We start from the raw sequence: 144,179 nt of genomic DNA, 5'->3' as shown, positions 1-144,179 counted from the left end.
GGAAGTATTTCTGAATGTGGAGCTAATAAACAAACTAGAACTCTTATAATTTCTAAAAAATGATACAAAGGAGTGACATCAGCATCATGGCAGAGTGAGCTGTTCCCTTAGTCTCTCCACCCTAAGTTACAACTAAAAGGACATTCATTAACCAACAGAGGGTAGCCACACAGCGCAACAGGACATCTGAGAGATCCATGCAGCCATACCTCTGAAGGTAGGGGTACTGGATCCCCAGGAAGCAGTGGAAGGAGGTTAGCAGATCACCTCCCCATCCCCAGTAGCAGCAATCTAGGTCATGGGTCCTCACACACCAGCTTTTGCACAACTCTAAGAGGAGGTAAGTGAACAGGCAGGCCTCTGCATGAACACTTTTGCTTTCAGAGTTGAATCCCAGCCTGCAGGAATGCTCCATCTGGAGAGGCACAGCTCAGCCACTGTGTGGGCACCCCCCAACCAAGCCCAGAAGCCCAGGCAGGCTGCCCATGAGTGCAGAGTGGGCTCACACACGTGCAAAAGAAAGCAACCCCTCCCCCACCTGGTGCACCAGGTCAGTTGGTCCCCAGCCAGGGCAGCAGATCCACACCAGAGTGATTGTGCCTGCAGGTGCAGCCCCCTAAGCACGTGGCCACCAGGCAAAAACAGATGAGGCCTATCAGTACAACTTCCAGTGGACCTGATGGGTTTAGAAATCACAGATCCTTGGTGATGGCCCAGTGGCCCAGCGGCTAAGTGTGCATGTTCCACTTCGGAAGCTGGTGGCTCACTGGTTTGAATCCCAGGTGCAGAAATGGTACCGCTTGGCAAGCCATGCTGTGGTAGACATCCCACATATAAAGTAGAGGAAGGCGGGCACAGATGTTAGCTCAGGGCCAGTCTTCCTCAGCAAAAAGAGGAGGATTGGTGGCAGATGTTAGCTCAGGGCTAATCTTCCTAAAAAAAGAAAAAAAAACATAGCTTCTGCCACCCTAGTGGTGGTAGGTGGAATCTGTGACTTGATACTACCACTATGCACTGGAAAAGGTCCACTTCATCAAATATCATGTATGAATACATTAACAATCCAGAACAGAAGGAAAACAACAAGTCTCCAGAAACCAATCATGAAATTGCAGAATTTATAATCTAAATGACAGAGAATTCAAAATAGTTATCATAAAGAAACTCAACAAGTTGCAAAAAGACTCAGAAAGACAGTTCAATAAAATCAGGAATAAAACTAATGAACAGAAGGAATTCTTCACAGAACAAACTGACACTCTGAAAAAAACAAAACGGAAATTCTGGAGTTGAAGAACACAATGAATGAGTTAAAAAAAACAATTTAGAAACCTTAAAAAACAGAGTTGATGTTATGGAGGACACAATTACTAATTTAGAAGACACAAATATAGAAATGCTTCAGGTGGAGGAGGAGAGAGAACTAAGACTTAAAAAAAATGAAGAAATTCTTCGAGAAATATCTGACTCAATTAGGAAATGCAACATAAGGATTGCAGGTATTCCAGAGGGAGAAGTGAGGGGCAAAGGAGCAGAGAGCTTTTTCAAAGAAATAGTAGTTGAGAACTCCCCAAACCTGGGTAAGAAAATGGAATTACAAGTGTATGAAACCAGTAGAACTCCTTATTACATGCACCCAAAAAGACCTTCTCCAAGGCATATAATGGTAAAACTGGCAAAAATTAATGACAATGAAAAAATATTAAGGGCAGCAAGGCAGAAGAGAGTAATCTACAAAGGAATCCTTAACAGGCTTTCAGCAGATTTCTCAGTAGAAACTTTTTAGGCTAGGAGAAATTGGAATGATATATTCAAAATACTGAAAGACAAAAGCTTCCAGCCAAGAATACTCTATCTGGGGAAACTATCTTTCAGATATGATAGAGAAATAAAATTTTCCCAGATAAACAAAAACTGAGGGAGTTCATTGACACTAGAGCTCCCCTACAAGAAATTATCAAGGATGCCATCATACTTGAAACAAAAAGGCAAAGGTTTACAAAGCATCCAGCAAAGAGTTAAATAAACAGACAAAATCAGAAAATTGCAGCTCTCTATTAGAACAAGTTAGCAAACACTTAATTATACATACAAGATAAAGGGAAGGAAAGCATCAAAAATAACTATAAACACTTCATTTTAATCACAAACTCACAACACAGAAAGGAATAACTTATGCAACAATAACTTAGATGGTGAAGAGGAAAGGGATGGAACTTGCTTAGGTTAATGGAGAGAAGAGGCTACCAGAAAATGGACTATCTCATCTACGAGATCTTTTATACAAACCTCATTGGAACCACTAAACAAAAAAAATCAGAAAAAAGACACAAATCATAAAGAGAAAACAGAAAAGCATCATGGAAAATCACCAAACTGAAATGACAGTCAGAAATACATGGGAAGAGAAATAAAGGAAATATAGAACAACCAGAAAACAAGAGATAAAATGGTAGTATTAACCCATGATATGTCAATAATCACTCTAAATGTAAATGGATTGAATTCTCCAATCAAAAGACACAGAGTAAACAACATGTTACTGAACAATCACTGGATCAATGAAGAAATCAAAGGAGAAATCAAAAAATATCTGGAGAAAAAGAAAATAAAAATATACCATACCAACTCATATGGGATGCAGCAAGTGCAGTTCTAAGAGGGAAATTCATAGCAATACAGGCCCACCTCAACAAAGAAAAGTCTCAAATACATAATCTTGAACCACACATAACAGAGCTAGAAGAAGAAGAACAAATAAGGGCCAAAGTCAGCAGAACTATACACCAAAAAATTGGACAACCTAGAAGAAATGGATAAATTCTTCGACTCATGCAACCTCCAAAAACTGAATCAAGAAGAAACAGAGAATGTGAACAGATCAATCACAAGCAAAGAGATTGAAATAGTAATCAAAACTTCCCAAAAAACAGAAGTCCAGGACCACATGGCTTCTCTGGAGAATTCTACCAAACATTCAAAGAAGATTTCACACCTACCCTTCTCAAAGTGTTCCAAAAAATTGAAGAAGACAGAATGCTTTCTAACTCATTCTTTGAAGTCACTATCACCCTGATCCCAAAACCAGATAAGGACAACACAAAGAAGGAAAATTATAGGCCAGTACTGCTGATGAACATAGAGGAAAAATCCTCGACACAATATTGGCAAAACTGAATAGAGAAATATATTAAAAGGATCATACACTATGATCAAGTGGGATTTATACCAGGGATGCAGGGATGGTTCAACATCCACAAATCAATCAATGTGATGCACCACATTAACAAAATTAGGAATAAAAATCACATGATCATCTCAATAGATGCAGAGAAAGCATCGGACAATAGCCAGCATCCAATTATGATAAAAACTCACAATAAAATGTGTATAGAAGGAAAGAGCCTCAATATAATAAAGGCCATATATGACAAACCTACAGTCAAAATCATACTCAATAGGGAAAAACTGAAGGCCATCCCTCTGAGAACAGGAACAAGACAAGGATGCCCACTATCGCCACTCTTATTCAACATTGTACTGGAGGCTTTGGCCAGAGCAGTTAGGCAAGAAAAGGAAATAAAAGGTATCCAAACAGGCAAGGAAGAAGTAAAACTCCTGTTGTTTGTGGACTTCATGATCCTATGTATAGAAAATCCTACAGAATTCATCAGAAAACTACTAGAAATAATCAACAACTGCAGCAAAGTTGCAGGTACAAAATCCACTTAGAAAAATCAGTTGCATTTCTACAATAATAACAAACTAGAGGAAAGAGAATTCAAGAATACAATTACAACAAAAAGAATAAAATATCTAGGAATAAATTTAACCAAGGAGGTGAAAGACCTATACACCGAACACTATACGACATTATTGAAATAAATTGAAGATGACATAAAGAAATTCAAAGATATTCCATGCACATGGTTCAGAAGAATAAATATAGTTAAAATGTCCATATCACCTGAAACAATCTACAGATTCAATGAAATCCCAATCAGAATCCCAATGACATTCTTCTTCACGGAAATAAAACAAAGAATCCTAAAATTTATATGGAAGAACAAAAGACCCTGAATAGCTAAAGAAATTCTGAGAAAAAAAGAACAAAGCTGGAGGTATCACAATCCCTGACTTCAAAATATACTACAAAGCTATAGCAATCAAAACAGCAACATACTTGCATAAAAATAGACACACAGATCAATGGAACAGAATCACGAGCCCAGAAATAAAACCACACACCTGTGGACAGCTAATTTTCAACAAAGGAGCCAAGAACATGCAACAGAGAAAGGAAAGTCTCTTCACTAAATGGTATTGGGAAAACTGGACAGCCACATGCAAAAGAATAAAAATAGACCACGATCTTACACCATACACAAAAATTAACTCAAAATGGATTCAAGACTTGAAGTTCAAGACCTGAAACCATAAAAATCCTAGAAGAAAATATAGGCAGTACACTCTTTGACGTTGGTCTTAGCAGCATTTTTTTGAACACCATGTCTACTCAGGCATGGGAAACAAAAGAAAAAAAACAAACAAATGGGACTACATCACACTAAAGATCTTCTGCAAGGCAAAAGAAACCAGGAACAAAACGAAAAGACAACCCACCAACTGAGAGAAAATATTTGCAAATCATATATCTGACAAGGGGTTAATCTCCAAAATATATAAATAACTCATACAGCTCAACAACAACAGCAAAATAACCTGATCAAAAAATGAGCAGAGGATATGAACCAACATTTTTTCAAAGAAGATGTACAGATGGCCAACAAGCACATGAAAAGATATTCAACATCACTAATAATTAGAGAAATGCAAACCAAAACTACAATATCTCACCTTACACCTGTTAGAATGGCTATAATTACCAAGATAAAAAATAACAAATGTTGGAGAAGATATGGAGAAAAGGGAATCCTCATACGCTGCTGGTGGGAATGCAGACTGGTGCAGCCACTATGGAAAACAGTATGGAGATTCCTCAAAAAATTAAAAATACAAATACTATATGATCCAGCTATCCCACTACTGGGTAGTCATCCAAAGAACTTTAAATCAACAATCCAGAGACTTATGCACCCCTATGTTCATTGCAGCATTATTCACAATAGCCAAGATGTGGAAGGAACCCAAGTACCCATCAAGTGATGAATGGATAAAGAAGATGTGGTATATATAAACAATGGAATACTACTCAGCCATAAAAAAGGACAAAATTGTCCCGTTTGCAACAACATGGATGGACCTTGAGGGTATGACCTTAAGCAAAATAAGCCAGACAGGGAAAGACAAACACTGCATGATTTCACTCATATGTGAAAGATTAACAAACACATGGATAAAACAGATTAGTGGTTACCAGAGGGGAAGGCGGTTAGGGAGTTGGTGAAAGTGGTAAAGGGCACATATATATGGTGATGGTTAAAATTAGACTTGGTGGTGAGCATGATGCAGTCTATACAGAAACCGATAAAATGTACACCTGAAATTTTAAAAAAAAATTATACAGATGGCTTACTGTTATGCATTATCCTAAAATGATGTATATAGTTTTCAGGATTTATAATGTGTGCATTCAACAAAAGTTAATACCATCTTTATTTGCTAAATATAGATAGTAAAATGGGTAAAAGATTCAGAGAGAGTTTTGTGACTCATCAAATTCTCTGATGGTAAAAGATTCTTACCGTGTCCATGATGCTTTGGATCATATTTTGTCACTCGGTCTTTTCATTGCCTCACATTTTCAAGCTTGGCTATTGAAAAAATGATCACTTCTTGTTTTAATGCTGTAAAGATTTGAGAGTTTTTTTCACACCGTGTCTTTTCAGTGGTTCACTCTCAGAAAAATTAGGCATGTTACAGCATTAGAGTTGAGTTTACATTAAAAAATGGGTCCTTTAAAAACACTTGGATAGGGGTATGTCAAAGGCCACAGGAGCCAACTAAAAGAGCTCCAAATGGCCAAGGCTGGAAGAATCTGAGCAACAAAATATAGTGTTAGATTATAATGCAAAGCATAAAATTAATATCCATGAGTTCATACTAATATGAATAAATGATTGAATAAGTTAATAAATGAAGGAGAAGAGACAATCTCCCGTGAAGAAGATTTTCAAACAAATTATACAGATACTTCACCACAAAGGGGGTGGAGCATGACTTTCTACTTTCTAAACATGTGCTTCCATCCAAAAGTGACTTCCATCCAAACAGTAGAGTACAGAGAGCAGGGAAAATAGAGTCGCCATGTCCAGGAGGCACCTGAAAAACTCTGCGTGAGCCACATGATCAAACTTAGTACTAGCAGTCATGAATCATGTCAGTAGCATGTACCTTTGATCTGAAATGAAGAAAACGGCACTTTGACCAATTCCAGTTGAGGAGCATTTGATAATATCCCTGGCCAATACTCCTCAAAACTGTTAGGTCATCAAAAAAAGGAAAGTCTGAAAAACTGTTACAGTCAAAATACATCCTAAGGAGACATGATAACTAAATGTAATTTTGTATCCTGGATGGGATCCTGGAACAGAAAAAATACGTTAACTAAAAACTAAGGAAATCTGAGGGACCGCCCTGTGGCCAAGTGGTTAAGTTAAAGTGCTCCACTTCAGAGCCCGGGGTTCACCACTTCGGATCCTGGGCACCGACCTACACACCACTCATTAGGCCATCCTGTGGTGGCATCCCACATAGAAGAACTAGAATGACTTACAACTAGGGTACACAACTATGTACTGGGGCTTTAGGGAGGAAAAAAAAAAGAAGAGGAAGATTGGCAACAGATGTTAGCTCAGGGCAAATGTTCCTCAAAAAAAGAAAAAATAACTAAGGGAATCTGAATAAACTGTGGACTTTAGTTAATAATAATGTGTCAATATTTGTTCACTAATTGTAACAAACGTAACATACTGATGTAAAAGGTTAATAACAAGTGAAAATGTGTATATAGAACTCTGCACTATTTTCTCAATTTTCCCTTAAATCTAAAACTGTTCTAAAAATAAAGTCTATTAGTTTAAAAAGAAAATTGGATCATTTGACCTGGTGAGCAGAGCGAAACTAACAAAATGCTTTTAAGTTCTGGGGAAGGTTGAAGTCAGAGTACTCCACAGTGAAGGAAAATCCTAATTATGTGACAAACTACTTAAAAATCATGTCTTCTTGCTATAGATTTTTAACACTTCCTTGTTACGTGATTTTTAAAATCTTTATAAATATATTTTTATTTTATTTATTGCAAGATCACAATATAGTGACACTAAAGCTTATTTTAAATGAAATAGAATAAATATCTCCTCCTTGACCTTTTCTGACATCCCTTTTCCTTGTTTCTTTCAGTTTTTATTTATATGCATATATTTACAAGGTTGTCTTAAGTTTAGAAATGTCTAGCTTGTTCACTTACATTATGCATTTCTTTGTTGTTATATATCCTTTCGATTTTGGGGGGTTTTTTTTAGATTTTATTTTTTTCCTTTTTCTCCCCAAAGCCCCCCCGGTACATAGTTGTATACTCTTAGTTGTGGGTCCTTCTAGTTGTGGCATGTGGGACGCCACCCCAGCATGGCCCCATGAGTGGCACCATGCCCGTGCCCAGGATTCCAACTGGCAAAACCCTGGGCCGCAGCAGCAGAGTGCACAAACTCAACCACTCAGCCACGTGGCAGGCCCCCAATGTATCCTTTATAATTATAAATTAAGTGGCTGAATAATAGTCATTCCAGTTCATTTAAAAACCAAATTATTTTTGAAAACTTCAATAGGAATAAAGTGAACTGGAAGGATCATGGTAGCATTCACAAGTGAATTTTATTTCATATGATTCTTGAAAATAAAGATGACTTCGTTTCCTAAGATAATTTTTCTTTTATTTTTTACTTGAGTTAAACTACATTAAACTCATTTTGTGAATAACTAAGACTGGAAAAAATTCAGAAGCAGTGACGGTTTTATTTACTATAGACACCAAAACATTTGTGGTTACTTTGAACTACAACCTTACTGCTCTACTAAATAATATTGTAATCTCCAAAATATTCTTGTATTTTTAAATCGTAGGGAAAACTCGGTTATAGTCAACTTAAAAATATAGTGAATAAAACAAGAAAAATATTAAACCAAGCCAAAAATACATCCTCAAATCTGTGATTTTTAAATCATTGGGCCTCTATTCATATTTTCTGATCTGGAAGAGGTACCTTTGTGCGCATGTTTTACTTGGGATAATATATTATATTTCAATTCTTAAACTGCATTCACTGTTTTGCCATACTATTTATACACCAGAAACTAAAACAGTGGTCAAGTTCTGAATACCAGATGCATATTTATTTCAACACACAAACCAAAACATTCATTTTGAAGATCTTCTTTGAAGGCGTATTTTCAAAATGCAGCTTTTATACCATTTGATATTGGATGTTTTTAGAATTTAAAGAGCAGAAGTCTGAATCTTAAAAGTTTCATAATATGTCATAAGATTCTATGCTGCTATTAGTCAAGGACATTTTTACATTATCCTGTAGCCTTCCAGAATTTATAAAAAGTAATAAAACCATTTTTAATACTGTGTCAGGCCCTCTGATAAGGGTTTTTTAAAATATATTATTCTTTTAAATCTGACAACAGCCTTGTAACATCGGTACTATATTACTCATTTCATTTTACAAACGAGAAAGCTTAGGTTAAGAGGGCTAAGTCACTTTTCCAGGTCAGAATCAGAGAAGTGATTTCACAAGAGACCGTGTGTCTCTAGCATTTATACTTCCTTACTTCCCCAAATTTAAACTTTGTATAATATAAGTAGTTCTGTTAAATTAAAAGATTTATAAAGAGGCTCTGAAAATGTCTGGGCTCCCACAATTATACAGATCACTGCAAAAGAGGTTTGGTCTTTGTGATTGATCAAAGAATGAGTTTAGCAATCCATTCTTAAATTGTGTCCCTGCTATTCAATCTTACAGCACACAATTTTTTTCTTAATCACGCCTTTCATATTGTTAAATTCTATTTCGATTATTTTGTTTAAGGTCTGGTCTTCCACGTTGCTCTGAAAACACCAGGAGGGTAGAGACCATACGTGTTCTGCCCACTTTTCTGTTCCTATAGCCTAGCGAGTGCCAGGTCAGAGGGATCCATCTCATTTATTAGGACGCCTTCAACTTCAAATGACACACTAGCTTCCTAACAGTTCTTAGATGATACAGACATTTAATTATTTTACATAACAAGAGGACTAGGGCTAGATGGGTTTGGAGGAGGAGTTTGGTAGCTCAAGGATGTCAGTACACTGGCCGAGCATCTCTCTGTGTGTTAGGTAGCAGGTGCAAGTGTATTTTAATTTGAAATATTAGAAAGGGCTGACAAATGGTGTCCCAGAGAATGAGAAACTGTGGAGCAGTAGAGAGTCATGGAATCTTGTCTTGAGAAGGGACGTCAGAGATCAGATGGCCGTATCCAGCCTCATTCATATATTATCTTTTGACAAGTTCCTATTCCAGACAGCCTGTGTTTCATCTCTCTCAATTCAGTGTCCAGCAATGTGCTACTTCATAAGTAACCCATTCCATTCTTGAACAATTCTATGTGTAAAAAGTTATCACATCAGTTTGGATTTCTTTGATCTCATACATTTCTGACCCTTCTCTTTATTATCTAAACTCTTATTTGTAACTTCTAAGCTTGTCCCCATGGTACATTACTTCACTCATGCGTTTGCAAGCAGATTAAATTTCCTGTCCCCTTGTCTCTCTTCCATAATTGTAACCCCTTGCAGAAATTTTGAGATTGAGCAACATGCAACATAAATCAGTCTGGAAACAGATTATTACTATAGAACTATGGGAAAGTTTCTCCATCATAGCAAAGACAGAGCAAACTCTGAACTAGTTCACAAGACACAGCTTTTATAGAGAAAAAGCAGGCACTTTTAGATTTCATTACATCACATATCATATGATTTAGCTGAATTTTCACACATGTGCAACTCAAATTTTGATTACAATTTTTAAAAGAAGACGAATGATGTCTCATTGATTAACTTGGAATTGTCTGAGGTTTGCAGCTGGACTTGAACAGACAAATGTTGTGACCAATAGACAGAACATGTACAGTGTAACCAGCTGAGCTGCTTCTGAGCCAGTAACTTGATCTAGGAAAGGAGGTTGCATTTTTTTTTAGAAAATGCATGATTATTCTTTAAATGGGGGTTAGGAGGGATGTCTCAATTCCAGATCTTCTGATTTATTTTCATATTTCCCACCATGTATCCCAACACCTTTATGTTTACACCCAGGCTGCTGAGAAGTAAAGGGTGAAGTCAGTACTGAGTCATGATTTTAACCTGAGCCAGGCTCCTCAGCGACGCCCCAATGCCTCTCACATGTCCTGTTGTCCACCACGGTTATTAAAAATGCAATGTCTTTACTCATGTTCCCTACAAAACTTCTTTATCATTAAGAGAGAAAATCAGAGTTTGTCATTCATTGAGAAAATTGATGCTAAAGCATAAAAATTCCTGTCCCCTACCTAAAAACAGTGATTTTGTCCTCACCACTCTCAACCTGGTGTCCCTCAATGTCGGAGGGAGAGAGATAACATCACCCACTGAGGGTTAGTGGGATCCCTTCTGGTTTGTACCTCAGACACCTGACGATAAAGTACCTCTTCCCTCTCTAGGTGCTCAACACCTTGCTCTGCGTGGGATTTCTTCCTTCCACATATACAAATGCAAACATGTGGCTCCTATCTTAACAAATATTTATACTTGTTGTCTCCAATTTAATCATTGGGCCTCAATCTTTTGCCTCCACCCTCCCATTAAAATGAACCTGATCAAGGTCATAAATGACACCACAGGTGTTAAGAACAAAATGCTTTTTGTAATTTATTGCTCAGTAACAGTTGGCACTGTCGACCAATCTTTTCTTGAAACTAGCACCGCTCTGTGATTGGGTGCTAGCCATCTCTTCATTCATCCCACAAACATTTTCTAAACACTTACTTTCAGCAAGGGACTGTCCTCAGCACTTGGAATGTGTCACTAAACTGAATGGTTAAGGATTTCTGCCCATGTGGAGGTTATATTCTATTGAGGGGAGACAGAAGCAATCAATATTTATAATGAGTAAATAACTTTATAGTATTTTGGAAATTGATAAGTTTTATGGAGAAAAACATAGAGCAAAGGAAGGATGTCAGAAGCATGAAGGATGAGATCAGCTGCAGCATTAAATTGAGGGGCCAGAGTAGATATTATAGAAAAAGTAAGATGTGAACAAAAACCTGAAGGCTGTGAGAGAAGTATCCAGGAAGAAATATGGAAAGAAGAGCAGTCTAGGAAAATGGAAAAGCCAGGCAAAGACTCTAAGGAGCATGCCTGCGTGTTGAGGAATAACAAAGACACAGTGTAGCTGGAGTGGAAGAAGCAACAGAAAGAGAAAGAGAGAGAAGATCAGAGAATGATTTGGGCCAGAGGATGCAGAGCATGTTAGGACACTGTAGGGACCATGACTTTTCCTCTAAATGAGAAGAGGACATGATTTGACTTTGGCTTTAAAATTTGCACTCACCCTACAATGAGAATAGATTATAGTGGGTAAGACCTACTTTAGTAATCCAGTAAGAGATGGTGGCAGCTTGGACCAGGATGGTAGCAATGAAGATGACAAGTGGTCAGATTCTGGTGTATTTAGAAGACAGAGCCAACAGAATTTCCCGCACTTAAAATTTTAAGAGAAATTGGGAGATCAAGGATGAACTGAGGGGTTGTGGCCAGAACAACAGGAAGAATGGAGTAACCATCAAATGTTATGGTGAAAGCTTCAGTTAGAACAGATCGAATCCTCCTTCCCTACCTCCTGGATATGTAAAGTTGACCTATGGGCATGGCAAACAAGCAGTTAGATATGTGTCTGGAAGAGGAAATAGTATCTGAGTGAGAGATGTGTATTTTGGAGTCATCAGCACATAGATGACATTAACAGTTGTGGGACTGCCCTCAGGTGTTTTCTTCATTTAAACAACTCTACAGAGGCATAGATTGGGGGGGTGGGGGGGGTATGAGATAAGTAAGTTCCAGGGATGTAACGTGTGGCAAGGTGACTGTAATTAACATGACTCTATTGTATATTTGAAAGTTGCTAAGAGAGCAGATCTTAGAAGTCTCATCACAAGAAAAAACATTGTAACTATGTGAGGTGCTGGATATTGAAAAAACTTACTATGGTAATCATTTCACAATACATATATACATATATCAAATCTTTATGCCATACCCGTAAAACTAATACAATGTTATATGTCATTATATCTCAATACAATTGAAAAAAAAATCCTAAAAGCACTAATGATTTTACCTGTGCATACCAATAAAACAACAAAAAATAAAACTCCACAACCTACTTTCTTTCATTCAATTCTATATTGTTTTAAAGATAAAAATCAAACTTATTGTCTATCAGTATTGTTTGTTTGATCACTGTGTATTACATTATTACATTTTTATGGATGTTGACAATGCTGTGCTAAATGCTGGGGGCATATGAATTCCTGAAAGCGGAAGTGCACTAAAAGCATCCTCACACGCAAACGTTACATGCTGTATTTCCTAGAGTTTAAAATTTCCTTTTACAATTTCAACTTTTCAAAATCAGTGTCTTGCAATTCATGTTTACATTTTTGACATAATAATGCTTTCGTTTTTCCAACAAAAGCTGTTTTCAAATAGATGGTGAATCTTAAACTAAATTAGTTGCATACTAGAAGCAAAAAATTCTTGAGGATTATCTCTAGGGAGATGATAATAATAATAATGGTTAATATTTATTATTCCTTAGGCAGCATGCTCCATACTTTACAGATTTATCTCATTTAATTCTAAGTATGACCCTATGAAATAGATAACGTGATTACGACAATTTTACATATGAGAACTGAAGAGCAAAGAAGTTCCTTTTCCAAGATTATACAACTAGTAAATATCAAAGCCAAAAATTGATCCAGAGCTTTCTGAAACAAGTGTATGCTTTTAACCGCCATGTGTTATAAGCCATTAAGTGACTAAAATTTCTTACAGGGACATTTGTAATCATAAAGTCAGAGAAGCATTACTATGTAATTTCTGCTATCAAATTTCCAATTGATCATGAATAATAATTTCTTAACACGATATTACCAGTTTCCTTTTAAATTCATGGACCTGGAGAGAAAACACCTTTTTACCCTTCTCTCTTCAAAATTCTTTCATCTATCTTCTTCTGTTGAGCATCAATTTTAAATGTAGGGTTTAATTTATATATTTGTAATAAGTTTATTTTATACATAAGGATGTACCTATGCACACATACACCATATATAGAGAGATGAATTTTTACATCCTAATTTTTCTCAAAAGATTTTTCAAGGCTTATTCTCTTGTTAGTACAGCATATCTATGTTTACTGACCATCTTTATTCTTCAATGATTTCAACTTTACTGTAATAACTTATATGATTCTGTGGCATAATATAAATCAAATCCTTTAAATGGAAATCATTTCCTATTTAGTGCTTGAATTTTGTTGCAAAATTATTGACAATTTTGTCATGATCATAAAGAGTTATTGTGATTTCTCATTACTGAACCAAATGCGGCAATTTGTTCGATGCCTTTGTTAAAACTTGTGACTGTGAGATGCACACCAGACAGAAGAATAAGGTTTTCTCAGAATACTCAGCTAATACAGTTTCAGGCAGTCGATGCAAAAGAGATTGTAGCATAACTCAAATTCTAATTCAAAAGCAGAAATTGCCTCATGTTTACATTTTTATTAAGGGGCATTTACCTTTTACTTACACGTACCAGTTATAGTATTTATAGTAATTTAAAAGTAATGTGGCTTTTATGCCCTCTAGCTCAAACCTTCTACTTCATCTAATGGAAAAATTGCAACCTGAAGCATACGGAGAGAAGTGAGTGTATTTATAGTGAAGTTTTTCTCTTCATCTAGATTTTTAATTATGGGGTTGTAAATGACATTGTGGGAATAACCTCAAATGGTTACTAAGAATAAGCACGCAAAACTTATTGGTTATTCAACTATATGAAGCCCTTTCATCTAGAAATATAGATGAAAACTGTAGGAACCAGATTATTCAACAGTTAATCCCTCCAGATTAGTTAGAAATAGTCCACATATGGAGACCAAAAGTTGTTTTTTTCTTTTTTCCCCTTCAAAATCTAATTAAACTCTTTTCAAACACTGGAATATTTTAACTTAAAATATTGTTGTTAAATTGACATCTTTATGTCTTAAGGAAGTTATTATGAATGAGCTAAATCTAGAACTCTTAATGACCTTTAGTCTTTGGACTCAACAATTCAGAGATAATTGAAAAGAGAAAATTAGATGGAATTTTCTTAGAAATCAGAAAAATAAACATAATTGACTCTACCAGTGTACCAGTTACGGAGCTAAGAAAGCATATTTACTCTTTGAATGCACATTCACTTAAGAACATAATAATTACCATGCTGGAATTCACCATGTAGAGCCCAAAACCCTTCAGTCACTAGGAAGGGTATATTGACGATGACAGCCAGCTTCACCAGTTGTGAACTTTTCTGGGATCATGACTGATGAATGAGCATCCAGTTTTATTAGAATACTTTATATTAGGGTTCTTTGTAACTTAAACTAACGACTCTATAATTGATCTACATTGAGGTAAAATTTTTGTTTTACAAAAAGCATTAGTATAATTTGAATATTTTGAGATTTCACCGAACAGATGAAACTCAATTTAAAATATTAAAAGAGTAGTTCTAAGACTAATCCACACCAATTTTTAGTTCTCCATCAAAGTGGTCTATTTATTCCTACTCGTATTAGGTAAGATTAGATTCAGCAGCAGGGGCAGGAAGCTCAAAATAGCAGCAGATTAAACAAGATGGTTCTTTTTGGATGTAGGTAGTCCTGACCCGCAATTACCAGGATGCAAGGCGCTTCACATCTTGTTGCCTCCTGTTCTCAACAAGTGGCTTCCATTCTATAGTTCAAGATAGCTCCTCAAGCTCCAGCAATCACAGCTAGTTTCAGCCAGAAGAAAAGAAAAAGGGACAAAGAGAGACATGCTTCTTTCATTTAAAGACACTTCCCAGAAGCTGCCCACAAATTCTGCTTACATTTCATACCAAAAAATTAAGTCACATGTTGATATTTAACTGTAGATGAGGGTGGAAAATGTATTCTTTATTCCAGACAATCATGTGCTCTTGTAAAAATCAGTTGTATAACCAAGGAAGGGAAAAATAAATATCAGGTGACAATCAGCAATATCAGCCACTTCACTCTGTGCTTGTTAATTGTAGGTCTGTTGTATAGCTATGATAAACTCTCCCTCCCCCATTTCAACGATGATTTATTACTCAGAAGTAATCATTAATTATACGGCATTGTGTATATGTTTATCCCTACCAAAACTGGTCCAGATGATGAAATAAAAAGGATTTTTTTCTTACAGAAATCATGTTGAGTTTATCTTAGTAACATTATTGTCACATCACCCCTATGTTGGACAGAGTATAAATGTGTGCCCTTGAGTAACAATAGTTTGTGTAAATGGATGGGCGTGTGTTTCCACCATGTCCTCCTGAAGCTTGGCCTAAGATTAGTTATATGTGTGTTTTACGTAACCAGTGATCTAGCACTTTATTACACATTCCATCAAATTGCATGATACTGAATTAAAATTCAGTAATAAAAGAACTATAGAAACTTCCCAGCAAAAATGTTCATATGATTGCCTAACACCTGGAAATTTGCTCTTTCTCTGATATAATTATTCTTGTTATAAGTCAGTCAATTGCTCCACATCACATTCAGAATAAATACATCAGCATCCAGCCACTTCTCAAAAATCTGTACTGAGAACCACCATCATCTCTAGCCTGGATTGTTGCAAAAGTCTTCTAAGCAATCTCAGTGCTCCAGTCTAGTTTTCAATATGGTAATAAGTTATTCTTTTAAAACATAAAATAGATCATGTCCTTTCTTTGGCCAACCCCCTACTTAGACCTCCAAGACCATACCCAACCTGTTGCCATCACTCCCACCCACACAGTCACACCAACTCTCAGACTCTACCTCCTACTTCTTTCCTCCCGCTCTCTGTGCTCCAATTGAGAAGGACTTCCTGTCATATGTCAGGCATATTAAGCATACTCCTACCTGAGGGTCTTTGCATGTTTTTTCCCTCTGACTAGCGTGCTTTTATCCCAGTTATTTGTGTGTCTCAAACCATTACTTCTTTCAATTCTCTACTCAAATGTCACCTTCCATGAGATGTCTTTCCTTACCATCCTAGGTAAAAATATAAGCACCTATCTGAGACACCACACTCCCCTCACCTTTCTTCACTGTTCTCTATCACATATATCATTATATGAAATGCTTTATCCCGCTTCGTTGATTGGTTTCTTTGTTGCTGCACCTGTGCTGGAATGTAAGCTCCATGAGGGCAAAGACTTTGTTCACGTCACTGCTGTATCCCAGGGTCTAGAACAGTGCCGGGCATGCATTAGTGCTTAAAGATAATGCATTATTAAATGAAAAAATTAACATACATCCTAGTGTTCTTTCAAAGTCCATGATAGGACATCATCTGATTCTATTTATCAACAACTTCAGTGAAGAGATAAGAAATATCCTAGGTTTTCTTCACCATTTGTTTTAGGAGCATTAGCTGAGTACTTCAAAAGACAATCAAGAAACAGAAATCTCCAGACTCAACAAATTGTATCTTCTTTGTATGTCAATTATACCTCAATAAAGTGTTTTTTAAAAATCACAATAGACTATACTCTTTTATGTATAACGACTAGGAAATTAATTTTAATTCCATAGAATGTGCTTCCACCATATGTGATTGTCAACAAAGAATACAGCTATGTAAATTTCCTGATTGGAGGTGTATAATGGTCTTTATTGTATGTTTTACTTATATATAAAAATCTAAATAGAAAATCCTAAAATATTTACTAAAATAAAAATGAAAGCAGAATAAATATCTGCTAAAATTTTTTTCTGTGTCTTTTTTCTATAATTTATTCTTTAAACATAATTTAACTTTTTGAGAATAGTAATGAATTCTAAATTTTTTCTTGTCCCATCTACTAGATTCTATTGATATTCAGACAATTGCGTCTTAGTGCCAACTACTACGTACCCAAAAAGTATTGATTAATCCTTCCATATTAAACAGGAAAGAATGTTCTACTGAAAACTATAATGACAGGCCCTTTGCTTTATATTATTCAACAAAATTTAGATTAGTTTGTAGTCGAAATCCTCACTAAACTTGAAGATGATGCAACATTTTTATTGCTCCCTGAATGGTAGGTGCTATACTTTATTTCAGTTGATCTCTACGAAAATCTTATCAGACCTCAAATTATGCCATGTTAAACCTGGGAAAACTGAATCTCAGCTAGGTTAACTGCGTTGCCCAACATCATACAACCAGTAAGTGGCCAGGTTGAATGAGGGTAGAACTCTGTTTGGTTCGACTCCATTGACCATGGTTGTAACCACTGCTCCAGAACTCTTCTTACAAAAGATAGTAGCTTTCCCTGAAAGCAGAGGCTGAGAAAGAAAGCAGAAGCAAGTTTCATAGCTTGCTCCATAAACCATAAAGCATATCGAGTTAGGACACTTGGGTTTACCCCTGGCTCCAACAATAAGGAAGTATGATCTTAGTTCACTTAGGCTTCCAGTTCTAATAAAATGGGATGATAGTGTTAAATAAGTTTAAGTAAATATTCTCTCACATCCCCTGGCTTAATAGTTCTATGAATTATTATTTTAAAGAAGTTAAGAATAATGCATGGCAAGGTGATTTATATTGACAAAATAAATCTGGATGTTTACATAATCACAAGTTCAATATGAGTCAATAGTGTAATCTGGTTGCTCAAAATTAGCAAATCTTTAGAGTTTATGAATATTTGGAATGTGTCTAGAAAACAGGAAGTGATAGCCCCACTGAACTGTGCACAGCTCAGGCAGCACTTTCAGCGTCCACTAAATTCTGGACCTGGGCAAATGGATGACCTACAGATATGTTGAGCTGGAATTTCAAGAGTTAAGTCAGGATACAGAATTTGGATAACGCTGGTCCAGAACTATGAATGTGTGATGGCTCATTTTATGTGTCAACTCTATTGGGCCAGGGGGTGTCCAGATATTTGTCTAAATATTATCTCCAGGTGTATCTGTGAGGGTGTTTCCAGATGACAGTAGCATTTGGATTGGGAGACTGAATACAGCCGATTGCCCTCCCCAGTGTGAGCGGACATCATACAATCCACTGAGGGCTTAAACAGGGTAGAAAGCAGAGGAAGCGAGAATTTGCCTCTTTGCCTTCCTGCCTGAGCTGAGACATCAGTCTTGGTTTTCTCCTGTCCTAGCACTGAGACTTACACCACCAGCTCCCCTGGTTCTCACGTCTTCAGACTTGGGCTGGAACTACACTACTGGCTTTCCTGAGTCTCCAGCTTGCAGACAGCAGATCATGGGACTTCTCAGCCTCCATAATTTTGTGAGCCAATTACTCACAATAAGTCTCTTTAGATAGATAGATAGATAGATAGATAGATAGATAGATGGATAGATAGACAGATAGATAGATGAGATATATATTTCTCCTATTGGTTCTGTTTCTCTGGAGAAGCCTGACTAAGGCAGAAGGTGTCAGGTAAAGTGGAACTACAGACCAAATCAAGTCTCCAAAAAAGGTTTCATCCTGGAGGACCAAGGCTTTACAAACCCAGAGTCAGCCTTGTCTGTCTCTTACCAGAGACACATCTGGAGCAGGAAAGTGCACAATTGCAAGACTCAATAATTCAAAATGGAAAAGGAAGGAAGGAAGGGAGGGAAGGAGGGGAGGAGAGAGGAATGAAGGAGTGGAAGAAGAGAGAAGTGAAAGGCTAAACTGAACAATAAAGAACAGATTGCTTGGGAAATAAATGAACTCAAAAAAAGAAAAAATGGAAAAAAGAGAAAAAGAAAAAGTAGGTTTGGCAGATAGCTTGGCACATATCATATGCTTTGGCTACAGAAGAATATTTGCTAGAGAGAGCACGTTGCCTTCAGAGAAATGCTGGGTGAGGGCAAATGCTCGGAAAGAAAGGAAACTTCTTTCATGAGTGCCAATACAGATCATTCCAAATCTTTCCATGACACACAGATTATAGATATTTTGCTAATAGCAAACTTAATTGCCAGGAAAAGAGAATATTCTTTCTGTGAAACAGATAGCTAAACACGCAAAGTTGCACACTCTTCTTTAAAAACATTTCAGGGACTCCTCTGGATTAGGAGATTGCAGCCTTCCCGAATTTTGGTTTCTCCCTTTTGAAAAAAAATATTAACACCACTCACACTATCTTGTGTGGTCTGACACACGGAATTACTGGTATCTGCTAGCACTTGCGCTGGGCAAGCAAACAGCGTCTCTACGCATGGTTCCCCTAAGGCTGAGCCAGATGGTGTTTCCTGAGAAGAGCTTGGCAGGAGCGTTACCAACAGCAAGTTTCTTGCCTCTCCTTCGGTCAAGAACAAACCTTGAAAGGTCCTCCACTGACTGCATCTTCTCTAACTCTCCAATCGCATCATTCCTTTCTCTCTCTGTCATCGCTCCTCTTTTCCTGCAAACAAATGTACTTAAGTTCCCACACACTCAATCTTTTTCCAAGACTCCTATCTAGAAAGCCCTCTCTTTTTGTCTCTCTCAACCCACAGAATACCCCCCTTTTAAAGGTTTATTCAATATGTATTTTCTCTAGAGGAGTTTGCTGACTGATTCCATGAGACTCGGATCATTCACAAAGTGTGCACTGCTGCAACACACATGGGCAGTCTGAATGATGTTGTTTTGTCATTTTGGATACATGACACTGTGTTGTTCTTGTTCTCTCTGTTATTTTCTTAGGCATACGCTCTAAAAGATGCACAACTCATGCTTTCTTTTTTATCTCTTCTCTTTCTTTTCTCATCATCCCAAAACATACACACACACACACAGAGGCACACCCATTCTGCCTGGTGTAGTAATTTATCCAGGGAGCATGAACAAATCAGTACATAGGATTATCACGATTTTCCCCACTTTTTCTATAACAGAGATTGCATCACCTCAATATAGAATTACTCTCCACTATCAGGAGGACATTGAAGGAATATGGTATTTGACATGGTTCATCAGAAAAAAAGAAAAGTCTCCTATTGGAAAAATAAGGTCTATTACTTTGCTTAATTCTCAGGAAACTGGATACTTTCTGTGTCAGAGCCACAAGATGACACACCTCACATAGACACTGAAAGAAGTATCTTGCCTTCTCCCCGACAGCCCCCATAGGAACTCTCTCCTCTCGGTCACGTCATCGCAGTGTCTACTAGCAGATTGGAGACTCTGGCCATTACAGACGCACAACGGGATTAATATCACATACAACTGGGAAAGCAAGTAAGTTTTGTCTAAATTCACTGTCTAAAATGAAAAAAATAAAAAAATAGTTTAAGGAGCATTTCTAAGTCACGGGCACTTTCAAATGATTAACTTCTTCAACAGCGTGAAGAATATTTCACCCTCATTCTTTTCCAGGTCATAAATGGAGTCTAAAACAAGTTACCAAAGTGTCCCACAATCACACAGATGGTTCAGTGCAGGAGCTGAGATTCCAACCTATTCTTTTTACTCCAAGCTCAAGTGTCCCCATCGTAATCACAGCCACCTCAAAAGAAGACGGAGTTATAGTTTCATGACACATCTTAGACAAACAGTGTGCCTTAGATTTTGCTGCTCCAACAAGGATGTGGTAAGATGATTAGATAAGAGGCATATACAGGTAGGCTGCCATTAAAAAAGCAAACCCAGAAATGTACAGGAAGTCAAACAGAAAAAGAAAAAAATATACGGATTGGAAAGATCCAAAATTAGAGAAGTTAAAATGGTGTTTTACATCAGACTAAAAGGTGAATCCTCCTTAGAAATTAAGAAGGAGGAGCGGATTAAAAACAGATACTTCTGTCCTACCATAGTCTGCCCATTACTGCCAGACACCCCTTTCGGTTTTTGTCACCATCGGCCCCAATGCCTCAGCTGGCTGCCTTTGAAGATGGTGGATGAAGCACTACCTGGTAAATGTGCATTCTCTGTCCGCCCTAGAAAGATGGCAGAGATGATGCCAGAGTGGTCCCGGATTTCTCATTTTCTCTAAGCCTTCACAAACTAGGTCTCATGGTATCATTAGGTTTTCTCTTGTCTTCACTGAGAACTTAATTTAAATACTCTTCACAGAGGGTGACTGAGAGAAAGAAGATGAAATCCAGGAACATTGTTGGGATGAAATATATGTGGGCAGGGGTGGGGGCGGATGGAGGTAAGGCACAGAGATTTTGGTGATCTTTCAAACCAATAATTTTAAACCCCAAAAGGAGTAGAAGTTCTTTGGGAACAATTATCATTTCCTCTGTTTTTCTGAAAAATCCTGGCCCCAAATTTGGACATTCAGCAAAATGAAGGCCTGTGGTTAAATGGACACAGCTCCCTCTGGAGGCAGGCAACTGGCTGTGGTTACTAGAGCATAACTGTTGGGGGAAGGAGGCTCTCTCTACTGTCATTCTCTCTAAGAAGAATTATGTTTAACAGAAAATCCTTAACACCCTTACGTTTCCAGCAATGATCAGTGCTCCAACAACGACTTAGCAACTTTTATAGATGGAAGCGTAGGGAGCTGCCAGGCTGCGTCCACCCCTTAATCAGCTCCGGATACATGGCTGTGCACATAAGCCCTTCTTTGTGGGGCAGGCTTGTGTAAGCCCAAGTAAGTGCTTATGAATCTTAAAAACAGATTGATATGAAGTGGTTTTGAGGTTTTCTCATTCATCCTTCTTCACTCTTCCCACCTTCCCAAGGTACGGGTGATGCCGCCTTGGATCTTATCGTCACCTCTAACTGCTCCACTCCCCAAATCCCTCACTCAAACAAACTTCCCAGACCACATCTTCCTCTTCTCCTTGCTTGTCCAACAACGCCCACCATGAGCATTGGGTGTGAACTGAGTCCTCCAGCTTTCTGATCTTTTTATTCTTTCACAACCCGTGTCCCTCCTCATTCCACATGGATTCCATGGTGCATCATTTCAACAAGACTCTTGACAGTATCCTAAGATCCTTTTATGTAATAAATATGTCTATTTTTTATCTTTTAGCCTCTCAGTTTTTAGTCTTGCTTAAGAAGTTCAACCTCATCTCTAAATTGTACCTCTAGTCTACTACATTTTCTCATAAAGCTTTTATACTGTTAATTTTACACCTACCTCTTTAATTCCTCTGCAACTTATCTTCATTTATTGTAAGATAAGGGTTAATAGTATTTTTATCCAAGTGGAAATTTACTTTTGTAAGCATTCATTATAAAACAATAAATCTTTTCCCAATGAATTTAACTACCACGTGTCATACTTTAAATTCTCGTATATCTTGGATCTAATTCTGGATTTTCTATTATATTCTGCTGAGTCTAATACCAGGTGAATACCATATTGATCTGTTTATAGTGACTTTCTTGTATGATCTAAGTCTGGGAGGGCATGTCTTTCTGTTATTGATTTTCAAAATGTTCTAGACTAATCTTTAATATCTGTTCTCCACACAAATTTTAAGATTGTTTTATCCAATTTTACCTACACATACACAAGACACATATTATCAGAGTTCTACTTAATAGTTCCTTAAATATATGGCTTTCTTTTGAGAAAGTTACATACTCTAATTTAAAATCACTCTATCTAGAGCATCAGGCATTCTATTATGCTTACTCAAAGACACAACTCCATTTCCTCTCCCTGTCCTCTCCCGAATCATCATTTTTACCATTTTGGGGGGATTATTCCCATCCATATACAAATATTTTACCTATCTTGAAATATCAACCCCCTTGATCATGATTCCCCTTCAGTTACCACTCCATTTCTCCGTTCTTCTTTATAATATAACCCCTTCAAGGGATTTCTTTTCCCTCTCTCTACAATTTCTTTGTTCTCCTTTCCCCCAAACCTCATTCTAATCAGGCTTTATTCCCTGTGCCAGTCCATGGCCATAGTTCTTTTCAGGTTCACCAGTGACCTGCAAGTCACTAAATCCATTGTCCAATCTTTGTTCACATCTTACTTGCCTTATCATCAATATTTGACATGACTGACATACTTTACACTTCGTTTTTCTCTTTTGTTGTTTCCTTTCTAGTTCTTTAACCTCTAAGAGCAATGTGGCTCATTTCTTGAGTCTCTTCTCTTGTCTAAATACTCCCACTTTGAAATGCAAATCAAAACCACAATGAGATATCACCTTATGTCTGTCAGAATGGCTTTTGTTAAAAAGACAAGAAATGATGTGTTGGAGAGGATGTGGAAAAAAGGCAACGCTTGTACACTGCAACCTGCATGCCCATCAACAGATGAATGGATAAATAAGATGTGGTATATATACATATACACAATGGTGTATATGTATATATATACACATGCACAACAGAATTCTACTCAGCCTTAGAAAAGATGAAATCTTGCCATTTGTGGATGGATGGACCTTGAAGGTATTATGCTAAGTGAAATAAGTCAGACAGAGAAAGCCAAACACTGTATGATTTCACTGATATGTGGAAGATAAAACAGCAACAACAACAAAGAAACAGCTAGATACAAGAAGAGATTGGTGTTTACCAGAGAGGAAGGGAATTGGGGAGGGTAAAAGGGGAAAAACGGCACATTTGAACAGTGATGGATGGCGACTAGACTTTTGGTGGTGAACGTGATATAGTCTATATAGAAGATAAAATATAATGATGTATACCTGAAATTTATATAATGTTATAAACCAATGTTACTTCAATAAAAAATAAATAAAGAGAAAATTTAAACTTAAGAGTTACCATAAAAAATCAATCAATCAATGTATTGATCAATACTCCCACTTCCTTAGTGCTCTCATGTTTGAGATGGTGACTTTAAACACCATCTATATTATGAAGATTCCCAAATTTATATATCTCCAACATGTACCCACCCCAGATTTGTATATCTAATTACCTCACGATCTCTCTACCTAAACAGATAATAACATCTCAGATTCAGCAATCCCACTAAATTCTCCTGTTAACACAAATCTGATCATGAGAGCTCACAGCAATCAAACCTTCTGTTCTTTGAACTCTACTTACCTGATGAGGCTTAGCCCTCTGTAGTTTCAGCCACAGCCATCACTCACCGTACCCCAAACATGTTCGCATGTACTCCAGTACCTCCAGGCTTGTCTTAATCTATTCTCTCTTCATAAAATGACACCTACCCCTTCACCATTTCCATCTGTTGAATTCTCCCCCCTCAACTCTATCTCTTGCAACCAAGCAATGCTTTTTTCCATTAATCTCTCTCTTCCTCAAATTCTAGTATTACTTATTTTGTATTTCTTACTATATTCCATCTTACGTATGAGTGCTCTGTTTTATTGAAGTGGTCTATGAGCTCTTGTGGAACATGGAGAGGAGCTTTATCTTTCTAGGTTTCAACATACCTACCTCAGGGTTTTGAAAGCAGCAGTTGCTCAATAAATTGAAATTAATTTCTTCCAGGGTTTTTATTGATAGTGCAGAAATATTTGTCTCATTTATATAAATAATAAAACAAAGTTATTTAGAAGACTGTCCTTTTTTCTACACATTTCAGTGACCTACCTAGAAGCTATGTAAATCAGTTTTATTAGAAGCAGAGAAGAGATAGCTGTATTGTTTAACATTATTGTGGTAGCTCACAGGACAGACTGTTTAAAATTCTGTCAGTTGCCCATCCTTTCTCAGTTAATACCACCCACGGTACATCACAGTGTAGTAGGAACCATGACAAAAGCAACAAGTTTCTTGCCTAGTGTGTTTATAATACAAAAAGGGATATTTTAAATGATTTAATAAAACATTTGGCCAGATAAGTCACTGCATTATAATGACAATAAGTATCACAGACAGCCCTAAAATCACAACTTCTCACTAGGAACCAGTGTATTTTTGGAATACATCTAAGCATCCATGCCCACAGATAGCACTGAATGGGACCCAGGGCAATTTCTGAGCACATACGTTCACTCTCTCATCTACTTATCCGTCTCCTTTTCAGCTTCCGTTTTTTAATATCTTTCATTAATATTGCCCCCTTATTTCTTCTCCCTTTCTAAACCTTGGCTTGGCTAGAATACACATGGGTGGCTTCAATGCCCCTACGTGTGCTCAGGGTCAGAGATTGTTGACACCCAATTTAAGTGTCTATTGTCTGATCATCTTTCATTGTTCTCTTTGGTATCTATCTGAGAGTTATCAATAAATTGTCTCAGCTATTAAAGTTTAAGTTTAATAAATCAAAAAGTTCAGCAAGTGGATTATTCCAGATTGGTTCAGTGCTCTCATTAACAGCAAATAAAAGAATTCTTGACACTCTATTTTTTTTAATATAATGAAGGTTAGTTTACTTTGCTGCCTTAGGAAGTAGACTATATTAAACAAAATAGACTCTTGTTTTTGAGAAGTTTACATGATCTAGTATCACTAGTTAGGGCATGTATGTAATCATTATAAACTAAAGAGAATAGTGGGGTGGGAAAGATTTTTCTGAATAGATATAACATCAACATATGCTCTAAAAGTTTCTGGTAAAGATCTTAAAGTAAAACTTTGATGTAAGCTTATTTTTTGTGTCCCACCTCATTTTTTCAGCTTTTTGAGAAAAAAATAGTTAATTAAGGGTTCCAGCTAGATGGGTTAAAGTTAACCAGGATTGACTGTACTGGAACTAAAATTCTTGAAATGACACACATAAACTTGGTTAACTTGTTTCTTTTGAAGCCATATATTGCATTCAAGTCAGTGGTTAAATAACCAATCCATGAAAAAAATGACAGTTCTCTTTGCCAATATTATTTTAATTGTAAGTTTCAATTTCTTCAGCATTTTGTTGTTTGCTGATATGTGACCAACTTATATAGCACCTTGGTTTGCTGTTTCAGGTAATGTGTTGGTTTTATCTCTCATTTGTAATTAAATTCAAGTAAATATAGCCCCCAACCTATAGCTTATAATTAGCAGTTAAGTATATGAAATTTTCCATTAGTTATTTTTCTATATTTTTAAAGTCTTAATATAAAAAATAAAGTTAGCCATCCATTCCTAAAGGTCTAATTTGTCAGACGACACATTTAATGTAAACTCAAATCCTTTTATCAATAGTTATAGCTTTTGCTTTATACCATATAAGTCATTTCAGCTTTAGGGACAGAAATTCCAAAGCTAGTATTATTTTACATAAGTACAACGTACAATTTCCAATTTTTCTTTTCCTTTGTCTCCCTTTGCTAAATGTAGACACAATCGCTATGTATTTAAATAAACAATGGTTAAGAAAATAGTCTTGAGTTTCTCTTTACTCCATTCTGCTATGTATTTTGGTGTAAAATATGCTTTACTAAGGAATAACAGTGTTCCTTTCTCTGCAAGCAAAATGAATATGACACAAAAATATAGATTAAGTTTTTAGTTAGCATATGTGACAAAGTGACAAAAGCCCATCATGGCTGAGGCCAATGATACAGAAGGATGGCTCCCTCAAAAAGATCCAACATCTCATCTGCTGCTGACTTCAGTTGATTATTCAACCATCCAACTGGCACTACCCAAAAATGGAAACTCCCAAGGAGGGGCTGGTATGTGTGCAGAATAACCAGTCATCTGGCATGCTGGTTTTAAATACAAATTCACAAAGCTGACCTCTAGAGTTTCTGATCAGAAAGCCTGGGGTAGGATGGGGTTAACACAACTGTAATAACTTTGTTACACCCATTACATCTACCACATGTAATTCTGAAGCACTTAGAACATGGAGCAGACTCTGAGGAAAAATGCACTAGACATCATGCTTCTCAGTTGAAATCTTTTTCTGTTCTGCTGGCTAAAATGGTCAACTAGTAGCAATTTCATATGATTCAAACTAATATTTTTCCTGCCCTATTTATTATATTAAAGCATAAAATTATGTCACCCATGGGTAGGGGAATTCAGTCTTGTGGTGGAATAATATTTTGAAGTATTAACCAATGTGTATCCTCTACATTTTATGACCCCCTGGATCCCTTGGCATGAGGGCAGTTAAACTATTGGCTCCTGGAAGAAATGCACTCATAGAATCAGAGACTACTTTATTGAAGATCAGAAGCCTACATTTCCTATGGGCAAAATCTAGCCAACAAGGGAACTCAAGGCACAAAGATACTAGTTGTTTCAAGTGAAATTTTACTCCTTCTGCCCCAAGATGAAAAGTAGCACCAAAAGCTGGGGGGAAGAAAACAGTGGGAAGGAGCTCTAGGAGGGAGGAGACAGGTGAGTTCTGAGGTGCAGACACTCATGCTTGGCTGAGGAAAGTCTTCAGGGACTTCTGTCTTAAGGAACAGAAGGACCCCAGATATTTTGTGGGAAACGAGTATAGAAGGATTCTTTGCCTCATTTTTCCTGGTAGAGATGAAGAAAGAGAAAAGTCTTCAGAATGGGACTGGTTTCAAATATCTCCGGGAAGCCTCACACAAACTCTTTACATCAGGAGTAAATTGTTTCCTTTCTCCCTAGTAATCAGGAACCGGTGGAGAGTCCATGGGAAGCCTCATTGGGTTTCTGTGGTCTCAGCATAGACAAGAAGAGCAGAGTGATTTCTGTGCACCCAAGAGGGGCTCAAGCATTAACTAAGTCATAACATGGACAAGATTAATCTCTGGATAAGGTTAAAGGGTGTCACAGGTGCAGTCTGCCTGGGTAAGCACAGAAAGCCAGACTAAACAAGCCTGCTGCAGGAGATGCCAGGGTGGAGAGAGCAGCAACCTGGAACAGACACCATCCTTAACCACTTGGCGCTATGTAGACTCCTTGAAATATTATAGATTCAACCTCAGAGAAAGGAGAGCGGGTAATTTTTTGGGTGGGTGGAGGAATGGCCACCTAGTGTGATTAGAGTTCATGTTAGATATGTGAGTTGGAGAAAATATTTAAAAATCTATTTCTTAAACATCTTACTTTGGGGGCTAAAACAAAGACTTATGAGAATCCAAACTGTACACAATTGCAATACATTTCAAACCAAGATAGGTAATTAAAGCCTTTAACTATCCCTTCAACCCTGGATTGGCAATGCTTTTAGTCCATAAGTCGTTCTAGGCCTTTCTTTGAGAAAAGCAGTTGTACTTGCTCTGTTATCCTTACAGTCCATCCTCCAGCCCAGGACTGTACTTACATCTTAGTCACACGAGGAGCCAGTGAAATAGGTTTTCTTTGTGACTTTTGATGAACACATGGCTTCTCTCGCTACTTCAGTGAGTGCCGTAAAGTGCTATTGCTCAAGAATCCTGTTTTCTACCCCTTATTTTCTCCTGTATTTTCAATTTTTTCTCACAGGCATTTTTATTAGCCCTTAACTCATTCTTGACTCTCTTTGTTCTGACTTCCTGTTCTGTAATAACCAAATGGTACAATCCGCTTTGCCCTCACATTTTCACCAGAGCTTCCTTTCGTCTTTATCAATCCCTTCTCTCCAAGCAGCATGCTTGTATGTTACTCTTTAATCTAAAATATATGTGGCTGATATTTTTACCTTAAATTCGTGTCATATCAGATTTTCCAAAGGTGACTGTAACAAGAATTCCTGCCCTATGCACTTTCTTGTAATGTGACTTCTCCACATACCCATCAAATAGTAGAGTGTATTTCCACACCCCTTAAATCCTGGGACTGCTTTGACTGATATAATATCACAGAAATGACACTGTGCCTCTTCTGGGGGCAGCCTTTAACTGCCATGACAACTTCTGCTTCTTAACTCTTAGAAGCTAGCTGCCACAGGAAGTGAAATGATTATTCTGTGATAGTCCCAGCTACCCGGAGAGACCCTGGAGGATAAAACACCATGAAGAGAGCCCAAGAGGCCAAGGAGGACTGAGGCTCCAGATGTGTGAGCAAAGTCATCTTAGATATCTACCCATCAAACCTTCAGATGGTATGAGAGAACCGCCCTGCTGAGCCCAGAAAACTTACACAACCATAAGAGAGAAGAATAAATTGTTGTTTCAAGCCACTAAACTTTGAGGTGGTTTGTTTTGCAGCAATAGATAACAAAAATAAAAGCCCATCATCATCTTGCCCTATGAGCTTACCATGGTGAGTGAGAGCAAGGGAAACATTCCCTGAGGAAGCCATGACTGAGCTGAGGTATGAAAGGGAAATAGTAGTTAACTCAGAGAAGTGGGGAGGAAAAAGGGTTGCAGAAGAGAACAGAAAGCAGGCCATTGATTGGAGAAAAGGGAGCAAGAGAAAGCATCGTGAGCTGGTGCGTTGAGGCCATGGCCTTCATGCCTCTCAAGGTTTGTCGCTTCCAAGAGAAACCACTCAACCCATAATGCTCTTTTTCTTTCTCTCAGGGGCCGTTGCCATTCCACTCATTCAGAATGTAATGATATACTTTCTTGGGAGATTCAATATGCAGTTTTCTTTGCAATCATGAGTTTTTATTTACTTCCAGCATATTACTAAATATCCCATGTGTTTATATCACACTAAGGTTTAAACTGAAAATCATATTTTCTTGTATAGCAAAAGGTATTTATAACAATATGTGTAATGGTATTATGGCTATATTAGGTGCTCAATAAAGATATATTAAATTAATTAAATATATATTGTATAGCTGTCAGTGAAATGAGATGTGTTTTCTAAGCATGAATATATCACTTGTCCTTCAAAGGCTAAATCTCTTGGCACTACAGCAAAACTATTCAAAATTCCTGAATATATCACTTGTCCTTCAAAGGCTAAATCTCTTGGCACTACAGCAAAACTATTCAAAATTCCTGTTATTTATGGCCCTTCTTCTTGTGTTTATAATCAGCAGGGGCCCTAAAAAAATTGACCTAGATATTCCTTTGGCAGCTTCAATAAGTTGTGGTGAACTAGTCATGGAATATTTCAGTCACTCTGGTTCTGCCAGAATGTGAAGACTCACATTTTGTAAATTCTCAGAATAATATAAACGAATTTTATCTGAATATATATCTACCATAATGATATACTTTTTTAAATAAAGCTTCATTAATTAGGCACAAGGGGGATCAGATCTCCCTTAGTTTTGAGGAGTAGAGTGGTGGAGGATAAAGAATGTAGAATTGGTGACAACAAGCCAGCGACCAGGAGATAAAACAATTAACACAAGAGTACGTCTCTGTAAGTTGTTGCTCTAGGACTAGACTCTTGTGTCCTTGGCCACATCTTGCTGTTTGTTTCTCATCGTTGCTATCATTGATGAGAACTTCACAGCAGAATTGGGCCCAGAATGACCAGAGAAGAGTTTTGCTTCCATTGTTCTTCCATATACCTGACAAAATAGCTTAGAGATGAAGAAAATAGAACCGAGTACATGAGAATAGATTTAAAGAGAGAGGGAAAAGGGAAAAATGGATTGTCCATATTCTGTTTTCAATTAGAACTCTGTAAACATCCAAGTAAGTGACATTTTTTTCACTAACACATTTGGGCCTGGAAGATTACTTTCAGTAGAAAAACATAAACAATCAAAGAACATAATTTTTCAAATATTATAATTGTCACTATATCTAAAAATAATTCCTAGCCTTCTCAGTGTTGAGAGAGCAGAAATAATCAATGGATGTGAATAAACTAATAAGATTACCAATAAGCTTTCTTTGGTTTATTAGAAGTCTAAACAATGAGTGGCTCATTTGACTTTTGTAATCCAATATACTAATATATTTTCAATATCTATATCTTTTGATAAAGTTGATTATAATTCCAAAGGAATTAGAAAAAATACAGACTATTTTATTGACCTAATATCTCTGTTTTTCTGAAGTATAACATTCAAGATTTTCAACCTGTTTGGAATTAATAATTCTATGGAGAGTATCCTAGGGGACATTTTGGCACCAGCAGTTATAACAATGCTTTGGTATATGAAATGTTTATCACAGAAATGTAATTATTGTTGATTCTATGGCTCTACATTTAATCAAAAAGAATTGACTCATCTCAAATTCATTTCTAGTCTCTTTAGTATATATACTTTCTTTGTGTTTTTATCATATTTCTCCATATTGCTTTACTTGGTATAAGTCCACTTCTATCAAAGATACATAAATACAATTATGAGAGGTCCCGATTTTCAGAAATGAATGTACAAAAATTCAATTTACACACGTGCTATGAAGAAGTTCTTTTTGCCTGTAATTTCTTAACAGCCTGCCTCTTTGTAATACACTGTAAAAGAAACAATTCTTGCCATTCCATTGAAAGGATGGCTCTGCACAGTAGATCACTGCCTCTGAGCTAATAAAAAGAAATCCTAAATATTCCTAAAATAACTGCTTTTTTTCTAAGAAGATACACAAAAGGGTCTTGTTTGAGAGTTGTTGCTGTTGTCATTGTTGTCGCTGTTTAGTGTCCCTGGAAGAGCATATGGAGCAGGTGTTGGCTCTACTTAATGCTTGAAGAAACTAGAATTCAAAAAAGTTAAAGAACTTCTCTGATTTGTTGTCACAGAATCAAAATCAGAGACATGAAGCCAGCTCCTGGAAGATCTACTTGTTCTGGATCACACCCAGTAAATTCCTCTTCTCCGTAAGAATTAGCTATTGACGCTACTTAATTCTGTGTAGCATTAAGTATTCTAATCGGATGTCTTAACTTCTCAACCTAATCAGTGGCAGCCACCTAGCCCCTGTCTCTCTCTGCTTTGGCACAGAGGTTCTACAGGAAAGCTTGACCGTAACCTCACTTTGTCAAAACCTAGTGTCTCCAGCAGTCTAGACTTGTGGGAAGGGCTATATTGCCTGGTTGTAATAGAGACATATAAAAATCAAAGAAGATATTCAAAATTTCAACTAGATAATCATCTTTCTCACATAAAACTATTTTTTGCATGTCTTCATAGGTATATAATTGTCTTTGCATGTACTTAAATATTTTTATCAGGTGTTGCCTAGCGGCAAATAAACACTCGCATGTCTAAATTAGTGCACAGAAATGACTAAACAAGCCTAGGGGGATAGTGAAATTGTATTTCCAACATAATTACCTCTATAATTGTAAGGCCCAGCTTAGCCTAGGTATCTAGAAATATAATTAATTATAGTTTATTAAATATTGCTTAAAATGCATTATTCTTCATTTCCTAAAAGCTGAATTAGAGGAAAAATTCAATTTTAAAATGCAATAATTATAAAGATAGCAGCAATTGCCCAAATGTAATTTTATAAAGAAAACATCAGACAATATAAAGGAATATAAATTACAAGAAATTTAAAGGCCTGTTTATATCAAATCAACTCATAATAGAAACATTCCTATTTAGATAAATAATCCAAATATTTTTAAAATCAACAAATTCTAATAATAATTTGCAAGTTTATTGTGATAAAAAAACATATAACATAAAACCAAAAAATATACCATCTTAACCATTTCTAGGTGTACAGGTTAGTAGCATCAAGTACATTCACATTATTGTGCAGCGAATCTCCAGAGCCTTTTCATCTTGCAAAACCAAAGCTCTATTCCCACTAAACAACAACTCGCTTCCCTATCTCCCCTCCCCACCCAGCCCCTGGCACCCACCATTCTACTTTCTGTTTATGAATCTAACTAGATACCTCATATAAGTGGAATCATAAATATTTGTCTTTTTGTGATTGTCTTACTTTACTTAGCATAGTGTTCTCCAGGTTCATCCATGTTGTAGTATGTGTCAGAATTTCCTTCTTTTTTGAGGCTGAATAATATTCTATTGTGTCTGTTTATATATATATATATATCACATTTTGTTGATGCGTTCATCCACTGATGGACTTTTGGGCTGTTCCCACCTCTTGGCTATTGTGAATCATGCTGCTATGAACATGGGTGTGCAAATAACTCCTCAAGATTCTGCTTTCAATTCTTTTGGATATATACCCAGAAATGGAATTGCTAGATTATATGGTAATCCTATTTTTATTTATTTGGAGAACCACCATACTGTTTTCCATAGTGACTGTGCCATTTTACATTCCCACTCACAATGCACAAAGGTTTTGATTTCTCTGCATCCTCGACAACGCTGTTATTTTCTGGGTCTTTTTTGATAGTAGCCATCCTAATGGGTATGAGGTGATATTGTTTTGTTTTGCATTTCCTTAATTATTGGTGATGTTGAGCATCTTTTCACATGCTTATCAGCCATTTGTATATCATCTTTCAAGAAATGTCTAAGTCCTTGGCTTAGAGATAAATTTTTTATCAGTCTCATATATTCACTACATTTCTCAACAAAAGATGGAAGAAATTCTTCAAAAAACCCACCAAGTTTAGTAAGGTTTAGTATCAAAATACAAAGAATTCATGAAATAGTTCACAGCAAACTTTGTTTTGCCTTTTAGTTTGTCTTCAGAACTAACTGGTTAATAAAAGAAAAGAAGAATAATTGTGCATTGGTCATTCAATTTTGTTTGCTGAAAACAAAGCTGAAAAAAAATCACATGGACCTAGGTATGATGGATGAGGAAATTCTAGCACCCTTTGCCAGGGGTGGGTCACAGAGGTGGCTAAGCAGTAAGTAGTAATACCACAGCCTTGAGTACTTTAGGACCAGCAGAGGGCCCCACTAGCCCTGAGGCTGTGGTCCTTTGAAGACCACGAGAGGTTTCAGGGAAGTCCTGTCACCTCAGTTTCAAAGCCTGAATGGCTCACTGGCCTTACCTTGATTTCCAAAGATCAGTCTTGTTTGCTCTTACCTCAGTAGCCTGATAATTTCTTAGGCTTTTGTTGTGATCACTTGAACAGGATACTGCTTGATTCTTCTCTAGCAGAAAAATCAGTCCCAACTCTCTTCCCACATTCCAGTGTCTGCATTCTCTTCCTTGCCCTGGTCCCTCCTGCCAAGGAGTCTCAGTTTGAGCACAGCTGATTATTTCTCTTCGCATCCTAAGGTGCATTATCTACCTCTACTTTTGTTTGCTCCACAGTCCTAGTCCCTTTTTCTGGGAATTGTACCCCTTTTATTTTCAAAGGCTATCTTTCTCTACTTTAACTTGAATTTCTAATGACTACTGACAGTGATAGTATCCTACCTTCCTGGTCAAAGTTGATTTATCCAAGAGAGGGCCAATCTGAATTCTTCCCTAGGAAGAGAGGAAGTCCCTCTCTAGTGGCAGTTTTATGAGATTGGAAGACCCCAACCTGTGAAAGAAGCTAATCTACCAACAGAAGAGAGACAGTCAGAAGGGGTCCAGTTCCTGAGTTCAGTACCCATGAGGCTAAGCTGCAACCTGCCATTCTGTGGTTAGGCAATCCAGCCTTTCAATAAAGTCCCCTCTTTGCTGGAAGTAATTTGAATGGATTTCTATTACTTGCAAACCAAGACTCGTGATTAATATATTCATCACCTGTGACCATTGAACCACCTTCCTTTCCTGAGATCCTAATTCTGGCCTGGTCAGGCCTCAGCTTCTCTTTGCTTAGCGTGACTTTACTACAAGGCTTTACTGAAATCACCTGAAGCAAATATAGCACAGTTGTCCTGTGAAAATGTCTCCTAGGAAGTAGGTTTTCAAAGATGAAATTTCAAGACAATAATTTTTCCTTTCAGAAGGTATTTGTAACTAAAATTGGCCCTTTATCATCCAGTTTAGAAGGCCTTACACATATCTGTACTCAGAATTTCTGATGAAGAACCTATGTACATCACCCTTATCCTCTCAGCCAAACAGCGAGTTCATTTTAGGTCTGGTGTGAGTGGCCTTACCTCTCATCTTCTTCCAGGTCCCTGAGAGTTGATCTGAATTTGGGCCCTCATTGAAGAGGACTTCTATTCCGATCAGCCTGGGGCATAAGGGTAAAGATAAGAGCGCATTCTTAAAGGGATGGTTTCAGAACTGTAGGATGAGAGTGGGTTTGAGGCACAGGGGCCATTTTGGTCTCATTATTAACTTTAAGGTGAACGCATGTCTGTGAGTGGTAGGGCAGAGCACGGGACAGTTCTGTAAACAAGTCATATATCCAAGTAAATTCGAATGTGAAGTTTGCAATGAGTCTACAACCCAGGGACTTTGAGCAGCTCACTTCACAGAGCTCCAGCCTCACCGCCTAGCCCCTGCCCTGATTCTGACTTAAGGAGATGGTTCAAATGTTGTGGGAGAAATACAACTCTGTATGTGTTGAGAAAATCTTTTGTATTCTTTGCTCCCATTAAGGGTAAGCCAAAACAGACCAAAAAAACCCAGGGCAACACCTCTAGTCATGAACTAATAATTACTTTACACCTCAGTATGTTCATGGCTGCTTCAGGCAAATTGCCATGAGAATTCTAAACGTTTTGATTGCTGGACAAAATGCAAGGGGGCTGAGCAGCCACAGCAGGCCTCCCCAAGTGTGAATTCCCAAAACCTACTTATTTGCCAGCAGCTGCAGTCTTCTGATCTCCAAAGTTACACTTGCTTGGAGCCCAGCCTTTGTTTAGATCAATTAAAGTGCCCGGGGCAAAATGTGTCTCTCTCCCTTTAATGTACTTTCCCTCTGTGCTGCCTGCAATGTATTTACTCTAAAGAGAGCCTCACCAATGTGAAAAAGCTTATTGGGGGGATTAAAAACAAGACTATGAGGTTCTAGAAATTCAACTTTCCTCTCACCCTTTTATTCACGAATTGGAAATGTCATTAGAACCTTCTTTGGGGGCATATGTTCTTGAGTCCTGTGTCAGTTGCTAATCAAAATATACTATTTCATAGCAAAGGAGATACAAGCAGTTTTGGAGGAAAAGATTATATTTAAAGATTTTGCCTGTTCCTGTTTGGACTGAGCTGCTTCTGGAAACATATGCTCTTTTCCAGTCTTATCAAAATTAGGGAGGGTTTTGAAAGTATTTGGTGGTGCCTGGTACAATGTGAAGGGTGGGTGTGGACTTGGATCCAAATGATCATGCAGGCTTCCAAAAGGTCGAGAAAAGACTGAGTTACAGAACGGAAAACACAAGGCACTATTGCCACGGTCCAGGGCTATAGGGAGGCTGACCTGAACAGAATGCAAACAGGGTATCGACTACTGTCATTAAATTAAATTCCCTTTCAACATTTGCAAATGTTTTTTAAACTTTCTCTCTTCATTGTGGCCTGCTTGCTTTCTTCTTTGTAAATGTTTGAGATTTCAAGTCACCTGGTTATTGGGAATATGCTGGAATTGATGACTACCCAAATTTAATTCTGAACATTTTAATTTTATTAAAATTTAGGGATAATTTTAAATTGAGTCTCGAGTATTAACAATTGCCAGTATTTCAAATCTAGATACAATATTTCCCATTTTATGCTTTGTAAAATATTTTCATAAAATCCTGTGAAAAGCTGGAAGAACAGGAATTATTGTTTCTGATTTAGAGATAGAATAGTGGCTCAGGAAGTGATGTGGAACAAAGAACAGAAAAGATAGGTGACTTTTCAGGTCTCCTGGAAATTCCGAGCTCTTTCCACTACCATAACCACGGGCCCAAAAGGACTAGTTCAACTGACCCCATCTTATCAACAGAGTAATTAAGAGCTGTTTTTCAGGAACTGAGAGTTGACCCCTGAACTGGAGCTCAGGCTGGTTGAGACCACCAACTCATCAAGCGGGCCTGCACAAATGCCCGATAAGTGACCCTTTTGACGTCAAGGCACCGAAAACTCCACCCTCAGATCATGTTAATTTTGTGAACAAGTCCTATGAAGAGCCATGAAGCCTGACTATGCTTGCACAGATCATCAATTACCTCACTTCTCCTTACTGATATCAACCCTGATATCAGTTTCCCCACATTAAACCAGCATATATGGGGTTAGAACCAAAACACTCATTCCCTGCTTACTCTCTGGCTTCCTGGCTCCAGAATCCACTATCCTCCATGGAGACAGACACCGTCAAGGACAAGCACCTGGATTATCTCCTCCCCACAAAGAGATACAGACTGGTGGGAAAGCTGCTGACAAGCAAGGTCACAGGCTTCCTCCTCTCTGCAAGTGTTTCAAGGCCAAAGACAGGCTGGTGGGAAAGCTCCGACCAGCAAGGCCATATGCTCCCCCTCCCCTACCTAAAGCCCCAAATAAAAATCCTTCCTTTTAGCTTTTCGGGGAGTTTGGGATTTCAGCGTTAGCTGCCCTCGATCCTTGCTCAGCGCTGTACAAAAATAAAATTCCTACTTTCTTCCACCACACCCGGTGTCAGAGATTGGCTTGCTGCGCAACGGGTGAGCGAACTCACTTCAGGTTTGGTAACATTACCTCCAATCATCTACCTCTACACTTCAGACCTCCCTGCCCCTCATCCCATAAATTGTGCCCCAAGCCCTGGATTAGGAAAACAGATCTGACACCTTTTGCCTCCAGTCTCCTTGCAGGTCTACCTCGAAATAAAGCCTATTCTCTTCTCAAAAGCTACTGCTATGGGGCCAGCCCCATGTGGTGTAGTGGTTAAGTTCACGCACTCCACTTTGGTAGCCTAAGGTTTGTAGGTTCAAATCCTTGCACAGACCTCCAGACTGCTCATCAAGCCAAGCTGTGGTGGCATCCCCATACACAATAGGGGAAGATTGGCCAGATGTTAGCTCAGGGACAATCTTCCTCACCAAAAATAAATAAATTAGTAAACTAATTTTTTTAAAAAAAGAAGCTGATGCTGCAATAATTGGCTTTTTGGTTTGTTTGTTTGTTTTGAGGAAGAGTAGCCCTGCGCTAACATCTGCCTCCAATCCTACTCTTTTTGCTGGGGAAGATTGGCCCTGAGCTGGCATCTGTGCCCATCTTCCTCTATTTTATATGTGGGATTCCTGCCACAGCACGGCTTGATGAATGGTCTGTGGGTCTGAGCCCAGGATCTGAACCTGCGAACCCCGGGCTGCCGAAGCAGAGTGCGTGAACTTAACCACTATGCCACTGGCCTGGCCCCAATAATTGGCTTTTTTTATTTGCATCAGGAAGAGAATCCCCTCTTGTGTGGTAACAACTTATCAAACACCATTTAAAAAAATTTCTCCAAAAATTAAGCTGCCAAGGCTATGGTCCCTATAGAAAGCTATGAAATGAAGTTTTCGTTGTTTTGTTTTTTCAAGAGTTCTACATACATTAATATTGATGCTAAAGATAATTTTGCCAGAAGTAAAGCATACGTGTAGGTACAAGAGGTTTTCCAATTTAGTATTTGAATCCTTAGTGGATGGAATTTATGTTTCATGCCAACAGAAAGCACAATGCCATTAATCCTCAAGTTTCACTACAAGGCAACTACTAGCAATACCTTATTTAGCCTTGCTAATTGATGGATCACTGAAAAAAGGGAGGAACACATTTTTTTGTTGTAGTTTTAATGAATAAAAACACTTTCAGTTGTGGATTGGTTTGTAGAGGTGTTTTGTTGTGTTTGTTTTGCTTTGTCTTGTTTTGTTTTGGTAAAGATATCGAGTTTGTATCATGGCCCTGTTCCCAAATCAGTTTATATATAATAGTTTATCATATTTTCATCTTAGTTCTTTCCTACATTCAAAGATAACCAAATGCCTGAGGCAACAGTTCCTCTTGCTACGTATTCAAAGCTTTGTTGACAACAAGCCAGCGTCTCACTTTCTGAAATATGTTGGGAATCCTCCTGGAGGGTTTCCTGGCCACCGAAGGTCTCTGCACACAAATTTCAGAAAACAAGAAACTCACATGATCATCTGGTCCTTCTTTCTCTTCCACTAGTGCATCTTCAGGCTTAGTAAACTTTTCCCATCTCATAACCAAAAGATAATAAGAGATAATAACGAAGACATCATTTCTTTCCAAATCCTTCCTACAGGCAGATCTTTTCCATCAACATGTGAGTTTTTATTTTTAAAATTTTTTGAGGGTTGTCATCCTTAACTTAAATTCTTCCTATTACAAAAATTGTTCGTTAATACTAAATATTGTTTTTAACGTAAGTTGTCCTCTTTTTTTCTTCTTCTATATGCAAGGTACAGAATAACTCTTTAACATTTTCCTTACAGATTTTATAAATTTGGAGGTAATATTGAGTCACGCTTCGCCTTTTATTTTCCACATTTTACAGTCTCAGTTTGCTTGACTCTTGTCCATAGACCCTAAATTGCCACCTATTTCTTCAGCTTTTCCTTCAACTTAATACGCAATAATGACAAATACAGAATCTTGGCTCAGTCTTTTTACTTACTTTGTAGACAATGAACAAGTTACTGTAACCTCGCTAAAGCTATTTCCTTAATTCATAAAATCTGAGTAGTAAAACTTATTTCATAAAGTTTTGTAAGGATTAGATGCAAAAAGAATTGTATCTAATGCCCTTAGCACAGCGCCCGGCATACGGCTAGACTCCTGGCAGCTCCTGGGCCGAGGCGGAGGGGAGCACGGGGAAGGTCTATAACTTCCCAGATATTTCCCTTTAAAAAAACAAAGAAGGGGCTGGCCCCGTGGCCGAGTGGTTAAGTTCATGCGCTCCGCTGCAGGCGGCCCAGTGTTTCGTTGGTTCGAATCCTGGGCGCGGACATGGCACTGCTCGTCAGACCACGCTGAGGCAGCGTCCCACATGCCACAACTAGAGGAACCCACAACGAAGAATACACAACTATGTACCGGGGGGCTTTGGGGAGAAAAAGGAAAAAATAAAATCTTTAAAAAAAAAAAAAAAGAAAGAAAGAAAACCACTAAATGAGCCTTTTACCAAAATTCATGGACTCCCCAGGAAAGGGTATTCTCTCCAGTCTGGTCCGTTCACAAGTGCTGCCTGTCCTTGAATGACCCACTGTGAAGGTGTTAGCTGGGACAGGCCCTGTTTCTGCCTTTGCCCATTGGCCTCTGCCTAAGTGGGCTATTTCTTTGCAAACTTAGCCTTTGATTGGTTTACACCCCTGTGTTCTGCCTGCTGTTCTCATTTCCCCAACTCCTGAGCTGATGTTACTCTTCTTCAAATTGAGGGCACCCTGAGGAGGAAAACCTGCGGGGCAGCAGAATGAATTTAATCCCATTGTTAGTTTCTATTCTAACCCGCTCAGCAAGCAAAGAGCAACGCCTTACAGAGTGTGTTGCTCTTGAGAGTGAAAGGGTAATGAACTGTAAAACCAGGTGGCTCCACCCCCTCAAGCCATTACAGGGTTAACTTCCCACAAAGAGAGGCGCAGTGAGGGTGCCAGCTCCTGCTGATCATCGCCTCAGATTCCCAGTATAATCAACTCTGGGTATTAAAGGAAGTCTTTTCGTGGGAAAAATATTAAAATTTGGGAAGATGAACAAGAAAAAAGAAAAATTCTCAGTTCCTTGTTGTAGAAAACTGATAGGTTCTGTCTAACTTTCTTCCCAGCCGTTCCAAAGAGCTGATACATTAATCTGGGAAGGTAGAGGGAAATTTTTGCCTGTGGACTGAAAGAGAATACAAATACAGGTTACACTTTCAACAGTGTGCTCTGTAAGAAACTATATGCCAATCTTTCTCTTTTTCTTCTTACTTTTCCATCTATAACTTCTTTTTTTTATTGAGAAAGATTAGCCCTGAGCTAACATCCACTGCCAATCCCCCTCATTTTGCTTGAGGAAGACTGGCTCTGAGCTAACATTCATGCCCATCTTCCTCTACTTTATACGTGGGACGCCTATCACAACATGCCAAGCGGTGCCATGTCCACACCGGGGATCCAACCTGGACAACCCGAGACTGCCAAAGCAGAACGTGCAAACTTAACCACTGTGCCACCGGGCCAGCACCCATTTTATTTTTTAAGTAATTTTTTAGGGACAATGACAGGGACCATTTGTGATGTTACATTGATCGATGTGGTTCTCAAGACATCTTCTTTCTCAGAACTTGGTGAAAAGTGCCTTCATCCAATAAAGGCAAGATGAGAAAAAGAAGAGAAAGAAGCTAGCTTTGTTCATTTGGTCCATATTCCAATTTTTGTTTTCCTCTGACTCTTTTTCAAATTGGAATACTGTGGTAAATCAAACACAACTACAAATCTTGCAATACTATTTCCATTATAGATTGTTCTCAAAGGTAACTGTTTTGCTTATGACATGAAATTTCAGAAGACTTCTTCAGAAATTTATTGGGAGACCAAGCGTTCTCACTTTGAAGAAGTGTGTACAGATGTCTCACCTGTAAACCTTGACTTTCAGCTATAAAGTTCATGACTAGTTTCTACAAGTTCAGCAATCTCTTCATGGGAAATCCCAAACAAATCCATGGTTCCCACCAGAGGACCTAACCTGCAGTCTATTTTCCTAAATAGAACGTTTCAGAGTATTTATTAGTCTGAAGAGAAAGCTTATTGCTGACGCTAATTTGGCTTTTAGTCTGCTTTATCCATTTCTTATTTATCTCTGCTTTACCTTTCTTACTGACATGGCATTGATCAGGTATAAAACTGTGCTACCTCTAGTTGCTAAATCAAAGCTTATAGCTGTATACACTACAATTAATCCTGATTAGTCAGGAAAAAATGTTGTCGGGACACAAAAATCCATTTAACTGTTTTGATGCAATTAACTTGTTCCAAGAAATCCACAAACCAGCAATGTCAGCATTTTATGAAGGAATATGCTGTTCCTTTAAACATCCATTCCGTAGATTGAACGTACTTAGGCTGTGTCTGTAGTCTTAGTCACAATACCAGAAACGGTAAAAAACTTCTATGACTAAAGAGTGAAATCAGAACTATTCACACTTACTCAGATCATCAACGGCCATGAAAGTCATTAATGAATGAATAAGGGACAGATATTTGATGCATCAGTTAATTTAAAATATCACTTGCTAAACTTAGCAAGTCATGTGGGAAAAAAAGAAAAGGCAACTAACATCTGCTCTGTGCCTCAACAGGTGTTGTACACGTTCAGTCCTTTCATCTTCGCAACCTTGCAGTGAAGGTATTATTACATTCATTGTTCCAAAAGGAAACTGAAGCTAAGAGAGGGTAAGTAATTTGCCTAAGGTCAGAGTGTTAGGAAATGGTAGATACTCGATTTGAAATTAAGTCTGACTAAAAAATTTCACACCTTCCCCGAGGCCTGCTGCCCAGGCAGGAAACAGTTTCATATCCTTAGCTAATTCATGGAGTTGCAACCAAAGTCCGAGAAGGAGGCGCTGCCATGAGTCATCCTGGCATGGCTCCCGCCTGTGTACAAATTTGCAGATGGGGCCAACTTATGGGCAGGAAAAAGATTCAATGGGCCCCTAACGAATAAATCATATTTTAAAATATTGAGCAGAAAAGTAAATTTAAAAAGTCAAATTATTCCATTTCATTGGCATTTCTTTTTGAACTGGGAATAAATTCAGTTCACGTGGTAAATAAATAAGAAATACCCAGTGAAAAAGTCTGCCTGCACCTTGGCCCGGTGGGTCAGCTCCCATCCTCCCCCTCCACATGTAGCCCGTTGTTTCCTGCAGATCTTATTGTCATCATTCTTATGCAAAAAATAGCATAAGATACACATTGTTCTGCACCAAGCTTTTTTCTCACATGACAAAATATCTTGGAGATCCTAGCGTTAGTAGATAGAGCGCTTCCTCATTCTTACTTTAACAATGGTGGTGTTCCATTATATAAATAAACAATAATTTAGTTAATCAACGTCCTACTGATGGACATGTTTTTTCAAATTTCTTGCCATTCCGATTTTTGTTTCTTTACTGTATTTTTGTTTGTGCTGGGTAATTCTCTCTTTCAATGAATAAACTTGTCCCTTCATCATTTCAAACATGTATAGGCATATCTGTAGGTAAGCTATCAAAGTGGGATTTCTGGATCAAAGAGTAAATGAATTTGCAGTTTTCTTACATAGTAAGTAAATTGCTTTCCATGGGGATTGTAGCAGCTGGTGCTCCCACCTGTGGTGTATGAGCATGCCAATTTTCTCACAGATTTTCAAAAAAGAGATTTTAGTTTTTTTCCATTCTGATAGACCAAAAGAAATGCCATTTTTATGTATTTCTTCCGTTGTATGTTCACTTTGTTATTGTTTGTATATGTGAAAACTGCTAGAAATACGTATTAATTGTGTGCTCACTGCTTTATTGAGATTTTTCATTGCTGATGGTTTTCAGTTGATGCAGTTGGACTTTTCCAAGTTTACGATGACAGTGTCTGCACAGCGTGATAACTTTACCTCCTTCTTTACAAACTCGCCTTTTTTTTTCTTTTTCTAACTGCATTGGCTACTAACTTCAGAACAATATTAAATAATAGTGGTGATACTAAATTTTCTTGACTTATTCTTGACTTTAGTGGGATCTACCACATATTTCTTTCTTAAGCATAAAGCTGACTTTTATGCCGAGAAACGTAAACTTTTTCCTTTTTCTGTGGTGTTTTTATCAAGAACTATTGTTGTAGTTTGTCAAATGTCTTTTCAGCATCCGTGAAGTGAAAGTATCTATGCTTTTCTCTTCAGATATGTAATGAAAAGAACTACTATATTAATAGCTTTTCCAATGTTAAACCATGCTTGAATTCCTGGACTAACCCCATTGGTCATAATAAAATATTTTTTAATGTGGTGTGGGCTTCTGGTTGCTGAGATTTCCTTAGGATTTTTTGTATCAAAAATCATAAGTGAGATCAGTCTATTGGTCTCTTATTTTCTTTTTTATGTAATCTTTAACATATTTTGGTGTCAATTTACACAGGCATTCCTCGCTTTGCACTGTAGTGTGAAACTGAAAAAAATGGCCATGCCTATTGAAATCATGCAAAGCAATCTTAATAATCCTTGGAATCTGGGTGCAAATTGCACAGCAGCGTCCTTATTTGTGCTAACAGTTTCATCAGATAGCTTAAGATTAATCAATTCATGGCAACCTTGAGGCAACGAAATCAACCTTTACTGACAGTGAAAGACTTTTTCTTCAGTCTCCTCATAATCACTGTATATGAGTTCAACTATAGCGGTTTCCTGTCCTTAGTACATTTTAAACTAAAAGATGTTAAAGCAACTTGAGCTTTTTTTTATATTCATCAAACATTTTTAACACGGTTTGTACCATAGCTTCACACAGGCCTGCATCACAACCTATCTTTCTTTGCTTTGTCATTCTCAAATCTTCTAAAGACATCCAATTTTAATCCAGCATCATCAATTTTCATGTCTTTGCTACACTTTAATCTTTGTTGGCCAATTTCCTCTTTCAATTATCCATTTTTTTGTTACGTCACAGGGGGTTATCACCAGGAGACAAGGAAGTAACAGCATTGCATGTTTTGCTGTCTGTGCATGAAATGAGTAACAGATCCTCAGTGACAAATCAGTAGCAGACTTGGAAATCGGTGACATTATGGTCATAGATCATAAAGTGTATCTGCTATGTACATAGTGATTTGTGGACCGAAGAGCTGGCAGTGAAGTTATTACCTTACACAATTATTCATGGTTAATGTATCTTAGTGACCGGAATTTGAACCCCATTGTTGAGGGACTAGTGTTATTTAACTAAATTATAATAACTAAAATTCACGCATATCAGAACCACGCAATATGAAGACTGCATACAAAGTATTTGAAAGTGTTCTTTTTCCATGATGTTTTAGAAAAGTTTTAAAAACATTAGAATTTTCTGCTCTGTGTCAGATAGAATTCCCCTGTGAAACCGTCTACTTTTACTTCCTTTTTGTTTTCTCCAACGTAGCTCTGTTCCTTCTATGGAAATAATATATTTTAGATTTTTTTTTTTTTTTTTAAAGATTTTATTTTTTTCCTTTTTCTCCCCAAAGCCCCCCGGTACATAGTTGTGTATTCTTCGTTGTGGGTTCTTCTAGCTGTGGCATGTGGGACGCTGCCTCAGCGTGGTCTGATGAGCAGTGCCATGTCCGCGCCCAGGATTCGAACTAACGAAACACTGGGCCGCCTGCAGCGGAGCGCGCGAACTTAACCACTCGGCCACGGGGCCAGCCCCTATATTTTAGATTTTTAAAAAATTTTTCTGGGGTCAGTAATGGCAAATTATATTTTCCATGAAAATTATTCATTTCATGCAGGTTTTCAGATTTATTTGAGTAACATTAAACAGCTCTTGAGGTGTGCATCAGATAAAGGTTGGTCAACTCAGGTAAATCCTTAACCTTAAGAAAAAGTATTTTTGCTGCATCTTTTCATTTTCTGAGTTCTGCTGCCATTGGGTCATCTTGTTAGCTCTTTCCCCTGAAACAACATTTGCTGCTTTTCATCCCAACAAGCTCCAGAGACACTCTTCCTTGCTCATGGCAAACCCTAGCCTTTGATAAGAGTCTGCAAATTGTGTTTGTCTTCTAATTTCACCGAAAAGGCGGCAGCAGGTTTTGTTAGTGTTCGTCTTGTTACTTTTGCATAATATCCAGAGAGAGAAAAGGGAAACTGCTGCCTTGCTTTTCATGTCTATACTAGAAGTAATCACTGGCTTTTCAGCACAAAGCTAAACAATTTTGTCATTTAATGTATACATTTAGCTCAATAGAGTTGAGTTTTTAAAACCAAATTATTTGTGAATTCTTTGTTATTGTAGCTGCCAGGGGCTTGGTTTGGGGGAAAGTGTGGTTATAAAAGGAGAGCGTGAGGGGGTTTTTTGGGGGTGATGGAACACTTCTACATCCTGATTGTAGCCATGGTTATATGAATCTATGTGTGTCATAAAATTTCATAGAACTATAAGAAAAAAAGAAAAAACAGTGCATGTAAAAACTGGGGAAATACAAATAAGATTTATAGTTTTTATAGTATTGTTCCAATGTCAATTTCCTGGTTTTAGTACATGTACCATGGTCATGTAATATGTTATTATTGGGAGAATCCAAGTAAAGAACCCAAAAGAACTCTAAATAATTTTTGCAAGCTATAAATCTTGCACTTGAGCAAATTCTTGCTCTAATTCTTAGATCAATTTCTTCATAAAGAAATTAGACCTTTTAGATATTTAGATATACTTATAGATAGTAGGAAACTCAATAATATTGATTAGTTTGTGCACATCCAAGATTCATATGTGTTTCATGTATCTCATGGTTGTATTTGCATATAGCGTGATCATATTTTTCCACTTGAAAAATTGGATAAAAGATGGCTCACAACCGGGATATACACTGCTATTGTGGACTCCCTCATTGGGAAGGAAGAAAGTCAGAATAATGAATGTGAAAAGTGGAACGTAAAATTTTAGAGGGTGAGGCGGGGATGGGAAGTCATTCAGCTTGGATTAAGATCTGACTTATGATTGAGACGAAGTTTTCTGAGTCATTCTGTTCAAGAAGGAAGTTGAGCTAGATGACCCAAGGCAGTCCTTCCCATGCATGACTGATTTCCAGAAAATTCTAGGAAGCTGCTAAAGTGATTTGGATGGCGAGCTGGGTTTGGAAGTCCACTGATCCAAGATACATTTTACATCAAAAATTATTGTTTTAAGCAGGACTATAACAACATCCACTGAGGAGATCAATGATATTCCCAACTAACAACTGATTGATTGAAAAATTGAGAGTTCTTAAACCAGTGCATAGATGCATTTTCAGACCTCAGAGAAATAGTTATTCTTATTTAAAATTGCTTTTTATCCATTGGAAATTCTGGATTACCTTCAATTCTTCATTCTTAAGCATCCCTTTGACAGTATGTTTGACTGAAATATATCCTAAATAGCAGCTTTAGTGCAATGAAGTCAAAATTTCCTTTGAGATGTCATGAAGTATTTCATTAGTAGGCAGTAATTCATAATTCACGATTTGAATTGGGCCACTGCAAAAAAGGGAGGGAATACTTCAGATAAAGCTTCTGTATGACTTTACACGTGATAACGCATTTCTTGCTTGATGTAAATTTCATATTCTCACTAGCTTTTCATTGCTTAATTTTCAACAATGACTGGCTGTTTTTCTTTCTCTTAAAATATATTTTTTAAATTAAGTAGAACAATTTTAAAGTGTTTAGGTAGAAGCATCTATCCACATGGGACTAATTGCCTGTAGTTCTGACTCTCACTTCACTCTATATTACCATGTGCTTCAGTTTAAAAAAAAAGTTTATTTTCAGACTATTTTTTTCTTTGACGCTAATTTTTACCCTTAAGCCATTGATGCCTTTTTAAAGCAGAAACCAAGAACTGTTTCTTCGAATGTTCCTGAGAGGTATATTGCAAGAGAAATAGATGCAGGCAGGATCACTGGGGACATTGCCCACACTTGCCCATCTTCTCCCATTAAGGTTCTAGGGTGTCACTCTCGGCTCAAGTCCCACACTTGTACTCTCATCACTGCCCTGAGGGAAGGGCTCGGACCTACATTGGCAGAGTTTGGCTTCTTTCCTCCCAGGAAGTACCTGTGAGCTTGGACAGAGAAGATGCCTGTATCATATATACTAAGGTTTCATGGGGAAAATATTTCAAAGCAGGATGGCCACAGTCTTCTTTCCTTTTAGGAAACTGTGAAAGGCCCAGATGCTACTCTGGGGACTGACACCAGAGAACTGCCCACTGAGTACAGTGTAAGTCCTCCATCGCTAAGCATGAAGCTGATCTCTTGGTTGAATCCCAAACTGAGCTCTGCCTGATCTCCACATATTCCTGCATCTTTTTCATAAACGCATTTATATAATTCTTCAAGTTGTACCAAACAAATGGAGGCACAAACTGACAAAACATCTGCCCTGTTCTTGGTGTAGTAAGCCTGCCTGACCATACCAGTGGGAGATTACAATCAGAGTTTGAGGACACCTCCAACACCAGCACCAGCACCACACTACGTTCTCTCTGAACTTCCAAAACCCAAATCTCTCAACTATGTGTCCTTAATCTTATCCTCTAGTCCCTTTGAAACTGAGTTCTAATGTTTCGGACATTGGTTGGCTTTCTGTTCATCTTTGATTTGAATCGGACATTCTTCTATCAATATCTCTTTGCCCCTCTCAGCTCATCCTCTGGCCTTGTTGGTAGACAGTTCTCCAAAGGTCTCCCATGTATCTGCCCATCTTGTGACATCTTTTGTTCTGGACTATCTTTTCAAGGATGTTTGTGTAGCAAATAACCTTAGAAATACGATATACCTCCTTTCAGCGCAGAGGGCAGGTTTCTGTGCTGTCCAAGAAAATAGACAAATGGTTCTCTCCAGGGCAAAGGTCAGGCAAGTTTGCCAACAGCCCTTTACAAGATTGAGAGTTCCCCAGGCTCAGGGTTCCGTAGTTGTGATACTCAACAACTGCACATGTAGCATCCTTCTGGGCCTGCCTCTGCATCATCCCTGTAGAGCTTGGGAACAGGAGAATCAACGCAAATATGAAGCTCATGCTGCCTGTTGCACTATGAGTAATAAAGTCCTTTGTCTCTGACTCAAAAGTCTTGTGTCTTCTGCTGGCATCTATGAAACTGTGGCAGGCAGACTTGTGAGCTTGTAAGTGAGGTAGAATCAGAGCTGTCACATTTCTTGATATCCTCAGTTAACATAAGCAGTACAGCTGGCATTTTCTACCTGGAGTTTCCAAGCATATATTTCCCTTTCCTAATTATACTCTGATTCCCTATTGGATACTATCTCAGGGATGTAAGGAGATGTTCTGTCCTGTCTTAGCTAAGAGATGGGGGCATGACCCAAGCTAACCTCCCTGGAACTTAAACAGAATGACAAAGACAATGAAAATGATTGGCATTCATTCATCTCAGCTTCTTAAACAAATATTTCCTGCTATTTTTGCACGTCCTTTTTCTAGAATCTATAGATAACTTGAACTCTGCCTATGTCCAGGCCAATTTCCTCACATTTCCCATGAATTTTGTGAGCTATCTATATCCCCAAATACACTTCCTTTGGCTAGAGGTCATTTCTGTTTCCTTCAACCAAAGAATCCTGGCATTATCAGCCAATCTAGTCTAGTACCCTACGGTCATCTTGTGCTTTATGCATGTTGGGGTTGCCTTTTCATAGTGCATGGCTGTGCTTCTCTACAGTTTGGGGACTAGAAACCAGACGCTATTAGACACATAAATAAAAACCATAAAACACCCTAAACTAGATTTTGTAGATCTCCTCTCTTGTTTCAAACCTATTTTAAAGCATTTATTCATTAATTTAACTAATATTTACTGAGCACCTTCTTTATACCAAGAACTGCTGGGACTATGGCTGTGAACAAAAGAGAAATGTCTCTTCTCTCATGGAGTTTACGCTCTGATTCTATTCTATAACACATTTCTACTTTTTCTTGGAAAAGAGACTTAAATATAAATCTTTTATGGGTAGAAACTTTGCTTTTTTTGTTTATCACTTTCTATTATGGTGACTAGTAGATATTAATTATTCCATAAATATTTATTGACTAAATAAATGAATCTCACTTCCAATGGAAACTTGCTGGCACGGAAATATCTGCATTTATTGGTCACAAATAATAGTCCAAGAAGAGATTAAAATCCTTAGAACCCAAGGGAATGAGGAGATAAGCGAAGTTCTCTTTGTATTTAAATGAGGCCAATCTAATAGTTTTCAGTTAGTATCAATATGACAAATGAATTGTCAATTTTCAATCGACACTAAAAATCGTTCTTTATTAGGTAAGAATTTAACTAGAAAGTAAATATGATTACAGTTACATAGAAAAAGTAATGTGAGAGAAATGTAAATAAAATAATAAATGTATGAATAGAATTTAATTCATAGTTTAATGAAAGAGTATTCTTTTCGCACAAATCATATGAGATATAGTCCAGAGCTTTAAAATAAGCCAAAATCATACTCTTCATTGATTGATTTTTGTCATCTCATCTTGCTTTCTCTTTTAGAACCCCTATTTTTATTTTAAGATCACATTTTATTTTTCATCCCAGTACACATTTTCTTATTTCACCAATTTGTGTATGTATATGAGAAAGATTGGCCCTGAGCTAACGTCTCTTGCCAATCTTCCTCTATTTTGTCTGTGGGATGCTGCCACAGTATGGTTTGATTAGGGGTGTGTAAGTCCACGCCCTGGATCCAAACCGGCGGACCCTGGGTCACTGAAGCAGAGCTTGTGGACTTAACCACTATGCCACCAGGCTGGCCCAGATTTTACCAATTTTATTTCATTTTTAATGGTCTATTTTCCCCACGGATCCAACTATTTCCATTTCAGTGTCTATCAAAATTTGTATCAAATGAGTTATTACCAGGTCTCAGATCAGATGCCTGTTATTATTGCACCAGAAGAACTTAGGATGGCGGATTCTCAGAGAAAGGGTTCATCTCCCAGGAAAGTGATATGTTTGTGATGTGGCATGGGGCTGACAGCCCGCACTCACTCTTTTTGTATCCCTGAAAACTACTGGTTTTTCATGCTTGCTGGATAATTAAAAGACAAATGAATATGTTTTCTTGACTTTAGTGACAGCTACTAAGTTCTTCTTAAAAGAATCAAGTGAGTTCACCTTAATTGTCTCTAATACAAAGGGGTCAGGTCAGGTTATCGGCTAAAAGCAATCAAGCAGTCAACCACATATGTTCAAACGAATGAGCGATGAATAATTGGTTTGTTTTTCTGTTATATTTAATACAAACTGAGTGAATAGAACAGATGGGAAAGCAGGGATAAGAAAATATATGCTGTTCGATCCCTCTGTGAGCTTGGTTAAGCCGAGAGGATGTTTTAACAAGTGGCCTAAAATAGCAGAATTTAAATATTTCTCACTACCGTGCAGCTGCTTCTGAATGAAAAGTAAGTACAATAAAAAGAATAGTAATTGAACACGTACTATGTACAAGACAATCCAACAGATACAAAGATGAGTAAGACTCAATTCCTATCTAAAATAAGATCGCAGTGGGAGAAAAAGAGACGATGTGTTAAGCATAAGGCAGAAAAAGAGGCATGAAAGAGAGATATCAAATACAACAGTCATTAAAAAGAAGTGCTCTCTGGTGGGAAAATGGAGACAAAGATCAATGGGAGCAGAGATATACAGCTGTGAAGGAGCATGAGGTGTTCTAGCAATAGCAACTATGTCTCTGGGGGCTGGGGAGCAGAGGGTCTGGCGCATGCCCGGTGGAGGGGGAGCGGTAGAGGAAATGGAAGAAGCAGCAGCTGGAAAGATAGGGCAAAGAGTGTCTGTGGACAGCTTCTCGTGCCAGGCATTAACTGTACCATTCTGTAAGAAAGGAGAGCTATTGAAGGTTGAGAGCTGGGAGTTGACCATCATCCTAGCGCTGTTCTGAAAAGATAATTGGTGGCTACGTGAAGGACAGATGACAGAGGAGAAAGACTGAAGGCTGGATGAAGGGTCTGGGACGTGATGAGAGCCATGCTTTTAGAAAACTGATCTGCTGGCAGCTGTAGGGCTGCGGAAGGCGCACAGAGGAGAGGACTGTGTGGTTGACAGGGGTTCTAGGAGGCCAGGCAAGGACCTAAACAAGGATGGGGGAAGCAGGCAGGGGAGAGAATAGGAACACCAGAAATGCAGTATTCAGCACCCACAGGCAACAATTACCTCAATGTGAGCAGTGAAGAGAAGCTAGGTGACTCTGGGATGTATTTTCTCTCTTGCTTGCTTTTGGTGTGTGTGTGTGAAGACGATTGGCCCTAAGCTAACATTTGTTGCCAGTCTTCCTCTTTTTTTTTTTCCTCCCCAAGCCCCAGTGCATAGTTGTATATCCTAGTTGTCAGTCCTTCTAGTTCTTCTATGTGGGATGCTGCCACAACACAGATTGATGAGCGCTGTGTAGGTATATGCCCCGAATTTGAATGGGCAAACCCTGGGCTGCTGAAGTAGAGTGCACGATCTTAAGCACTATGACTCCCGGCTGGGATGTATTCTCTAACCGGTGTTTTACCAGGCATTCTTTTAAAAAGTAGGGAGGAGGGCATTCTATCATCAAATTTTTTTTTGAAAAAACACTAGTATATACAAAGTTAAATTATTTTGTTTTTTCCTGAAGGACCTCTCAGAGCCTTTAATATGATAACGTGCATTATGATTGTCCAAGAGAGAAGAACAGCATGCAGCACTTATGAAGCCCAGTGTAACACAAACATCTATTTTAGACCTATTAACACAATTTGAAACAAAGTACAGTAACGTTACTTTGGGGTTTTAAACCTACGTGCCTGGGAGGGTGAATTGTAAAGTAGAGGCCCTCTTACTGAGTCAACTAGGATGCAGATTTGGTTTTCTAATCAAAATATTGGGTTGATTATTTAAAATTTTAGTCACAAAACATTGTATTTTAACTTAAAGTATACAACAAGGCATCCCTTGGCTAATTTCTTGAGGAAGGACCAGACGCTCTTCTACCAGTAAGCACTCCCTGATGGGACTTTCCTGTCCTCGTTCAGGCATAAGCCGCACGCATACAGCATCACCCACAATACCCAGTTTCCACTTCTTTGAAGCAGAATGGAAAACTCTACTGATGCACAGACGAGTTAAGAAGAGGACTGTGGGTGGGAGGGGAAGTTGATGGCTTTAGCTTTGGATATACTGAATTTACAGTGTTTTTAGAATATGCGTGTAGACATTTTTAGTAAGTACTTGGAAATGCATAAATTGCCTTTCCCTATGAGAATTAATCACAGTTACAATATTTACTTTAATTTTTTGACACGTATACAAGAGTGTTTGTGTTTATTGTTTCTTTACCTACTGAAATCTGCTAATGAAGTTATTAAATCACTATCAAATCTCGTAAAATTGCATGGTTTATTTTAACGTCTACCTTCACAATAAACATGATTTTCAGACCCAGGAAGTTTAAATTTAGATATAAAAGATATAGATATAGATGCAATGCTTCTTGTCCCCACTACAAATCACAGAGAAGAACAAACAGGTGCCACCCTAGTAAGGATGTGCACCTTTTGTTGAAAACAAGTCTCACAATTATAGGAATAAGAAAATAACTTCAATGGAAAAGTCTTGAAACTCTATAGAAAAATATCTTGAAAACTGTCATTTCTTTGGCAATGACAGCATACCATTCTGTTATACATCCTTGTAAAGATTTTACACCATCGAGTTGTAGTATTATATTAGAAGTTTCCTCTAAATGAAATTGGGTTTTCCATTTATTTGGAGGAAAACAACTAGTTTCTCAAAATAATTTGAATCTCCCTGAATGCTAATGATTTGTGAGTGGGTGTATGAGTTTGACCTGTTATTATCATACCTAGTGAATAGATTCTCATGTTGGATGTGTGTTTTGTGCATACACATACCATGTGTTACTTCGTGAGCTCCATGTATTGAGTTGAACACTCATGCATATATAGTTAACATGTGGCTTCTCTTCATATATAATTTATCAAGGTGAAGACAATTACAGAATTCAATTTATATTATCCTTTTTGATGCTGTCTGCCTGGAAATTCTGATAAAAATGTAATGTTAGTAAGAACTTCTCTTATTTCTTATGGTTAATTTATCTCCTTCTTTCTCATGTTCTCAATTTTTTAAAAAAATTTTTACTGTATTAGTCAGGGTTCTCTAGAGAAACAATGTATAAGATATATATATCTTATTCATATATATGTATATACATATACAGAGACACAGAGATATTTTAATAAATTGGCTCATATGATTGTGGGGGCTGGCAAGTCTGAATTCTGCAGATCAGACCAGCATGGTGGAAGACTAAGAAAGAGTGATGTTGCGGCTCAAGTCCACAACCAGTCTGGAGGCAGAAATTCTCCCTCTGGAGAACCTCAGTCCTTTTCTCTTAAGGCTTTCAACTGATTGGATGAGGCCCACCCATGTTATGGGGGGTAATCTGCTTTACTGAAACTCCATTCATTTAAATGTTAATCTCATCTAAAAACTACCTTCACAAGAACATCTAGACTGATGTTTGGCCAAACAACTAGGCACTATAGCTTAGCCCAGTTGATGAACAAAATTAATGTCATATGTAATAACGGTATCTTGTGTCCATGTAAAATCCATCCTGAAATTCTTAAGAGAAAGAGTTCATACTCAAGGCAATGTGCAAATAAACAAAATGCTCCAAGTCCTAAACTATTGAGCTAGGCTAGATCACAAAGGCTAGGCATGGTTAAAAGACTGACAAGAATGATGAATTGCCTCAGTTTATCATTGCTATCACTTAGATTTATTACCAAATCAGTCAATAAGCAGATCAAAGATGTGAATGGACATGAATACCCAGCAGCCATCCCCTCACAGAGAGGCATGACGAGGTGGTCTGTGTAACCACAGGGAGTAGGGGACTTACACTGTCAGAGGAGCTCAGAGCCGCACAATCACCTTTCACAATACTGGTCTGGAAGAGAGCCACACCCACATTCAGTGGTCTATTTTAGTATAAGGAATTTCTTGCTGTGCCACCTGTTTTCATGTTACAATTATTATTATGCCCTGCCATAGCCTACCTTAACATTTTAAAAAATAGTTTAAGTGTGGTGACAATAGTCAAAACTTTAGAATCTGTTAATATTGGATACACATCTAACTCCTCATAACTCCTCATAACTTATCACTGATAATCTTTTGAGTGAGTCCACAGATATTCCTTAAAGTTTCACCCCCCAAATTATATACTGTTGTTTTTAACACAGCATATATTAAAGAGCAGATTTAAATGTGAGTGTTTTTACAGAGGTTACAATTAGGTTCACAGTGTTGAGTAAAGATAATCAGATAAGTGAATGGAATCTTTAGGAAATTTTAAATAGCTTGCAGCAAGCAAGATTTTAAAGAATTATTTACTAAGAATTTTAGCTTAAAACACTGAGAAAACCTAAAATACAATATTATTTTCGCCACAATGGTGTATTTATCAAGTATTTTTGGTAGTTGCTAGAATCTTAGGTCTAGAGAATCCTTTCACCTAGCATTTGGGTATCTCATAATACATAAAGATAGAGCTACTTTTCATTCACAGAAAGACAGTACAGTCACAGCGTTTAGTATTGTAGGCGCCAAAGTTAGACTGTGGGGGCTCACATCCGGCTTTTTCACTCATCTACCGCATGCTATTAGATGAAGTGCCGAAACCGCACTGCAAACTTTGGGCGTCTCATCTGTAAAATGATTACCCTTATCGTGAAGCTAAGTGAATAGAGAATATAAAACATTCAACTAATTTGCAACTTGAAATTTCATAATTTTAATACATAAAAACATATAAGATTCTCTTGAAATAAAAAGCATGATAATTAGAAATGAAGAATTCTTTCAACAGGATTACCAACAGACTGTACACAGCATAAGAAAGAGTTAATGAGGGGCCGGCCCAGTGGCGCAGCAGTTAAATGCACACATTCTGCTTCGGCAGCCCAGGGTTCACCAGTTCAGATCCCGAGTGTGGACATGGCACCACTTGGCAAGCCATGCTGTGGTAGGCATCCCACATATAAAGTAGAGGAAGATGGGCATGGATGTTAGCTCAGGGCCAGTCTTCCTCAGCGAAAAGAGGAGGATTGGCAGCAGTTAGCACAGGGCTAATCTTCCTCAAAAAAAAAAGAGTTAATGAACTTGAAGATGGTTCAATAGAAATTATCCAAATTATAAACAAACAGGAATAAAAATAGCAAAAACAAAACCACAGGACAGAGGATCAAATTCTGGTACAACATCGAACAGTCTAATATATATGTAATTGTAGTTTCAAAAGGAGAAGAGAGAGAGGAAAGGGGGCAGAACAAATTTGAAGATAATATAAGACAAGAATTTTCCAAAAGTAATGAAAAAAAACAAACCATATAAGCAAAAGCTAAGAAGGTTCTAAGCAGGGTAACAAAGAAAAAGACATTTAGAGACATTCTAACTAAACTACTAAAAATCATACATGAAAAGTAAATCTTGAAGTTAGCCAGAGGTTGCAGGGGAGGGGTGCCCAGGGGAAGTCTGAGGAGGAATTAAATACAAACAAAGAATGACAGCTTTTGTCCCACCAGAAACTTTGCAAACCAGAGGACAATGTGCTCATCTTTAATGTACTGAAAGAAAAAAATCAACACAAGATTATATACTCAGGGAAAACATCTTTCAAAAATAAAAGTGAGGTAACATTTCAAACAAATAAAAGGTGAAAGAAATCATCGCCAGTAGACATGGGCTATAAGAATTGTTAAAGGAATTCTTGAGCAGAAGAGATATGATAGTGGATGGAAAACTTGACCTGAAAACAAAGAAATGAAGAGTGCTAGAAATGGTAAAAAAATGGGTAAATATAAAGGGTTTTTTCTTATTTTTATACCTTTAAAAATAGTTGAGTGTCTAGAGCAAAAATGTTAACAATGCATTGTGGGGTTTATGTCATATGTAGACATAAAATATATGACACTAATAACACAAAGTGTAGGAAATACAAAATGGAAATATATTATTGAAAGGTTCTTAAGCCATATGTAAAGTGTACTTTTATCTGAAGGAACACAGTTATAAGCTAATGATGTGTACGGGAGATCCGAGAGCAATCACAAAAAAATAAAATAAAGATCTATAAATAATAAGCCAAGAGTTAGGATAACATGGAACCAAAAAATAATACTTACTCCAAAACAAAACAGGAAAAGAGAGAATAAAGGGACAAAGAACAGATGAGACGAACAAAAAACAAATAGCAAGATGGTAGACTTAAACTCGATCATATCAACAACTATATTAAATGGAAATGGTATAAATATTCCAACTGGAAGGCAGAGATTGTTGACTGGATAAAAAGTAAGAACCAACTGCATACTATGTACAAGGAACCCTATTTATAAAGAAATAAATAGGTTAAAAGTAAAAGGATGGAAAAAGATATACCAGGAAAAAAGACTTTAAGAAAGTTGTAGAGGCTGCACTAATATCAGACAAAAGAGACTTCAGAATAAGGAATTTTGCCAAAGATAAAGGAGTACATTGAATAAAGACAAAGGGTTCAATTCATCAAGAAGGCACAACGATTCTAAATTCTTAAGCAAAATCTGAAAGATATGAAAGGAGAAAGACACTTAACCACAACTATAATTAAAGACTTTAGAACTCCCCTCACTGATTGATAGAACAAGTAAACAAGAAAATGTAAGAGGGAGCTGAACAACACTTAATCAAATTGACATAATTGGCACATATATAACACTTAATCCAACAACAGCATAATAAGTATTTTTTTCAATTGCACATGGAACATTACCAAGATAGACAGATACATTCTGGGCCATAAAACAAACCTCAACAAATTTAAAAAGACTGAAGAAATTTATATAGAGTATGTTCCCTAATGCCATGGAGTAACTAGAAATTATTAACCAAAACACATCTTTCCAGAAAATATTTGAAGTAATACCCAAATATTTAGAAAACAAACACATTTCTAAATAACACGGGTCAAAAAGAGAAATCAGAGGCCAGCCCAGTGGCATAGTAGTTAAGTCTGGGCACTCTGCTTCAGTGGCCCAGGGTTCACTGGTTTGGATCCTGGGCCCGGACCTACCCCCTGCTCACCAAGCCATGCTGTGGTGGCATCCCACATACAAATTAGAGGAAGATTGGGACAGATGTTAGTGACAATCTTCCTCAAGCAAAAAGAGGAGGATTGGCAACAGATGTTAGCTCAGGGCCAATCTTCCTCACCAAAAAAAGAGAAATTAGAGGGTAATTAAAAAATATTTTTAACTAAATGCAAATGAAAAACAATATGCCATTTGTAGAATGTAGTTAAAGCAGTGCTTAGAGGGAAATTTATAGCATTAAATTATTATATTAGGAAAGAAGGAAGATCTCAAATATTCTAACGTAAATTTTTTCTATAAATGGCAAGACAGTAAATAATTTTGGCTTAACAGGTCATACAATCCCTGTTGCGACTACTCAACTATATTTTTGTAGAGTGAGAGCAGCCATAAAGATTCTGTAGAAGATAGCTGTGGCTATGTTCCAATAAAGCTGTATTTACAGAAACAGGCAGAGGACTATGTTTGGCCTCCTGGCTGTAGTTTGCTGACTCCTCATCTCATCTCCCACCTTAAGAAACTAGAAAAAGAAAATCAAATTAAATCCAAAGTTAGCAGAAAGAAGGAAATAATAAAGAAAGAGCAGAACTCAATGAAACTGAAGACAGAAAATGAAAGAAAATCAGTAAAATCAAAAGCTGATATTTTGGGCGCCGGCCTGGTTGTGCAGTGGTTAAGTCTGCACATTCAGCAACCTGGGGTTTCACAGGTTCAGATCCTGGGTGTGGACATGGCACCGCTCAACAAGCCATGCTGTGGCAGGTGTCCCACATATAAAGTAGAAGAAGATGATCATGGATGTTAGCTCAGGGACAGTCTTCCAGAGGAGGATTGGCAGCAGATGTTAGCTCATCTTTCTCAAAAGAAAAAAAAAAGCTGGTACTTTGAAATATCAATAAAATTGACAAACATCTAGCCTGGATGATAAAGGAAAAGGAGGGAAGACACAAGTCACCAATATAGAAGTGAAAGAGAGGACATCACTACATATCCTACAGATATATGAAAAGGGTAATAAGGGAATTTAGGAACACTTTTAGGTCAATAAAGGTGATATTTTAGGTCAAATAGAAAAATTACTTCAAAGACCCACAGCTCAAGAAATAGGTAACCTGAATAGCCTTACATCTATTCTTTTTAAAAAATATTTATGGTAAAACACTTTCTTAATAAAGAAAACTTCAGGCTCAGATGACTTCACTGATAAATTATACCAGCACTTAAGATAAAAAAAATACCATTTCTACATAAATATTCTTCCATAAAATAGAGGAGAAAACTTCTCTACTACTTTTCTGAAGTCAGTGTTACTCATACCAAAACCAGTCAAAGATATTTCAAATAAAGAAAATTTCAGACTTATATTCCCTATGAATAGAGACACAAATGCAAGTCCAATCCAGCAATGTATAAAGAGAATAATACATCATGATCAAGTAGGATTTATTTCAGAATTGACTGTACGATCATCTCAGCACAGGCAGAAAAATCATTTTACAAAATTCAACATTCATTCATGATCAAAAATTCTTCACAAACTAGGAATAGAAAGAAACACCCTATGTGATTAAACGCATCTACAAAAGATCTACAGCTAACATCACGGTTAATGGAGAAAGACTGAAGGCTTTCCCCCTAAGGTTCATAATAAGGCAAAAATTTCCATTCTTAAAACTTATTCAATATTATATTTAGGGCCCTAGTCAGTGCAATAAGGCTAGAAAAAGTAGTAAAAGATGTATAGATTGTAAAGGAAGATATTCACTTTATTCATAGATGACATAATCATCTACATAGAAAATCTCTAGGAAACTACTAAATATCTACCAGAAATAATGGGCGAATTTAACGAAGTCAGTAAACACACATAATGTTATTCCCATATACTAGCAACGAACAACTGGAAAAAGAAATTTAAAAAAAACCCACTATTTTACAAAAACATCAGAAAAAATCTTGAAATACTGAGAGGTAAATTTAACAAAATACGTGCAACAACTCTTGCACTGAAAACTACAAAACATTGCTGATAGACTGATATATTGTCTTCATGGATCAGAGGACTTCAAATTCTTAATGTCAATTCTTTCAAAATTATCTATAGATTCAGTGATATCTCAATCAAGATCCCAGGAGGCTATTTTTTGTGGATATTAACAAGGTGACTTGAAAATTTACATGGAAATGCCAAAGACTTAGGATAATCAAAACAGTTTTGAATAAGAAAAGAAATTGGATTTACCATAAAAGTAATCAGGAGAGTGTGGTATTAGCATAATGATAACCATACAGACCAAGAGAACCGAAGAGTCCATGAATAGATCTACACATATTTGTTCAATTGACTTTCAACAAAAACGCCAAAGTAATTCAATGGTGTAAGGACAGTATTTTTATCAAATAGACATTTGTGTCTAAATATACAGAGAACTTTTACTACTCAATAATATGAAAACCTAATTTCATCCTAACTGAAAAATGGGCAAAATATTCAAAGATACTTCATCAAAGAAGATATAGAGATGGCCAACAAGCATGTGAAAAGAGGCTCAACATTAGTTGGCAGGAAAAAACAATTAAAAAATCACAATGAGATTTAACTATATAACCACTGGGATGGTTAAAATTTTAAAAGACTTTTGGTCTAAACAAGGTGGTGTGGACTCATTTCCCCTTGTTCCTCCCTGCTAAGGACAACTACAAACTCTGGACATAAGGCAAGAGGCAACCAAAGTAGAAGTCTGGAACGTGGTGAGAGGAAAGCAAACTGGTTTAGCTTTCCAGCCTGAAAGTACGACACGGCAGTACAGTGTCTTACAATCCCCCAACATGACACACAAAGGCAACCCAGGCCTGGCTTTGCCAGACACCCAACCTAGGAAGAGAAGACAGCCCAGGTAGGCTCGTTTCTCTCCCTCGTCAACAGTCTCACTGACAACCCCAAGAACAGGCAAGAGGGATTGATCCTGGGCCCCACTAACATATATAAGTGACCAAAGGTAGAGCTCTCCTTGCTCAGGGGCCTGAGACTTTTCTCCCCAGCCTTGAAGTGGAGGGGGCCATTAGCAGGGAGGGTCACACCACAACTTGACACCCCCAGGAAGTGTTTGTCTCCTCCCCCACTGAGTCATGGGAGGGGGGACCATGGCCTGGGGAAAACCCTTCCCACCCCTCAGGCAGCACCAGCAGAGACCAATGGGAGCCCAGCAGGTTACACTGAGAAACTAGTAAACCAGCAAAAGCAAAGAAAATTAACCCAAAGCAAGCAGAAGACAGGCAATAAAGATCAGAACAGAAATCAATGAAACTGAAATAGGGGCTTCAGCAGGCCCAATCAAGAAAACAGAAAAAGAAAAGAAAAAGAAACTGAAAGCAAGCAGAAAGAAGAAAATAATAAAGGTAAGAATAGAGATCAATGAGGCTGAAATAGAAATCAATGAAGTTGAAAACACTAACAATAAAAAAGGTCAATGAAATCAAAAGCCGATTCTTCAAAAAAAATCAATATAGTAAGTTGATAAACCTTTAGGAAGAACGACAAAAATAAAACAAAGGAAGACACAAATCACTAATTCAAGGAATAAATCAGGAGTGATAACTGTAGATCCTGCAACCATGAAAGAGATAATAAGGAATACTAAGAACAACTTTACACTTGTAAAATCGACAACTTAGAATAAATGGATCAGTTTCTTGAAAACTACAAACTACCAAAGCTCAACCAAAATGAATTAGATGCTATAATCATTAAAAACTTTGAATTCATAATTAAAAAGCTCCTGAGTAAGAAATCTCCAAGCCCAGAGAGTTTCACTATAGAATTCTACAAAACATTCAAAGACTAATTAACATCAATTTTACATAATCTCTTCCAGGAAACAGAAGAGGAGGGAACACAGTCCAACTCATTTTATGAGGTCAGTATTACCAAGACCAAAACTAAATAAAGACAATACAAACAAAACTACACACTAATATCTCCCATGGGCTTAGAGGTAAAATTCCTTAACAAAATGTTAGCAAACTAAATCTAACAATGGATAACAAAATTTATACGTCATGACCAGGTGGAATTTATTCCAGGTATGCAAGGCATTGGACAAAATCTAACACTCATTCATGATTTAAAAAACAACAACAAAAAACTCTTTAGTAAGGTAGGACTAAGAGGAATTAACTCAACTTGATAAAGAGCACCTACAGAAAACCCTATAGGCAACGTCATACTTAAATGGTGAAAGACAAAATTCTTGCCCCTTAAAATCGCAAACAAGACTCAAATACCTGCCCTCACCTCTTTATTCAACATAGTACTGGATCATCTAACCACTGCAATGGCAAGAAAAAGAAATAAAAGGCACACGAATTGGGAAGAAACAAATGATACTGTTCCTATTTGCAGATGGCATGATTCTCTACACAGAAAGTCCCAAGGGATCAAGGGGGGGAAAAAAAAGGAATTCAGTAAAATTACACATAGAAATCAATATACTAACAATGAACATGTGGAACTTGAAATTAAAAGCCCACTTTCCAATTGCTACAAAGAAAATGAACTACTTAGATATACATTTAACAAAACATTTAAGGATGTGTATATGAAAAATTACAAAATGCTGATGAAAGAAATCAAGGATCTAGATAAATGGAGATACATATCATATTCATAGATTGGAAGCCTCAACACAGTAAAGACATCAGTTCTCCTCAAATTGACGAGGTTTATGCAATTTCTATCAAAACTTTAGCAAGTTTTTTCGTTTTAGAAGAGCCTATTCTAAAATTTCCACAGAAAGGAACAGGCTCTGGAATAGCTAAAATGTCCATGGAGAGGCACAGGTCCTAGAAAAGCTGAAACAATCTTGGAAAAAAAAATATGGGAGGAATCACTCTACCTCAAATTAAGGCTTACCATATATCCACTGTAATCAAGACAGTGTGATACCGGCAGAGGGAAAGACACATAGACCAAAAGAACAAAACAGAAAACCCAGAAATAGACCCACGCAAATATGCTCAACTGATTTTTGACAAATGTGCAAACGCAAATTAGTGAAGGAATGATAAACTTTACCAAACAGTGCTGAAGTAACTGGACATTCATAGACAAAAAAAGGAACTCCCCCTAAATCTCACAACCAATACAGGAATTAATTCAAAATGGATCAAGGTCTTAAAAGAAAATGTACAAACTGTAAAACATTTAGAAAAGAAAGGCTAAAAATCTTTGGGATCTAGGGATAGGCAAAGAGTTCTTAGAGTTGACAGAAAAAGCATAATCCATAATTAAAAAATTGATAAATTGGACTGCAATTGAAAACATTTGCTCTGCAAAAGACTATATGGGGAAAGTGAAGACAAGCTAGACTGTGAGAAAATATTTGCAAACCACATATCTGACCAAGGACTAGTAGCTACAATATATAAAGAACTCTCAAAACTCTACATTTAAAAAAACAAAGACTTCAGTTAGAAAATAGGCAAATGATACAAACATTTCACTGAAGAGGATCTATAGATGGCAAATAGACACATGAAGAGATGTTCAACACGTCATTAGAAAAATTCAAATTAAAACATGATGAGGTGCTACTACACACCAGAAAGGCTGAAATAAAAAATGACAGCACCAGATGCTGGCAAGGATGTGAAGAAATTGGAGCACTCATCCATTGGTAATGAAAATGTAAAATGATACAATCACTCTGGAAAAGTTTGGCAGTTTCTTATAAAACTAAACACGCAATTACCATGTGACCCAACAGTTGCACTCTTGGGCATTTCTCCTAGAGAAATGACACCTTATATTCACAGAGAAACCTATACACAGATATTCATAGCAGCTTTATCCATAAGAGCTCAAAACTGGAAATGGTCTGGAAGTCCATCCATGGGTGAACAGAAAAATAAACCGAAGTATATACATACCATGCAATACTACTCAGCAATAAAAAGAAAAACTACCATAACAGACAACTTGGATAAATCTCAAGGGAATTCTGCTGAGTGAAAAAAGCCAATCCACAGAAGCTACATACTCTATGATTCTATTTAACAATTTTGAAATAACAAAATTATGGAAATGACGACTAGATTAGTAGTTGCCAGGAGTTAGGAATGAGGGGCTGGGTAGGAAGCAGGTGAATGTAATTATAAAAGGCCAACCTGAGACATCCTTGTAGTCATGAACTTTTGTATTCTGACTGCTGTGGTGGATACAGGAACCTATACATGTGATAAAATTGAACGGAACTAAATACATGCACGCACACACACACACATAAATGAGTACAAGTAAAACTGGAGAAATCTGAGTAAGATTGGTGGATTGTATCAATGTTCATATCCTGCCTATGATACTGTTCTATAGTTTCACAAGATGCAACCATGAGAGGAAACTGGAGAAAGGTACTTAGGATCTTTCTTTATTATTTTTTTTGAGGAAGATTAGCCCTGAACTAACACCCACTGCCAATCCTCTGCTTTTTGCTGAAGAAAGACTGGCCCCGAGCTAATAAGCATGCCTGTCTTCTTCTACTTTATATGTGTGGAGCCTGCCACAGCATGGCTTGACAAATGGTGTCCAGGTCCGCACCCGGGATCTGAACCAGCGAACCCGGGGCTGCCAAAGCGGAACGGGTGCATTTAACCGCTGTGCCACTGGGCTGGCCCAGGATCTTTCTGTATTATTTTTTACAACTGCACATGGATCTACAATTATCTCAATTAAAATTTTAATTAAAAAGACAATACCAAATGTGGGTGAAAAGGTGGAGAAACTGGAACTCTCATCCATCGTTGATGAAAATGCAAAATGGTACAGTCACCGTGTAAAGAGTTTCATCAATTTCTTAGAAATGTAAACATATACTTACCTTGCAACCCAGCAATCCCACCCCTAGGTATTTATCCAAGACAAATGAAATCATGTCAACACAAATGTCTAAACACAAATGCTCATAAAAGCATTATTCATAATAGCCAACAACTGGAAACAACTCAAAAGTCTATCATCCTGTGAATGGATCAACAAATTGTGGTACAGTTCTACAAGTAGAATATTGAATACTATTCAGCATTAAAAGCCCTGCTACTCATACACGCTACAACATGGATGAATCTCAATACCATCATGCTAAGTGAAATAAGTCAGGCACAACAGTGTCTACATATTTTATTTATCAGACATTTCCAAAAAGGCAAAACTATTAAGAAATTAGACCAGTGGTTGCCAGAGGCTGGGGGTGTGAGAGAAGGGAATTCATTTCAAAGGGGCATGCACAAAGTAACTTTTTGGGGTGATGGAAATACTCTACATCTCAGTTGTGCTGGAGTTTATACTATATACAGTCATCAAACTATCCTTAAAAAGCATGAATTTTATCATATGTAAGGTACACTTTGCTTAAAGAAATAAATTTAGCAAGACAATGATAGTGTGTATTGAAAGAGCAGAAATCTAAACATGCAGTACATTTCAAATGACTCCATTTCAATATTGGATTATTTTAATTTTATAGGAAGACAGGCAAGCAGAGGCCCTATCTCGAAAATAAGAATTGTGCAAATATTTGCATGATGAATGAAGTTTTCCCAGATATTCAGGAATCTAAGCCTTTGGTGTGCATCTCACTGTTAGTTGGAATCCTTCCAACTGCTAGGGCAAAGGAGTGAAAATGTTAGTCATTGCCAAGTTCTCAGTGTATTTCCATGGATCACCACGTAGAAAACTCTGTAACATAGTTTATTTAGTCAACCAGTCTCTTTTAAAATTTTTCTATGTATGTCACCGATTTGTGTTTAAACATTGTTACTAAAAGTTTTTAGAATAAAATTTTTATTAATCCAGCAAATTTATAAAGAATATAACGTAATTAATTATTGCAGTACCCTGTAATTATGATAAAATTACCTAACAGAAAATACCATGCTGACCTTCTTAGAAACCTCTCTTTCGTATATATATTCTATTACTATTCTCTCATATATACACATATATGATACTGAGTTCTAGTGGGGAAGCTGAAGGTCAGGAAAAATTGACTCAACTTAACTGAGTAAAGAATATATAGACATTTATTTAGAAAATGAATAACAACGTTTGCGATAAAACTCCAAAATATCAAATGTAAGATGGCCACAATACTCTGATGATCAAGGAGCACACATTCACACAATTTATTGGATTACTGCAATTTCAGAGGCATGAAACCTGACATGGTAAGATATAGTATGTTATCAGTCAGGAAAAAAATAAAAAGAACATTAAGTCCTTATGAAGCTTTAGGAAGCTATAAAGGCTAGATCATTTTGTCTTCTTAACTGCCTTTGGAAAGTTCTTATATCTCATCTTTTTCTTTGTAAAATGTTTCCAAATTCATTTGTTCAGTATTTATTTAAAATAAGTAAGCATGTCATGCATGTTCTATTGAATGTTCAAGGATAAAATTAAAACAAGATATCCTCTGTAAAGCAAATATATTTATTATGCACTTTCATATACATAGGGATTTTTGCTTAATATAATACAAGGAATAAAATAAACTTTTACAATGTGAAATTCAATGTACATTTTAGGCTATTTACATACCCAGAACCAAGGGAAAAATAAAAAGAAAGCATTTGTCTGCAACTACATTTGCTGAGAAGCGTAAATGGAGGACATCAAGCAAAACAAACATTTGCATAGCCAAATAATATTGAGAAAAGTATTTACTTCTGTTTTTTAAGTAGTGAACTATTTTTAGTGATGATTCTGGTGGGGGTGGGGGTGAGGACAAGGGACAAGGACATTGGTTGTATTTTGTATTTGTAGTACACACTGAGTTCTGCAATTTTCCTTCCAAAACCTTTCCTACAAACATTCAGAGTTTTATTTTTCATAACTACATTTTTTGTCACTTCCCTTACTATCAACTCATGACTTTTAGGGAATGGGCACAGATGGAATGTTACAAAAATGTTGTAAGCACATGGCGTCACAGGTGTGTAGTGGTATCAGGTGATTTACAAAATTTAAACATTTTAATTTTTCTAATAGTTATTTAGGAGTTTTATATTTGGGGGACTTATTTCTACTCTTCTCAGTGGAGCAAGAGCCATTTTCAGTCATGGTCTTAAATCCCCCACAAAAACAAACAGGCAGAGCAGGGCATTATCCTTATCCTAACGAAAAGCCACTTCTGTCCTATTCCAAAACATAATCAGTATAAAAACATCCAGAGGAATACTTACTTTTGAAAAATCTTATTTTTCCAAGAGGTTCTCTTCCTACCAACTGTTTCAAGTTTATATAAAAATGGATATGAAAACATTTAGCTCTTTGAAAAACATAAATCCCTTATGTAATGAGTCATATCTTTGCCCTTTGGCCACAAGGTGCATTTTTGTAAAAAAACAATAAAATTAAATAAATACAATTCCAATAATTCAAGGTTAATAGAAAAACTGGCAGCTTTCAGGGTTCTCTTTCTAAAGAAAAATACACCTAATAAGAAATTACAGCTTCTTCCTCTACAGTAATGTAAATGTACTGTATTTGAGATATGAGTAAGATTGGTTCTAATAATAGTATGTGTTCATATTTATTAATAGAATCATCAACACTTTTAAGGCTACTTTGCAAGAGTCCTATTAAGTGTATTTAATAAATGTCCCATAGGGACAAAAATTCAATACTTGAAACATTCACATTCGAGTTATCAATATTGCCATGTCACCTTAATATCAATTGAACTTATCTCCTATTCCTGAAATGACTTGATGACATAAACAGAATGAGTTTTGCTGACTTTGAAAAACAAAAGCAAAAATAAAAGCCTTACATGAAGATTCAAGTGAAACATTTATCACAACCAATTACACCTTTCTACTTCTCTGAGCAATGCATCACGTGTGTGTCCTTCACATATGAAGATGACATTACTGACCTCTATTACTAAGACAGTTTTTAAAGATTTTTTTGCCAGTAGTAGCAATGGTTTTGTGCTGAATCTCTAAATTCTCTTTCCTCATTCCTCCTTCTCATCAACAGCACATGGAAAAAATAGAATTTCTGGGTTTTGTAAGATTCTCAGGGCTTATTCAAAGATCAAACTTGGCTTCTAAACAATGAATCTGAACCTTTCCAGACACACACACAACCCATCTAAGCTACCTTCACTGGTTCAGGGGCCACCCAGGAGGCCAAGGCTGTGGGTCACATTTGAGCAGTCAACTTTGTTTCCCTTGGTCACAGATTCCACCCTTAACCCTGGCATTCCGTCATCCTGCAAGCAATTGTCCAAAGAAGAAAACAGAAGAGTGTGTAGACAGAAAAATGCAAATCCGTCACTATTGTTTATCAAACACCAATAAAAAAATACAAATGTGCTATAAGCAACAGGTTAGTGGTGCCATCTGTGAAGGACAGCAACGTGTTACATTCATCAAGAATATTCATCCAACTAACCACGAAAATTGATCCAATTGATTTTGGGTGGGGGCTATTTTAGTCACGAAGAGATTTACAAAATAGAAACAACTGAAAGAGAAGCAGCATTAAAATTTACACTGGTAAATTACTTTATTTAGCTGGATGGACGAGATAAGGCTAGTCAATGAATTGTTCAGGGATCAAAACTCTACCCTCAGATAGACAGGTGAGTCTCCCTCTACACACACAGCACTGAGGCTGGCCTCTGGCCCTGAGAATGCTCACGCCTCAGGAATGACAGTCCGTCTGCTAGGAGGTGGAACGACAAGTGAGTGGAAGGTGAAACTGTACCCCAGGGGAGGAGACAGAACTTTGTTCTGCCCAGAGTCTGGGTTTGGGTTATTTTGACACCTTTAGCCGGAGATTAGGAGGATTCTACCAGGAAACCCAAATTTAAACTACTTAGAGCAGCTCCCTAAAATACTAGAAGTTATTTTTAAAAAATCTGTCAAGAAACCATTTTTTCACCTCAATGTGGCATTAAATAGAAACTCATTTTTAACCAATGCTGAAGGTGTAGAAACATAAAATAGTTGATTTATTTTATTGAGCAACATTTTTAAAGATACAAGAAACAAGCCATACGCTACAACAATGCAAATGGGACTGAAACAGTATGCTCACGTTTTGTTTGCCACAAAAAGAAAAAAATAAATACAAGGAACACTGCCTTTTCATATATATTTGATCATGGCACATGCACATTTATCAAATCTTAACTTAAAGAACTTTACTCAAAAATTTTTTCAGCTTTTATCAGGGAACTGCAGTATATACCTGCACTACAAAAAAAGTGCTTATTCTTGTGTAGTGAATACAAAGCACACAAAATAAAACTGTTTAAGCACAGAGGGTTACACTGAGAAGGCAGCCTTACTATTGAGGCACATTACAGTAAGTAAGGTAACTGTACTGCAGATAGCACATTCTTCATTTTTTTTCAGCAAATCAACAGGCATTTTATGCTTCCATCCAGTAGCTGAAGAACCACTCCAATCACAACGTCTTCTGTTTCACGGACCAGGAAACTAACGCAAAAGTTAAAAAAAACAAATTATTTCTACATTACAGTTATTATATAACTACATACAGTTTTAAGATGCTATATAAGAATACATGCATATTTTTTTACTATGTAAAACACAAAGTAGACCTATCTATTAGAGATTCATTATTTAACTTATAAGTCACTTTCAAAGATTCCACAAATGTTTACCTTTAATTCACGTTACTGTTTAATATATATTTACACTTTGCCTTTACAAATGGTATCATGAGAGTTGGAGGTTTCTGTCATCAGAACAAAATATTTTTAAAATAAATCACATTGGAGAATGTATAACTACTTTATAAAAATTATTTTTGAATGAGATTTGATCAGTTTTCCGGAGATTCACATTGAAGGGTGCTTATTATTAGAAGGTATGGGGAATTTATTCACTACAACGTTGCACTTAAAATATTCCTAAAAGATATCTCCAAAGACGAAAGAAGTAAAAGAAAGAGATTTCAGTTTCCTAAAGGAAAGAGTCTGATTTTGTTAGAGAATGAAAAATGACTGAGCAAAGTGTGATAAATATACTGGTAGCATAAATTAGCAAAGATTCCTAATGAAATCTTTGTATTTATCGCCAAAACGAAAAATGTGCTTCTGAAAAAGTATCCATGATATAAAATTATGTATCTATTTTCCCACTAACTTCCCCCATGTAACTAGTGAAGCATCCATTGTGGTGGAAAGGAAAAAAAAATGTTTTTTTTGACAAATATGACTTTATTTTGAGGCTAACACATTTAATTCCTATGTCTAAATATACTGGACCCTAAATACCCTCTTGCCACCTATTCTTGGTGTGTGTGAACTTTACTTTGAAATTTCTTAAGAGGTGTGTCATAATGAAAATTACCTTTTGCTGATTAAAGCTTCAACTTCTTCCAGAGTGAAAAGGAAGGAGATGAACATTTATTAATCATCTACTAAGCGCTATATATATGACTTTATTCAAACCAAAAAGATGAGTATTACAAAAACAGCCCCTCCCTCTGTTACCATTGAAGAACTTTTAAGAGGGAAAATGACTGTAGACAGAATCCTTAATCTGAGACTCATAAATAGTATAATCATTCCTTCACTTATTCAACACATTTTTACTGAGAAATGACCATAAGTCCAAGCAGTATTCCAAGTACATGGAATGTATCCCTGAACAAAAGAGATCAAAGTCCCTACCTTCACAAAGCTTACATTTCAGTTGGGAGGAGACAAATAATGAATCTAACAATAAGTAAAATACATAAGGGATGTTACATATTAAGTACTTTGGATAAAATGAAGCAGGAAAGGGAAAACGGAGTGCCGGAGGCAGAACTCAAATTCAAAAGCGTGACAGGGGAAGGTCTTGCTGAGAGGATGGTATCTCAGCAGTGATTAGGTGAGGGAACTGGCCACGTAACTATTAGGGAAGAGTATTCTAAGTAGAGGAAACTATATACTTTTGATATTTTATCCTTTAAGTTGATGCTACGTTACCTTTTATAATGGTGTTTCCTTTTTATAGTTGAAGCTCGGGTCAGAACCCTCAATCTGAAGCTTCAGGGCTTGTTTAAGGCTTAATTCCGTCTCTGAGGAAGGATACCCTTCTAACACTTCCTGATGCCCTCGATCTTGTACTGTTCGTGGGACCGAAACCCTACCGAGAAAAACCTGGTTGCTCTGAAGATGATAATTTGGATTTGTCATTATTCCATTTCTCTTCTTCTGCTCCCCACTTTGTTGGTGAATAAGAAATTGCTGTTGAGATCGACCAATTTCTTGCTGAGTTGAAGGTATCATAATTTTGCACTGAGATTCTGCTGGCATTTGCTTCAGCGGGGCGCTAGTCCCAGATTTGGCTGTAGGCCCTCTTTTATCAAACTGAGTCATTTCATATTCTAAAACTTTTGGCTGTGAAGAGTTATTTTGTTTAGCTTTTTTCCCAGCTGACCCAGATTTACTGGAATTTTCTGATTTCCCTCCTTTATGTGTTTTAGTTGACTTCAAACTGGGCTTTACTTGACTCCACTCAAACTCACTACTCGGTGAATTATGGCTCTGTCCCAAGGACTGCGTTGTGGAAGACGGGGAAACAATCGACTGTCGACTTCTACTGCGTGGCAATGAATGCTGCTGAATTTGTTCTGTAAATGACAAGTTGTGAAAGCTATCAATCGGCACTGTTTGAGCCGTTGCTGTAGATGAAGTAGTTCTCAAAGATGAATTTTTTGAGCTTTTCAGGGAATTATTTGACAATGATGACTTCTGACGATCTACAGTAGAATCTGGAGATTCTGAAGGAGAGCTGAACGCATGAGCTGGCCCATTAGGTAAACCACGCAAGGAAGGCTGCATATCCCCTCCACCAGTACTACCAGAGCTGTTTGATTTAATTGTTAATGATTGCATTTTTGAAGACACTGATTGCAGAGGTTTTTGCTCCATTGTGTGAACAGGAGATGGCGAACAGCCATTCAGACTAGATGCACCATATTTTTCTAATAACTTAATTATTTGAGAATGTCCATTTTTGGCTGCAACACGCATAGCAGTGCGTCCAAATTGATCAGCATGGTTTGGATCAGCACCATGCTCTAATAAAACCTGCACAACGTCAATGTGTCCTTCCTGGGCGGCAATACACAGTGCCGTGGCGCCCTGATTACATGTGTGGTCAACTACAGCGCCATGCTCAATCAGCAGCTGAACCACTTTGACATGGCCCTGCCAGGCTGCAGACTGCAAGGCAGATCGCTTCTCATTGTCTGCAGCATTGATGTCAGCATGGTAGGTTATCAGAACCTGCACCATTTCCAAATGGCCTTGCCAGCAGGAAACATGAAGTGCTGTCCTTCCTTCAGCATCACTTGCTTCTACATTTGCACCATTTTCTAAAAAGTACTCAGCCATTGTAAGTTGGTTTTCTAAGGCCAAAATATAAAGTGTAGGCCTACCATCGGCATCTTTGTAGTTAACATCAGCTCCATGGCTAAAAAGCAATTCAACAATGTCCCTGTGCCCTTCTAATGCAGCAACCCGCAGTGCATTTCTTCCATCATAACCTCTTTGATCAATGTTAGATTTATTTTCCAATAATATTTGAACACAATCATAATGACCCTCTTGTGAGGCTAATATGAAAGGTATTCGTCCGTCATTATCGATCTCATTTGTTCTAGCACCTTGTTCAATAAGTGCTTCACATATTAATCTGTGACCTTCAAAAGCTGCCATGTGCAAAGGTGTCCATCCAGCATCATCTCTGTGATTTTCATCTAACCCTCTATCCAGCAGAGTACGTACTACCTCAACATTTCCTTGGGCTGAAGCTATGCTGAGGACTGTCCTACCTTCACTATCAATGCTATCCACAGCTGCACCCCAAAACAAAAGTGTGTTTACAACTGAAGCATGGCCCATAGAAGCTGCTGCTAAGAGGGGTGTACGGCCATTGTTATCTGTGTGGTCCACATCGGCTCCCCCCTCTAAGAGCAAGTCAACCACATCGACATGTCCTTCATAGGCAGCTACTAGCAGTGGAGTCATGCCATCTTTATCACAATGATCAACTTCAGCACCTCGATCAATTAAAAGGCTAACGACTGATGCATGTCCTTTACTTGCAGGCACACAAAGGGCAGCTACAGAGAGTGCGGTCCTGCCATCAACATCCTCATGATTCACTTCTGCTCCATGGTCCAGCAGGTGTTCCACAATTTCTCTATGTCCCATGTATGCTGCTGCTATCAAAGCAGTTCTACCTTCATTATCAGCTTTATTGACTTCAGCACCATGTTGTAGCAAATTCAGTACAATATCCTCATGTCCTCCCCAAGCTGCTGCTCTCAAAGCTGTTCGGCTATCAGCATCTGCACAATCCACTTTTACGCCAGCATAAAGGAGTGCAGAGACTACCTCAGTGTGGCCACCCCAAGCAGCAGATCTTAATGCTGTCCAACCATCTTGATCAGTATGATTAATATTTGCTCCACACCCAATCAAACAATTGACCACCTTGGTATGTCCTTGTCTAGCAGCTAGGGTGAGTGGTGTATGTCCATGAGCATCTTCTATCTCTAAATCTGCTCCCCTAGAGACAAGTAAATTCACTACATCAAGATTGCCACTGTATGCAGCATTAGCCAGTAATGTTCTTCCATTTGAATCACACTGATTTACTGAAGCTCCATTATCTAATAATGTCCGAATGGAATCCTCTCTTTCTAAGGCTTGTCGGACTATGCATGACGTACGATCATCTTCGCTGTTGACATGAGCCCCAGCTTTAACCAACAGCTGTAGCACTTCTTGTTCCTTGGGTATTAAAGTAGACAGGGAGTCTCTGACAGGTGTACCATTCCAGATCATCCACAGAGCTAACTCAGCTGTCTCTAACTGTAAGTTTGAATTAATTAAGTGCAATGCAAATTCTTGTGCTTCCAATGGTGTTAAATTCTTGGCTTGACAGGTATAACTCATAGCCAACATTCTGTGTCCTTCTGCTGCATTACATAAATACTTCTGAGTGCAGTGTTTCACATCCAGAAGCCACTCTGCAAAACTATAGTGAAACAGTATTTTCGTATTTCCTAGTCCATCAACAAGCAGTTTAGAGAGCACATCTAACTTGCGTTGAAAGTCTTCCAAAGTTAATGACATATTTTTGGTCCATACTGCATGATACAATTCTGTTATAGTCAAAGGTCGGCAGGCTGCAAGAATCACATTCAAAATAGGCTGAACCTTCGCAAATTGTTTTCTTACAAAAAGTCTTTGACAGAGCCAGAGATACAGACCATTCAGAGTTCCTGGGATGTCACGAATCTCTCTCAGCATAATAAAATTTTCTACAACTCCATCTAGGACTCGTTCTAGATAAAGAAAGCATCCACTGCTTTTAATGTGCAGTTGATTTAACATCTCTGCAGTTTCTTTTGTGAGGTGTTGTCGCAAAGCTTCTTCTTGATCTAAACGATGAAGAATGTACTGCTGAACATCCTTAACAATATACGCCTTCCGAAGGTCATCTAAACTTATTTTTCGAAAACCTACAGAAGAGACAAAAAAGCAGATGCCATCAGTTGAAAATGATTATAGAAGTTGCCATATACTCAAAAAAAATGTCTTTAACATATAATGTATAATAAACTAACAAGCAAATAAAGCAATATTAAATCAGCTAATACTAATAAATTAATATCTATTAGTATATAAATCACTTTTCTTCTCCTTCTGTAAAAACACACTGATGGCAGATAAACTGCTTCATTTTCCTATCTACAAGTGGAAGGATTTCCTATTCTTTTATGGCTCAGTTCTCCTCTCAACTTCAATAAGAGAAACTAAACTAAGCAATAGACAGTCTTACATACATATCCATAAAAGCACCTTGTCAAGATTTTTTGAACCCCTAAATGACTAGGAGAGAACGTTGCAGAAGATATAACAAATAAAGTTTGTTTGTTTTTACAACCTGATCTTTTTCATATGACAAATTTACATATTTCTATTTACATACCTGAATGTACCCTAGCCTTAATTATGGGCATGAGTATTTACATCATCACCTGTCACTGCTTTTAAATTACATTATTTTATGTGTTATAAAATTAAAATAATTAAATCTCAGACTGTCAATAAATAGCTTGACCATTAAGATGCAACTTGGTCAAATTAAGCTAACAAAACTTCAGCACTGTAAAAATAAAGCAACTTAAAACTCAAAGCAACCTAAAAACATACTAGTCACAGCTATTTGAAATTCACTTTAACTTCTTTACAGGAAACCACAATTTCATTTTCCAAAGGAAGATATCCTGATTTCTAAACACGAATTTATTAGACAATTGTGTATTCATCTTACAAAAGAAAAAAAATGCTGAGTGAATGAACTTCCTTTAGAGATAAATCCAGAAATCAAGCAAAGATTAGCAATGTCAATTAATACTGAGTAAAATATCCTTTTACCCATTGAATAAAACAAATATATATATCACAAATATATATATTTATATCACCTACTATATGTCAGTATGTCAGGTACTAGGTGAGGAGATTAGATTTTTATTTTGTCATAAGAAGTCAGTGAGGAATTTTGATCAAGGCAATAAAGTGACGAGATTTGCATTTTTTTACTTTTTTTTGAGGAAGATTAGCCCTGAGCTAACATGTGCTGCCAGTTCTCCTCTTTTTGCTGAGGAAAAGTGGCCTGAGCTAACATCTGTGCCCATCTTCCTCTACTTTATGTGTGGGACGCCTGCCCCAGCATGGCTTGATGAGTATGTAGGTCTGCACCTGGGATCTGAACATGTGAATCCTGGGCTGCCGAAGCGGAATGTGCAAACTTAACTGCTGCACCACTGGGCCAGTCCCCAGGTTTGCATTTTTACAGATCATTCCAACATCACTAAACAGGAAGAACTGGAGTAGAGACTATAGGCAAAACCTTTTAAAGATGCCGTGATAAGGTCTAGATAAGAATCGCTAAGGGCCTAAACAACCACAGCAGCAGCAAAGATAAAAATAAACTATGGATTCAGGAATTACTGATAAAAAGCTAAATTGCATAGAGCTTAGTGAGTGTGGAGAAGGAAAGAGAAGAGGAGTGAAAGCTGACAGTAATTTCCCGCTTGGCCAACACAATGGAAAAAAAGACCACTGAAGGATAAACAATAGGTTTGGAGAAAAAGCTGATAAATTCAGTTTTGTGATAATGAGTTTGAACTGCTTAGATGAAATGGGACAAATTTATTGAAAAATACAACCTACTAAGAATGACACATGAAGAAATAACAAATCTGCATAGCTCTAAATCTATACAAAAAATGGAATCTGTAATTATACACACACACACACACACACACACACACACACACACACCTCTTTAACTGATTATACATATAACTGGGCATTTTCCACAGAATTAACCAAAAGATAAATTTTAATTATGAAAAAAAAATTCCTGACACAAAGAGAGTTTAACACATGCTTAGAAATTCATAATAATCTACATTTACAAGTGATATAAGATAGCTTGCTTCCAACCGTTTTCTGTGTTCATTTGCTTTTGGCTTTAAAAATTCATTAGAACAATTTAAGTTGGAAAACACTTGGCATGATGCTAATAAAAAGCATTTTTAAAAACAACGGCTATCTTACATTATACACTGTTTTCAAGTTTCCAAAGTGATCTTGTAGATACTGACTGATTCACATGAAAGATCCTATTACCTACTCTAAGTAAATACATATAATTTAAACCTACTTAACTACGATATCATGATTGAAACTTGAGATAACTAAGACAGAATCTAGCCTAAGCCTCCACAGTAACAGGTTCTGTTCCTGAGAAAGAAACAACGGAGATCAACATGTACTGAGAATCAACTATTTTTAAAGCAGCCCGTCAAGTACTTATCATATCTGACTTTTCTTTAAGTCAGGCTTATAAGTTTCCCTGCTTTAAAAATGAAGAAGTTAAAGCTTAGAAAGGTTAGGTAAATTGCCCAGAGTAACACACCTAGTAAACTATAGATCCAGGATTCTGCCTGTTTTGACTTTAAAGTTTGCTCTCCATAAGATGAGAATAGGCATAGAAAGCTGTGAAAGAAAATGCGAGTGCTTGATAGAGGAGTAAGGGGTAGAGGGCCGGGGCACCGGATTAATTCTAAAACGAAGGAGAGAAAATGTCACAAAGAACAGATAGAAAAGGTTTGTAATTTAAAAAATAAAGCTTTCCCAAATCTAAATGCTTAGTAATATGAATTTGGATAGAATAAATTATTAAGTTTCTCATTAAGGACAATTATCTGCTCATTAAAACAGAACTTAGAATATCTGTTAATCAACAATTTGAATATCTTGAGTTAAAGTTACTGAAAATAATCGCTTTTTTTAAATTGTAACTTATACATGTAACTCCCTTATTATGAACACGCACAATTTAACACATTGCTATCAAAGTGCTTTAAAAAAATTTCATAAGAAAAGGCTGAAAAACGCTCAAAATTTTTAGGGGAATAAAAACACGATTTAGTGAAATGTTGGGCCACATTTCTATCCTTACTTAAAACATTTCTCAGGGCATGAGCCCACTCAGTGGTGGTGAGCAGAGTGAAGGAATGATAGGCCCTGTGCCAATATTTACAAACCGGCGCTCGCTGCAATTCTTTATTATCCTGAAGAGCCTGTGGGGATGGGGACCAGGACAATAAAACCTAAGAGCGCACAGTAAGAAAGGTCACTTCTGGCATATTGATATACTAATAAATTATGCAGCCATTAAAAGAGTTATTAAAAAGACAACATAGTGACACTAAAAGGCTTATAAATGTTAAATTTAAAAAGCAGTAAATCAAATGGATGTAAACTAGGATCTCAACTAGGTAGTATAACATATACAGAATTTAATACAAAATGCTGGTGGTCAGTTATTACTTTATTTCTGAATGATGCAATATTTTAGTAGTTCTCATTTAAAACATTTTCTATGTGGAATATGTATTTTTTTATAATCAGATAAAATAAATATACACAAAAATCTTCAAAAATTTTTGAGGGTTGATTTCTTTGTGCACAAAATGTTTTCAAATGGGCTGCTATTTCTTCCAGGACCATAACAAGTACCAACTGCTATTAGCCTATAATAATACCCTCACATATTAGTCAAGATTCTGCTTAAGTGCCAAAGCCATTTTCATTAAATTAACTCTAACCTGAAATGAAATAAAATTTTTATTTAATGAAAATGCTACTAGTCAGTATAGTAAATACATCAGGAAAAACAGAAAATCTGTTTCCAAAATGTTACATCTTCAGATATGAGTAGATGAAACTGATTTAGAGAAAGTAAATATCTTAATGTTACTGCCCTATGGTGATACATCTGTCATCTCAATTCAAAATCCAAAGATTTCAACTTAAAATAATAGCAAAAAGCAGAAAGAAATGTGTAACACATATATAAGGAAAACTGAAAAATCTAAGAAAAAAGTTGAATAAATGAAAAAATATGCTATGTTCACTTATAAAAAAAAGCATATTTTAAATGTCAAACTCTTCCTAAATTAAAAGTTTTAACCAAATTAAAAAATGTTTTTGTTTATATCATTGGTAGTTATAATTTTAAAAAATATGCTATTAAAGTCAACTTGGAGGAATAAAGGTAAAAATATATAATTTAGAACAACAATATTAATGGCAAAGACGGCTGGGAAGTAACTGTGTAAGAAAATTAAAAATATTAAACCAATGCAGCATTTGCTCAAAAATGCCAACAGATAGTTTAGAAGAGCAGACAGTTTAGAAATATCTCAATAACACACAGACACACATATATGCACACATACCTAAACTTAATGTACAATAAAAGCCGCATCACCAACTAATGGTATGGGGGCCAGTAGTAGTGCTGAGAAAATTTGTGGTTTGATAAATTATACAAGTTAGAGCCTTATTTTACTCCCTTCAGCGGAATACATACTACATGGATAAAAATCACTAAATGTAAAAATAAGAACAAATATGCAACAGTGAAGGACAATACATTAGATTACATATAACAGACTTCAAAAGAATTACAATAACTTAAAAAAGCTGAAGAAAGTAGTTGCAAAGAATAAAAGAATATAACACAAACAACCTCTTACTAATCAATAAGAGTATCACTAACTTCCTGAAGGAAATATATGTAAAGGTGAGAAAGTACTAATTCACAGGAAAAAAAGAGACAAACTGATAAAATAAGCATAAGGGGGAGAGAATTCAACAGTAAGTAAGAAGTGCAAATAAAAATGAGGTACTATTTTTCACATACCAACTTTGCAAATATTAAAAAAAAGATATAGTTCAACACTAGAAGTTCAGAGAAATCAACACTCTCAGGTAGGAATATAATCTCTTTCTTTCTGGACAGTAATTTAACAGTATGTATTAATACCTTCACTAACATTCTTCAGTGTTTACCCCTAACTTCCACATCTATCATCAACAGAAATGAGGTCAAATGCTTACGTACGGCCCAGCATGTTTAATGATTAACAACAACTGAGGGGAAGGCGCAGGGTAAGAGAATCTGACCATAACCCAGTCCTTCCTGATTCCTCCCAGTTCACTGATTTTTCCACCAAGACATGGTTCAAAGAAAATACAAATTCACTTATTCGCAATAACTGAATGAGAGCTTTGTTCTAAGCTCTGTTCTAGATGCTGGGGAGACATCACGGTGGCGAAGACGAGCAAAATTCCCATTCTCGTGTAGGCCACGCCCTAGTGGAGGACACAGACAAACAAACAAACATAACATACAAACAAATGTTCAATAGTAATAAGACGTATTAATAAAACAAGATCTAAAGAAAGAAAGCATGTGACTAAGTAGCTGGGGAGGCAAAAATAGAAATAGAATAGAAAAACAGAGAAGTGAGATTGATATTTGAGCAGAGAACTAAAAAGAGGCTCAGGGGAAGAGCATTCTAGTTAGAGGGAACAGCACGCACAAGACCCTAAAGCAGAAAAAAGCAGATGTGAAAATAACAAATGTTGACGATGAGAATGTAGAGAAAAGGGAAATCTATATGTTGCTGGTAGATGCATAAATTATTTCAAGCACACTAGATAGCAATTTGGCAAAATAAACTAAAGTTAAAACTATACACACTGTAACCCAGCGATTCCATATCTAGGTTTATAATGTAAACCTTTGGCACATGTGCACAAGAAGATGTGCACAGCATTTTCACGGAGTGTTTTTTATAATAGCAAAAAACTAAAGTAATCTAAATGTCCATGAATAGGATAATGGAAAACTTGGAAATTTATTCATGGGAAGGAATAGTATACAGCAGTTTAAAGCAATGAACTGAATTACTTAGCAGTAATAGGAGTAGTGCTCAAAAATAATGTTTGCTAAAAAAAGAGGATATAAAGATAATGATAATAATAGCAGCAATATGTTTATGAAGCACCTACTATGTATTAGGCATTGTTCTAAGTGCTTCACATGTAATCAATCTGTCACTTAACCTCACAAAAACCCTATGAGGAAAGTAACAGGAACGTATAATCCCTATTTCATGGATGAGGAAACTGAGGCACAGATAAGTAAGTTGTATAAGATCACACAGCCAGTGAATGGTAAAAGCTGAGATGGTCTATGCAGTGTTTCATTTGTGTAAATTATAAAAATATACAGAATATAGCTAAGAGTTGGAAGGATATAAAATAAACTGATACTAGCTGCCTCTAATGAAGAAGAGAAAGGAACGGGATGACAGACCAAAAGGGGCTTCCACTTTATCTGTGTCCGCCACATTAAATGCTGCATAAGTATTAGCTATTATCATTCCAATCCCCAAACTTTTATCAACTACAGATTTATCACTAAAACAAAGCAGAATACTATAATGGAGACCAAACGTGCCACCATTAGTAGCAGGGGAATCTAAAAGAGACAAGCTGACAGAGGGAACAAAGCTGTTATAGGAAATCATTTTAACAAATTAATAAGGTTTCACCACTTGGGAAAGTGTATAGAACGATTTAAAAGTGATATGACTAATTAACCAGTAACTTGATTATTCTCTCTCCAGTTACACCATAAATTCTGTGAGTGGTCCTTGTTTTACACGCCTTTTATTTCCCAGAGCAAAAAGAGTGTTTTACAAAATCTAACAGGAGTCACCACAACTTTACTGTGATAGGAAAAAAAAAAGTAAAAAAGTCAAGTCAGAAAAAAAGAAAAGTGAAAGAAGGAAAAAACCTGATCATGTATTTTTATATATTATATAGACTGTTTTCTCACATATCAGAAAAGCGTTAAAAAAAGGATGTATTTCAAGAGGTATCCTCAAAAGCTATTGACTCTGTCTCTCCTCTTACACAAAAAAAGGTCTTAGAGTAACTGCCATTCACTTTTTTTTTTTAAAGACTATTTTTTTTAAAGATTTTTAAATTTTTTTTCCTTTTTTCTACCCAAAGCCCCCCGGTACATGGTTGTATATTTCTCGTTGTGGGTCCTTCTAGTTGTGGCATGTGGGACGCTGCCTCCGCGTGGTTTGATGAGCAGTGCCATGTCCGCGCCCAGGATTCGAACCAACGAAACACTGGGCCGCCTGCAGTGGAGTGCGCGAACTTAACCACTCGGCCACGGGGCCAGCCCCTGCCACTCATTTTTTTAAAAGGCATATTCACTACTCTCAAGATGCTCGGAATAGTTAGGAAAAATATTAAACTGATCATGGACACAATAGCATAATAAATGCAGCCCTACAAAAGTACAGCAAGCATGAAATACTCCTAACCTTTACTAAGGAAGTTAGCAAAAGAATCTTGAGAAAAAGGTAATGTCGAATGATCTTAAAACATTCTATGGCTTGTTTTTAACACAACTTAAAAAACTACAGTTGAGATTAGCTAATGGAACAGATAGAATAGCTGACTGAAGAGTAGAAGCAACAATTAGATTTTCAACAGCGTACTCTCCTCTACGAAAGAAACGCACACACTAGTTCATCCATGAAAAACATTTGAGAATAATTATGCTTACCGGTAAACATTTTAGTAACAGCCTTACTCTGTTTTCGGGCAGAACAGAGAAGCAGTAGCCATGGTGGGAAGAACTCATGGTGCCCAGCTAAAAGCTCTGCAACAGTCCCAGATAAGCTGGTAGATGTCTGTTCCCCTTCAGGAACGTTACACCCTTCATCAACAGAATCGACCAGAAGATACAGGCTTTGCTGGGGAGGCTTCATTCCCAAAAGAGGGAGAAGAACGCACCTGTAAAACAGAGTCACAGGAGCATTTTCAATGTTACTGGCGATGATGTTAAAACTTATTATTCAAACACTAGTATTACAGGTTATAAATATGTTTAAAGAAAAAATAAATTAAGATTTTAGAATAAAAATATTGTACAACTTCCAATTTCTTACTTTAAGGAGAACTCTGGTCCTAAATAGTTTACATTTCCAATAACAAGATTTTCCACAACAAAATGTGTGTATGTGTGTGTATTAGTAATTCAGCAAAATTACAGAGAAGAGCAATAGGAACTTGAAGAAATAGATTTCAATATTCCCTCCCCAATGTTTTTCAATCAACAATAAAAAAGCTTGAATTGTTTATAATGAAGCTGAAATGTGTTGCAAAGGGAAAAAAACCCCCAACTTCGGGGATCACTTTAATAAGAAGAAAAATATCAATGGTTATATAGAATTTAGACGTGTTTTGTCATCATTTCTCTTAGAAAATGACTGCACCTTATACTAGCTTGTTGCACACAAATTTTATTTTAAAAGATTGCACAAAGATAAACTAGTTTAGGTCCCATTTGATGTATGTTCAAATTTCAATGCAAAGAATAAATTATTAGGTTTAATTCCCACTGAACAATGCATTTTCTACTCATATAATTTATATTTCAGTTGAATATAACTTTTTTGTAACTAAAACAATGCTCATTCATTTTCAACAAATATTTACTTGAAGCAGGCCACATGCTGAATCAGACTGAAAGATAAAACAGTGAAGAGGTCATAATCCATCTAGTTATGAATCTCAGAAATTTGCAGATAATCCTTTCTACAACTCTCAATCTTTCAATCCCACAGCAACCAAGATCCAATGTATCACTATGTCCTCTCAAAATTTCTTTATAAAAATCTCTCAAACCCACCTCAGTCTGTAACGTCATTACCCTAGTCCGAACTACCATCACCCCTTTCACTGGGCTACCTAATAACCTACATGCCTCCAACCACTCCCCTCCAGAGCTCCTACTGCAGCCTACTTTCACAAGGTTGCTCCGGCCACACCAGCCTTCTTTCCATGACTTATTACAGACAGTTACACAAGGACCTTTTCATTCGTAGCTTCCTCTGCCTGGTTTGTGCTTCCCTTCTTTCTTCATGTAATTAACTCCTCCTTAATCTTCAACTGTAAGCTTGAGAGTCACTTTCTCCATGTTAAACTTTTATCATATGCTTTCATAACATCAAACGTTTCTCTTTCACAGCACTAGGCAATTTGCAATATTATACTTACTTATTTAATATCATTAATTTTTATTTCTCCCTTTAGATTGTAAGCATCAGAGGACAGGGACTATGTTAGCTTTGCTCATGAGCATACCCCCAGAACCTAGCATACTGGGTTTTTTAATTTGAATCAACAAAAAAATCTACTATGGGCATACTGCCATGCCCATAGTAGATCCTAAATAAAGACTTGACGTTGTTGTAGTCTAGAATGGAAAACAAATAACTTTAATGCAGGGTGCTCAGTGCTACGATAAAAAGCAGTAAAATTACTAACGTGGTAGATAAGAAATGATCAAGGGAAGTGAACAGGAAAGGCAGAGGATGGCAAAGAAATATTCAAGTATTAGGTGTTCAAGATGAACTAAATTTTGAAGAACCAATTATAATTTTCCAGGAGTTGTAATAAATTTACAATAAATTTTACAACAAATTGTAATAAAGGGAAGGCAAGGCAATCCTGGAAGAAGGAATATGCTAAATTTGGGAATATTTACTTCATTGTATCTTATGTATACATTTCCTTTACTACGAGAACAAAGAAGGTTGATGAAAAACCAATACTATAGGAGTGCAGTACTACATTATATATAGTATATAATATACTATAGTAATATACTATAATCAGTGCCACTTCAGAGAGAACACACAGTGCTGCGGGAGTACAAAGAAGGCCAACTAATCTACTTTGATAGGGACAGGGTGCAGGCAGAGGTCAGGGAAGCCAGAAGGAGGAGCTGAGTCTGGAGAAAAAGTCAGAGTATGGGAGAACACAAAGAAAAAATAGAATCTAGTTGAAGCAACAGCACATGCAAAGGCTTGGAGAAGAGAAAGACCAGTGAACAAAGCATGGAAGAAAAGAATTAGGAAAATGAGTGAATGCTGGGCTCTGTAAACTTTGTTAGGAAATGTAGACTTTGACCTAAGGGGCCTGAGGAGCCACTGAAGTATTTGAAGCAGGAAATTGTATGTTTATATTTGTGTTAAAAAGACAACTGGCTGCATGTGAAGGAAAGCCTGAAGCAGGGTAAGTGTAGAAGGAAAAAGTGAGACAGGAGGCTACTGCTCAGAACTTTAAAAAAAAAGAAAGAGAGAGAGAGAAAAAGAAAGAAACCAATCTCCACCCTGAACTAATCACCAAGACCACCACTAACTTTAATTCAGTGCTTTCTATGCTTTAAGCACTTTACACATCCATTAACTTATTCGATTCTCACAGTAACTCTTTAAGATGGGTACTACTCTAACACCCATTTCCAAATGAGGAAATCAAGACACAAGAGGCTAAGTTGCTTGTCTGGAGCTAAAGGAAGGATTCCAGTACAAGGTCTGGCTCCAGCACCTACACAAGGGTCGACCATTCATCCTGGTTTGCCTGGGACTTGCCCAGTTTTAAGGACTGAGTCCTGGGAACCAGCTGCCCCTCCTCCCTGTCTGCTACTCCTACCCCCCACCCCACCCTCGCCTCCCCCACCAGTCCCAGGCAAACCAGGGTGAATGGTCACCCTGGTCTGCACTCATCCAGTATGGTCTACTGACCATCTGTAATCAATATTTTAAATAAAGTAGTAGCAGCAGGGGTAGAATGAAGTAGACAGATCTGAGAAAAAGCTGGTGGATGAAAGCGACAAGAGTTGATGATTATTTCCTTTCTTTTGCTTACTCCAGGTTGTTGTTCTTTTCCTAGTTTTTAAAAACAGAAATTGAAATTACTGTTTCATATTTTTCTTCTCTTGCTATATAATCCTTTAATCTTATGAATTTCCCTCTAAGTATTTTCAATATCACCCCATTCAAAATAATTTCCCTTTGATTTCCTTTTTGAAACATAGGTATTTAGAAGTGGGTTGTATAGCTTTCAAATATTTGGGGATTTCCCAGGTAGTTAATGTCATTCATTGTGTTATTATCATTATTTAATTCACTTGTGATCAGATAACATACTTTGTATAACTCGCATAACCTTTAAATTTGTTAAGACTTGTTTTATGGCCCAGAATATATCTTCCTTAGTAAATGTTGTGTGGGCGCTTGAAAAGAATGTGTATTCTGCTATCGTTGGGTGGACTGTTCTATAAATGTCAATTAGGTCAATTTGGTGATAGCGCTATTCAAATGTTTTATATACTTCCTGATTTTCTGTTTATTTGGTCTATCATTTATTGAAAGGGGAGTGCTAAAATATCTGACTGTAAGTGAAGATTTGTCCTTGTATTCTTGTAATTATATTCTTTCTTTTTTTTTTTTTTTGAGGCAGATCAGCCCTGAGCTAACATCTGCCATCAATTCTCTTCTTTTTGCTGAGGAAGACCCGCCCTGAGCTAACATCCGCCCTGAGCTAACATCTGTGCCCATCTTCCTCTACTTTATATGTGGGATGTCTGCCACAGCATGGCCCGACAAGCCGTGTGCAGGAGCACACCCGGGATCCGAACCAGCGAACCCCCGGCCACCAAAGCAGAACGTGTGAACCCAACCACTTCACCACTGGGCCAGCGCCAGCAATTCTATTAGTTTTTGATTCCTATATTTTGAAGCTCTGTTATTAGTAGAATAAACACTTACGAGTGTTCTATCTTTGAGGAATTGACCCTTTTATCACTATGAAATGATCTTCTTTTATCCCTGGTAACAATCTTTCCTCCAAAATCTACTTTATCTGAAATTAATGTAGCTACACAAGCTTTTCTTCTGATTTGGGGTAGCATGGTATATATTTTTTCATTCTTTTACATTTAAGCTATGTGTCTCTTTACATACAAAGTGCATTTTTTGTAGGCAACATATAATTAGATCTTGACTTGTTACCCAATCCAACAGCCACTTAGAGTATTTACTATTTACATTTAATGTGATTATTGCTATGGTTCAGTTTAAATCCAGCATGTTGCTGTACATATCATCTTGCAGTGTCCAAGGACATCTGGAGGATATTTTCCTAGCATTAGAGTTGCTAGGATAAGAGGCACGTCTGTGTATATTTTGATAGATATTGCCAAAATGCTCTCTTTAGACATTATGTAAGTATACATTCCCAACAGCTGTGGAAGAGTGTCTGTTTCCACAGCCCTCCATAATAGTGATTAACATTCTTTAATTTTTCCACAGATACTTGAAAAATAGTATCATTATACTTTAAATTTACATTTCCTTATCATGAGGTCAATCATGATTATTATATATGCCTAGGAGTCAAATTTCTTCTTCTTTTTAAACCATGTCTTCATACCCTTTACCAGTTTCCTCAAAGATGGTTAATTTTTCTCTTTTTTAGTACTCTTCAGTATTAAAGAAAATAAATTTGGGGCCGGCCCGGTGGTGCAGCGGTTAAGTTTGCACGTTCCACTTCGGCGGCCTGGGGTTTGCTGGTTCGGATTCTGGGTGTGGACACTGCACCACTTGTCAAGCCATGCTGTGGTAGGCGTCCCACATATAAAGTAGAGGAAGATGGGCACAGAATCTTAGCTCAGGGCCAGTCTTCCTCAGGAAAAAGAGAAGGATTGGCAGCAGTTAGCTCAGGGCTAATCTTTCTCAAAAAAAAAAAAAAGAAAGAAAGAAATTTGTTGCTAATATTCTCCACCATTTGTTATTTTTCTTTTCACTTTTTCCAGGTTTTTTTTTTTTGACATGTACAATTTCTTTTTTTAATTTTTATGGAGATAATATCTCAGGTTTTTTTGTTTTATGACTTCTGAGTTTTATGTCACATTTCTGAGGGGCCTTCTCAACTCTAAGATTAAAAAACATTTCTTCGTGTTTTCTTCAAAAGCTTTGAACGTTTTCATTTTATTTTTTAATCAAATTAATTTTGACATAAGATGTGAACTAGGGTTCCAATTTTTTCCCACATGGCCCCACAGCTATCCCCAAACTACTTACTGCATTATGTGTCTTTCTCCTGGTAATTCGATATATTTCCCTTTTCACAGAGTAAATCCTTATACATGTTTTGGGTTTGTTTCAACTCATTCTGTCTCACTCTCTCTTCTCCAAGCACTTATATCTCTGCTTCATGCAATTGTTTAACTCAGGCAATCGCTCACTATGTTTTCATTTAAGGCAGTATGTTTGGCCACAGACTTCCTTTCGTACCATGGCAACATTTTTCTGGTGAGTGTTTCTTGTGCTGTCTTTCAGATTCCTTCCCCATTTTGTTCTTGAGGTATGTTTTGATGTATCTTGTGACAGCTCTTCTTCAATAAGATAAGTTTTTTCTGGACCAATAATTGCTGGTTAGTATCTCCAGTGCCCGAGCTTGTAAGAATTTCCCTTATGTCTCAGAGTTATGAGGATGAACAATTTCTTTGAGCTTCTACTTCTCGCCAGACAATTAAGATCAGAAGCTGTGGGGATGTACATAAGGCAGGAGTTCTCACCACAACCCCCTCCCTTACTAGCCCCAATGTCTGACTGTTTCTTACATGTGGCTCATCTATGTCATTATTCTTCCTTGCCCTCTTTGTTCTTTCTTTCTGCTAACTGGGTCCAGAGAAACTTCTAGAATAGGTCTATAACCTGTCTCCATGGTTCCAAATAAGAGCCTTTATGCTTTTGATGGTATGCACTTACTTTAAAGAATACACATTCTGCCAGTTCTATCTGCATCTCAATTTGATATCAACTTCCACATTATACTAAAGTTTGGGTTTACAGGTCTCTCACAGGCTCACTGTCTTGCTTTGCGACTATTTCCTAGGCCTTACTCAGTCGTGTTAGAAGCCAATCCATGGTTTTGAAAATGTTGAGCTATTTTTCCTCACTTTAACTTCACCCCTAAAGTCAAAACTGAAAATCCCCAAAACTATTTTTCTGTCATCTCCCTGTAGACGTCCTATAGTAAGCCAAATTTAACATGTTTAAAGAAGCATCCTCTCTCAGTTTATCCCCCAAATAAGTTCCTCCCCGCTTGTCTTCCCCATGTCAATTAATGGTATGCCATCATCCCGTAGTCTTAAACCAAAACCCTAGGTTCATTCCTGAGTCCTTGTTCCAGCCACACTGTTCTCCTTTCAGTTCTAATAGCAAGCTTTCTTCCAGGCAGGGCCTATGCACTTGGTCCTCCCTCTCCCTAGAAAGCTCCCTCAGGAAGAATTTCTTATCTTTCAGGTTTCAACACAGATTTTACTCCTGAAAGAGGGCTTTCCTGCTCACCACATCTAAGCAACCTTCATCATCACTTACTGCTGTCACTCTAACAGCCCCTCCCAGCAGTTTCCTCTGCGTGCTTTTCATATTCTCAAATGAACTTAGGGCATTATTTGTGTACTGTTTTTGTTCTAAGGCTGGAGTGAAGCTCCTCCACCTCCATACCCCACCCCCAGGACCACGCCAGACTTGCACACTGCTGGAGTCCCAGGGCTCAAAACCATTCTTAGCACCTCAGAAACACTCAATAAGTTTGCTTCATGAATGAATGGTAATAGAAAACCTGCTACTTTAAAACACTAGATAAAAAATTTATGAGAGTCAGAGTCCCATATTCAGTTCTCTTTCAATGATTCCAAGAAAAGCACCCATATGAGGATACCTATACATCACCAAGTAACATACAGATCCACATTTTCTATGAGATTTTAGTTTATCATTTTATAAAATGAAATCTCACCCAAATATGCATACACAAAGCATGAGTAATTTTGATAGTCTAAAACAGATTTTCCTCTGTTTGTGAATATTTACATATATAATATATATGCATTTTATTATCATTCAGAATGAGATAATGTAATTGTGCTAGGTTATCACAATCATACAAAGATAATCACCATCTTTAAAAGCAGCAGTATACTGAGGGGTTTTACCTTTGTATATATACATTATTAAATGTCTTACATTTCTTAGCTTCCTTATTAAAATTAAGCCAGTATGTATTATATTCTTAATGTTTTACTAATTCAATTTAAAACTCTTGAGCAGGATTTTCTCCCTTTTTCAATTCATCTTGAATATGAGTACTGGCAGCATCACCCCTCTGTAGCTGGCCTTCTGATTTCTTGGCAGAAAGGCAGCTGAAAGACCATTCGTCCAATTCTGAAATGAAAAACGTTCTTTTTTGGGATACAGTGAATTTACTTAGCGCCTCTTTTAGGAGGCTAATTAACTTTTAAAACCTGCTGTAAGTATTATAAGGAATATACTGTTAGATAAATAGATAGATGGATAGATAAAGACTATATGTACAATAGTTTCCTTAGAGTTAAAAATTGTTATTGTTGAACATCCGGTTGCAGCTTACTCACTGGCTCATTGCCTCAGGTGCAGAGAACTAGAAAGAGTCTCTCTTCTGGCCTTACAACAAAAAAAAGCCAGACAAGTTGCAAGTTCAAGACTTTTCTTGAACCTGTGAGAAAGCCTTAGGTCCCAGGGTCACCAACTAGCCCAAATCTAAGGAGAGACAGCCATGTGCAGGGAGACAGAATGCGAGCACCTGCTAACCTGGGGCAGAGGCAACTGAGGCTGGAAAACGACCCGAACGAAAAACAGGCAAAAGACCTGAACAGCCACCAAAGAAGTACACAGATGGCAAGTAAGCATCTGAAAAGATGTTTAACATCATATGTCATTAGGAAATTGCAAACTAAAACAAGAAACTACTACACATATTCTAGACTGGCCAAAATTCAAAACACTGACACCACTAAATACTGGCAAGGATGTGGAGCTATAGCAACTCTCATTCATGGCTGAGGGGAATGCAAAATGGTACACCCACTTTCAAAGACAGTTTGGTGGTTTCTTACAAGACTAAACATGCTCTTACCATACAAGCCAGCAATTGTGCACCTTGATATTTACCCAAATGAACTGAAAACTTATGTCCATGCAAAAACTTGCACAAATGGGGCCAGCCTGGGGGCATAGCAGTTAAGTTCACGAGCTCTACTTTGGCAGCCCAGGGTTCATCAATTCTGATCCCTGGTGTGGATGTAGGCACCACTTATGCTGTGGCAGGTGTCCCACACATAAAATAGAGGAAGATAGGCACAGATGTTAGCTCAGGGCTAATCTTCCTCAAAAAAAAACTTACACATAGATGTTTATAGCAGCTTTCTTCATAACTGACAAAACTTGGAAGCAACCAAGATGTCTTTCAGTAGGTGAATGGATAAACTGTGGTACATCTAGACAATGGAATATTACTCAGCACTAAAAAGAAATGAGCTATCAGGCCATGAAGACACAAAAGAACCTTAAATGTATACTGCTAAGTGAAAGAAGCCAATCTGAAAAGGCTACATACTGTACGATTCCAACTTTCAGACATTCTGGAAAAGACAAAACTATGGGAACAGTAAAAGGATCAGTGGTTGCCTGAGGTTATGGGGAGGGAGGGATGAATAGGCAGAACTTACAGGATTTTTAGGGCAGTGAAATTATTCTGTATGATAATATAATGGTGGATATATGTTGTTATACATTTGTCAAAACTCAGAGAATGCACCACATCAAGATGAACCTTAATGTCAACTATGGACTTTAGGTGATAATGATGTATCAACATAGGTTCATAAATTATAACAAATGTACCTCTGTGGTATAGGATATTGATGGGGGGAGGCTGTGTGTGCTTGGCGACAGGGGTACAGTTGTCCCCCTTATCTGTGGTTTCTCTTTCAGCAGTTTCAGCTACCCATGGTCAACTAAGGACTAAAAATATTAACTGGGAAATTCCAGAAGTAAACAACTCATAAATTTTAAATTGTGTGCTGTTCTGAGTAGTGTGATGAAATCTCATGCCATTCTGCTCCAACACTCCTGGGATGTGATTCATTCCTTTGCGCAGCGTATCCATTCTGTATACAGTACCCACCAGCTACTCACTTAGTAGTCATCTCAGTTATCAATGGACTCTAGCAGTATCACTGTGCTTGTGTTCAAGTAACCCTTAATTTACTTAATAATGACCCCAAAGTGCAAGAGTAGTAATGCTGGCAATTTGGATATGCCAAAGAGAATTTGGAAAGTGCTTCCTTTAAATAAAAAGGTGAAAGAAAAGAAAAGAAATTCTTTGCTGAGGTTGCTGAGATCTATGGTAAGAATGAATTTTCTATCTGTGAAATCATGAAGAAGGAAAAAGAAATTCATGAGAGTTTTGCTGTCACACCTGAAATATGTACGATTAGAAAAAAAGAGGGTTCGGTATCGCCCGTGATTTCAGGCATCCACTGGGGGTCTTGGTTCCAGTCTTCCCCATAGATAAGGGGGGACTACTGTAAATGAGAACTCTCTGCACTTTCTGCTTAAGAGCAGTGAGCCTCAAAGTACTCTACAAAACAAAGTTTGTGAAAAATTGGCTTCCTATATTTATACTTGTCTGTTTCTAGATTCTATATGTCTATCTTTTGTAATACCATACTTTTTAAAAAAATAAATAAACGCCAATTTTTCACAAAGTTGCAAAGGCAATTCGGTTGAGAAAGGAAAGGTTTTTTTAACAAATGACACTGAATAAATGATGGCAATCATACATCCACATGTAAAAAGAAGAACTGCAACACATCTTTCATGTCTTATACAAAAATTTACTCAAAATGGATCATAGACTTAAATGTAAAACATAAAACTGTTCAACTTCTTGGAGAAAATATTTGTGATCTTGAGTTAGGTAATGAGTTTACAGACACTATATAAAAAGTAGGATCCATAAAAGAAAAAAAATTGATAAATTTGACTTTATTAAACTAAATTGTATAGTGTCCACAAAAGACATGGTTAAGAAAATGAAAAGACAAGTTGCAGACTGGCGGAAAATATTTGCAAAGTAAATTTCTGACTAAGGACTTGTGTCCAGAATATATAAAGAACTCTCAAAACTAAATTATAAGAAAATAAATTTTAAAAAAAAATTTTAAAAAGAGAGAAGGTTAAATAAATAAAATCAGAAACATAAGAGGAGAAATTACAACAGACATCACAAAAATACAAAGGATTATATGAGAATACTATGAAAAGCTATATGCCACAAATTGGATAATCTAGGAGAAATAGATAAATTTTTAGAATCATACAACCTTCCAAGACTCAATCAAGAAGAAATAGAGAATCTGAATAGACCAATCACTGGTAAAGAGATGGAAATAGTAGTCAAAAACCTGCCAAAAAACAAAAGTCTAGGACCAGAGGGCTTCCCTGGTGAATATGACCAGACATTCAAAGAAGATTTAACACTTATCCTTCTCAAACTCTTCCAAGAAACTGAAGGGGATACTTCCTAATTCATTCTACAAAGCCAACACTACTCTGATACCAAAACCAGACAAGGACAACACAAAACAAGAAAATTACAAGCCAATATCACTGATGAACACAGATGCAAACATCCTCAACAAAATATTAGCAAATCAAATACAACAATACATTAAAAGGATCATACACCATGATCAAGTGGGATTTATTTCACAGATGCAAGGATGGTTCAATATCCACAAATCAATCAATGTGATACATCACATTAACAAAATGAAGAATAAAAAAATCACATGATCATCTCAATAGATGCAGAGAAAGCATTCAACAAGATATAGCATCCATTTATGATTAAAAAAACAAAAACTCTCAATAAAATAGGTAGAGAAGTAAAGCACTGGGGCCAGCCCCATGGCAGAGCCGTTAAAGTTCCACATGCTCGCTTAGGCAGCCCAGGTTCTCAGTTCAGATCCTGGATGCGGACCTACTCCACTCATCAGCCATGTTGTGGAGGCATCTCACATACAAAGTGGAGGAAGACTGGCACAGATGTTAGCTGAGGGTGAATCTTCCTTACCAACAACAAAAGCAAAAAAGTACCTCAACATAATAAAGGCCATATATGACAATCCACAGCTAACATTATACGCAGTGGTGAAAATCTGAAAGCTATCCCTCTAAGAACAGGAATAAGATAAGGATGACTACTTTCACCATCTTATTTAACATATACTGGAAGCCCTAGCCAGAGCAATCAGGCAAGAAAAAGAAATGAAATGGATACAAACTGGAAAGGAAGAAGTAAAACTGTCGCCATTTGCAAACGACATGATTTTATATATGGAAAACCCTAAAGAATCCACCAAAAAACTAGTAGAAATAATAAACAGAGTAAAGCTGCAGGGTACAAAATCAACATACAAAAATCAGTTGCATTTCTATATACTAACAACGAAATAGCAGCAAGAGAAGACTACAATCCCATTTACAATTGCAAGAAAAAGAATAAAATACTTAGGAATAAATTTAACCAAAAAGGAGAAAGACGTGTACACTGAAAACAATAAAATAATGTTAAAAGAAATCAAAGACGACACAAAGAAATGGAAAGATATTCTATGCTCACGAATTCAAAGAGTTAACATAGTTCAAATGCCCATACTACCTAAAGCAATCTATAGATTCAATGTAATGCTTATCAAAGTCCCAGCGACATTTTTCATAGAAATAAAACAAATAATCCTAAAATTTATATGCAATAATAAAAGACCTCGAATAGTCAAAGCAATCTTGAGAAAAAAGAATAAGGCTGATGGTGTCACACGCCCTGATTTCAAAATATACTATAAAGCTATAGTAATCAAAACAGCATGGTAGTGGCACAAAAACGGAAACACAGATCAGTGGAACAGAATCAAGAGCCCAGAAATCAACACACACATCTATGGTCAGCTAATTTTCAAGAAAGAAGCCAAGAATGGAGAAAGGAAAGTCTCTTCAATAAATGGTGTTGGTAAAATTGGACAGTCACAAGCAAAAGAATGAAAGTAGAACATTATCTTACACTGTACACAAAAATTAACTCAAAATAGATTAAAGACTTGAATGTAAGACCCGAAACCATAAAACTCCTGGAAGAAAACATAGGCAGTACACTCTTTGGCATCAGTCTTAGCAGTATATTTTTTAATATCATATATCCCCAGGAAAGAGAACAAAAGGAAAAATAAACAAATGGGACTACATTAAGCTAAAAAGCTTCTGCATGGCAAAGGAAACCATCAACAAAACAAAAAGACAATCTAACAACTGGGAGCAGATAACTGCAAATCATATATCTGATAAAGGGTTAACATGCAAAATACATAAAGAACTCATACAACTCAACAACAAAAAACCAAACCACCCCATTAAAAAATGGGCAAAAGATCTGAACGGACATTTTTCCAAAGAAGATAAACAGATAGCCAACAGGCACATCAAAAGATGTTCAACATCACTAATTATTAGGGAAATATAAATCCAACTACAATGAAGATACCTCACACTCATCAGAATGGCTATAATTAACAAGACAAGAAATAACAAGTAGATGTGGAAAAGGGAAGCCCCATACACTGTTGGTGGGAATGTGAAATGGTGCAGCCACTATGGAAAAGACTATGGAGATTCCTCAAAAAATTAACAGAACTACCATACAATCCAGCTATTCCACTTTTGAGTATTTATCCAAAGAATATGAAAACTCTAATTCGAAAAGATATATGCACTCCTATGTTCACTGCAGCATTATTCACAATAGCCAAGACTTGGAAACAACCTAAGTGCCCACCAACAAATGAATGGATAAAGAAGATGTGGTATATATATACAATGGAATACTACTCAGCCACAAAAAAAGATGAAATCTTGCCAATTTCAACAATATGGATGAAACTTTAGGGTATTACACTAAGAGAACTAACTCATAAGCAGAAAACCAAATACAGCATGATTTCACTCATATGTGGAAGAGAAAAACCATCACCACAACAACAAACAAATACATAGATATAGAGATTAGACTGGTGGTTACCAGAAGCGAAGGGGAGAGGGAGGAGGACAAAAAGGGCATAGGGCACGTGCACACTGATGGATGGTAATTATTCTCTGGGTGGTGAACATGATGTAGTCTACACAAAAATCGATATAATGATGCATACCAGAAATTTATGTTATAAACCGTTACCTCAATAAAAAATTTTTTTCAAAAAAGAAAAAAGACTGAAGTTGACTGGAAAAAAAATGGACAGAGATCAGAATAGACACTTTAGAAAAAGTAGTATATGTGTCGTATAACCATATGAAAATATGCTCAACATCATTAGTCATTAGAGAAGTGTAAACTACCCCACAGTAAGATACCACTAGAAACCTACAAATTTCTGACATAAATGAAAACCCTGAAAATACCAAGTGCTGGCACTAATGCAGAACAATGATACAGTCATTTCCAAACAGTACAGCCACTTTGGGAAAGTTGGGCAGTTTCTTAAAAAGTTAAACGTACACCTACTCTATGACCCAGCAACCCCACTTCTAGGTATTTACCTAAGTGGACTGAAGATCTATGGCTACACAAAAATCTGTACGTGAACTCTTACAGCAATTCTATTCACAAACCTTTAAGGCAATGGCAATCAAAATTACTGATTCTCCTCTACTGGAAAACAGTCTACTAATTCAAGCTGCTCTGCTTCCAGAAGTTGGCAATAAACCAAAGTTCTCAAGTACTAAATATGCAAAATCATACACATCCTGAAACACAGGCCTGCATGTCACTGAACCAGTAGATACGTTAAAGCAGGTTGGCTTTCCGATGGCAGAGGATTACTTAGCATGATGTAATGCATTTGTTTTCTAAATCAAATATATAGATAATGTGTGTTAATTTATTTTCTCTTTGGGAAACCAAACATTTAAAATACAAAAATGGGAAATAAACATCCTAAGATTTACTGTGTGCTTACTATGTAAGAAGCACTTTGCCAAGTAATCTCTATGAACTTGACTGTTTATCCCTCACAAAAATTCTGTAAATACTATGATCATTTCCACTTAACAGATGAAGGAACAATGTGCAGAGGCAAGGAGCTTGCAAACCTGACACCTGCTAAGAGGCAGAAGTGGGACTAGAAGTTTATAGGTTTCAAAGCTTCTCTTCTTGATTTTTATGCTAAATTGCTTCTGAAAATAAAAAGTTACATAAGAGTTTGAGGTGCAATATAAACAAGAAAGTTATTAAACAACCTGACTACACCAGGCAAGGGAAGTTAATTTTTTAGCAATTAAATTATCTGAAAACATTTTTATGGAAGAAACAAATTATATGTTTTAAGGTCTTCTAACTGAATATGCTACTTTTCCAATTTTACTTTCCTGAGAGTATTAACATTCATGTTCCTTTGCTACACATTCTGTACTAAAAGTTACTTGTCTCAATATTGAAATTCCAGAAAATCAGTTGATGGTAGGTGTTCCTAATAATTCTGCAGAAATTATTATATGATTATGTCAAGGGTTTAAGTATTTATGGCTCCTGAATTCACTAAATTGAGATATGTAGTTGATTTTCTGTGATGTATCAGCATACTCTTTCAATACATAAAGATCATTCCCACGTGTTTCATTTCATTCAGTCACCTCATTATACTACGCTAGACAAAGCAGAATTATGAATCATTATTGCCCAAAAAGATACCCTCAGATTTAAAGCTTTTTAATTACAAGTATCCATTTGTTTTTCTACATTCAGTATCACCTACCTTGATATTTAGGGAATTTTTAGAATTAAATTATACATAACATTACTAGATTACCCATTTTGAATTCTGAAGCCTGAAATCTCACTGCTATCTGATGAAATTTAACATTAAAACAACTACAAATTTGATCTCTGTCTCTATGAGTTTGGTTTTTTTAAGATTCCACATATAAACAAGATCATACACTACTTGTCTTTCTCTGACTTATTTCACTTAGTATAATGCCCTCAAGGTTCATATATATTATCACAAATGGTAGGATCTCCTCCCTTTTTATGGCTGAGTAGTGTTCCACTGCGTGTGTGTGTGTGTGTGTGTGTGTGTACACACACACCACAATTTCTTTATCCATTCATCCTTCTGTGGACACTTAGGTTGCTTCTCTATTTTCTTTTCTTAGGAACAAAATTACTCATCCAATAAATTAAAGCATGTGAAATAGGCGGTAAAAAGAAATGTATAATCAATATCTCTAATCAGTTAAGGATCAAATATTAAACACTCTAGTAAGAATAATTTATGACTAAAATCAAGTCAGAAGTTTGGCCAAAAGGTAAGGCAAAATTTCTCTCTGAACTTTTGACCAAGATGGTGTAGTTAACTTCACGCTTTTATGAACTGTCACCCCTTAGCTAAAAATATAATAGGGAAATACGGAAAGAAAAAAGAAAAACATAACCAGAGTCAAAAATAAAATAAAAACATTTCAAAGTATTGGAAAAGAAGCATAATGTTATGAGTGAGTCTAAAACTCTAGCTTTCCGAAAAAGCATTCGATGGCGGTCTGCAGATTAGCTGGTGGAGGTAGAAGGGACCACAGGTTCTCCTGCCTCCAGCACAGGATTCACACTCACTGTGTGAACTGGGGCTGGGGCAGGGGCTCTCCCTATTAATAACCAAAGAAAGAAACAAAAAGCACCGTTGACCACCGCCTAAGGCCACGGCTTTTAAGAAGCAGCCCAAGGAGGACACAAAGCCAGACTCAACAGAGACAGAACCCGAACCTGAAAAGATCATGGGTCACTGACTAAATCAACAAAATTGCTAGCAGCATCTTCCAGTAGGAACTTCACATCTCAATTATTAGCCCTCGTTCTAGAGCACTCTGAGGGTGGGGAGTGGTGGAGGCGATGAGCAATTAGAACAGGGAGAGCAAGGTGGTAGAAACCATGACAAAAGGAGGATCCAAAAAGGAGAGTGAAAAGAAATTACTTACGAAACTCACAGTGCCTTGAAAGAAAGCAGCAAACTCAACAATCAGAATATGTATTCATATCCAAATGAAAGTAATTTCTAAAACTACCAAAGAATTTAAAGAAGACATATGTGTGATGTTCAGAAAAATAAAAGGGATAAAATTCATTAAAAAACAAAAGAAATAATTTAATAAACAAAGGCACAAATCAAATAAAACAGGAAAAAACCAGAGAACTCTTCCTCATTGGGACTTCCACTGCTGGATAAAATGCAGTAGGTGGCAGCAGCCCAAAACTCCCACTGCAACAACTAGAAAAAAATGGGTAAATTTCAAAATCTATATTTTTAAAGACATGAGAGGGCTGTTGAAGCAAGAGAACAAGCTGAATTAGAAGTCCAGAGGATGGGAGTTTTTTCAAAATGAGCAAAAAAATCACCTGCTGATCTCTTCTTGGGCTGATTTTAAGTATACACTGAGAATCAGGCTTGTCCCACCCTGAGGGACTCCACCAGAGGAATAAAGCCAGCAAGGCCTATAAAGGTCAGTCATTTCTCTGTTAGACAGCAGAGTGCAAATTTGAGGTGTCCCAAACAAGAAGCTGATTTTCCCTAAGGTACACTTGCTAAATTCTGGGCTGTGCTTAAAGAACTGGGGAACTAGTCCAAGTGTGTCTAAAAACCAGCATGAAATCTCCCATAGTCTGTACATTAGAGACAAAATTCCGCTTAAGGGAGGGTGCTTACTTTAAATACAAAACCCTTCAAGAAATTTGTTATTTGAAGCTATAAAGGGCAGGAAGCTAAAGAGCTAAACATAAACATTTCTTGGGGAAGAACTGAACTATCAACACCTCTTCAGAGCTCTCAATCAAAATCTTAGAACAACCATACCAAAATAACAGAAATAAACCTGCAGTCATTAACATTTACAAAGAAGCCCCAGTCCAGCCGGCTCTGGCTCTGTGATTGCATCAGCTCCTCACCCTACCTGCCAATGAAAGGGAAACCTTATCTGATGAAAGACATCATCTGGAACTTTACAAACATTTAACACACTGTCTGACACAAACCAAAAATTATGAGACAGAAATACGTGATTGATAATCTAGAAGAACAAGAGACAATAGATGCAGACTCAGAAACAATTTAGATATTATTGCTGGCATAGGTTAAAATAACCATGATTAACATGTTAAGGAAAACAGAGTAGATTGGGGAAAAACTGGGTAAAAGATGGTGAATTTCAACAAAAAAACTCAGAATCTATAAAAATGAAGAATTAAAATTGCATTCCAGAACCAAAAAAAAATAATATTTGATATTAAGGACTGTGGATATATTCACTACCACCATGATTACAATGAAAGACAAGATTGCCAATTCAAGAGAACAAGCGGATAGAAAATATCCAAACTGAAACATAGAGAAAAGAAGGATAGAGAAAACAGAACTGAGTGGAAAAGACATGTGGGACACATTTAAAAGGTATAACATACATGCAATCATGGTCCCCAAAGAAAAAAAGTATCAGTTTAAAGCAATATCTGAAGAAATAATGGATAAGACTTTTCCAAAACTTACAAAAAGTTATCAGTCCACAGATTTAAGAAACTCAAACTCAAAACAGAAAAAATACCAAGAGACCACACTCAGGCACATAGTCACACTGCCAAAAAAAAGCAAAGTCAGAAAATCTTAAAAGAAACCAGAGAAAAAGGCATTATTGTCAAAGGAGCAAAAATAAAAATTCAGGAAATTTTTCAACAGAAACTATAGATGTATAAGGCAAGTTAAAGATATCTTTAAAAAGCTAAAGGAAATATACACACACACACACACACACACACACTTCCTCACAAAATTTTCTAAACCTCTAACTCTACACCATGTGGGAATACCTTCAAAAGTGGAAATGACTAGAGAATAACAATTAATGAGTGAATTTAGCAAGGTTGCTTGTTACAAGGTCAATATACAAAAATCATTTGAATCCCTCCACACTAACATTCAAAAATACATAAAATATTATTTACAAGTAATATTATTTACAATAGCATCAAAAAATACCAAATACTTGGGAATAAATCTAACCAAAGATGTGTTGGACCTGTACACTGGAAACTACAAAACACTGCTGAGGAAAATTGAAAAATCTAAATAAATAGAGGGGATATACCATATTCATGGATTAGAGGATTCAATATTGCAAACAGGTCAATTCCTAGAAATTAATCTAAAGATTCAATGCAAACCTAAATAAAATTCCAGCCAGAATGTCTGTGCACTCAAGTGTCTCATGCGGCCTCTGGAAAGCTCCACCATCCCCTCAAAAGAGAATGGAAGTGAAAAAAAAATACTGTGTGAATATTATTTTCAAAATAATTTTGATGTCATAGGGTCTCAGAGATTTAGGGTCCCCATACCACACTTGGAGAAACACTAAACCATCCATTACTCTACTTGCCTAGATGATCATTTCACACTTTTTTCTTCTCAAACTCCAATTTCTCCTTGTTCCCTACCCTCACACCCAACTATTGACTTTCTTTCCTATCTAACAAGAAAGCATTTAAATAAATAAGTATAAATAACATATATAAATATCTGCATACACACACACTCCTATGTATTATTAGAAGAGAACTTCCACATACTCACTGGAATATCTATTCTCCAACCCACCTATATTTATATCTACATACTCTGCCTTCTCTCCTCTAACTATGGATGAACCATCTGTGCTCCTATCCCATTCATTTATTTACCAGATCTTACCCTATCTCAGCTACTCAATGACATACTGCCAGCAACTTACCCTTTGTCCCTTGAGTCACCAATCTCATCTCTTCTTTATCACCCTCACATCCATATCCTTCTCCAGCTACTCTGCAACTTCGCTGCTCCTCTTCACAGCAAAATGCCTCACAAATTCTGCCTATATTTACTGTCTATTTACTCCTCCCATTCATTCATGATCCTACTATAATCAAGCTTTATTTTCCACTCTATCAACATCCCAAGACTTCCATGTTGCTATATTCAATGCTTAATCCTCAACTCAGCAGAAATATTTGCCATAATTTATCTCCTCTCCCTCCTTCTAGTGACTCTTTCTTCACTTCCTCACTTGGCTCTCCTCCTATCACACTAGCTACTCTTTTCTCATATCTTCCCAACCTTTGAATTTTGAAGTACATCAAGGTTCAGATCTTCTCTCTTCTCCATTTACATTCACTCCTTACAAAAGCTCATTAATGCACTTAAATATCATCTTTATTCCATTGAAACCAAATTTACATATACATACAGCCAGCACCTGTTCTCTGAATCTAGACTTGTAAATCTAATTGCTTCCTCAGGTTCTCTGCTTAGACGTCTAATGTTGAACATACTCAAAACTAAACCTCTGACCTCTAAGCCCCATTTTGCTCTTCCCTTAGTCTTCAGCTTTTCAGTAAATGGCAACTCCATCCATCCAGTTTCTCAGGCCAAATATTTCAGAACTGTTCTGTACTCCTCTATTTTTCTTAGACTCTCCATCCATGTGCTATCCAATCAATCTTAAAAATGATCAGAAAACAACACTTCTCACTACCTCCACAACTTCACCAAAGTCCAAGCATCACTGCCCCTCACCTCCATTACCGCACTAGCCACTTACTGGTTTCCCTGCTTCCACCCTCACCACCCTAGTTCTCAACACAGCAGCCAATGTGATCCTTCAAAATCTTAAGTCACATGATGCTACCTCTCTGTCTAAAAGACTTCAGGGCTTTCGATCTAGTTAAAGTAAAAACGAGCGTCTTCACAACAGTCTCCAAGTCCATACATTGTATGTATGGCTCCTGACTACTTTTCTGCTTGTTTCCTACTACTTGCCCCTTGCTCATTCTGTTCCAGCAACACAGGCTCCCCCTCGTTTTTCTAGGATAATGTTAAGCCAACTCCCACCTCAGGACTTTGCACTTGATAGTTCCTCAGTCCAGAACACTCTTGTCAGAGACTTCCTTTAGAATGTCCTAACCTCTCCTATCTAAAACAGCAACCCCTCTCTCCCAACCTACGCAGCACATCACTCCTGTCTTCCTTACTCTGCTTTGATTATTCACACAGCACTTATTGCCAAGTGATCAGCTATACATTATGTTCTTAACTTTTCATTTTTCTACCAATCACCCAATCCAACCCTCAAAATGTAAGCTCAATAAACACAGATGATATTTGCCACTTTTATTTACGAATATTTCCCAGTATTAAGAATATTATCTGGTACATTCCTGGTATCCAATATATATTTGATAAATCAAAAAATGAATGAATAAACCAAAGAAGAATAGAGAACTCAGAAATACACACATACCTGTGTAAAGGGTAGTTTGGTACTATCTCATAGAGCTGAAGATGAATATACATACCCTATGATCCCAAATTCATATCTAAGTATGCAATTTGGCATCACCCTTCACTACTTTACTCTTAGTATATGCCCATGAGGGTATCCAAGAATGTTCTTAGTAGTTTTGTAAAAGTTAAAAACTTGAATATATCTTAAATGAGCATTAATATGACAACAAATGAATTATTGTATAAAGAATGGAATTACATACTGTATAGTAATTAAAGTGAATCATGTAGATCCACATGTAATGACATGGATAAACACAAAACAACCATGTTACACAGAAAATGTTGCAGAATAGTGCTGGCACCACAACACCAGTTAGACAGAACAATGGTTTTCAAAGTGTGGTCTGCGGATCCCTGGGAGTCTCCCATAACCTAAAAACTTTCAGGGTCCTAATAAAACTAAGATGTTATTTGCCTTTTTCATTCTCATTCTCTTTCAAGGATACACTGGAGTTTTCCAGAGGCAGCATGCAGAAGCAAATATGATAACTCAGCTGTCTTTTATTAAGCCTAATATTAAAAAAATGTGCAAAATATGTAAAACAATGCTACCCTTTTAAATGTTTTTTTGTCTTGGACAGTATTGCTATTGTTTCATTAAAGGTTATTTATGTCGATATATAATAGATTTATTATTGAATATATTAATACATATTTTTAAAAATTTACAATTTAAATTTCAAATACAGCAAATATTGATAGATATAACCCACATAAACAGAAGTTCTTTGGGGTCCTCAATAATTTTCAACAGTGTAAAGGGGATCTGGAATAAAAAAGTTTGAGAACCACTGATACGGAATTAAAAATGCACACAACTAGAGCATATAACAAGTATGCATATTTACGCATCTCCGTATGCAGTCAATCTGCGTATAAACTATCAGACCACATAGACATAAAAAGTAAATTCACAGGAGGGCTCACTTAGTGAGCTAAGAATTAGGAAGGGATACCAGGGTGGCTTCAAATGCGGATTATTTTTTCTTTAAAACAAAACAGAAAACCCAAATTCAAAGCAAATATGGCAAAATGGAAAGGTACACGCATGTTCATTTTCCTATTTTATTTACTTTTCTGTATAACTGAAATACTCCACAGGTAGGAGCAATCTATTATTTCCTCCACAAATTTTTTTCTACAACCATTTCTTCCCCTTTGGTATCATTAATTTTTCCCTTTCAGGTCCTGTGAAGTCCACGGCCTGCAAGCTGCTTCTCTCTATAAAGTAGCAATTTAACAAATACATTAACTCAGATTTATGCTACAAAAGCTTTTTCTCCTTTTCAAATGAATATGAATTTTAAACGACAATCTCAGACAAAATGATAGGAATTCCAGAGATGAAACTATGGATTTATAGAAGAGAGGCAAAAGACGACTTCCTATGAGTCACATCACACAAATCTGATACTGGTAACAAAATTTTATTTGATAAAAATTAATTTTAACATGAATTATAAAAGATATAAACAAAATAATCAAAAATACTGGTTTAAAATGGACCCTTTTCATCTTTAACTATATAATCTATATGTATAAACTGCTCCACAGAAAAACATGGACTACTTCAAAACTGAATATGATTAGAGGAACACAAATTATCAATGTGACCAATATTACAATGTTTTAAATTAAAATACAGTTATTAACTCAAGAAGTAGTTACTGAGTCCCTACTATATTGTAAGCCCTGGGGATACAAAGGTGACAGGACAGGCTCGCTTATTCCAACAGGCAAGCAGAAAGTCAAAGTAAGCAAATGCACAAAATAATTCCAGATTATGCTGGACACTGAAAATTAAGAAATAAAAAAAAAAATGGGATGATGTGATTTAAGAAACTGGGTGGAGAGACTTCTAAAGATTCAGTGGACAGGGAAAGTTCTCTGAGGGGGTGACGTCAAAGCTGGTGCTAAGTGATACCAGAGCAAGCAGCCATACAAAAATCTGCTGGCTGGAACCTGATCTATTTCAGAAGGTACTAAGGCAACGTGGGTGAAGAGCAACGAACAAGGCGGAAAAAGCCATCCAGCCAACATCAAAGGCTAGGCAAGGGCTGGACCCCGTAAAGCTCAGATTTTATTCTAAAGGTACTGAGAAGTCACTGGCAGGTTTTAAGCAGAGAATTAACATGATCTGATACTCTTAACTGCTTTGTGAAGATAAGAGGGCCAACAGAGACCACTGCAGGAGTTGAGGCAAGAGACAATGGGAGCAGCAGCAATGGGGACGGAGAAAAGTGCAGGTTATTTGTTTTATCTTGGACATAGAACAAAACGAGCTGATGGACTGAGTGCAGCGCATGGGTGAAACTGAGGAATCAATCATGACTCCTAGATTTTTGATAAAACTAATCATTTCCTATTTGAAATATCATATCCTTAGTTTTTGTATCGTTAGCTATTTTCATAATAGTGGTATATCATCAACCATCCCAAACCCAGTGGCTTAAAACAGCAATCATTTATACTTCTCCTGTGTCTCTGTGTTTGTTGATCTACCCTAGGCTTGGAGTCAAGCTGCATGTGGGGTCCGCTCTGCCCCACATCTCTGTCATCCCCCTTGGACCAACAAGCTAGCCAGAACATGTCTTTCTCACAGTGATGGCAGAAGCAAAGAGGACCACTCGTGCACATTTTAAGCCTCTGTTTGGGTCATGTCTGCTAACATCTCACTGGCCAAAGCAAAGTACATGGCTGAGCCAAAATCAAAAGGCAGAGAAGTATACTTCTCCTGTACAAGGACCTGTGACATCACATGGCAAAGACGAAGGACACAGAGAGAGATGAAGAACAAAAGCAAACAGTCCAACCCATCCATACAGTTTCTATGTATTCAAATCATGAGTCATAATTGTAAAAGGTCACGAGTTTCTGGAAAGCTCCAGACCATTCTTCAAGACAACCACAAGCAGAATATAATTAGTCCTCTGAATTAACACTTATTTTTATTAAGCAATTACATGAACATTTCAAATTCTATTTTATTACCAAAGACTATAGCTAGCTATACATGTATATAGTAGGAAAAAAGTGACATTAGGAATATTTCTCAGATTAGGATAACGTGAAAGAGAGACACTGGTTTAAAATTTAAGACAATTATCTATGGTATGGTCAAACACATCACTAGAACTACTACAGGGTACAGACAGGCAAACAATCCGAATATACCTCAAAGATATTTTTAAGGGCAGAAAAGGAAGTACTTACTTATTTTAAAAACCAGCAAAACTGCTAAAAACAAAGTGAAGGGCTAAAAAACAAACTGCAAAAAAAAACTACAACACATATAGTAAACAAAAGGCCTACATCCTTATTATATATATATGAAGTTCTTACTAAATACTAAGAAAAACAAGAATATTCTTACTTACTCATATTTCCTACCAGCTTTAACACTGTCTCATGTGCTTAAAAATATTTCTTGAAAGAATAAATGAGCTTAATGTGCTCTGATGAGGTTACGGAAATGTGATACATACTTTAGACAAAGCAGAACTAAATTGTCGAGATTTTAAAGGTAAGCAGAGAAATTTGAATTCATTGTGTAGGTTATCACAGGCTCAGAGGAATGACCTCAAGAAAGTATTGTTTTACTACGGTTAAATTGGCCAACTGCGAGCAAAATGAATTAGAATATAGGGAGGATAAAATTAAGTAGACCAACTAGGAGTAGATGAACAGAAATTCTAGATTAGGGTAAAAGAACTCAAGAAACCTTCCAAGAAAAAGATTAAATACCTTAGAAGAAAGTAATATAATAGAAAACTGCGAGCAAAATGAATTAGAATATAGGGAGGATAAAATTAAGTAGACCAACTAGGAGTAGATGAACAGAAATTCTAGATTAGGGTAAAAGAACTCAAGAAACCTTCCAAGAAAAAGATTAAATACCTTAGAAGAAAGTAATATAATAGAAAACTCTAGAATCTAGCCTAGGGCAGTGCTTGTCAAATTTCAATGTGCAAGGATTCGCTTAAGGATCTGGTCAATAAAAGGCAGATTCAGATTCAGCAGACCACAGATTCTGCAGTTCTAATAATCTCCCAGGTGATGCCAATATCGTTGATCTTAAGATCACACTTTTAAGTAGAAAGGGTCTAGGAAGTAAGAATAATTATGGAACAACTTAGATAAAGAGAGTCGGTTTTCCCAGAATTCCAGATAATGACCAAATTTCAGGTTATTGCTTTCTTACCATCCTGTGTCCCTTCTTCTTGGCACTTATCAAAGCTGCCTTTTCACATTTATTTTTGTGATGATTTGTTCAATGTATTTCTCCCCACTTAACTGTGTCCTGTTTGGCTCACCACTTTAGTCCTCACACTTAGCACACAGCTGGCACAAAGCAGGTGCTGAATATTTGTTTAATAAATGAATGAATGAGTCAATGAGCAGAAATGAGGGAAGACATGCTGGTTTGAACACAGGAAGGTTAGTGAAGGACACTCCAGTAAAAAGATATATGTTGATCAGAATGAAGATAGAGGCTGTTGACGCAGGCTTGATTGATATTATATTAGATATGAGCATGAGTAGCCATCTAAGTAAATAAAATTATTGAAGGAGTACATAAAAGAGAAAAGATATAAGTAAGCTTTGTTGGACAAAGATCCAGAGAGAAAACAGAGGAAGGGGCACCAAAGAATGTAGTCAGACAGGGGATTCTGAAAGGAAGAAAGCACAAATAACGAAAAAGAGCTAAAATACATCATCTAAGGCTAGACTGAGCAGCGAGTTCAGAAGCTACTCTGCATAAACATCCTTCTGTGAATATACAGGGAGAGAAGCCACAATTGGGTAAGTTGAGAAGAAATGAGCTGGGATAGGGAAGAAGAAGTAGCACTTGCAGGCACAAATTTGAGATAATATGAAAGCAAATTTGGGGGAAGATTAAAATAGTGTTTCTTTTTTCAGAGAAATAAGAAATATGTTCATGTTTGTATATGCCTATAGGAGCCAGGCTGGCATATATAAACACATAAAGTGGTCTTGGGAGAGAATAACAGAGTGGTGGGGACTGAAGCAAGTTAAAGCCTGGAAACCCCATACAAAGACAGCAGTGACTCAGCTCCACCAGATTACTGCTTCAAAGCAATGAGAAGCTAATACTGACAAAATTCCCAATGTTTTTCCAGAAAATCCAAAATCTGGATATGTGTGTGAAATTTCTTCAATTGGGTAAAAACATATTCAACCGATAGGGCACCACTTTACTCTCTGGTCTGAAAAAAATCTGAGTTACATAAAAGAAGGGCCGTGCAGAACTAAGACCATGGCTGACACACAGTATAAACATGGAGCAGTGTGTTCGCCCATTATGGCAGTAGTGATTAAAGGCTGAGGATGGGTCAGTAAATGACAAGGAGTACCAGGAACCAAAGGAAGCAGCGTCTGGATATGAAGCATAAAAGACAGAGCCCATCAAGGGTAGAAAGAAAGCCTCTAGGAAGGGAAAGTGGGAGAGTTTGAATGAATGCAAGTTCATCTTAAACTAAAAATAACACAGTTACAAGTTGGAAACAACAGACAACTCAGTTTAAAGTGACAATCTTAGACCAAAAGAAATGTATAACTTTGATTATGAATAATATACTATTTTATTCAAAATGTGAACACTAAAGACACTTTTACAAGATCTTTTAATCTGACAACATCCATTTAAGAATGGATGACAGTGATCTTAAATAGCATTAGTTATATCAAACAGATAACGGAAAAGAGAATATTTTGCCTTGAAAATACCCCACAACTGAGGTACAAAGGGAGCACACATTCCAGTCCCATTCTGTTCTTAGCCCCTTTGTTGAGTTTGCCAAAAATATCTGAAGGCAGTTGAGACAAGATAGACATCTGGCCACTTAAAGCTATCTGGACCAATGCCATGTTCATACATGCTAAAAAGCAGACAGCGGGTTAATAAATTAATAATCACTATACCAGTCTAGTCTGCCTTTACTAAATGCTAACATTTCACTTTCCTTTCTCATGCACGAGCTTCAGCTGTCCCTCAATTAGGTTCAAACATATTCTAGATAGGTAAGTGGCATTATTCATTCACTCAAATGGTAATCATTTAGCACTTACTACATGCAAAGTGCTGGTCAAAGCACTATGGTGAATATAAAAAATTAACCAGTCATGGATAATGTCATGGAGAAACATATCCCTAATAGAGGAAATAGAAAATATATGCATAAATAACTACAAAAGAAGCTAAAATCTAAAGATACAAGTAAAGAACCATAAATATTTGAGGAGAGAGATGAAAAGATTAGAAAGAAGATTCCACCATACAAGGATTCCTATTCAACATAAAAAACGAATGACAGAGTTCAGCCTTCCAGTTTCCAATCTTTTTCTAACAAGCCGTTGTTGCCTTTCACCATTAACACAACTTTTCTGCTGAACTCTCAAAGTTTCGAGTCATTCATTCTTAATTCTTCATCACAATTTTATTCCATTACACTTAACTTGTGGAACCCCTGAAGATGTTTAATTCCTATCAATATTATACAGAACAAAATCTTTTTACTCAACTCGGGAAAAGCAACATTACACAGAAAACTCACAACTGGTCTTGCAGGTTGTTGACTAGAAACAAAAGTTAGGAAATTATATCCACCAGGAACAAAGATTTGCATTTCCAAGCTCCACATCATCTAAATCTCCAAAAAGACCCTTGGGTTCAAGGACCACTTCAGTAAGGTTCAGAAAGGAGTTTCTGGTTGAATGAAATAACCATCTTCATTTGTGCTTGTAAATCAGTCACAAGACGTAAAACCACCACCCTCTCCCTCATTCCCTAACTTAGGTGCCTTGATCCTTCTGTCAAAAACAAACAGAATTTGTTTCACAGTCACAGGACTACTAGGAAACTCTAACTCTAACTCTAGAAAAGACAAATTCAACACAAAATATACAAAGTTTTGTAATAAAAGCCTGAAGGGGAAGGCAGAAAGAAAGATATCAGCCTTTGGTTTTCAAAACAAGTAAAAATGTAATTGTCGTAAAGTTAGTTCCACCACAGAAATGGGGAAAAAAATATTCTAAATGTAATAACAACAGCTTTGCGCTTTAATTAAGAAAGAAAAATGGAAAAAAATTAATGTATCTTCATTCCTCATTCCCTTTAGCAGATCATATAATTTTATTAGTGTTAAAATATTCATGTGTTGCATGAACACTATAACAAGTATTTGAAAATAAGATCAATATTAGTGTAAGAATTTAAGCCCCATGAAGGCAGGGCATTTTGTCTGTTCTATTCACTGATTTATCCACAGCTGAACTCTAGCTAACGCACAGCAGGTTCTCAATAAATACCTCCAGCTTAACTGTGCTTAATACACAGAAGGTTCTCCACACATATTGCTGTAACAATGAATGAATGAATGTCTGAAGACATTTCACGACAGCTACATCTAAGAATCAACAGAGTATACTACACCATGTCAGAAGGGAAAGAAAGGAGCAATATTTAACTAGACTAATATGAAGCTCCTTTCACTCTTTTTCAATTATCAAGAAGGAAAAATAATTTCAAGAGACTGGTAATGAACAAGTTACCACTGAGCTACACAACTTCATGTAAGAAGTTAGCTTACAGTACCACATACTCTATCTGCTATCATTAAGGGAAGCAAAACTGAAGGAGAGTGGATAAAAAGCAGTCATTACAGATCAGTCTGCAATTTCACCAACTCTAGATCTGTGAAGAATTAAGATTTTTCTTTACCAATTTTCTATTACTACTAAACTGTTTCACACATGAATATACACAACCATCAATATCAAGTGTAAGCTGTTAAGAAAATAACAACACAATGACATGATCTCCCATTATGTTATAATTAGCTACTTGCATCTCTGTCTCGCTCAAAATATTGTAACCCCTTGAAAGCAATGATCTTTTGCCCCACAGTCTACCTGTTGAATTACATATGCTGCCTAATATAAAATACATTCCTATTAAATAAATAGGGGGGCCAGCCCTATGACGGAGTGGTTAAAGTTCCGCACACTCCAATTTGTCGGTGGCCTGGGTTTGCAGGTTCAGATCCCAGGTGTGGACCTGCTCCACTCATCAGCCATGCTGTGGAGGCGTCCCACACACAAAGAAGAGGAAGACTGGCACAGACGTTAGCTCAGGGCTAATCTTCCTCAAGCCAAAAAAGAGGACGTTTGGGGCTGGCCTGGTGGTGTAGCAGTTAACTTTGCACGCTCCGCTTTAGTGGCCCAGGCTTTGCTGGTTCGGATCCCAGGCGTGGACCTATGTACTGCTTATTAAGCCATGCTGTGGCAGGCGTCCCACATATAAAGTAGAGGAAGATGGGCACAGATGTTAACTCAGGACCAATTTTCCTCAGCAAAAAGAGGAGAATTGGTGGTGGATGTTAGCTCAGGGCCAATCTTCCTCACACACATGAAAAATAAATAAATAGGAATGTTTATTCCTATTTAAATAAAATACATTCCTATTAAAATTCTCTAAAGACTTATTTACTAAGTCAGTCAATCACTAATAGAACCTACAATAAAATCTTAACTATTTTTACAAAACTTGAGGCCTGAATCATCTAATGCCATAGGCTGGGTAAAAATATTTCTTTTTAACTTTCAGTTGTGTTCTCATATTTGCATTCGACTATGCATTGCAGTTTCACAGTCTGAGAGGAAATGCATCTTTACGAATTATCAGAAACAGTTCTTCAAATACCAAAGTTACCGCTTTTATTTAATGATTAATTACTTTAAGGACGAAAGAAGGTGACTCAGGTTTTTGAAAGATCCCATAGGAGATTAAAAGCACCAAAATGGTACAAGTAGAAAGACCAAGTTTTCCCTACCAGAGTAGAGATGGAGCTACAAGGGGATTAGCTCCTTCTGTCAATCAAATACCAGTACTGGTGTGGTTTCTACATACAGCTCTATGAGCTTCTCAGTTCCCTTCAATTAGTTCGCAACTAAAATTCACATAGGAGAAAAAAAATAATAGGAGGACCATCTGAGTAGAAGGATCTTTTTTCAGGAAACCTATGATACTGTAGAGAAAGATGTGTTCAGGCATCAGAATATATCAAAAATATACAGTTCTCAGAAATGATTTTAAATATTTAAAGGTATTAGGATTTATATACAAATCCAAATAAAATAAATTGTATAATTACATAATTTAGTTAGATTAAGTTCAATTTAGTTAGACTAAGCTCTTTGAAACTAGTTTTCTAAGGTGTTAATAAATTCAAATAGTTTATGAAATGACTTATAAAAAACGAAAATTCAGCTCTTCAACTAGTGATAGTATCTTCAGAAAAAGCAGTAAGTCAAGATGAAAAGACTTGCTTATGTAGAGAGTTTAAGTCGCTTAAAAAGTAAAACTTTATATTAAAGACTACATTATTGATTCCACACACAGTGATTCCATATTGAAGACCGTCCATCAAACCTGGCATCTCATGTTTGTGCCACAGACGTCGTGTAACACATTTCCTCATTAATTTAAGAATGATATAACAGTGTTAACCTGGATTCTGATGGCTAACAGCAAAAGAGAATAGATTTGCCTGGAGTTTTTGCACTGCACTTAGACACTAAAAAGCCTACAAGAACATCACACCTCTCAAGGACACATCCCTTTAACTGACTTTAATAAACCTCTCCCATGTCTGAGTTCTATACCAGTATCCATAAGGAAACTTCCAGACCACCACTCTCTCTATCACCTATATGGGAAATCTGAAAACTACACTCAAACCACAACTGTGACACACTCTCCCGTCCTCCAACTTTACTATAAACAAATCTCTAAACTACTCCTCTTCCAGTCAACTCCTTCAGAGAATTTCTACGATTATAAACCTGTATACATACACAAGTATTTCAAATCCCAGCTCTGCCACTTACTGGCCTGTAACCTTGGACAAATGACTTAGGCTTTCTGTGCCTCAGTTTCCTCATCTATAAAATGAGAATAATAATAGTACCCACCTTACAAGATTAAATGATTTAATATATGTAAAGCACTTAGAACAGTGACTGACACATAGTGCTTTTATTATTAGTTTAATATTTTCAATATCATTCAAACTTCATAGATTTCATACCGTTAGATCTGAGGACAATATAGGAACAAACATCATTCTTTTCATAGCAATTCAAAGCCTGCTCAAATGACTCCTAAAGACACATTCAGAGAGATAGACACACACACAAACATACACACCCACATACACATACACACACACACACACACATGAACCTTCAGTGCATAGCGTACCTGAATCTTTGGGAAACAAACTTTTGCCTGCTAAGAACTACTTATCGTAGAGGAGGAAAAGAATATGGCAAAATGAGTCATTCAAGCAACAGGAAGGCAACAGCAAGCACAAAATAACAATTTGCCTGTTTCTTTTACAATGAGCAGAGCGGTGATACACAAAAAATTATTTTCAAGGAATCGTATTTTCTTGAACATACTTTGAATCTGGAACCACTCTGAAAAGAAACTTGCTCACCTCTTAGACCAATCCATTTACCATGGAGAAAAGCTTAACCGAGGTTAGGGAAAAAACTGGTTTTTGTATCACTCACTAAAAGTACTAAAACAATGTTAAATTTTCATTATTTTATAAATATCACATATTTCAAAATATCATTCAACTTTTTATTTACTTGATAGGAGAATAAATCCCAAAACACATTAGCAGATTTTCTTCAGATTCTCAATGGCCAAAGAACTCTTTCAAAGAGAACTTTCCTTATTTAAAGAAATTATAATACTATAAACAAAAAAGACAGTAAGTTCGATGCTGAGCGTTCCTCTACATTCAGCACCACGTATATTTCGCCCGCCCTGAAAACGTAGCCTGGTTTCCAGACAGCTAGACGTTCTTCTCTACCAGAACAATAAATTTCCCTGCCAATTATGGGTAACAGTAGAAAAGTAAACACATGTCATAAATTTGAGCAAAAAAATTAAGTTTCTGAAGTGCTTCCCATTCTGTTATTAAAGTAAAAGAAAACACATACTTTTAATACAAAGCTTAAATTTTGTTTCCTTCAATGTTCAAAGTAAACAGGTGTATTCACAACCATATATTATCCCCAAATGTACAGGAGTAGTAAAGGTACCCCACAGTCAAAAAAACAAAAACAAAAAAACCCACTAATTTTTGCACAGAAACCAGAACACCATGACATTCTTATTACCTTTTAAATGCTTCGGCTGGGTTTCTCTCACACTCCCCGGGCTGTAGGAGGCTCTGGACGGCTGGGTCCCTTAGCTTGTCCTCATATCCTTGGAGTAGTCCACTGCGGCAGATCTGGGCAACCAGGCCTCTAACAAACCCTCCAACACACAAAGTATCAGAGTCCTGGGCTTTGCAGAAATGAAAGGCCAAAGCCTGGCGATGTAAACCTCTCTGCAAGCTTGTAGGTGAGCTCGGCCACAAGAGCTCAGTACACAGAGCTGTCTTGCCACTGCCAGGCCCTCCCACCAGTAACACACCCCAGGCAGCTCCTTTTCCAGAGACAACACTAGCATTATTCCCAGAATTCATGACAAGGGACGGTGTGTTGACAGTACTATTGCAGCAGTTAGATTTCTCCTGGAGGCAATGCTGAAGCTTGTGGAAAACCCACTCCCTACAGTAAAACTGCTTCCCCTGCAGTAAACTCGTTTGAGCCATTTTGCAGACTTTCTCTTCCCAAGGATTAGTCATAATAGGTTTCTTATCTTCAACATTTGCTAGAATCTGGATACATCAACACAGGTCTTTACATCCATTAGGACATAACTTGCATACTAGGTTGACTCTGAATGACAGAGTAACCAGCTACAGTAAAGTTCAACAGCCCTAGAGTCCACTTGCCAATAGAATGTGCATGACTTTATTTGGCTCTTTATTCTTGATTATCAGCAGAGAATGTACTAGTTTAATTGTTGAACTGGTGGAAAGTTGCCTGGTTCCAAAGCTTGGCAACCCTTTTCCTATATCTTGATGGGTCACATAACTCCATGGTTACATGTGGAGTTTATGTGATTGTGGATGTTTCAAGTATGCAGATGAGACAATACATCTGGAAAACTAAAGAGAAAGCCCAATCTTTCAATTTGTACAAGACGCTTCTCCAGATTCCAAGTGTTAATTCTGTATCTGAAAATTAGATGCAGAAAAGGTGTCCATTATAGTAAGTGTCATCACAAAGATTACATTTATACAGTAGGTAGGTAGCTCTGTACTTCTTGTTGAAGGACAGTCACTCAAAGTACTAGACCTTGCCAGTTTCAGACATCTGGGCAAGTGCCAGAGAGGGAACTCTATTACGGTCTCTTATGTTGCAGAAATGACAGACCACCGTGAACACCTTCTAGCTCAAAGCATTCAGAAAATGCATTTTTTCAAAATAGCAGATTCTTAATGAACCTGTTCACAGGTTTCTCAGTTTAAGATGTCCGAGTAATCAACAATTTCCATAAGTAACTAAAATAAAACAAACACAAATATCTTAGTGCAAAACATCATATGTTAAGTAAAAGCTCACCTATCAAAGGATGCAATTTACCAGTTAAAATAATCCCCAAAACCCATATACTTCATCTTTGGCACTTTGAAAAAGTTGGATAATTACCCAACATCGTAATTAACATTTTCCTGTCTGTATTTTTCTTCCTCTATGGTTATATTTCCCAAACAGCTACATATTAATCAAGTTACCCTAGATTTTTAAAACCTCACTGTAGTAAGGGGAAAAAAGGACTTTACGTACATACAGTAACATCCTTATCTCTATCAAAAAGCTCTTGCCGACTAGCTTGGTAGAACAGCGCCAGTTAAGGAAGCTTGATTAACTTACACAGACCAGCCAGTCAAGGATTCTGTTTACTGGACCAGCCACACGCTTCTTTGTTGATAGTTTGCAAAATCTAGGGGATGACTACCAGCGTTGTGGCTGGATGGGAACGGGTTAAAAAAACAAAAGAGGGGAGGAGAGGGATGATTACATGAGTGGTAAATCCAAACACAAATACAACGTGAATCCTCCCTTCCTCTACGCCAAAGGTGAAGGTTTCGGATGGGGGAGACGAGAGGAATCTACTACTGCGGCCGGAGAAGAGGCTGCGGGGAAGAATGCCTTCCGAGGCAGGAAAGGATAAGGAGCAGAGGGCTTCGGAGCTGAAGGGTGTTTGCCTACAGTTCCGGCCTCGAGTTTCAGCTGAGAGACAAAAGGAACTCCGGGACTCCCAGCCACGGGAACCACCTTGGGTTTGAGCAGCCCCAAGGAGCCACAGGGGGGCCACCTCGCAGAGGCCACGGACGGAGGTGCAGCCTCCACACTGAGGTCTTCCCTTCCAGAAGGCTGGGAACGCCTCGACACCCGCCCCGCCCCGAGATCGGGGTGTGTCTTTAGCAGGGGGAGGGGGGCCCGAGGTCTTTGCCAATCGCTAATGAGGGGTCGCCTCCAGGTCGGTGTCCGGCTCCGCGCCCCCTCCCCGCGCGCCGCTCCCGCCCCCGCCCGGCCCACGGTGAAGCCCGGGGAGAAGTCGGGTCTGGGGCCGGAGGCTGGAAACGTGGGTGGGTGGCTGAGGTCCAAGCGCCAGCCGTAGCCCCCGAGCTCCCGACCCGAGGGAGGGGCCTCGCTTCCCCCGCCGCCGCCGCCGCCGCCGCCGCCCCCCGGTTACCTCGGCCCCAGCCGCCGTGGCCGCCGTAGCCGCCTCTCGGCTCAGACACTTGCTTCGCTGAGCAGCCGCCGCCGCCAGCGCTCCCCGGACGCGCGCTGCAGCCGCCTCCGCCGCCCGGCCTCGAGCACGCTCCCGGCTGCAGAGCCTCCTCTCGGCCCCGGCAACTGCCAGCTCCAGCTGCCCCAGCAGCCTGCCTCGCGCTCCTCCCAACCCCCACCGGCCAACCGCCGCCGCTGCCGCCGCCGTCAGGGCACTGACTGTCTCAGGCAGCCCGGCCCGGCCCGGCCCGGCCCGGCCCGCTCCGCCCCGCCCCGCCCCACTCCGCGGCCCCGCCCCCGGCCCCGGCCCCGCCCCCGGCCGCTCGGCCTTTCTTCGCCCGCCGGCCCCGCCCGTGGCCCCTCCTCTGGCCCCTCCCCTCCCTCTCAGCGCTGGCCCGTCGCCGCCCGTGCCTGGGCGTGTGCGGCCGCCTGGGACCCGCTGCCAGCACCGCGGGGAGACCTTGCTGGGGACGACCTTGGGGCCCCGCCTTTCTCAGGGAGGGGTCGGAGAAGGGGGCGGGGGCTGCGTTCTCACGTCCCCGAGCTCACGCGAGTCGCTGCCCCCACCCACCCCATCGCCGCTCGGCCCTGAGCTTTCCTTTGTCTTACAGGCCGCAGGGACTCGCTGGCTTTTGGGGCCGCATCCGCTCCTGGGAGGGGCAGTTGAGCTGCGGGAGTTGGCCTTTGCCTCTCCGTAGACCACCTGGCCGCAGAGGCCGCTCCAGACCTATCCTACTCTTCAGTTGTCCGGGTGCCCTTCCAATCCTTTAAATTCCGCTGATGCTTTTACTTTCTTAGCCTGGGACTAAGAGAAGCAAGGAAAGGACTGGGAAGAATGTGAAAATAAAAATAGTAGGGGTATAGGACAGCGTTCCCACCGCCTCATGAAAAGGACGTGGCCTTCACCAGATGGGGGTTGAAAGCAGTTGTGATTGGGTCTCAGGCCCCTGACCTGGACAGTTTGATGACCCGCAGGGCCGCTATAGGAGAAAAAGTTCATGGGCGAAGGCAGAATATAGAATCAGATGAGCTGCCCTGGAGGGCCCGACCACAGGCAGTTACTGTTGAACTAGACAGGCCAGTTGTTCGCAGTCACGTGGACCTGGATTATTTAGATTCCAAATTTCTGCTGGGAAAGTAAATGTACTGTCAACTGATAGAATAGAAAATGTGCTCTCTATTATTTTATTGCTTATGGCAAAACTGAGCTCTCTCTCTCCCATTCTCCGTTAATTTGAATGGGTTTTTTTCCCCCATATATTAAGCCAATCTCCTATTTGGTTTTAGAAATTTCAAAGTCTAGCTATCACCCTTCACTAGAAAAACCGACAACCAAATAGATTGTGCTTGTGCTTACTTTTCATTCTGTTCATTCTCGGCCTGGCCATGGCATTTGTAGCTTGTTGATCTTAATGTTTAATTTACTGTGAATTCTGAGATTCTTTTCCAAAACACAAGCAAAAGACAGAAGAGTATAAATTCTCCAAAATTAGAGAGATGAAAATTGATTTTTAAAAAACTACAATTTTGATTTTCATTGGTTTAAGCAATTTTAATTACCACTTAGCTTGTTTGCCATGAGGCTTTATAATCATTGACTCCTTCAGTTTCATGGTTGTAAAATTACATATATAGAGAAAATTTTTAAGTAAGAAATATGTATATCATTATCATTTCCATTAAACTCTTGCTAACACGATAATTAAAATAATTTCTGCCCAATAGAGAAGTTACAGAAACTTTTGGTTTCATAGGCCTGATTTTTAATGACAACTATCATGGAATGCTGTTTTAAATAAGATCAGTCATAACTAAGCAGTAACTCGTCTTCAGACGCATTTAGAATTTTTCTTGCTTTAAAGTTTATTTCACTTTTCATTTTTATGGCTTTTTGCTTTCCCTAAGAGAAAAACTTGTGAAGAGCAGGGACTGTGCCCCACACATCCTTGTATTCGGGACACTTAGCGAAGTTCCCTGCGTTTAAGGCTTGTCTGTTCTTTCATTTGCCATCACTTACTCAGAGACTTTCTATGCGCTTGGCATTATGTTGAGAACAGTGGCTGGTTATAAAGATGGATGAGCACAATTTCTTAAAGTCTGAGATGCTATTGCAGGGCAAAGGAAACTCGGGATTGCTTTAGCCATCCTTCCTTTTCAAAATATACATTTATCTCCCCAATTTTTGATATGAAGCTGTGATTTTTTTAAGCCCTTTCTACCTCCTCTCAACGAAATTGCTGCCTTGAAGTCCCTCTCACCAAAAGTCTGAAATCTCCATTGTTGAAAAGAAGAGGAAAAAACGTGGGCCTATTTATTAGCCAAACCGAGGCATTTTTTCAGAACAAAAAAGAGAATAAAAATAATTAAAATTGTATAATTGTGTAATTCTTGGATATACTTATTTGTTAACCAGAAACTTATATTTGGTATAGATAAAGAATGGTTCTATTCAAACATCATTTTCCAAAAAAATGACAATAACAGATCTCTTAACACGTAAATTTTATGTAAAAAATTTTACAAAATATCTTTTTATCAATCACCCAAATGCTAAAAATGGCATAAGCAGAGTACTTACTCTGGGTACATATTCACAGTTTAATCCATTTCTTAGCATATTTTCTCTAACACCACATACTGGTATTTTTCCAAAGAATGCATTTTTTTTAAACTTGATTTTCCTTATTTTTAATTTGTTCATAATAATTGCCTGAAGTCTTCCTCACATTTGCGTGTCTGAATTTGAAATATCCCAAATCTTTTCATAGGTGTGTCGTTTTTTCAACTTCACTCAGAGTAACATCCTTCAACAAATATTTTTACAAGACAAAGCTCACCATATAAATTTTCTTTATTTATGTTTATTTTGATGGTTTAATCAAATTTAGATACTGCAAATTATAGTTCTTCTTGTTTTTAATCCATTTGGATACAAAACATGATTTTATCCAATTAAAAACAGCAACTCCATCAAAAGATCCTCCACACGAGTTGAGGTATTCCAAAGCACAATTATAAATTTGAAAGCTGGGTCTTTTATAATATTTGTACTCTTATCATGGAATATATTCAGTTCCTTCCTTGATTAAGAGATGTAAATTTCAATATCTTCCCATTTGCAACCTTTGTTTTCAATGATTACAATACCTAAAAGCTGCAAAAGTCAAAAGCTTTGATTTTAGAGTTGCGATGATTTTAAATGAAATGCTATGAAAATTTAGAGGACTCATTTTAGTCCTCTAGTTTAACTAATGTAGGTCACTCAGGTTATTTACCAAGTAATTCTTTAAATAGTTATCGCTGGCAATCTTTCAGATTATGCCACAAATTTGAGGAACGCTGTTCACTGTACAGAAGTGTTCAGCCAACTTGCTGTGTGCTCTGCTGCCGGGTGACAGTCTCTATTTCACATATTTCAGATACACCTTCCCTTTAATCTTCCACATTCACCACTGATTCTCAGAAGTGGCAGCCTGGTGAGTTCATGTGTGTCAAAGACAGCAGCAGCCCAGGGCATGCCTGACTAGTACACCAAGCTCCCAGGATCAGCAAGCTTGAAAGTTTCTCCAACTACTACCAAGACCAGGGTTTGCTGTACCTAACTTCTCATATCAAGCTGTATTGGTTTTTTCAGCTAGTATGCTGCATACTATTCTTGAAAAGAAGGGGTTAGTTACTTTGCATCTGGAAAGAGTCCAGAAAAAGAGTTGTTGCTGGCAGGCTTTCAGATTTCCCCACAAATTTAAAGAACTCTGTTTGTTGCTAATGCATCTCACTCACTATTAAACAAGATCATGGCAGAAGCTGGAAATAAGTATGAGAGTCTACCAAACCCATTCCAGATTATTTTAATAGTACTCTTAATAACAGTAATTTGTTTACACAAACTTGCACGAGTCATGTTTGTTATGTTAAGTGGACTTGCTGCGGTCCTCGCTATAGAAAGTCTTTGATTGACATAGTAAGCATAATGATAGGAACATCCAGCTGTGGTTGCCCTCTTAAATACCCTTTTCAAAAGAATGCTTATTTAAGCCTTACATTTTAAAAGTACTGTTGCCAGCTGTATTTGTTCTTGTTCTTGAAAACAAGCCTAAAAATAGTTTTTGCTTATAAAACGTGTAAGGTATAGGCCTTTCCTTCAAAGAATTAAACGAACTCCAAAATAAGATGTATTTTGCAGAATTACCAGCCAAGGGGAATAAGACTTACCAGCTGTGGTTATTGAGTAGCTGGTTACAATGTTCCCCCTTATCCTACAGGCTTCTAGATAGAGCAAAACCTCCCAATAGACCCCAAAATTATACCTACAGTACACATGATAGTATGAATCGGAAGTTCACATCTTTGGCCACCTCTCCAATACTATAAGGAATTTAAAAAAGCAAATTGGGATCTTCTAAAATAGATCCCTCTATTGGATTCTCATAATTGCTTTTTCCTACCTTTTCTTCCATAGGCTTATATATACTTTAAATGCTTCTGCCCAACCACAAAGTCACCATCACACTTTTATCAAATTTCTCATCCTGATAAAGGTCATTCAGGAACTATTCTCTAAACCACATTTTAAGTATCTGAGAGCACCTGAAACTGACTTAGTAATGTTACATTCCTGACTCCTGTGTCATATGGTCATACATAAAGATAGCAATAATTACATATAATTATAGTAATTTGAAACTAATGCTAAATGACATTTATCAAGGTGGACTTTCACAACTTCATTATATCCATTATGCATTCTTTGACCAGATTTCAGTGGAGTTTTAGATATAATCTCTTGATTTGTTGCACATGGTTTGTTAACTTAATAGGTTCCCAGGTAAATGAGAGATATTTATATTTTATTTGTTGTCCTCAGTCTCTCTGTTCTTCTAGAACCACACCTTATTTTTTCTTTTTCCAAACATTAGCCACCTCTGAGAGGTAGGCTGTATTAATTTGGAAGATTAATGCTATGTACTAGAAAGCATAAAAATAAACTGAACAAAGAGTCTGTGGAAGTAACTCATCTTAGGAGACGGTTTCCGAAGGTCACAGAGGCTCCAATGATTCCCACACTTCTCATCCTGCACACATTACCAAGGAACGCGTTTATTTTGCACTGTAGTGATGGTGGAGGCAAGGCCAGTCGTACAATACAGCAGTACCCAGGGGCCTACGGAAGAATGGTTAACTTCTCAGAAGTTTTTGTTTCGTTTTTTTCTCTTCAGGCTGGATGTTAAATGACCTCCATGAGGTAATTCATAATTTCCTTACTCGTCAGTTTCAGCTTGATGCCTATATTTCTTATTAGCACTCTTTAGTTAGCCTAATATGTGATCATTCCCTTAGATCATTTATTTTATTATCATTTAATTTTGATTATGCCTCGTCTATTTCGAAAATTCTTCTCCTTTTATTTTTTGAAAATTCTTCTGACAAATAATCATAACTGAAATCCCATGTCTAGAACTGAATTGGTCGAGGAGCACGATATGCCAACGTTTTTCACTATGAGCTAGCACCCTATCAGAGATGATCGCTATACTAGAAACATACTGAAAATACGATTGCAAAATTATTTTCTGAAAGGCTCATGTATAGATCCCCACACTCTTAAAAAAGGAAGCCATGTTTTTATGCCTTTTTTCCAACTATTAATGCTACCTGTCATAGCTCGACTCCAAAGATGCCCCAAGGAACCATGCCTGATGAAATTTACACCCTTAAGCAGTAGCCTCACATTGTATCTGGTCTGGCCTATGACATGCATTAACCAATAAAATGTGGCAGAAGAGCTGCTATCCCCACTCCAGGCCTAGATTTGAAGAGGACTGGCAGGTTGTGTGCCATGCCTTGGAATGCTCACCTTTGGGAACCACTATTGAAGAAGTCTGGGTACCCTGCTGAAGAGAACATGTGGAGAGACCACACAGGAAGCCATGTGGAGAGGCCCAGCCAGCCCTGCATCCCAATTGGGCCTTCTGATGACTCCAGCCCCAGGCACCACTGACTGCAAACTCCTAAGGAATCCCGAGTGACGCCAGTGGAAGAATTGTTCAGCGGAGCCCAGTCAAACCACAGAACGATAAGAGATAGCAAAATGCTTGCTATTTTAAGCCTCTAAGTTGTGGAGTGGTTTGTTACTCAGTAGTGAATAACTAAAATGCTACCTGATGGAAATAAGAAATCTTCTAGTATACTGCAAATACTACATGTAATTTCTCTGTCCCTCTTTTCATCTAGTCTCTTGGGCAATTGAAATAGCTCTGGAGAACTGAAATAATGTCTTTATTTATACCATCCTAGTTTTCTATGGTATATCCACTATTCATTTAAGAAATAATTAGGGAAATGAGACAAAAGTTAAATGAACTTTTTAAGATCACATAGACTGAATGAGAATTTATTTTTATTCTCAACTGTCTTTTCTCTCCACTGCAGGTTTCTTATCACATTATACCCCTTTATACAACAGAGACATCTCTGACTAGTCTATCAGACAGCCATATGACATTTCCAAACATATAAAACATGTGGTTCTAGCATACCGCCTCATAATAAATGAGAACAGAAGCTGTCCTCTCAGTTTACCTCCAAAGTTTTATATCTAACTGGGGTGATGTGTTGGGGGAAGGGCAAAGGAGAATCTAAACCAGAAGCACATTACCTCGATAATGTTGATTTAAAAATGCCTAGAGTTTGCCTCAAAGTTTAAAAGAAAAAACCGTTATTTTTGTTTAGCATTAACCTTAAATAAAAGCTTTTGTTTAATTTTTGCTTCTTTTTTCATAGAAGATTCTATATTTGCTAAGAACACATTAAGAAACATGAATAAAAGATCTAAATTTTGAATGATTTAGGTGAACAAGCTCATTAATAATTTATTCCAAATTTTGTTTGTTTGTTTGTTTTCTTCTCCCCAAATCCCCCCAGTACATAGTTGTATATCGTAGTTGTGGGTCCTTCTAGTTGTGGCATACAGGATGCCGCCTCAACATGGCCTGATGAGTGGTGCCACGTCCGCACCCAGGATTTGAACTGATGAAAGCCTGGGCCACTGAAGCAGTATGTGTGAACCCAACCGCTCGGCCATGGGGCCAGCCCCTCAAATTTCATTTTTAATACTAGAATATTTAACATGGAGGCAAACTAGTTTACCCAAGGATGATACCTTTATATAAGAACCCTATCAAATTTATTGTTACAATCAAAGAAGGATAATAAAACTAAATAGTCTTCGATCAATTCAGGTGGACTAAAAGCCCAGAGGAGGTGGGAAGAGAAGGAAGCAGCTGAATCCTTGGAGAGGTACACTTTGAAAAGGAGACGTCATCCTTTTCTCTGAGACCACGTGGAAGAAAGAAAGGGCATACGGTTTGGAGATTTTTGAGAGGAAGTGTATCTGAGAAACAGCATTGTCTCTAAGGAGAAGTCATGGTTGGAACATTAGGAAGTTCATGGCTTTAGGAAAGTATAGTTTCAGCCAGGGTCACCACGTCAGTCACCACGTAGAGCTGCATCGGTTGTTCACTGCACAACAGCAGGTGACATCATGATGTACTTCACATGGACCAGAGCCTAGCAAGGTAGTGAGTGCAGTTAGAGACTGTGTTTGAGCATGTCTAACAAAACCCACATCCAATGGTTTGATACATAAGGGCTGATTTCTCTTGTGTAATAAAAAGTCTGGATCTCATAGCCTATACAGTAGCTCTGCAGTTCCATTAGGAACCACCCTTCGATCTTTCTCTTCTGCCATCCTAAGTATACATCTTTCATTTTCTTTGTAATCTCGTAGTAGGATGATCAATTTGTCTCAGTTTTGAAACTGAAAGTAACATATCTAGGAGACTTTCTTAGTCCCTGGTAAATTGAGACAGTTGGTCATACTGTACAGGGTCTCCAGATGGCATTCTACCTCTAGCTTCTCATATCCAGTGGGGACAGAAAGAAGATGAGGAAAGAATTAGGAAATAAGAGGCAGATGGAACCTGTATCAGGAAAGTAAAATTTTTCTAGTAATTCCCAGCACACATCTAATTTACCAGAACTACACAAGGTTGGCTGGGAAATAGATTGTATTAACTAGACATTGCTGCCCTGAGAAAAATCAGAGTGGAGAAAGAAATCAGAAGTGGAGAAAGTTCATTAGGAAGACAATTAGCAGTATCTGCATAATTTTGTGACTTTCTCCAGGAATGCTCAGCATGCTTGGAGCAGGAATGGAGAAAGCAAACAAGGAGAGCAAACCAGGGTTGGGGATTGTCAAAGAAAAGTATCAGAAGGCTAAGGAAACGCATTATTTTGGTGTATGCATATTATCATTGAAATGGTTTATCATGCAATGCATACTGGAGAAGAAGTTCAATAAAGTTAGGAATGATGTCACCTACTAAGAAAAATGATAGAAGACTAGAAACTTAGAATAAATATCAAGATTCTTTTTAAATCCTGGAAGAAAAACCTTTATGAGAAAGTCAATTATTTCTCACATTTTATTAGCATCAGATTATTTGCCTTTAACTTAATATTCACCAAGTAGCTCCATTTTTTTTTAATTTTAATATTCTGAACTTTGTGGAGGAAATTTTATTTAAATTTGTCTTAAAATTATAATATTTCTGTTACACTGATAATAAATCAATAAAGACATTAACAATGATACTCTAGTAGAAAAACAGGTTATGAGTTAATAATTAAAGGATTTTTTAAAAGTTTATTTTAATGAAAATGCATGTGAAGCTAAGCACTTTTATCCACCTGACAATTGAATAAATCAGGGATTGAAAAGCAACACCACTTGTCTGTAAATCATCAGTGACAAGCGAATTGAGACCATCTTCTGTTTAGGTTAGACCACATTTAAATTCATATTGTGCACATTTATTCATACCTGAAATAAACAGGGCAAAAAAAGATATAGAAAAGATGATATAGGTATGTAATTATTTTTCAGTCAAGACACAGTGACCATAAAATTATCAATTTCTCGGTGGGAGAAGCTTCCCTATGAGAGTTTTTAAAAACTCAAATTGGAGATTCTATATGTTTGCATAAAGAAGGTCAAGAAATTCCACTGACAATGTTGCAAGAATTTGGGATGAAGAAAAATGATAAAATAAGCTTACTAGGCAGCTAAAGAAAGCAATGACCAGTCACTAAGCAATAGCCGCATGCTGGTTGGCATCTGCTGAGGCAGGTAGCTCTTCTGCTTCTCCATCTAGAGCACAAGATTTCCAAGATTTGGGCTCTATTTCCTGCATTGGCGTAGACCAGTTTACCCCCAAAAGACTTCTTACTTCTCTATGCCAAGGAGGAAAAAGCAACAAACAGGAGAAATCAGACAAATATTACCTGCAAAAGTGGCTGCCTAACCCTGAGAAATCGAATATGGATTTAGGCCTGTGAGCTCTTGTATTGATAAAATGATCCCGGAAATTTTGACTTCTTCAAAGAAAACAAAATCTGTACATAATTTTTATTTAATGAAATTAATTCAAAAATATCTTTTAAAATTACAAAAGTATTGTAAAATAATACATTTTTTTTCCTGAAAATATTACCTCCTTTAGACTTAGGGAGTAGAAGAAAAATATCATTAAATTGTTGATAAAAAGTCTCTCTTTTTAGCACATTTGTCATAAAGGCTCTGTGGTAAAGGCAAAAGTATTTGAAGGTAAACTTGTTCTTTGCTTCTAAACCAGCTTTTTATAGAGTATTGGCTTTTCGATGTATCAATTATCTGTTGTTACATCATATATCATAATCTAAAGCTTGGTGGCTTAAAACAACGCTAATTTGTTATATCTCACAATTCTGTGGATTGGCTGGGTGGGTCTTCTGCTGTTCTCACCAGGGCTCCCTCATGTAGCTACATTCAGAAGTCTTCACTCCCATATTTGGGTCACCAGCTGGGTTGGCTGCAAAAAATGAAGTGGCTGGGGCTTCTCCCGATGGCTTCTTCACAGCAAGGTGGTCTCAGAGTTCCATGAGAGCTAAGGAGGAATCTGGGAAGCCTGGTGAGGCCTTGCTCTGGAATTCACCCAGTGTTACATCTGTGATAATTTCTAGGTCAAAGCAATTCACAAGGACAGCCCAGATTCAAGGGGTAGGAAAAATAGACTTCACCTTTTGATGGGATGAGGTACAAAATATTACGGTCATGCTTTTTTAAGTACCATAAAAGGAAGTCTTTGAGAATTTAACCAATGATATAAATTCTACACCAGAAAAAAAATGCACACATACACGAAGTCTGTGTTAATTTTACAGGAATAAAGCCCTTCTGTGTCACAGGACTCCAGATTAAGAAACCCTGATTTAAACAGCTTCCCCTAAATTCAATGTGCCACTTAACATAAATAAACAGGAATACAATCAAAAGATAAAAAACATATGTTCATCTGCACTGACATTTTTCTCAATGTTAGGTTCTGTGTTTATTAAAAATTATGTTTTTACTAAAGATAACAGGACTTTGAAGAGTTAAGGCTCAGAAAAGTTGGATTTCAGAATTGAACAGAGATGGATAATTTGTTTGACTTTAAATGAAATACTACTTATATGCTAAATTAATACATATAAAAGATAATATTCTCTTTTCTAGTTCTATAAAAATTTCTGATTTTAATCAACTTGTCACTCTCTTTCTGATTAAATTTGTTTAACCTAAGGCGGTTAAAAGCAATTTATTTTTATCTTCTTTAGTCATTGGTGGTTGAAGGAACTTCCCTCAAACAGGAAAGTGAAATAGAGGTTTTGCTTAGTATTAGTTTTTACTTAGTTTTAGTTGACTATTAGAAAAAACTAACTAGTGTGTGTTGCAATGTACATCAAAATTAACATTTTTCAAAAATAATTTCATACTTAATAACTGACATCAGTGATATCAAGATATATTTCTTATTTAATATAATCTTTGTAATGTGAACAAGTATTGTAATGTAGTTTAATGTAGTTTAGTGTGGCTAAATTCCAATTAAAATGAATGAAAAACATTTTATTTTATACCTTTATTTATATACGTTCATTATTTGCTTTCAGACGAATTTAGAAATGTCGCATAAGTAAGTGCCTGGCATTTCAGTCTATAATCTGTAATTGATAAGATAAAAGCAAGACTTACAGATAGGTACGCAGGTTATGTAAGGAAACCCTCACACATTTCCTGAAATTAGAGAGGAATAAGGCGATGCCATTTGATAACAAGAGCTAGAACCTAGAGAGAGGAAAACATTTTAATCAAGTTATACTCTCAGACTAAGGCAGAAACGTTTATTGAAAAGTTCATTGTGCGGAGGTTATGTAAGAATCAAAGTCCACAAATTATACACTAAATAGAAATGAAAAATTGCAGTTCAAGCCTCACAATAGGACTAAACCCAACCATAAGTGACGATTTTCAGGTGGAATATTTTTTTTGGTACAAAGAGATTTGAAGCACAAGGAAGATTTGATGCACCACTATTGACTTTGAAGATGGAGGGAGGGCCGTGTGCAAGGATTGAAGAGTGGCAGCAAGCAGTTGACAGCGACTCCTGGCCAACTGCCAATGAAGAAATGGAGATCTTAGTCCTACAGCTGCAAGGAACTGAATTCTGTCAGTAACAAAAATAAGCCTGGAAGCAGACCTTGAGTTCCAGATGGAAACACAGCCGGCCAACCCCTTGATTTCAGCTGTGAATACCTTGAACCCACTAGAGCCTGCCTGGACTTCTGAAGTACAGAAACCTTGAGATGATAAGTGGGTGTTGTTTTAAACTCCAAAGTTTGTGATCATTTCTTTTATAGCATTAGGAAACTAACACAGATTTTGGTACCCAAAATGCTAACATAAGAAATTCCCAAAAACGTAGAAGGGGTTTTGGAATCAGGTAATGAACTGAGGCTGTTGGAATTTTGAGAAGCATGCTGGAAAAACCCTAGAGTGCTTTGAAAAGACTGTTAGAAATATGGACACTAAATACGCAGCAGGTGAGGGCTCAGAAGGAAGTGAGGAACATGTTACTGGAGGAAGGGAGCTCCTCGTTAGGCAGTAGCGGGAAGTTTAGGAAAATTGTTTCCTGCAATTATGTAGAAAGTAGAACTTGTAAATGATAAACTTTGCTACTGAGATGAGGAAATTTCTAAGCAAAGTGTTGAAGGTGAGGGCTGCTTTCTTCTTTCTGCTTATAGTAAAATGTGAGCTAAGAGAAAGAAACGGAAGAAGAACTGTTAAATAAAAAGGAAACAGGACTTGACCATTTGGGAAGTTCTCAGCCTATAGAGATGGCAAAAGATGCTAAAATTGAAAGATTGCTCCTGAAAGTGTGGGACAGAGTAAAAGGTATGGTGTGGCTGTACAACCTTTTGCTGCAACCCTGGAAAGCTCAAAAGGTCAAGTATTCTAGCACGAGAGATTAGAGGTGTGCCTCATAGATCTCAACCAAAGCAGACAGCCTCAAAGATGCCTATTAGGAGGCTCCCTCAGCCATCTCAGCTGAAGCCAACAATAGAAAAGGAATTATCTCAGAAAAAAATCTGTGGATGAGCCTTTTGACTAGTGGAGTGAATCCCCCTGAACTCCACATAAAGCCATAAGGCCCTTGGGAATATTTTATCAGCAGGAGCACTGCCAGCTGGGACTGTAAGGGACAGAAAGAACATGAAATGAAAGGAGACTCTCTGCATCCCCAAATTCTCCTGGCAGGAAGCAGGAGCTGATAAAACCACTCAGCTACAAACAGGATCTATCTTTCACGAAGAACGAAGGATGACTCAGAGCTAAGATCCCAGAAGGTGGAGACGAAAGCCACAGAGGATATTCCCAGGCCTTGAAACCTAATGGAGTCTTCCCAGCTGGATTTAAAACTGATTCCATTTTCCCTATTTTGGGACGAGAATGTTTATAGCCGTGGTAGTGTTCTATTGCCATGTAACCAATTACCGCAAATACAGTAACTTAAAACAATACAGATTTATTGCCTCCCAGTTCTCTAGGTCAGAAATTTGGTATGGCTCATCTGGCTTCTCTTCTTACAGTCTCAAAGAGAAAATCAAGATGGTACCAGGCTGGAGTCATGCATTGAGTCTCTGAGGAGAAATCTGCTTTTAAGCTCATTCAGGTTGTTGGCTGAATTCAGTCCCTTGCAGGCCCCAATTTCATTACTGGCTGTCAGCTGGGGACTGGACTTATCTCCCAAAGACTACCCACATTCTTTTGCGCATGCCCTTTTCTTTCTTCAGAGCCACAAAAGCACGCCCGAATCCTCCTTGTGCTTTGAATCTCTCTGATTTCCTCTCCTCGATTTCAAATTTTGTCCTGGATTTGAGTATATGAGCCCATTTTAATTGGAAGCAATGAGAAGCGCCCATTACCTCGATGATACACATAAAATCGGTCCCCACAGCGGAAGTCAGGAGCACAAGCCCATGTCTCTGCTAGAACCACTCTTTGGCTTTCTGTGTTCATTCCTACAGACACGCCGTTTTTACATTACCAAGACTGGATGTTATCTGAAGAGTACTGACGAAATAAAATGACATACAGTAAGTGGAACTCTATTTTATTGGTCCTTGGGATGAAACTCTGTTGGATTCTCTGAGAGAGCAAGGCCTATCAGAAGAGTAAACTAGAAACCCAGATATCAGATTTTTCATCCTCATCTTAGACAAATTGGTTAATTTTTCATCATGGGATTTTTTTTCACAGTAAAGGTCCTTAGAAAAAATTATTGCTAAATAAATAAAAAGTAGTGTTTTGCTACTAATTATTATTTCTGTAACACTGCTGCCACTGCTACAGCTTTCCCAGATAAAATGATTGTTTCTATATTTTTTAGAGAGCCCTGGCCTTGCATCTCTCTTTCATGATTACCCCACTCGTGTTCTCTGTCCTAGCCATATATACTGAATATACACTACCTGCAATTCCCTGCACATGCTGTCTGCCCTCTCATGCCTCTGGACCTGCTATTTCATCTGTCAATTTTATCATCTGCACTTTTCATCATTTAGAAATCAGATCACTAAACCTTTGACACTTCACCTCATATTAGGCGCCCTTCTATGTGCCCCCAAAATTCATATGTTGAAGTTTTCATCCCCAATGTGATTCTATTTGGAGACAGGGCCTTTAAGGAGGTAATTAAAGTTAAATGAAGTCATAAGGGTGAGTCCTAATTCAATAAGGCTGATGCCCTTGTAAGAAGAGGAAGAGGCACCAGGGATGTACATGCAGAGAAGAAAGGCCACGTGAGGACACAGCGAGAAGGTGGCTGACTGAAAGCCACGGAGAGGGACTCCTCCAGAAACCAAACCCGCCAGCACCTTGATCTTGGACTTCCAGCCTCCAGAACTGTGAGAATAAATTTCTGTCATTTAAGCCACCCAGGCTGTGACATTCTGCTATGGCAGCCCTAGGGGCTGATACAGTGCCTATATCACTCCCTTTTTACAGCTCATCAGTTGTTGGTTTTCAATAGTAAAACCAAAACTCAACAACAACAGCAATATCCGCTTATGAGCAGAACTAGAAACGTGAAGGTGAATTGTTGACTTGTGTCCTTAACTTCAAACTTCAAGAAATACTCGACCAAGCTCGATGTTTCTAATTTCTCACCTTCCATTTTCTCTGAACTTCCCTGTCACCTAGCTTTTATCTTCACAACTCTGCCCACACTGTCTGCACTTATGTCATTAATGACCGTCCAGTGAACCAGTCCTCAATCCTTATTTAATACATCCTGCTGTGTCAAAACAACCATGCTGAACATTCCCTTACTTCTAAGTCATAGGTCTGTTGGTTTTTCTCACAAACCTTTGGCTGTCTCTCCTAGTCTTTTGCTGGTTATTTTCCTCTATGTTTCCCTTAAATGTGGCTGTTCCCCAGGGTTCTAGTCTTTGTCGTCTTCTCTCTTTATGCATTCTCATTCAAACCTTCAACTTCTGCTAGTGTCTGTATTTGAAGGGACCCCCCACATGGATATGCCTGGTCCAAACTCTCTTTGCCGCGCGATGTCTCTACTGCATATTTCCACTTGGATTTCACACATGATTTCAAACTCAATGTGTTTAAAATTGAATACCAACAATCATTTTAAAATAGAGAAAAAACTGTGCACTGAGAAAACAGAAGGGAGATAATGTAGATCTTAGAGTTGGACTACATATTTTTGAAGTGCAAGCTTGCTAGAGATAAAGAAATCTAAAGCAAAATGCAGTAAGCCCTCAAGTTTGCATTTCTGAGGAAGAAGTGGGTGGGCTGGATGACTGCCAGTTAAAGTGGGCTCTAGATTTTGTTATACTCTTGACTTGATGTTAGCAGGTCAGAATTAAAATTATGACACCCAGTTTTATGGAGACAGGTTGGACGGACACCCTTATGTGTTTTCAAGTAAACTAAAATGTAAGTTGTTAATATCAGTCACATATGTATTTTTTTCCTCCAGATTATTTATATCAGTTCTTAAGTTATTTGGTCTCAGGACACATTTATGCTTTTAGTAATTTCTGAAGAAGCTAAGGAACTGTGTTTATGTAGGTTATATCTATTGATATTTACTATATTAGAAATAAAAAATGTAACGGTATTATGTTTAAATAACCATGAGCCCACTACGCATTAATATAAATAACATAATTTTATTAAAAATAATTACATTTTCCAAAACAAAAAAAATTTTATGAGAAAAGATCAATGTTTTACATTTTGCAAATTTCCTTAACATCTGGCTTAATTCTCCTATCTGTCTGTGCATGCACTCTGTTGATATGCTATTTTGGTTGAAGTATATTAAAAAAACTAGCCTCCTACAAGTATGTAATTGGAAAAGGGAGGCTATTTTAATAGCCTTTTCAAGTAATGTTTATTCTCTTTTATACTACATCAAAACTTGGCAAATGGTAATGTCTTACAGCTTCAGTTTCAATATGGAATCTGAATCCATATCAATGAACTTTTCATACCCTGTTGCAATAAATATAATTGGGGTCTTAGGCTGTTTGGGCCACTATAACCATATCATGGAACAACCCAGACTGGGTGGCTTATAAACAATAGAAATCTGTCTCTCATAGTTCTGGAGTCTAGGAAGTCCGAGATCGAGGCACCAGCAGATTTGGTGTCTGGTGAGAGACTGCTGTCTGATTCATAGACAGCAGTTTTTTCACTGCATCCTCATATGACATAAAGGGCAAGGGAGCTCTGTGGGCTCTCTTTTATAAGGGCACTAATCCATAGAGATGACCTAATTATCTCTCAAAGGCCCCACTTCTAAATGCCAGCACATTGGGGATTAGGTTTAAACATATGAATTTTGGGGGACATAAATATTCAGTCTATAAAAACTGGTTTATCTCCAACTGTGAATTGATCTTTCATCCATGCATAATTTTGTAACATCATGCATTAGTCATTTGGAAAATATAAGTTTACTGAGTTATGCAAACGCATTTATTATACAATATTAAAATATCGCATTTGTTAGTATCACTGCAAATCAGAAAAGTCAGTCAAGTTTACAGAGGTGGAAGGTAGTATTCCAAAATTCTAATTTCAGTTTGAAAGCTTAAATTTTGTCATTGGCAATAAATACTACCACTTAGTTTCCTTAATGTGACAGGCTTACTTCATTCATTTTTGAGAAAATGCCTGCCATATATCCAGATCTGAATAACTGTAGTTTGTCTGCCAGTATTCTTTCCATTAAAAATGGTGTTCTATCAAAAAAAGTGTCCAGTTCAACTTGCAAGTCACACCACACACAACTGCTTTGCGTTGAATCAACCATCATACTTTGTTATGCAGCAGAACATATACTCAACCATGAAATTTCATAAAAATAACATTTTTTTACTGCTCAGTCACAAATATTCTTAGGTGAAACTGGCTATTTTTTTTGTTTTAATTATGAGTATGTGGCAGTGAAAATGCAGTGACCACTAGCACAGTTTGGTGCCCCTGCCTCTGTATCATGTCAAGGCACCTGCAGTTTTACTCACCATTGCTTTTGGACCTATCATTCTAAATATCAACACAGTGAAAAAGTCAAAAGATTTTTAGTATTGTTATGAAAGTAATTTTGATCTTCTGAATCCCTTGAAAGGGTCTTAGGGACCCTTAGTGATCTACAGACCACATCTGAGAATGGCTAATATATATTACTCTGTGTCTCCAGAGATCGGATTACACGAAAAGACGGGAATAGAGATTGCATTCATTTTATTTTCCCTAAACTGGCTGCTCTGCCCACGGTCCCTATCTTGTTTAATGGTACCATTTATCAGTTAAGGTCCTGGCAGGAAAATGATGGCATACTCAAACTGAGTCATCTGGAGATCATAATAAAGAGGCTAAATAGAAATGTGAAGGCAAGATTTGTGGAAACAAAGAAAGGATAGTGCAGTACCGTGAGGTTAGCATCAGCAGAAAGTATTACCACCTTAGGCCAGAAGGGACAAGTGGAGAGTAGTTGCTGGAACCTGGAGGAAATAGCATATGAAGAGGGTTGCCTGAAGCTGGCCTTCAGTTAGAGGACAGAACCAACCTGAGGTGAACCCTCAGGAAGAGACCTGAAAGAATACACTGACCTCCTGTTCCTCCCTTCTGCTATCTTTTCTCCCTACCTCCCACTTGCCTAACTCAGTGTGAAAGCAGAGGGCAAGAATGGAGTCCAGACAGACTAGCCTCCAGGGACAAGCCCACAATGAATAGTGGCCAGTAGATCTGAAAGGGCAAAAGGAGGACATCCAGGGACCCAGTTCAGCCTTGGGTGGCATTCTACACCTCCTTCATCAAACATATAGTTTAAGCATTCACTAGATGTGCTGTTTTGCCTTCTAATTTAACTCAACCTTTTTCACATTGGATTCCGCTCATCATCATTGCACTTTTTCTATTCAGGGTTTCCTCAGTTCTTCTCTGGCCAAAAGCAACCATCTTTACCTTGATATTTTTGCCCCTATGTGTATTTGCATGTTATTCCTACCACCTAGAATCTCCTTTTCCCCCTTGTATCTTATTGAATTCATACTTACTTCACTTTTCTTCCTTCCTCTCCCTTTTCCTTCTCCTCTTCCTTCCTTAATGAAGCTGATAAACTAGTTTTAATTTTTTAAAAATGTATTTATCTATTTGAATAGGTAATACATTTACAAAATTATACCCCGTGGAAAGCCTTCTCATCCTCATAATTCAACTTAACAGAACATCCTCTATAACGCCTTCGCTTAGCTTTGCTCCCCTTATCTCATTCCCCAACTCAACTCTGGTAGCAATAATTCCTCCCTTTATATTTCCTGAAGTTTGCGTGTATATCTAAGGTAGGATCCTTCCTTGATTATCAATGGATGTGCCTCATTCCTAGTAATTCCTTTTATCCGTATAGCGGATTTTCTGTTCTAAGTAGATAGTGAGCATCCATTGCTTTAAGGGAGGAATGATTCCACAAAAAAGGAGGAAAAAAGTCGTTTTTGTTTCTGAAGCAAAAGCTTTTGATTTATAACATCTTAGGTATTTGAGCTTCTAACGTAACCCTTGAAAGATGCAGAGTATAAATTTCATGCTGGTAAATCATAGACTCAGAGGAATGTATGATGATACAAAAGCAAAATTTCCCATTCTAGGGGAAAGAAATATTCTGTGTGCTGGGGAGAAATGGGAGAATCAGAATGGAGGTACAGAGAATTAGATGCTCAGGCTCCCTGAGAATACACCCTGAGCCCTGTCTCCTTGGACTTCTCTCAGAGGAAAATACAACAGGAAGCCTAGGTAGTTTCAGGAAGATGGTGCACGGGCACAGAGAGGACATGTGCTTGGTTTCCAGGTGGAGCTCTAAGAGATTAGAGTAGCAGAGGAGAGATGAATAAATAGAGTGGCTGGCTAAGCAGAGGTGCCTGAGACAGGCTCCAGAGTTTTCTATATGCCTCAGAAGGGCTCATAAATACTGAGAGACCTCTTCTGGATTAGAGCTGAAGTAAGATTAAAGAGGAAAAGGGAGAGACTTTCATGGACCAATAATTAGAGAACCAGTGAGAATATGAACATTTTGGCAGAGACCAGTGTGAATAGAGGATGACAACTGCTAATCAGATTGCCTCTTTTCTGTTCCCCACTGCTTCTTCCTCTGCAGTATCTGGGCACTGAGAGCTCTCTTAGAACCTAGATATAATTCCAAGGATCAGTGGGAGGGTGAACTTTGAATTGACCAAGGCAACGGTGAATTAACTAAAAGGGATTCAAAAATTTTCCTGAGGCTATCGTAAATTGACTGAGATTACGAGATTAAATTTCTGTTATCTAGCAGAATGGGAGTCAAATAGAAATAGGATGAATTATAGAAAAAATAAATTCACATTTGTTGCACATGGAGTTTTTTAAGACTTTTTTTTACATGCTGAACATCTAATGTGGGTCTTATAATGCTTTATTTCATTTATTTGTTTGCAAATTTGGCTACCCATGCCACCCCAGATAATAAATGTTTGAAAGGCAGGAAATAGGTGTCATTTATTTTACTATTACCAGTGTCTGCTCACTACTTGCCCACAATGGTTCTTAAATGTGTGTGGAATTAATATAAGATCTTTGATTCTTTCATAAAGAAAAAAAGCTATTTCTGAGTGCTCGCTATAATGATTTAAACATATAATGTTTATCTCATTTATTCCTTCATTTCTGTCTTCCATTTTGACTGTACTGCTAACATGAAGAAAGGAAAGCGAAAGAATAAAAAGAAGCAATTATGGTTTAACGACGTAAAAATTGGATTCTAATCTTCAGTATCCATACATACATATTGAAATTAGACAGTGAATCTCTGGCTCTCCTTATGAGTGTGCTGTTAGCCTTTGAGAGTTAATTAATAGAGATATAAATTAACTCCCTGTAAATGAAAAAGAAAAAAGATAACAACAAATATAGTTAAATCCTTTTATGCGGTAACAGTGAGTCAGCAGAAAAGTCTAAAGGATCTTACTCTCACTTCCATCATATATATATCTTCACATTTTTAAGAAATATAGAAAAAGAGTCAAATGTCAAATAGTACGAGATAGGAAAGAACAATGAGCTTGATTATGAAATTGCCCTACAGCAATTCCTTTATCACTTACGTGGCCTTGGGTGCAAGAGACATTAGTTATAATGTGCAAGCATTTAACAATGTGTGTATGAGTCTGTGTTTGTGTGTCCTCATGTGTGCATGCCTGTATATATACACAGAAATATCAAATCTCTTAAATTTTAAATATCATATCTCTTAAACTTTAAATTGAGAAATATGAATTTATAAAACTTGATATCAATTAACCATCCAACAATGTTCCTTTAATTGTCTACTCTCGATTGTATTAAACTTTGTGGGAGAATACAATGTTAATTGAAAACATACTGCCTGACTTGAAGTCGTTTATCCTGTACTGGAAAAAGAAAATTTGTCCTGATAAAATACCCAAAGAATATCTATAGCTGTTATATGATTTGCAAGTTGAAATCAAGAAAAATGCCTTACCATCAGTTGCATCTAATTTAACTTTATAAATTCGGTATGATCATAGCAGACAAGTTATTCACAACAAACATTTGATAATTCGAATTTCTTAAATGTTTCCAATGTAGACAATAAAGAAGGTTCTTTTTTTTTTTTTTTTTAAAGATTCACTTTTTCTTTTTCTCCCCAAAGCCCCCCGGTACATAGTTGTATATTCTTCGTTATGAGTCCTTCTAGTTGTGGCATGTGGGACGCTGCCTCAGCGTGGTTTGATGAGCAGTGCCATGTCCGTGCCCAGGACTGGAACCAATGAAACGCTGGGCCGCCTGCAGCAGAGCACGTGAACTTAACCACTCGGCCAGGAGGCCAGCCCCAATAAAGAACTTTTTTACTTTAATATATACATCTATTTTCCAAAGCATTCAGTAGAATTATGGTCCTATGTATCTAAATTGCTGTTAGAGAAATAATATTTATATAATGTCAAGTCATTTTGAATTAAGTATATGCACTATTAACGATGACATCTAATGGGGAAAAAAATGTGTTTGTACTAGACACCTCAATGACACTCATAGCTTGTAATGAAAACGTACCACTAGGTGGCCATATTTTCTATCCTGAGACCCCTGCGCCCCCCATATGACTTCAGCTGACTGGACTAGGAATGAGCAGCTAACCCAAGTCAGGAAATTTATAGATGGGCCAGGAAGCCTATAAGGTGAACGAGCCTGAAAAAACTGGGATACATTGGGCCAATAACCCAGTATATGCTGGAGCAGATATTAAGATCTACAGAGAAAATTAGACAGGTAACAGCAGGAGCTAGAAATTAAAGGATGCAGAGAGCCCATGAATTTGAATAAGGATCATGATGGAGCATGTTAAGGCAGAAGTATGAGAATGCAGAAATGATCAATAAGCATAAAGTATAAAGTAAAGAGAAGAGAATCATAAAATCAGTTTGCAGTAGAAACAAAAGAAAAAGGACTCAAAAAAGGAGGCATGGGAAGGAAAGTAGTGGGATCGTATTCATTGCCTGTCTCTTAAGAGAAGAACCATAAACTCTTGCTTCTGAGGTCACTACTGCTGCATTGAATCTAGTCCCAATCTCCGCATGTCCTGACTCCACTCTGGATTTTTCTCATATATTTCTGCATGAGCCTCATCTCTCCTACTGAACCTTCTATTAACCCTCCATTACTGGAGCTTGCTTAATGACTTTGTTCCCTGCAATCAAAAGAGCCTGAGCAAACACTCAACACTCAACACTCAATGAGTGCATCTTGTGTTCCAGGTACTTGGGATACAAAGATGTCTCTACAGAGTTCAGTCACCTGACGTAGAACAAATATTATAAATAGGTGACTCTGAATATCTCAGAAAGACTAAATCATTTTTGCAATGGAGATCATGTATTGGTTTTCATCACCCTGCAAATCTATAAATCCAGGCCTAAACTCTTTCTTCACTTTTAGTTTTTGTTTATAAAAGGCTGCTAGACAGCATTATTTGAATGCCTCATGGCATTCATCCATGGCTTATCGTTATTTTCTCCTAAAACAAGAATCTTTCCATCTTCCCAATCTTACTTAATGTCACGATGATACACCCAGTAATATTGGTTTGATATCTTAATGTCACTATTTATTTCAGTTCTGTCAATTCCAACAATCAGACAAGTCCCATGGATTGCTCTTCCCCTTGTCTTCATTTTCCCATACCAGCTGACTTTTTTCTAGGTAAGCCCTGATAACCCTTTAAATGGCTTCCTTGCTAAACCAGCTTCAAAATTAATCTCAGAAACTCTCAGTAGATTTCCACTGCTATTAGGTCAAGTCCTGATTCCCTTGCCTCTTTCAAGGTCAAATTGTGGTTTTCCAACATTACTGTTCATCAATACTTTAAATATAATTTCCACGTCAGTCAAACCGGGTAACCTCCAGAAGTTTCTGTCTGGCTGCTCTCCCTGCCCATTTTCTCCCCTTCACTTCGAATGCCTTTTGCACGTTTTCTAACTATCAAAATCCTTTTCCCAGGGCCGGCCCTGTGGCCGAGTGGTTAAGTTTGCGCGCTCCACTACGGCAGCCCAGGGTTTCTCTAGTTCGGATCCTGGGCGTGGACATGGCATCATTCATCAGGCCACATTGAGGTGGCGTCCCACGTGCTACAACTAGAAGGACCCACAACTAAAATATACAACTATATACTGGGGGGATTTGGGGAGAAAAAGAAGAAAGGAAAAAAAAAGAAGATTGGCAACAGTTGTTAGCTCAGGTGCCAATCTTTAAAAAAAAAAATCCTTTTCCCTTCAGATACTGTTTAAATACTATCTTTTTTTTTAAGTATAATTTCCGAAACTTGCCACCAAATATAATCTCTTTCTTATCTGAATTCTCATAGTAATCACTTTGGACATCTCTTATGATACAAACTGATATATTGCCAATCTCCTACTCAATTATAAGCTCCTGAAAGGCCAGGACTATGCACATTCATTATTGTACCATCCACCCCCACCTACTAGCCTGCCTTGGCATTGTTATTCTTCAGCCAGAGTGTTGAATAAATAAATGTATATGACTAATACAGAATACCACAAAGCTACTTTTATAAAAAAGCAACCTCATTTAAGATACCCACAACATGATATTTTCATTTTAATTCAAATGAACATATCTTCCCATCCCACACAAATCTGTTCCTCCTCCTGGATTCCCTCTTACTGTTTGGCTACATTATCCACTTGATTGCCTCAGTTGAAAATCTAGGAATCGCCCTAACGTCTTCCTTTCCTTTACTCTTCATATTAAACTCTATTTTTTCTCCTAAATATCTTTATATCTATCCTTACTGCTCATCATTACTATTTAGTTCAGATTCTCATCTCTCTCTTCTGGTCTTCCTACTGCCAGTTTCAACCTTCTGCAATCCATCTTCTATGCTATTGAAAAAGTGATCTTTGGAATCCAAAAATCTGATCATCATGTTCCTTTGTTAAAAATTTTTTGCCCATTGGCTACCCTCAAACTTTGTAAGAGCTTAGCTCCTTTGTATAGCTCTTCATGATATGGCACCTAACTAGCAGTCCAAATTCCCTCTCAACCTTTTTCCCCATGTACACTTGTGTATACTAAATTACTTGAGCTCTTTATACTTCCATACCTTTGGAAGCATTCTAGAATGTTTCCTTCTTACATCTTCAATTCACCAGAAAAACTGCTACATAACCTTCAAGTTTCTTTGTGAAACCTTTCCTAATTTCCTCCAGCAGTCTATGTATGTGTATTAAAGAAGAAGGATGAAGGAGTGTCTTTCCCTGGGATGATACACAAATTTTTATGCCATTAGCAAAAACTATATATCACGGTAGTAAGAAGTATTATACTTGAATAAAAAGTGAATACATTTTATACTGCAACAGTTGAATTGGGCAACATCTCTCTGTGGTTCCCACTTCTTAGATCAGAAACACTAAAGTATTTTAGAGAATTAATAAGCTCCGTAAATCTTACTATCATCAAGTTATAACCTTTATTTCTCCATTACAGCTAAATTTATATTCATTTCACATTCTACTTTGCAGGTGCAAGTCAGAATTTTAAAGGTGATTAATACAATTAACTTTTAAAGATATGTCAATGTATCCATTATTCAGAGTTAAGACAGGTTCTTTGACATCCAAGTATATATCCTAGTGTCAACAGTTTATGCCAAGAACACTAGAAGAAAAAAATGAATAATAGGAATTTTATTTATGTATTCATTTATTTTTGGTGAGGAAGATTAGCCCTGAGCTGACATCCATTGCCAATCTTCCTCTTTTTTAGCTTGAGGAAGATTACTCCTGAGCTAACATCTGTGCCAATCCTTCTCCACTTTACAGGTAGGTTGCTGTCACAGCATGGCTGACGAGTGGTGTAGGTCCGCACCCAGAATCCAAACAAGTGAACCTAGGCTGCTGAAGTGGAGCATGCTGAGCTTAACTACTACTCCATGGGCCTGGCTCCACAATAGGATTTTTTTTTTCCCTTTGGTGAGGAAGCTTTGCCCTGAGCTTAACATCCATTGCCAATCCTCCTCTTTTTTTGTTTGAGGAAGATTAGCCCTGAACTAACAACTGTGCCAATCTTCCCCTATTTTTTGTATGTGGGATGCCTCCACAGCATGGCTGGTGAGTGGAGTAGGTCCACACCCAGGATCTGAACCCATGAACCTAGGCCGCTGAAGCAGAGTGTGCAGAACCTTAACCACTCGGCCACAGAGCTGGCTCCCACAGTAGGATTTTTTAATGAAAGAAAGCACCTTGATTTTAATGTTTGAAAAGAAAGGCTCCAATATAGTACACTGTGAAAGATTCATTCGGTTCTAAAATGATCATGAAATAATATGATACTCAATGATTCAGCTGTTTGTTTTATAGCTTTGTAAATCAATCATCTATTAACAAAAAAATCTAATTCTTGAGTTTTTACTGCTAAGAATTGTGGTAGATCCTACAAGTACATTATTTTAGTTAATCATCACAGCAATTCTCTGAAGTAGGTATTATTATCACTATTTTACCAATGAGGAAACTGAGGCATAGACGAGTTAAGATACTTTCCCATGGTCGTGCAAGGCGATAGTGGATTTGAAACCAAATCGTCTGAATCCAATCTTGGAACTTTATTGCTCAGCTTTACTAGCCTACATATAATTTTATTTTAGATCAACATTGGAAACTGTTCAAGAGGAGAAGTACATAGCAACCTGGTAGTGATTGTATATGGGAGATTAAACATTAATTGGAAATGGAATTAAACAAAGTTTAAGGGTGATTCTATCCTTGTGATTCCTCGAGGCTATCGTTGCTTTTGTTGTCACCATAGTCTCTCAGCTGGACAACATCTAACTGCTTATCTGCTCTCCCTGATTTCACTCTGTCCCACCTCCACTTTGTTTTCCACACTTCAGTTAGAATGATCTTTCTACATCTGTGTCACTTCATAATTAAAAGTTCTGAAATGGACAATAATACTTAAAATGATTTATAAACCCAAAATAGGTTAACTCCTGCTTAGAATTCCAACCTCTCCTTACACTATTGTCATTCTTTTCAGCCATACTTGCAGCACCATTGCTACGGGCCATGAACGGTAACCAATGAGTAAGTCCAAGGGCACCTTTCACATAATCTACGAAAGAGTTGTGAGCACCAATTAAGGTGAGCACCATGATTCCTTCTGTCAAAGGGCCTTTGCAAAGAGCGTTTCTTCTGCAGAGATAGTTATCCTCTCCACTCTTGCTCACCCTTTATATCGAAGTTCAGTTGTCATCATCCAAGGTTAACCTTCCTTGAGGCAGAAGTTTAGAACAGGTTCCTTTCCTCCAGTATGCAACTATAGAATTGGTAATGTAATTACCTGATTAATGTAATTCTTACATATTGGACTCATGAGAACATGTTGGCATTTGCCACCACTGTATCCTCTATACCTAGCAGTGCAAGACATAGTAATTGCTTAATAAATATGTTGAATAAATGACGATATTACATGAATTTAGGTCCCTTCCTCTATGAGTTATGGAGAACATATCAAAGCATTTGTTGAGGAAGAGTCTAACACAAAATGTAGTAAAAGGGATAAATTGGTTCAAAAAAAATTCGTCTTGAATAATACGTATCTTGAATATTTTCAAATGTAAATGGATTTGTGAAACTGTCTCTCAAAATTATTTATATCTGATACTCACCTTTATTTAAAACTTATACTTAAAAATTATAAAAGGTAATGTTTTCAGAGGATTCAGAAAAAGTGGGTGATATTAGTGTTCAAATCTATAGAAATAAACATGACAAATTTGATAATTCATATTCATAAAATATTGAGATATTGCTGATGAAAAGGTGACATTTTTTCATAAATTCAACTTCTCACTTAACCCTTTACCTAGGGGAAGAATTTAAAATATTTATCAACCTCTAAAATATACGCATTGGCCAATGAGAACAGATACTGACATACCCCAGGGCCAACTGAAAGTAATTGCTTCAAGTGTACCTATGCATCTTTGTTGATTATTGGCTCTGCCTATATTTCACATCTTCTTGGTCGAAGTAGGACATCTTGAAGCAGGTCTTTTGACATCGTTGTATTCTTTAATCAATTCATTCACTCAGTGAATATTCTTTGTGTCAGGCATTGTGCTAGGGTTAAAATTGTAACCAAAACCATGTGTACTTCTTGTCTTCCTGAAGCTTATAGTCCTCTGGCACGACTTCCATGACTCCCTGCGTTCTAGAGTCCAGCCTGACCATTCTTTAAGTCCTTTCTGTCAGCCTGTCTGGTAAAGAGTCTGTCTTGGAGATCCAGGTGCTCTCTGTCTGTCTCTTTGTCTTGCTGGTTCTTACCCCATCAAGCTCTTTTACTCTTCCTAACTCCCCCCACCCCCTAATGCACTGCTAAACATGCAAGTCCTAAAACACACATTCTTTCTAAGGGACAGGAGGCCTCATAGTCTCGCATTGTCCATTATATTATGCTTGCACAGTCTAATAAAATTAGTTTCCTTTTCCATTTGGCTAATGATCCTGTGAGTATACTCCATGGGTCTGAACTTCAAGGGGAGATTGAGTGAGAGATGCATCAGATTCTCAAAGATTTCGGGATATATTCCCAGGAGTAGAAATTCTGGCTCACACATTTTGCATAGTTTTGAGCCTCACTTCCTGAATCCACCTCTCTACTCCCACTTTTCGTCTCTGTGACTTCTCAATCTATTACAATCTATTACAATTTGACTTTCACCCTTACTGAAATGGTTGTCAAGATCATCAATGATTTTTTAATTGCAAATCCCACAGCTAATATTCAGATCTCAGATGAAATGACTCACTCTCAGTTTGAGAAATTCAGTCTTTATACTGTTATTCGTGACACTTCAAAATCATGCCACAATCTATTTTTAGTCTGTTTAAAATCTTTCCAACTCTTTTTAAGTCATTTTATTGTTTCATCCTCCTTAGTTGTCAGTTGGCAAGGATGTGAAGAAAAGGAAACCCTTGTATACTATTGATGGGAATGTAAATTGGTATAGACATATGGAAAACAGTATGGAAGTTCCTCAAAAAAAAAAAAAAATAGAGCTACCATATGATCCAGCAATTCCATTTCTGGGTACATATCCAAAGGAAATGAAGTCACTATCCCAAAGAGATATCTGGATCCCCACGTTCATTGGAGCATTATTCATAATAGCCAAGAAATGGACACAACTTAAGTGTCTGTTGATGGATAAATGGGTAAAGAAAATGTGTTGTATATATAGAGAGAGACATAGATAGATGAGTTATATATATATTATATATAATCTACTATATATATAAATGAGCTATATATATATAATATATATATGTAATGGGATATATATATGTATGTATGTAATAGAATCTTATTTAACCTTAAAAAAAAAGGAAATCCTACCATTTGTAACAATACGGATGAACTTGGAGGACATTATGCTAACTGAAATGTCAGAGAAAGGCAAATACTATATAATTTCATATGTAGAACTGAAAAAAAAATCAAACTCATAGAAAAAGAGAGTAGAAGGGTGGTTACCAGGGGATGGGTTGAAAGGAATAGGGAGAAACGTTGGTCAAAAGGTACAAATTTTCAGTTATAAGATGAACAAAGTTCTGGAGGCCTAATGTACAGTATGGTGACTATAGTTAATAATAATGTATTGTGTACTTGAAATCTGCTAAGGGAGTAGATCTGAAGCATTCTCGCCACACAAAAAA

General features: G+C 37.3%; 1 protein-coding gene across 2 annotated transcripts; it reads right to left on the bottom strand.

Moving 5' to 3' along the window:
• Positions 1–66,044: 66,044 nt before the first annotated feature.
• On the bottom strand, positions 66,045–116,207 carry ANKRD50 (ankyrin repeat domain containing 50). 2 transcript variants are annotated; one of them, XM_023636588.2, is made up of 5 exons: positions 115,900–116,207; positions 113,427–114,373; positions 81,630–81,859; positions 70,583–74,133; positions 66,045–69,080 (listed from the first exon to the last, which is right to left on the bottom strand). In XM_023636588.2, the coding sequence occupies exons 2-4, from the start codon at positions 113,936–113,938 to the stop codon at positions 70,586–70,588; spliced, it is 4,290 nt and encodes a 1,429-aa protein (XP_023492356.1). In that variant the 5' UTR covers positions 113,939–114,373; positions 115,900–116,207; the 3' UTR covers positions 66,045–69,080; positions 70,583–70,585. The 2 variants fall into 2 exon arrangements, with proteins under 2 accessions (XP_023492356.1, XP_023492358.1); XM_023636590.2 differs by having other exon boundaries at positions 113,427–114,700; positions 115,900–116,202.
• Positions 116,208–144,179: the final 27,972 nt, after the last annotated feature.

The sequence above is a fragment of the Equus caballus genome, chromosome 2 (genome assembly GCF_041296265.1).
Source record: "Equus caballus isolate H_3958 breed thoroughbred chromosome 2, TB-T2T, whole genome shotgun sequence".
NCBI classification, from domain to species: Eukaryota; Metazoa; Chordata; class Mammalia; order Perissodactyla; family Equidae; genus Equus; species Equus caballus.
Note: the sequence above shows the minus strand (reverse complement) of the source record. Positions and strands in the feature narration are given on the sequence as shown.

Excerpts from the sequence above, each read along its gene's own strand:
- ANKRD50 (XM_023636588.2), bottom strand. The coding sequence starts at position 113,938 with ATGACTAATCCTTGGGAAGAGAAAGTCTGCAAAATGGCTCAAACGAGT. Across the intron at positions 81,860-113,426 it reads CCAGCCGAAGCATTTAAAAG|GTGCGTTCTTCTCCCTCTTT; the intron begins GTAATAAGAATG and ends TCTGTTTTACAG. Across the intron at positions 74,134-81,629 it reads TGTTACTAAAATGTTTACCG|GTTTTCGAAAAATAAGTTTA; the intron begins GTAAGCATAATT and ends TCTCTTCTGTAG.